Source organism: Rhinolophus ferrumequinum, chromosome 24, assembly GCF_004115265.2.
Source record: "Rhinolophus ferrumequinum isolate MPI-CBG mRhiFer1 chromosome 24, mRhiFer1_v1.p, whole genome shotgun sequence".
NCBI classification, from domain to species: domain Eukaryota; kingdom Metazoa; phylum Chordata; class Mammalia; order Chiroptera; family Rhinolophidae; genus Rhinolophus; species Rhinolophus ferrumequinum.
The window spans coordinates 41645328-41773460 of record NC_046307.1 but is presented as its reverse complement, the minus strand read 5'-3'; the positions used below and the strand labels follow the sequence as shown (position 1 = coordinate 41773460).

Sequence of the window (128133 nt, the reverse complement as noted above, 5' to 3'; positions counted from 1 at the left end):
GTGCCCGTATGGCACAGAATTAAAATGTGATGGGTCCCTACTTGTCATTTTACCTTGAGCTCCACTGTCTGTCCCGGGCTCTTCGTACCTGTCAGGAGTAGTCGAGATAGGTGGAAACACAAGAGACAAGTCGGCTGTGAACACCGCCTTCATGGGGTGATGACATGTGCCTTTCCTATTTTAGTCTTGTGAAATTGTTCAGCAAAGTGATGAGAGAGTGTGCTCACAAACCCAGTATTTGCCTGGCTTCCCTTGTCATTTTTACAGAATTTAAACCTCTAGTACCTCAAACTCTGCGTTCCAAACCAAGACACATGCAGGTCACGTTTCAAAGGAATTTGAGGGGCATTAATGGCATGAAAGACCGTTCTCGAGTCTTTGGGATGTGACAGTTAAGGTTAGAGGTAAAAAAGCAAAAACATTGTATTTGCCCTCCCTCTTTACTTTGTCAGGTTTCTGGACAGAAGAGGGGTCAGGTGTCTGTTTCAGGTTGTGTTTGTATCTTGGACGTGGCAGTTGAGTGGCCCTTAGGAGGGAAAGGAAGGGACTTGGTTGACCTGACAGCTGACTAAGTGCCCAACTTCCAGGTCCGGCCATGCGCCTCAGGCTGCATATGCAGTAGTGGCTTTAAGGTGACAGCCTAAATTTAAGAGGTGCCTTGAGTGAGTTCTGACTGTGCCAGAAATCTCTAGAAACGCCGGTTATGGCAGCAACATGAAGTGCTATTAGAGGTGAAGGTGAAATGTACTCAATTTTCCTTTAAAGTCTCTGGCACGTCTGTCCTGGATCCCTGATGAGATGTGATCCACAGTGACAGATCTGACAGATCTGCTGGGCCCAGAGCAAGGATGGCCTTTTGCCCGAGGAGTTAGAGGGCCCAAGCCTACCTGTGTCAGTCCTGGAAAGTCTTCGCCTAGAACAAGGCCTTGGACTCTCTCTTCGGTGGCACATTTGTCCAGAGTGAGTGTTTATCGGGAAAAGTGTCAAAGGTGTCCGTGCCGAAGCGGGGCCCTATGCGGGGGTTTCTTGGTGACCGAAGAGAACTGCCTTCCTGGGTCGTGTTGAATATTCCTGATCTCGGCACCTGCTTGTTGACTCCCACACGTGTGATGACTTGCGGAGTCATGTTGGCCGGTTTCTCATGATCACGGGCGTGTGGGTTTGTCTGCCTTTGGGGTTGGTAGTCCTGGCAGAGGTGGAGATTCTCTTCCCGCCTTCAGCCTCAGTTTCCTCAACTTTAAGAGGGGCGGTTAGAAAAGAAAGGTCGCCCCTGGGGCCCCACAGGGCTGGCCAGTCCTTCTCTCCCCAGGCGTGGAAGCTCTTTGCTGCCCGCATCCCAGGGAGGGAGGGAGGACCAAGGGAGAAAAACGAAAAGGATGTACATGTGTTTGAGGATTGCCCACCCTCCGTGTCTCCTTTGCTTGTCTCATTGCCACGAGCACGTCTTCCTTTGTGCTCCAGTGTCGTGGGCGGGCTTGAGGCCCGTCCATGGAGGAGGGAATGGAAGCTACTGAGGTGGTTGCACCTTCCTGCCATGCTAGGAGCTCAGATGGAAGGGGACTCCAGCTGAACCCAACAGAACACGTGTACTGATTTGCTGAACTCCAAACTAGACACCAATATTAGTTTTTTATTATGGCATATTTTTCCAAACCTCAAAAAAGACTATTTTGAAAGAGGATAGGAAACCAAACCCAGAAACTTACTTAAAGGACTCATGTGGATTGGGACCAAACCTTTTGTATTTTGTAAACAGTGGAACCAAGATTTGGATTGAAGCTGCAGTTAAAAACACCTGAATGCAGTTCCCGGTTCTACCACGTTATGGACGGCGTGGCTGGCAAAGGTCACCTGGGAGCCTCGCTTTCCTGGAACGATCCCTTCCTCGCTCCCTCCCAGGGTCATCGTTACGTGTACCAGGATGTGTGGACTGCGGGTGCCCAGCTCAGCACCCAGAAAACACTGAAACAAACTGGTCTTTCGGATTAAACCCGTCACTTGTATTCAGTTCTGATTCCTGAGTACAGACAGAACTGGTGGGAAAGGAGAAGAAAGAATGACGACAAGTAGAATTCCCATTCAGGGTTATACGCGGCCCCCTTCCGGCCCTGCCTTTTCCTCCTCTTGCGTTCTAAGAACAGTGGCAGGCGTGTGCATCCAGTCTGGGAATGTGGGGGGACTTGCCCTTGCTGGCGGACTGCAGTCAGCCAGATGTGCACGCCCTCATCCCAGAGCAGATCCCCGCTGGCAGGGGTAAGACACGAGCTCACCCTGAGCAGCCGGCCCTGCCCTGCCCTGCCAGGGACCCCAGGACCTTTGCAGCTGCAGTTCACAGCAAGGAGCGAGTTGCACACGCTGCCTGCTTGCAGGTTCATCAGGAGGAGAGAAGGGGAAGGCCCTTGTCTTCCCCATGGCCAACAGTGGGCCACACATAGAAAAGACTAGAAGTGCTCAGGTCACAGCAAGAAAAACGAGACAATCAGTGATGGGAAGTGTGTTCCTGACTCATCCCCACTGTTTGTGGTTTTGTGACTGCGTCAGCGGACGGAAGCCATGCTTATTTTGTTCTATTTGTCCCCTGCAGAGGTCTAAATCTCTGTAGACCTGTCCTTTGCATGTGGGGAGTGACGGGATCCCTTGTATAAAGTGTGTGTAACACTAGTACAGCTGAGAATCCAAATACATTCTTTTACAAGTGTACTTAATTCTCAAACTCAAGACAGACAGGTTGAACATTTGGTTTGGGTTCTGCGGCATCACAGATGTGAGCAGCAGTGCGCTCAGACCGTTATTCTGTTTGGACTTATATAGAATTCTCTCTCTGATGGACTTAGCTTCTTATTGAAAATATATGATAGTTATTGTCAAGCAGACGGATTTCACTGGTGTATATTTTCATTTTTACGTGGGTCATAATTCTTGGCCCATGTTGTACCTTTTCATTCTGTGGATTTTGTGAAGCACACACACAAAAAAGATTTTGAGGTATGGCCAGCCCTTCTTTATCTATCCCTGGTATTTGACCAGGAAAGTCTTTAATTTGGAAAAATTAAATCTTTTTAACACTCAGAATTGAAAGGGACTGTTTTGATTCCTCAGCGTATTGTTTTGTTTTTTTACTGAGTTGTCATCTAATTGCATTCCTTGCCACGTTTCCTTACGGGGTGAACCTGTTGGATGCGCCGTCAGCATGGGTTGTGTGTCTGTCTGTGGCTCGGCCACGGCAGTGTTTCCTGACTACATCCTGGACCAAATCAGACTGGAAAGCCCATCTCTGTTAGCATTTTATAACCGCAGTAAGACATTAAAACCTGTGTTGTTCTATGTTTTTCATTGATTCATTCCCTACTCACAGGCCATCCGTCTCATGTATACCATTACTTAAATGCACTATAATTTTACCTCGAATACTGTGGCAAAATATTAAGAGTCCCACAGCCTGACTGCAATCTTACAAAGGTTTCCATCCAGAATTAATTTGTGTCCTTTGTGAAACAGATTATGCACTTGTTTCTACTTGACTTCTTGGCCTCGTCTGAAAGATTTTAGAACTGGGCCCCATGGGGCAGGTAGGATGAAGTCGGGAGTGCACTGCTGTCCCCAAGGCAGGTGGCGGGCCTGCTGGCTGTGCTAGCTCAGCTGCTTTGAGAAGCATGTTCTGCACGCGCCGTTGCTTTGTCACAAATTTCCCTCCACGTTGGAGAATTTGTTCCTCAGCATCAAGTCGGTTTTATGTTCTCCCCAATAAGGCATGAGTGACACCAGCAGGTGAGCTTCTGACAGGGCCAGTCGTTGCTGTTTGAGGCGCATCCCTACCTGTGACCTCAGGCCCACTATTGGTTCCCAGTGTCTCGTATCTCCCGTCCTGCTTGAGGAGACCCTGACGCAACAGTTACGTCAGGGAAACGCACAAGACTCCCTAAATGTGCATGTGACATTTTGTGCTGACTTTGGTTCGTTTTATAAAAAGCGTTTGTGATTTTTTTTCCTACTGTTTTTTTGTTTGTTTGTTTGTTTTTGTAGTGGATTAATATGTACTTGAGTTTCTTTAGAACAGCCAAGCTGTTTTTCTCACGGGAGCATGAAGAGCAATGTGGCTTTCGTGGTGTCCCCTGGCCTGCCTCACTGTTGACCTTCCCGATGGAGCTGGTGCGGGAGGGTTCAGACTCGAGTCCTCAAGGCAGGGACTTGGCTCATCGGCGCACGCTGAGCCACATCTGTGTGGGACCACGCAGGGATTAAGGAACAGGAACGTGAGGAACAGGCCATGTGCAGAGAGTGTTACAAACCAACCACCTTTGGAAGCCATGCCCTTGTCATGTCCTATTCAAATCAGCTTCGCAGGGAACCCTACAGCAAGTTATAAAGGAGTCCTGCGAGTTCCTGCCCGCCTGCCGTTGTCACTGCCAGGCCTGCCGTGGTGGCAGTGGCTTTTGCATCCCAGTTAGACGACTTCCATGTTGCTGCTGGTCACCAGCTTTCCTGGGGCTTGCCCTTGCTCATCTCGTGGTCTTACGGGAGGAAATGTCAGGGCATATTGGTATTGTCACTAGGTCCTGAGAGGGAACAGGGATCTTGGAGGTCGGGACCTCAAAGGAAGGGCAGGCAGTACCTGAAGCAGTACAAGGAATGCTGCTGATGTGGGCAGGTCACTCGGTGGGACTCTGCCACCGCTGGTAGTGCTTTCCGAGGGGACCTTCCTTCCCGTCCGTTCCGTCGAGACACAGGGCAGGCGGCGTCCCCATCACTTGGGTAATGTCCCTGACGTCAGGCAGATCCTCAGGATTGTCGGGGCTGACGGGTCGTCGTAAGGGGCACATCTGCTGTTTGTCCTCCTCCTACCTCAGGCCACATGGGACTTACTTTCTCTGACCACCCCCTGCTGTACATCCCCTGCGTCCCTCCACTCAGGTGGTTCCACTCGCAGGCTGCAGTGTCCTTGAGTACAGGATATTTTATTTGTGATCCATATTTCATAAAATCCGTGAATGGATGAAAAGAATTAAAAGGCTTTTGAGTTTTGCAGACATAGTCACACTATCCCAGAGGATATCTTTAGAATATGACAGCTAAATACATTTTTCCCTTGGGTTTTATAGAAATAATATAATTCCTATTATAGGAATTATGCAAGATTGGACAATTAAGTTTGTTAATTCTAAGAAAAGTTAATCCAGAAAAAGTGCTACATACCTCATTGCAGAATATCCTACGGTCACCTTCGAAGTCCTCCCCTTGTGAAGCTATGCACCGACGCCAGTGCCTAGTCCACCCTTCAAAGCAATTTTGGAACTCTTTCTCTGGAATGGCCATCAGAGTTCAATATTTCCTTTATCTATGGGGAAAGAAAGAAGTCATAGGGGGCCAGATCAGGTGAGTAGGAAGGGTGTTCCGATACAGTTATTTGTTTACTGGCTAAAAACTCCCTCACAGACAGTGCGATGTGAGCTGATGCATTGTCGTGATGCAAGAGCCATGAATTGTTGGCGAAAAGGTCAGGTCACCTAACTTCTTCATGCAGCCTTTTCAGCACTTCCAAATAGTAAACTTGGTTAACTGTCCAGTTGGTACAAATTCATCATGAAGAATCCCTCTGATACCAAAATAGGTTAGCAACATCGTTGCAACAAGTTCAAGTTCGCGAACTTCATTGTCAGACCTTGTATTCCTATATCGTGACACATAGAACCTTATAAACTCTCAATTTGCTTTTCTTGCCTTTCAAAGACTGACCTTATCCAGTGCTGTCTCACTTCTCTTCTGACCAGGGCCATTTGTTTTATTTTGAACAGTCCCAGGGACCCTGGCAATTTTCTGCATTTTCCATTTAGGCTGACATCTTCCTTATTTTGGAAATAGGGGGACACTGGGTCCTCATGGGTCCCCTCCCGTGCTCTGCAGCCTCACTGTTTAGCCAAATCATAGGGACCACGTCTGAATAGAGTTTTTTTCACATTATTTCCTTATTCTCGCCTATCAGCTCCACCAAATACACGCTCAGGGAGGCTGGATTGAACCCCCACCCCACCTGTGCCCCCTAAACTTTCTGAGCCTGGGATATCCAAGCAGGGAGGTAATAGTTACATAAAGGGTGACTACAGTGACATTTTCGTCCTGCTGGATACCAGCCAACGCTCATTGAGACTCAAGGTCACCCAAGGTGTCCATGGCCCTGCTCGGCAGCTGCCCACACTCACAGATGGCTCCCTTCTCCCGTCCATGTCCTATTTCTCCTGTAAATGACATCCCCGCAGGAAAGCTGAGCCTTGCTAAGCTCAGACAGGTGAATGTCAACAAGGGGCCAGGAAAATTGAGCATGGCCTGTGTCACTGGTGAGGATAACTCTCAGGCCAGCTCCCAGGTGTCCTGGAAGGACAGGGGGATCAAAGCAGCCAGGAGGAAAGAAACGTACTCCCAAGTGTCCGTCAACGGATGGATGGACAAACAGCATGTGGTCTCCTTATGCACAGTACTATTCGTATTCAGCCGTAAAAGGAAGGAAGGTGAGACACCTGCCACAGTTTGCATGAACCTTGAAAACACTGCTCAGAGAAAGAAGCCAGACACGGCAGGCCCCATATTGTACGGTTCCATTTATAGGAAGTGTCCAGAATAGGCAGACCCACACAGACCAAGCACATTAGTGGCTGTCCAGGGGTGGGGGGTAGTGGGGTGACAGCTAAAGGGTACAGGGTTTCTGAGATGACACAAATGCTCTGAAGCCCACTGTGGTGGTGGTGGCAGATGTCTGTGAATATGCCAGAAACCACTGAATTGCAGCCTCGTGGGAGCAATGTGTGCTGGGTGAATTCTGTCTCAATACAGTTGTTCTAAGAGCGAGCTCAAGGGTACACTTCAGCCTGGTCCCATTGGAGGGGGTTGGCTTAGAGCCAGGCAGAGCGAGGCCACTCAATCTGTGCTCTGAGTCTGTAGAAGATGCCCTGCGTGCAACCCACCGGCTTTCAGGTGGAGGAGGCGGGCCATCCTGCCCCATGGCTCCTGCCCAGGTGCCCTGGAGTAAAAGTGTGCCAGAGTCTGGATGCTTCCATGCCATGGCTGTGGTGGGGCATGGTGGCTACAGTGACCTGAGTCACTGGCGACGGGATGTCCAGGCTCCTCCCTTTCACATGGTGGCTTGGGCCTCCTCCCAGCATGGCAGTCTCCTGGCAGTCAGATGTCTTTACATGGCAGCTGACTTCCGAAGACTGAAAGCAGAAGCTGCCAGGTTTCTTTACAAAAGACAGAACTGGCCCCATGTCACCTTGACTTCATTCTCTTAGCCAAAACAGCTGAGGTCAGGACAGGTTTCAGGGAGGGAAATGGACCCCACCTCTTGGTGGGGAGGCAGTGATTGCCGTCGTCTTCGGAGACAACCCCGGGCTGTACCCACTCACTTCTGCTTGCAGTGTGTGAGGGTTTTCATGGATTCGTGTCTCCCCCAGCCTCATGCTACGATGAACGTCTTCAGTACATGCATGTTTTTAAAGAGCAAGAAAAGGAGCGTTCCACAGTACCCTTACGTCCAAAGGGATACGCCAACCCAGCCCGACCCCCAGGCCCGAGCTCCCCGATGGCCGAGAAACCCAGAACTCTGACCATGGAGTGTGCTGTCTCTGTCACTTGCAGTTGCATGGGGGCTGCCTTCTGGGGGACTTTTGCATAAGAGCTTGGCTGAGAAAGAACTGAGCCAAGATTCCAAATAGCAGCACAAATGCTCTGAAGTGTTTAAAATAAAACCTGGTACAGAAACAGGCCAGTTAAGAGACGATGTGATTGCCCAGCCTTCATTTCAAGTTCGTGTTTGCCCCTCACATCCTCTTGTTTGCCTGGCTTTATGTTGAAACTGGTCATGGCATAGATAACAGTATTCACTTTTCCAAAGAGACACCTCAGAGCCTCAGCTCAGGTCTGGGGCAGGCAGGCGTGTCGGAAAGACCGCTGTGGGAGGCATGTCGGCTGTGGGCCAATAGGAAGAGTTTAGCAACAGGAATGAACCTGGTGGACACACACATGGCTATAAACACAAATGCACAGTGAGCTCAAAAGAAAGAAGGAGAAATTCTCCAACGTGAGAAACTCAAAGCCAAAGCAGCGAGATTGGCTCACGGCACAGGGGCCCGGGGTTGGAGCTCAGATGCAGACCCCTCTTGGGGCTGGACCTTCACTCAGGTGGGGAGCTGGAGCAGACTGCTCCCAACACAAGTGCCCGAGTTGCTGCCCAGTGAAAAGGGACAAGGTAGCCCTGCCCCCCCAGCCCTGAAGAAGACCCACTGGCCATGTCCAGGGGCCTGGGGTGGGTGCCAGGGCAGGGGAGGGACTGGGAGACAGAGTCTCTGGAATAATGAAAAAGTTTTGGAAATAGATTGGTGGTGTTTACATAGTAGCAAATGTACTTAACGCCACTGACCTGTACACTGGAAAATGGTGAAAATAGGCAATTGTATGTTATGTATATTTTATCACAAAAATAAAAAAATATCGGAGAAGAGGAGACAGAGTTATCATTATCTGCAAACAATATGACTGTCCACCTGAGAAACCCTAGGAAACCCGTGGGGATGCATTAGGACAATAAGAATACTCCATTAGGTGTCTGGTTAGGAAGTGATCTTCACGAATCAATAGTTTCTCCTTTCAGTTAGACCACACAATGGTGAAGCAACACCCTTCTCATAGTAGCGGCAGTAAAGACATAAACACTGAGTAATTAACTTAATGAAACGACCGGGATTCACATGACAAAGGCTGCAATGTCTGCAGCTGCCCAAGAAATACTTGTTGAATGAGTAATTACAAATTTTTCCACGGGGATATAAAAGAAACAATAAAAGAAAAGAGGTAATCCTGTTAAAAAACAAAAACAAAAAACAGTAATAATGACTTGTCTGGGATGGTTAAAAATGATGTGTACCTAATACTGAAACCCTAGGCATCAATTTTGAAAGACGAGCATAAGGGTAGAGGGTCTGTAGGTGTTCGCTGTACCGTTCTTTCAACCATTTTGTAAGATTGACAATTTTCAAAATAAAAAGTTGGAAAATTCATAAAATGGTTGGGAAAATTTGAGCATTGATTAGACACGCTGAAGTTAACTCACCTCGAGGCCAGGTTGGTCACTCCTGCCCTGAACACCTTGGCCCTTGCCCAGCTTGGCAGGAATGCAAGTCAGTTTGGACAAAATGTCCATGTGCTTCCAGAAAATGAGGCTTTCCTGTAGAATCCTCCGCCCGCTGGGGCAGCTGGACACTCTGCCAGAACTCAGCGTGGTGTCTTGCGGTGTACACAGCCAAGATGTCTGTGGCATCCTCGGACCGCCACGCGAGAGCCGGGCCCCAGTGCAGGGCTCCCCAAAATTCTGGGTGTGCACCCAGCAGAGCCCGGTCCTGAGCAATGGCTCCTCCTGCTGATACACCCGGACCCTTCGAGCCTGTGACCCCTCTGTGACCTCACATTTCTGCTCAAGAACGTGGACAAGGCTTTGCCTTTGTGGCAAATCAGAAAACTTGTTAACAGTCACCCCATCCACACTGACGTGTGGGTGTGCGTGTGCGTGTTTGCATGTGTTTATGTGTGGGTGCCTCTGTACGTGTGTGGGTATATATGTGACTGTGTGTGGCTTGTGTGTCTTGGCGTGTCTGAGTATGTGTCACATGCATACATATGTCTGTGTGTCACTGTGTTGTCACTGAGTGTCACTGTGTGTGGCCTCAGCTAAGATTACTGTTTCAAGTGACATCAGGCTGAGTGAGTGGATGACGCTGCATGCTCCAAAGCTCCCTTGCTTGTAAATGTCCTTGAAGAGGCAGAGGACAGACACATGGCTTCAGCCAGAGAGGAGGGGACCGGGCAGCAGCCAGACAGAGGCAGTGCCCAGTGGTGGAAATGAAGTCACAGAACAATGCAGAGCAGCCTCCTCCATCAGTGCCTGGGCCAGTGTCCCCCACCCCTGGAGGCACCACAGTTCCCCTGAGGACACCCATACCCCACGACAGCCACTGAGAAAGCAGTCACTGGGGAGAACTCAGTGATAAAAATACAAACTTGGCTGCTTACAGAACTCACTCACAGCTTAAAAGCGCTCGTCTCGTCTCGTAGTCATGGCATTGACAATACTGATAAGGATCAAAGGGACCAGAATAGACTTGAAGACTTGTTTCCCACTTAACTCTTAGAGTCTTGTTTTCCCTAAACCTCAGGCTCTCTACTCTCTTTGAATAATATTCTAGATGCACCAGTGCAACCTCCGTTACTCTGAATGTTGTCACCCTCTTCCATCCTGGAACAGCACCTCCTTCTTGGGAAGAGTCCCCCGACAGCCCTTCCAGCCACCGGGCAGCCACGTGACCCAAGCTGGCCCAATCAGATATCTTCCCTGGGACTTTTCACATTGGGGTGAAGGATCAAGCCCTCTTGGGAGATGAAGGTGGTGGCTGTGCGCTAGGAGCTGTGGGTGGCCTGTTCTGCTGGGAGAAGAGCAGTCATTCACCGTGGCTGGAGCCCAGAAGGGGACTGAAGCTCACACGTATGTGCACACAGCTTAGGTGGGTGAGTACATCCCTGGTTGACGATTCTGTGCAGAGAATCATGCCTGCCACCCACTCTGGCCCTTGTCTCATGGGGGTGATAACCAAGGCCCAGGGCAGAGGTGTAACTTGCCCAAAGTAGGCGGCTGGGATGCTGGCAGACAGAGTCCCAGCGAAGCTGCGAACGGACCAGCCTGCGTGCGGTGTCCCCTCATTTCCTGGGTCAAGGAGGAGAAACCTGAGTGCCCTCAGCTCCCCGGGGTGTGGGGCAGCAGCCGCACCGTCAGTTATTAAACCTCTAAAAACCCAAGAAAACTGAGAGGGGACTGGATTGGAAGCCAGATAACCCACAGCGTTTGGCCATAAAGGGAACATCCACTCTGCGGGCGTGAACCCACAAATTACAAGAGCCAAGAACAAGGTTTTGCAAACCACGAAGGGGTTTCGAGGTAGATTGGGTGGGTCCCTGAGCATTATAATGTGGAGATTATTCCTCTACAATCTTTCTTTTTGATAACTTTCCTTCTCTCTCTTTTCTTTCTCACTGTGACTCTTTTCTCCCAACCCATCCACCCCTCAGTGGGGTCATCTGCAAATTCTTGGCCATTCCTCCATCAAAGGTAGAGTCCCGGCCCCGTCCCTGTGAGCCTGGGCGGGCCTCTGTGACGGCCGCCACGAACACAGTGCGATAACAGCCACAGGGACGGCACCACAAGACCCGCGTGCTTCTCCCAGTGTCTTTTGGGCAACGGCTCTGTGAGCGCTGCAGTGTCCTGTCTGAGTTTCCTGTGGCTGCTGTAACAAAGTACCACAAACTGGGTGACTTAACAGAGCTGAACTGTTGAACAAATGCATATGTTGAAGTCCTAGCCCCCAGGACCTCAGGATGTGACTGTAGTTGGAGACAGGGCCTCTAAAGAAAGGATGAAGGTAAAATAGGGTTGTTAGGGTGGGCTCCAATCCCACATGACTGGTGCCTCTTAGGAAAAGGAGATTAGGACACAGACATGCACAGAGGGACGACCACTGAGGACACAGGGAGAAGACGGCCGTCGACACCCCAAGGCCAAAGGAGGGAGGCCTCAGGAGGAACCAGCCCTGCAGCACCTGATCTCGAACTTCCAGTTTCCAGCACTGGCCTCCTGCTTGATGGCTCACACCCCTATTTTCCCCTATCCCCTGGGGCAGATGGAGTGAGACACTCCAAACCCGTGGCTTACGGCACAGTTCTCCCCTAGACACATCTCAGGGACCACAGAGCACACCAACCCCTTTCTTTTACCGTGGAAGATCAGAGCTCAGAGCAAGGTCACCCAGGCACTCAAGAGCAAGGTGGTGAGGCTTCTCTTGGACAGCCGAAGCCTATTAAATCCTAACCAGCATTAAGGGACGCACACTGAGTTTTCTTTAATCCTCCAAAAGGATTAGGGGAATTCAGCCAAGATAAGCTCCTTTCAGGGAGCAAATAACCGCCAACATCAGGCTCCTCCGGGGCGGGAAGTGGCCCCACAGCACGCAGCCTGCGCCTGGGCACGGGCCCGCTTCGTGATGCCACAGCTCGTCATTATGACAACCACCAATGTGGCTGGTGTTCTGACAGCTCAGGAGGGCTTCCGGGGGACAGTGATCCGGGCAGACAAAACCCCAGAACCAAGGTATCGAGTTTGGAACTTGGGGTCAGGCTGGCCCCTGAATTTGCAGGGCCTGGGGCAAGGGTCAAGTGGCCAAAGGCCCACACCCCGCAGGTCTAAACCATCAAGAGTTATAGCTCAAGCCAACACACTGTTACACGAGTGTGCCCCGTCTGAGAGCAGAAGGGTCCCGGGTGGGGTGGCAGTCCTCGGCCTCCCTCCTCCCTCCGTCTGTCTCTGTCTATTATCTACCTTTCTTACTCTGTCTCTCTCTCCATCTCCGTATCTCTCTCTCTAATGTCTGTCATCTCTGTCTCCCTCTCAATCTCTGAAATATCGCAGTCAACCATCTCACCCATTCACAGACCCCAGACGTGGCAAGCTGCTCAGAGAGACTTCCAGACGATGCTCCCCACCCGAGGAAACGTGTATCTCACTCAGTTTACCGTTCTGTGTCACAAATTTCTGGACTGATGAATTATCATCCTTATAAAGCTATTTCCAGCTTGGGAACAAATGAGTCAGTGGTCACTAAAACCCCCAAGCAGGCACTGTCGTGTCCTCTTGCCCCCTCTTTCCACCCCATTGGCTTGTCTGGGAGGGGCTTGGTCTGGGAGCCCGGAGAGAGGAGCAGGAGGAAAGCAGAGGCAGGTAGGGAGCGTTCTGGACTCACAAGGGCTGGCCAGGCCCCCTGAGGCCCAGAGAGGGCAAGCACCCTGCCGGGACACACAGCCTGTGGTGCCAGCCCAGCACTCTGCAGCCCTGCCGGGCTGGGTGGCTCCTGTGACTGCTCCAGTGTTTTCTCAGCACTTGGAACAGATGGCTCCAGCTCCCACCCACGGAAGCCAAACATTTTCCCTGGTTACCCTGCTAATTTGCTCACAAAGCCTCCTCTTGTAAATAGAGAGTACAAAGGCTCCTTCGCACAGCGTGCCTGATGAGAAAATTCTGACTGCCCTGGAGAGGCTGCAGACGGAGCACAGGGAAAACCCCAGGTAAGGCCCAGGTGTGGCCATGAGCTTCAGCGGCCAACCTGTCAGAGGAAGGGCGCTGGCTGGGGGTCCAGACAGGCCTGGTTCCAGCCCTGGCTCTGCCACGCCCTTGGAGCCTGGCTGGGAAGCCTTGGGCCAGGCCCTTCTGCTTGCTGGCATCTGTTTTCTCACCTGTGAAATGGGCATGCTATTTCCGGAGCAGTAGAATATGAGCTGCTGTTGGGCGCTCTGGGAACTGGGGTATTGTGAGAGTCTGGGCACTCTTCCCCACTTCGTATGCGGACAGCACAGTGAGGGCCGGACCGTGGGCTGGCATCACTCTGCCCCTCGCTCACCCAGCCCCTTTCACTACCCAGCCTCCTCAGGGCCTGGCAAGTGCCTTTGCCTCTCTGGGCCTCATCCTCATCTGCAAAATGGGGTGTCGTGGAGCCTCCCTCCGGTGATGCCTGACACCCTGTGAGTCCTCAGGGCCATCCCTACAGCAGCCAGGGGAGGCTCCCTGGAGGAGGGGACTATGGCACTGAGACTTCGCGGATGAGTAGGAGATGGTGAGATGGAGTGTGTGCGCTGACAGGCAGGCCCTCCGGTGAGGGAACCACATGGGTAAAAGCTTGGAAGTAGTCCCCTCATGGCGGGGAGGGGAGCCGCTGTAGGGAATGGGGTGTGGCTGCTACCTTTAGGATGGCCAAGGAGGGTGAGTGGGGAGACACCAGAGGGCAGAGGGTGGGACGGGGTCCAGGGTGGGCAGGAGCACGGAAGGGTTTGGAGCAGGTGGGCAGAGAGGAGGTCAGGGCTCCAGGGGCAAGCAGCTGGTACCTGTCCCGAGGATCCCACCCCCCCCAGCCGCATCCATAGACGAGCTCTCCATAATGAAGAGCTCTTCCTGCTAAAAGCAACTGCCTTTTTCCTGGCTAGCCTCCAGCAGCTGGAGCCTTATGCCCCCTCCTGGCTGGGCTGGGTGTGTTGAGGGGTGGAAGCCCAGAAGACCACATATGGGGCCCCCAGTTCCGGAAGCCTGGCCGAGGGTGTGAGTCCCCCTGATCTCCAGGCTTGGGGACTGGGGTTTCCAGTGGGCAGCATCACCCGCAGGACAGACAGGGCTGGCTGAGGAGAGGCCAGTATTGCTTGGCCACGCCTTGTGACTCCCACGTCTCCGAGCCTCAGCTCCCCTCTGTGATAGTTTCCCCGCAGAGTCACTGTGTGGTCTGAGCAGCCTGGGCACTTGGCCCAGAGCCCGCTCCTAGCTGGTGCTCGTGGAGCCAACCCCACCCCGTCCTGCTCAGCACCACACGGGCGTCCTTGCCCCTCTTAGGAGAGGGTCGTGGGCTTTGTTTGTTCATTCATTCTGCCTTTGGGCCCAGATGGCTAGGTCTCATTTTCTCCCGAGTCTGACGATGCTCGAATGGAAGGACAGCGGGCAGTGAGCTGAGCTGCACGAGCAGACGGGGCTGACTGCTTCCCGAGGAGGAGCCTTCTCTCTGGGCCTGGGCTTGTCCAGCTCCAGGGGCCTTTCTGTTCAGGTCAGGAGCACAGGCTTTCACCAGCGGAGACTGAGGCCTTAGAGACGGTCTCCCTCCATGGGGGGGGGGGGGGGGGGGGGGGGGGTACCCATGATCCCTGAGGCCCGGCCCCGCCCGGCATGTCCAGCTGGCTGGCCCTGCACAGTGCCCCATGGCAGTGTCTTCCCTCTGCCCTGTGGAGACCTCCGCACCCAGCCAGCCTGCTCCCTGTCCCTCCCCGCTGGGTCCTGAGCAGGCCCCCTCACTCCTGTCTCTGTCTGGCTCTTGGCTGCATGTACAGGTTGATGGGAAGATTATAATTGGCTTTAAGTTAATAAATCAGGAATAATTAGGTTTGAGCTCCGCAGGAAGCAGCTGGCACAGCCGCCATGGCCGGCAATAGCCCCATTGGAGCAGCAGGGAACCCGGGGGCAGGGGTGGGGGGCACTGCTCGCGCCTCTTTATTCTTCTTTCTCTCTAACATTTTGTTATGAGAATTGTCACATAAAGGACAGTCGAAAGACTTGTGCAGTGCACACCCGCGTGCCCACCACGTGCATGTTGCTCTGCCTACTTTCTGAGAGGGCCCCATCCTCCTACACATCCGTCTCACCTTTCTCAGTGCAGTTCAAAGTCAGTTGCAGACATCAGTACATTCAGCCCCAAACGTGGCTGTCATTCGCTGGAGGTCAATATTGGCTTTCGGTTTTGTTGTTTTTTGGGGGCGAAATTTACCAACAGTGAAACACACAAATCTAAAGGGACCATTGCTGAGTTTTGACAGATGGACACATCCCGCAAAGCAAACCTCTGTCAAGATATAGAGCATGACCATCATCCCAGATGGTTCCCAAATGCCCCCACTCTCCCCAAGGGGATCACCATCTTGCCTAGTCTAGAACTTCCTTTGAATGGGGCCACACAAAGGGTGGTGAATAAGTTTTGTGTCTTTTTCATTCAGTGCATTTGAGATTCATCCTCGCTGCTACATCTGCAGCGTGTTCCTTTTTAGTGCTGAGTGGTACTCTGGGGTGGGATGGACCAGTCTGGTTAACCATGGCCTCTTGATAGGTACCTGGGCTGTTTCCAGGTTTTTACTAGTAGGAACAAAATGTGTATATGTCTTTTTGTGGACAATTAGTTTCTTTTTAAGCTTATCTTGAGTCCCTCTTTCCCCGTAAACAAAACAAGCCCATTCTATAGCTGGAAGGGACAAGAAAATGCCTCAATGCACTCATTGGTCTTTGGGTGGGCACATCTCCCCAAATTGAGTCACTTTGGCAAGACATGGTGGTCCATGGTGGTCTGGGGTGGCCCCTGTTCCTTGAAAGGGATGGACACGGGTGGACAGCTGGTGGTTGTTGTCACTGCAGTGGTGGGAGCTATTCTAGAAAATTCAGCTTGGGCCCAAAGTGTCTCCCTTGCGATTCATGCACAAGGCCACACCCTGGGGGTTTGTTGGACGGGCCACCAGGAACAACAAACCCAAGAGCCCCCCAGGAAACGATTCACCCCAAGGCAAAGATCAAACATAGAGTATTGCCAATACAACATGGTCTTGGGTTGAGCAAAATCTCAAGGTGCCACTGTCAGGAGTAAAAGAGGTGGTTAAGGCAGTGATTAAAACTCTCTCAGCTAGATGGAAACACTTCTCAGAATCTCAAAAGCAGACATCTTAGACTCTCTCAGCTAGAATAGAGAGCTTTAACGTTCTTTAAGGGCCTTGTCCCACGGCCCAAAACAGAGAGAGGATGTCTCAAAGAGATCTGTGGGTGCAGCTTTGACCTAAGGTTAATCTGATACACAGGAAGCCCACAAAGTGTTTAAAGGAATGACATCAGCTTGGACTGAACAGAGTGAGCTGAATCCTGCTGGTGGGGCCTAAGGCACCACCCTTACTACCCACTCCTTGAAAATGAGTGTGTAGAAGGAAATGGGGAACACCTGGGCTTTGGGTTAGCCCTGCCAGCACTCAGGGATCACGGGAGCAAGATAGCAGGAGAAGGACACCTTTCAGAAAGCTCACTCTGCCTGCCTTGGGGGGTGGGTTAGAGGCATAGTGGGGGAAGCTAAGAGACCAAGGGGGAGGCCCTGGTGGCCATCCTACCCAAAGGTGCTTTGGGGCGGGGGGCATCTGAAGCCATTTAGAACAGCATGAGGTCCTTGCCAAGTGAGGACAAAGCAGTGCCCGGGCCCTGGCGGTAGCAGCCCTCTGCTCACTCTGTCTGTGACTGAGCCTCTCCCTGTACCAACCTGGATGCCTTCACGAGCCCCATTGACAGAACAGGCCTGGCTTCAGGCCCCTCCCTCTGTCCTTGCCACAGCCCGTCACTGGCTCATGACATGGGGCCTTAATTGGCTGCATTTTTTATCCTGGCAGATGGCTTTTTTCCAAAGGAGGGTTACTAACCCAAAGGGGTGGCAGGGCACACATTGATTAGCAGAGTCCTGTAGCTGTCAGTGAGGCCTGGCCCCGCGCCTCGCCCGCCCGGCACCCCCACAGAAAACCCTTTCCTGGCTCTGCCTCTGGGTCACCCCCAACAGAGACCTCTGATGTGACTAGTGGTAAACACACAGGATGCAGAGCCCCAAGACTCAGCTTTGACCTACCAGCTAGAGACCTGTCTCCACACACAAATATATTTTTAGTGCTTCATGCTAAACGTGTGCGTGGAGAAAAGCATTACAAACAAGCTGATGAGGGCTTGCTGCAGAAAAAGAGAAAGGAAGATGATGCCTCTCCATCCCCACATTCAATGATGACTACTGTTTAATATTTTGCTACATTTCCTTCTAGTCTTTTTCTCTATGCAGAGTGAATGTACAGGAGGCACAGTTGTGTATCCTGCCTGTCCCACTTAATGAAAAAATCCAGAGAGTGCAATAGGCTACAGTAAAAATCAGTGTCCCTTCCCTGACCCCCAACCCCCAAACTCCTCTCAGACTCAATCACTGTTCCCTTCCAAAAGCAGCTCTGTGCAGGCAAACACACTCACATATGCTCACGTTTTTTAACACTAATGGTTTCACGCTATACACACCGATTCAGTCAGGGTCTCCAGAGAAACAGAACCTATTGCGTGTGTGTGTGTGTGTGTGTGTGTGTGTGTGTCCCAACCAAGTTGACACACAAAATTAGGCATCACACGCATTTTTCTGCACCGTGCTTGTTTGAAAAAATAAACAATGTATCTTATAAATCATTCCATATTAGTAGGAGTAGAGCTGCCTGATTCTTCTTATAATGATTGCATTTTGTGCTGCTGAACATTTGTTTCTAATCTTTTACTGTTACAAAAATGCAACAAATATCCCTAGGATATAGATTTCAATAGATATGCAAGTGTAATGTGTGAATTCTTAAAAATAGAATGAATGGAACAAATGATGTGTGCATTTAAAATTTTTGATTGACGTGCCAAATTTCCTTCCAAGAAGCTGTATAAACTTCCCCTCCCACCGCGATGCCTGGGGGGGCCTCATGCCCTCACCTTGCCCGGACTGACTTCACACATTTTGGATTTGCCAATATTCTAGGAGAAAAATGGCCTCTCAGTGTAGTTTTAATCTGTACTTTTCTTATTAGGTGTAGAGTTGGGCCACTCTACACCCATGTCGAGTGTATGTTGAAGCCACTGTTTCCTTTTTTTGTAAATTATCATCTCTTGTACTTGAATCATCTTTTCTATTGGTAGTTGGTTTTTTCCTCTTTGATTTGTAGGTGCTCTTTGCATATTAAGGAAGTAAGCCCACTCCCTGTCTGTGTGCTGCAAGTATTTCCCCACTTCGGCATCATCTCTTTCATTTCATTTATGATGGGTTTTTCCATGAATGAATTTTCTATTTTTATGAAACAGTCAAATTTAGTGGTCTTTTCATTTGTGGCTTGTAAGTTTTATGTCTTGCTTAAAAAGAACTTTCTACAAGATTATTGAAAACTAAAATCTGGATTTTTTTTGCTGTTATTTTTTGTTTTTGTTATTTTGGGTTTCAGTTTTGGTATAAGGAATGAGGTAGAGATCCAATTTTATTTTATTTTCAGATTGTCACCTAATGGTGCAAACACCATTTACAGAATAATCCATCTTTCTCCCACTAATATGAAAAAGCTACCATTATTTAAAAAAAAGAAAAGAAAAGCTCTACCATTATCAGTGCATGCATTTGGGTTGACTTCTGGAACTATATCTGGGGCCCTCGTTTGGTTCATCTCGTCAAATCTAGCAAATGCTGCTGTAAACACGAAAGCTTGGTTTATACTCTGTATCTAGCGAGTTAGTCTCTCCTTCTTACTCTTCCTCTTTCAATATTTTTTTGGCTCATTCTTGCAAATTCATTTTCCCATGTGAATTTCAGAATCAGTTTATCTACTTCCAAAGGGAAGGACATCTTGCTGGTGTTTTTTACTGGGATGGTGTTAGATAAGGGAATTGATTTAGTAAGAAATAACATCTTGGTCACACTTGTAGTAAGAAATGACATCCTGTGGAAGAACAGTCTGTGCCTTTCTCCCCACTTCTCTTCCTTTGGGTCCCTCACAAAGGGGTTTTTCTAATGTCCTGTTAAATCTTGTTTTCATACGGACATTGAACATTTCTAATAAAGAATGTTCCAGGGAATTTTATCTATTTTGTTGCCATTGTATGTTACTCTTTTCTTTCATTACATTTTTCTAATGCCCAAGTAGGAAGTAGGAAGTGGAAATCTGTTAAAAGGTTTTCATTTGGGTGGCTTGGATCTTTTAGCTGTATAATCCTATCACCTACAAATAATAATAATTTAACTCCTCTTTTCAATTTTTATAGATTTTATTTCTTTCCTTTGTCTAATAATGTCAGCTAGGACTCCAAAGGCGAGAGGAGGAGAAGGTTAAATAACAGAGCTGAGAGCAGACATCTAAGTCTTGCTTCTGTGTTTAAAGAGATGTGCCTTTTGACTGGCAGTACACAAAAAAGTCCATTGATTCATCTTCAGCTGTTTATGTAAAAATTCAGAATGGATGTTGTATTTTATCAAATGCCTTTTTAGTATCTAAGTAGATGGCTGTATGATTTTTCCTTTGACCAATTAATATGATGAATTATATTAATAGCATTTTTGCATGCGGCAATCTTGCATTCAGAGTGTTGTAGGATATTTTTATTTTAATGTGCTGGTGGGTTCTGCTAATATTTTATTCAGGACTTTATACTGAAATTCACAGGTGAGACTGGTCTGTTATTTTCTTAGAAAAATCTTTGTTGGGTTTAGGAAATTCTTCTCTCGTTTTTTCCTGTGCTCTAGAATATTTAAGTTACGCTATGGCTCTCTCTTTAAAAGTTTGGTAGAATTCTGTCATCCTGTAAAACTGCCTAAGACTGGGTTTTGAGCAGCGAAGTAGTTCTTCAACAAATTTCTCTATTTCCTCTCCAGTAATTGCTCTATTTAGATTTCTTTTTCATCTAATAGCAGTTTGACTGGTCATTTGTATTTTCCCAGAAAATCATTTTACCACTTTTTTCCCAATTTTTTTTGGATGCAAAGTATCTTTTGTATTTTCTTTCATTTCCTGTTCCTGTGTCACTTAACACCCGCACAGCCAGTTTTCCACATTATTATAAATACTTCAAAACCATATACCCTTGTGGTGACTTCAGATTTCTCTGTGTGGTTACATATCATCCCACTGGTTTTCTTGAGTTTTTCTAAGATAACAGTGTCCTCCGTCCCCCACCATGATGAATGTTACCCCCTCTTCTTGGGAGACGGGGCTGTTTGTAATGTTTGGCTCTTACGATGAACATTTTTGTATATGAAACCTTTTCTGTTTTTAGAATTATTTCCTTGGGCTAGATTTTCTGGATCAAAGAGTAAGCATGTTTTTTAGGCCAATTTACTTTCCAGAAGGGTTGCTTCAATTTGCATTCCCACCAGCCGCCTAGGTTTCCAAACCTAGGTCACAGCATGCTCCCTCCTCCGATGAAAACACTCCAGGGACCCCAGCGCCTCCCCACTGCCAACAAGACCCCCTTGGGCTGGCCTGCCCACCACTCGACCTCATCTCTCACCAGATAAGTTCCCCCTTCCTCTGTCTCCCTACACTGGTCTTCTTTCTGTCCTTGAATATAATGAGACTTTTCTGGTCTCAGGACTTGGTTCTGGCTGCTCCCTCTGTCCAGATCACCCTCGTCACAAACCTCTCCACAACAGGTGCCTTTCCGTATCAGGTCTCTCAGTGCAACTGTCACCTTCCCAGAGCGGCCTTCCCTGACCACCAGGTCATGTCCACCACCTTGCCCACAGCCACACACCATGGTCTGTTCCATCACTCTGTCTTACTGTCTTCCAGGCATCTGACACTTCCTGAAATGACTGTACTTGTATACTGCCAGTGTCCCCCATTGGACTGAAACCCCATAGGGGCAGGGACCCCACTGTGTCCCCTGCATCTAGAACCGTGTGTCACACACACTGAATAAGTTTTATTCACACCCAGGACAGCTCGGCATGGCTTCCCGCATAGGCCCTTTCAAAGCTCCAGGCCCATGAACCATCAGGCTCAGGAACTAAGATTAATGACATGGATCAACTGGCCATGTCCCCTGGCCCAAACGACAACAGAAGAAAGGCAGGGGGACACATCCCACCCCTGAGGGCATATCTGCACCATCTCAGTACTTCACTCAACACAGATTTTCTCAGCACCCACTTCAATCCACCTTCATACACATATTTGGCTCCTGCTGTATGCCAGGTACTCCATTGAGCACTGAGGATCCAGAGAGAAATAAAGCAGGCCTTTGCTCTCAGGGAGCGTCCAGGAACATCCAGTCTTTTTTTTTTTTTTAATTGGGGAAGGGGAACAGGACTTTATTGGGGAACAGTGTGTACTTCCAGGATTTTTCCAAGTCAAGTTGTTGTCCTTTCATAGTTGTGGAGGGCACAGCTCAGTTTAAGGTGCCGTGTTCAACCTTAGTTGCCCACCATCCCTTGCGGGAGTTCAGCCGGCAACCTTGTGGTTGAAAGCCCGCGCTCCAGCCAACTGAGCCATCAAGCCATCTGGGAGCTCAGCAGCAGCTCATTGACTTCATTCTAGTTGCGGAAGGCACAGCTCGCTGGCCCATGTGGGAATCGAACCGGCATCCCCATTGCCCAGAGCTCGTACTCTAACCAACTGAGCCACCTGTCCGCCCCACGTCCAGTCTTTTAGAAGTTATGGGCATGACATTGAGAAAAGGTGCCGGCCACAGCTGTAGGCAGAAGTATCTCTGCAGCCTCCTGGTTGATGCCCAAGAGGGTCTCAAGGCAGGAAGAGCTAGAGTGGTGGAAACTGAGGGGAGGGCCTCCAGGTAGGAGCGCCGCACATGCTCTGACAGATGTGTGTTGGTCCCACCCTGGTGACTCCGTACTGGGTGGGAAGGGGACTTGCGTGATTCCCACGGACAGGCCCAGGGACTGGGGCACAGGGGTGGGACCCAGGCAAGGGAGCTGCCGCAGCCCCTGGACGTGGCCGGAACCCGCACGATCTCCAGCTCACGGACTCCTGCTCATCCTTCAAAACTGAGTCTGGTTACCCGAAAGACTTGTCCCACCCACAACCCAGCATGGCACCTTAAGCCTCCTCCCAGAGGACCCAGGGTGATGGGGAGGCGGGGGTAGTATAGGTCTGGGCACCAAGGCGGAGGTTAGGGTATTTGGGCGTGGCGGACTAGATCAGCTGCAGGTCACCTCAGGGTCGCCGGGGCCGCTAAGCCCGCCTTGAGGTGTTTCCGCCACGACTTCTGCCGGGGTCTCGCCCTCGCCCCAGCCTCTGCGGAGGTAGCCGGACCGGGGGGAGGGGGGAATGGGAGGAGGAGGGCAGGCGAACGGGGCGGGGCTCCGCGCGGGGGGCGGAGCGCGGTGGCCCTGGCTGTGCTCGCCGCTGCCGCTGCGCCCCCCGGATGCGCTCGCCGACCCGGGGGCCAGCGGACCCGGACCCACGGAGGACGCCAGCGGCACTCGGCCCAAGGCGGGGCGCGGGGTGGGGAGCGCAGGGCTCAGCGGGCCGGGACGCGGGCGCCCAGGGGTCCCGGCGCGGGGGTTGCAGGCGCGGACAGGCTAGGGCGCGCCGAGGACCCCCGGGCCGGGCGGGGCAGAGGTAAGTAGTCATCGCGGAGGTGGTGGGCGGGGGCGGAAACGGGACGAGATGCGGGGACCTGTCGGAGCCTTTGTCTGCGGCGCGCGCGCGGCCCCACTCCGCGCCGGCTCGGGCCGCCGTGTCCAGGGGCGCGGGCACGTGACCCTAGGGACCCGGAGACCCCCCCACCCCACCCCTGTCCCGGAAAGAGGGGACTCCCACCCACGACCCTTCCGCATCCGGACCCGGCCAGCCCTTCACCAGCCCATCTGCGAGCACAGGACTTATACCCGGGAAGGGGCGCGGGGCTTGGCACCACTCCTTCTCCCCAGCGTCCTAAGGGTCCTTCCACCTGAAGTTCCTCCCTGGAACTCCTCCACCCCATCTCATGCCTTCCCCCAGCAAGCCCCCTCCTAGCTCTTGGAAAAGCCTCTGGACAGACAAGGCGGGGCCTGTGCCCAGGGGGGTCACCTCGCAGTGAACCCCAGAGTCTGTCCCTGGCCTAGGAGCTCAGGCCTGGGAACCAACTTTGGTCCGGGCAGGCAGAAGGGGACTGGGGTGTGGGGGGAATGTAGGCTGAAAGCGTCTGGAAGCTGCGGGAACCAAGACTGGGAGGGTGACCCAGCTGCCCCAGCCATCAGGCAGTGCCTGTGGCCAGTGCATTCAGTATCCTCCCGGGCTCCAGAAAGGGGGTGGCTGGAGGGTCTTGAAACACACTTTCCAGTGGGCAGAACCAACCAGGAGGTGTTGGGGCAGTCTAGAAGTCTTGGCTATGGAAAGAGCAGCAGAGAACTCATAAGCTGGCCTAGACACCTAGGCACAGGGGCCCGGGGCCATCCAAGAGCGTCCAGGGCCAGGGCCCTGGCACACCAGGAGTGTGAGGCCTAAGGAAGGCCAGCAGGCTGGATTTCCACATAGAATTTAGGTTTCCTTGTCCCCTCTGCAGGGGCGCAGTCTGGAGATGGAGCACAGCCCCTGAGGGGTCAGCCTGGCCTTGAGGTCCAGATGCCCAGCACCTCCACGTGCCCTAAGGGGCACATTCAGAACAAATGTCCACTCGGTTACAGCTGAAATAGGGGGAGCCAAAGGTGGTCAACCTGGCTGGGGCTCCAATATGAGCCGTGTGACCCCTAGACTTGGCTCTCTGTGCCTCAGTTGCCCTTTCTGCAAAGTGGGGACATTAACTGGTTTTCAGGACTGCTGGGGTTGGGGGACCTCTTGGTCCCCAGCAGTGCCATGAAGTGGTGGCATGTGTGACTGCTGAGCACTTGCTGTGTGCAGACTTCCCTAACTATCACCCCGTTTGTAAGGTACTCTCTCACTCTCCTCGTCCACAACAGGGAGATGGGGGAACTGAGGCCCAGGGGGTGACCTGTGGGCCAAAGAAATGTGCTGTGTCTTTTCAGCTGCTCCCCAGGATGGGCACCGAGGGGTCCCGGCAGGGTGGGAGGGGGAGAAGAGAGCCCAGAGCACGCAGATCTTTAAGAACACGTGCATGTCCTTAAATTTTAATTAAAGGGAGATACCATAGGAGGAGGGGTAGGCTTGGGGGGCGATCTGAGGCTCCGTGCTGCTGGTGTGGAGCATGCGAGGTCTGGGGAGGGACATGGGGGTGGCTCCTCAGTGCACACCCCTGCCCCACCATTTTGTGTGCCCTGGCCTCTGCTCAGGCCAGTGACATCTGGGGGCCATGGGGCCGTGGCAGGGGGAGCCAGAGCCCCCACCTCCAGGAGGGAGCCTGGAGGAGCACATGGGGACAGTGGCTGGAGTGGCTGGTGTGGGTGGCAGCTGCCTGCCTCATCACTGAGCCGGAGGGAGCGGTGAGGCCACCTCCTGGCTGGATGCTGAGCACGTCCGCCGTCCTGGGTGGCGTGGCCTCTCAGCCCGCTGGAAACCTCACAAGGAGGCCAGGCCAGGTCTCTGGGTGCTGCGTCTCCAGAGCCTTTGCTGAACACAGGCCCAGGGAGTCGGGGTGCGAATGTCCTCCAGGGCTGGGCTCCCACTCCCATCCTGAGCAGGTCGTGAGGAGCAGCGTTCCATTGTTGTCGTGCCCCTCGTATATGCAGACAGAGGGAGCCTGGATGGGCCACCCGAGGGTCTCCAAGCGTCCAGTGCTGCACTGTCATTCAAATCCAGGCCGATCTCTGTCCCAAGTCCTACTCTGTGTCCCCCAGCTCCAGATGTAGGCGGCCCGGGGCTGGGGGCTCAGAGGAAGAGCACTGAGACTGAAAGGGGGGTTACGTTCTGGCTTCCCAGGAGAAGCCCCCACCTCTTCACTGCTCATGGGTGCCCACCCATCGGTCAGCCCCCAGCTGGCAGAGGCAGAATTTCCCAAGTCTGCAGGACCAGCCTGGAAGCAGGGACAGCTCTGGGCTCCCAGGTTCCAATAAAAAGTCTGTGGAGAGCCAGGAAAGGAGGAAACACAGGGCTGGGGGAGGTGCTCGGTAACCTGCTGGAGGTGGTGAGTGGGTAAACTGAGGCAGGAGGGCTGGCAGAAATGAGATGAAACAAGCAGGCAGAAGAGGGGCGATGAGCATAGCTGTGGCCCAACCTCAGAGAAAATCAGAGGAACTCCGGGCATGTGGGGTCCTCCCCGGCTTCTTCCGCAGGTTGTCCCACACATCCTTGTGGGGGGGCCGGGGATGCAGAGATGCCACACTTGGCGCCCGTTGCTACAGTGTCCCAGCTCTGTGTCTCAAATTCTCTACAGTGAGCATGTATCCTTTTTGCAATCAGACAAATGAATAAGGTCATTAGAAAAACAGATTGATAAATGTTTTAGGGGAAAAAAACACACACAGACACACACAGGGTTACCCACACAGTAGGGGTGTTGGTTCATCATGGAGCAATTAACTCCTTCCTTTCCAAAGAGAAGGGCTAGCCGATTTGAATTGAAGCAAGAGAAACTGAGACAAGACCAAAAGAAGGACTTGCTGTCCCTGAAGATGGTTGGCCCCCAAACGGGGCCATGGTGGCTCAGCGTGTCCACAGGCCTGAGTTTGGGTAGGAGCTCCACCGCTTACTGCCTGTGAGACCAGGGTTGTGGGGCAAGGGGCTTGTTCACCCTCTAACCCTCACTCTCCTGGGATGTAAGATGAGTGAATATTGGCCCCTCCTCCCAGAGGGAAATGGTGTGTGGGACACTTGGACACAGCACTGGCACAGAGAGTGTTCAGTAGTGTCGTCTGTTGTGACTGGTCACCGAGTCCCGGCATGCCGCCTCCACAATATTCCTCCGCTCCATCTCTCTCTGTCCATGCCCACTGCCGCCACCCTCACGCAGGCCTCCGACACTGCTTGCCGCTGCAGCGAGGGCAAGCTTCTTCAGACACAAATCATGGGACATCACTCGTCCGCTTAGGTTTGTGTGCCCCATCACGCTGTTTCAAAACGAGTGGCATGAATAGCGAGGACGCTCTGCAGGGGTGCAGGCTTGGCAGCTTGGCAGTGGGGTGGGGGTCCCCTTCTTGCTCCCTCAGCCGGCCTCCTCTCTCCACAGCACAGGCTGCCATGGGCTCTGTGGGCAGCCAGCGCCTCAAGGAGCCCAGCATGGCGGGCACGCCGGACAGGAGCGTGATGACAAGCTTCAGCTTCGACAGCTGCCAGCTGGAGGAGGAGGAGGCGGCAGCAAGGGCAGCTCTGGGCCAGGGTGGTAGGGCCAGGGATGCCCCGATTTTCACAGACTGTGGTGAGTGAGGGTGCGGGTGAGGTATGTGTCTGGCCCTTGGGAGCCGTGGGTGGTTGTTGAGCAGGGGCCATTGATCAAGGGAGGCAGCGTGTCAGGATCGATCAGGTCTGAGGCAGTTAACAACCAAGCTCACCACCTCAGCGCCTCCAGCCTAATGCCGCATATCCTGTACAGGTCACAGAGTCAGGCTGAGGAGGCGCCCTCTGAAGGTATGCTTCTGTGACTCCTGGGCAGGTGGAAGGCACATGGTGACTCATGCACTGACCCGTGCATAAAACTTCTATCTGAAGTGACACAGGTCGCTTCGGTCACATTCATTGGCCAAAGCAAGCCATGCCTCACTTCAGTGGAGATGGGAAAGTACCTGAAAGGAGGAGGACTGATGTGAGGTTCAAAGGTTTGGTTTTTGTCCCAGCTGTGTGACCTTGGGCGAGTGTCTCAACCTCTCTGAGCCTCAGTTCCAGCCCTGAGCCCATCCCCATGGTGCCAGACTTCTGCCAGGTGTGGCAGTAGAGATCATGGGGCATGGCCCTGGCAGCCATGGCTATAGAAGTAGATGGTGGCCCTGGTGATTTTAACTGTAGTGGCCATGGTGATGGTGGCCGTGATGCTGGTGGTGGTTGTAGTGTCTGTGAAGGTGAGGGCAGTGGCTATGGCAGTGATGATAATGGCCGTGATGCAGTGGCATTGGCAACCATGGCTGTGGGGAGGGATGGAAGCCAGAGTCATGGCAGCCATGATGCTGGTAGATACAGTGGAGTGGCCACGGTGACAATGGACCATGGATATGTGATGGTGGTCATGATGGTGAGTGCTATGGTGACAGCGACCATAGTGTCTGGTGACTTTTGATGATGGCTTTGGTGGTTTGGAAATGGTGGCGGAGGCCAACTGATGGTGGCCATGGTGGCAGTGGTTCTGGTGGCTGTGACAGGTGAACGGTGGCATGGGATGGTGGGATGCCACGTCTGTGGTGCGGATGACAGCCAGAGTGGCTGTGGCTGTGGTGCTCATGATGGTGGGTGCCATGGTGCACTGCAGCCCCGGCGCGGTGGCCGTGGCCGTGACAGCTTGCCCGCTTCTCCCCTGGTGACTCGGGCTGAGCAGCGGAGGAACCGGTGCCCGACGACCGCTACCACGCTGTCTACTTCGCGATGCTGCTGGCTGGCGTGGGCTTCCTCCTGCCGTACAACAGCTTCATCACCGACGTGGACCACCTGCATCACAAGTTCCCAGGTGGGGCCCACAGTCACACTCTGCCATCACAGGCTTCCTGGCACACTCAGCACTGGCCTCCACCTTCCAGGAACCTGTAGGCAGGACCATGCTCGGAGATCCCATTTTATTCAAATCCTGGCTCAGCTGTGAATTGCTGAGTGACCTCAGGGCAGCCAGTCACCCTCTCTGGGCCTTCAGTGTGACAGTAGAGATCATGGGGCTGTGGCCCTGGCAGCCATAGCCCTAGAAGTGGATGGTGGCCCTGGTGATTTTAACTATAGTGGCCTTGGTGACGGTGGCTGGATCAGCCAGGGTTCAACGTGAGGAGGCAGCACCTGGTGGGCTGGGTAGAGGGTGGGGGTTTCCCCTGAGCACCTGCTGCTGGCTGGCCCCCCACAGGGACCTCAATCGTGTTCGACATGAGCCTCACGTACATCTTGGTGGCACTGGTGGCTGTGCTGCTGAACAATGTGCTGGTGGAGAGGCTGAGCCTGCATACCAGGATCACCACGGGTACAGCGCCCCTGCCCCGGGCTCCCAGCAGTCAGCCGCCCCACCCCCGTTCCCTGCCCCTCACTCCCTTTGTCTGTAGAATGGGGACACCTCCTAGGAATGTTATGGGGTTCAATGTGTGGAAGTAGGGCCAGGCCCATGGTGGCTGCACCACACGCTAGTATGTTGTCTGCCCCGGGCAGGCTTTTGTGCGTCCCCATTATTCCAGGGCCCAAGCTCTTCCCTCAGCCTAGTCTGCTCTCCACTTCCCACTCCTCTCTATTGCGGCAGCCAGCTTCAAGGCCCAGCTCAAACAGCGCCTCCTCCAGGAAGCCTTCCAGATGCCCTCTTAGACCCCTAAGGTATCCCCAGCTTTCCGAGGATTAAGGAGGATGGCAGAGAGAGGGCACCCCAGACCTGGCTGTACGAGGGGTTAGATGAGTGGGAGCCCCAGCCCACCACTCACTGTCCCCCTCTGGCCTGTTCCCCCACAGGCTACCTCTTGGCCTTGGGCCCCCTCCTCTTTATCAGCATCTGTGATGTGTGGCTTCAGCTCTTCTCTCGGGACCAGGCTTACGCCATCAATCTGATTGCTGTGGGCACCGTGGCCTTTGGCTGCACAGGTAGAGACAGGGCGGGGGTGGGGGGCATGCTGAGCCCCTAAGTGCCCACGGTACCCATACCACCCAAGCCCTGTTCACCTGCGTGGGACATATTGCATGAGACGAGCCGGGCTTGGTGCTGTCCTTCCCCACTCCTCTCCATGGTGATATCCAGCCCTAACAGCACCTCCTCCAGGAAGCCTTTTGGTATAAATGAAATCAAGGCTTCCTGAAATAGCCTCGATCCAGACAGTGTACTCAGGTCTGTTCTGTTCTATTTTGTTAAAAAAACAAATGCTGGTAGGGACCAGGAAATCCAAGTGTGCCAACCCTGCTCAGGGTTGACACCGAGGCAGGGACTTGCTCGATGGTGGTCTGTGAGCAGTGCATGCTTGTTGTTCCCGGGATGTGTCTGTGTGGGTGAGGATGAGAGAGGTTATGCTGCAGTAACAAATGAGCCCAGAAATCTCAGTGGCTTCAAAAAACAAGACTTATTTCTGGCTCTTGGCTTTGTGTCCAAGCATTGATGGGACTCCACACAGTTACTCAGGGACTCAGGCTGCTAGTGGCCCCGTCTGTGTAATACAGGGCCTCTTCAGTCACTGCCATTGGGCGAAAGAAAAACTGGAAGTCCCTGCAGCCTTTGCTCTACCTCGTCCAGAAGTGACATGTGTCATTTTTGCTCATGTTTCATGGGCCAGAACTAGTCAAGGTGCCTGGCTGGCCCCAAGGCAGTACTGCCCGTGGAAGGCAGTACGTGCACCATTTGGTAGGCAGTGCTGTTTCCACCACGCTCTGCAGGGTGGTTGGACCCAGTCCCTCTGCCCCTGGTGGTATTCACGTCTGTGGTGTTAAGACAGTGCTCTCAAAGTTTGGGATTTCGTTCCCAGTGGACAGGTGATGTGTTGTCACAGTTATTCCTCTCTTCTCTCAAGTGCAGCAATCCAGCTTCTACGGGTACACGGGGATGCTGCCCAAGAGGTACACCCAGGGGGTGATGACAGGGGAGAGTGAGTATCTGCAGACCCCAGGAGGGGGTGCTGGGCTGCCCGGGCTCTTCCTGGGGAACCCCCATGACATGCCCCAGATTAAGGCCGAGCTCACAAGCTCTGGGCCTGCCTGGTTGGGGACAGCGACCTTTGTGATGTGAGAAGCACGTGCCTCTGAGCATGGGTCTAGTGTCTTGGCAGGCCCTCTGCCTGCGTGTGGTGTGTATTTCATGTCTGTGTGTGAGTGGGAGGGGAAAGCCCACCTGTACTCATGATGTCAGTGCCATACCCCAATACCAAGCTCTCCTTGGATTGCCAGACCCAGGAGCCACCCCTGCCCGGCACACCCATGTGGCTTCTCACTCCCCAAAGCCCACCCGCCCCTGCTCAGTGAATGGCACCCTGTGCTCAAACCCAAAACTTACCCAGCAGCTTTGGACTTGCCCTCCAGGCTGATTCTTTGCTCCAGCCCTTGGTCTATGGGGCCGACTACCCCTCGTGCCCTCCCACCCTCTCTGACCTGGGGCAGCACCACCATTAGCCCGGCTGTATGCACGAGGGCCCTACTCCTTGAAGCACCTGCGTCTAGATGTCCCCAATCTTCCTTCCATGCCTGGACGGGCCAGGGTCAGGAGTGCTGCCCAGGCAGCCCACCCCCACCTTCCTTTCAGCTCCTCAAACGGGGGCACACCGAGCTCCTGCCCGCCCCTGCCAGGATGCTTGTCCCCCGGGGGGACAGTCTCTGCGGCCCCTGCCATCATGCACTGTGGTCGGGGTTTCTCTCACTTGTTTCCATCCTCTCCCCACTGAGCCCCAGGAAGGCAGGGCCCACACAATCACCTTCACTGTGTCCTCAGCGGGCACCCAATAGACGCTCCCAGGGTGGAGTGAGCAGCCTCAGTGCCAGGGAGGGGTGGTCTGGGTGGGCACATTCTGTGTGGTGTGTCGGGGGCTGGGCGGGGCTGAGTGGGGTCGCCAGGCCCACCGCCCGCCCCTCATAGGCACGGCGGGCGTCATGGTCTCCCTGAGCCGCATCCTCACCAAGCTGCTGCTGCCCGACGAGCACGCCAGCACGCTCATCTTCTTCCTGGTCTCCACTGGCCTCGAGCTGCTCTGCTTCCTGCTGCACCTGCTGGTACGGCGCAGCCGCTTCGTGCTCTACCACACCGTGCGGCCCCGCGACAGCCGTCACGGCCACAGGGCCGGCTACCGCGTGCACCACGATGTCACCGCTGGGGACGTCCACTTCGTAAGTCCCCACCTGTGTCCTTGCCATAACATCAGGGAAGGAGCCCGGGCACCGCCTTTCCTGGTCCCCGCTGAGCTCTCCCAGAGTGGCCCCCTCGGGCTGTGGTCTCGGGCTCCTTCCCACAGGGCCACCTTCATTCTGCAGACCAAGGTTTCATCCCTCGGTAGCAACATACGTCTGTAGCCTGAGTCCCACCTGGCTGTGACGGCCCCTATATGTGGCCTGAGCCCCATGGGCCATCACAGCCCCCGCTGGCCTGAGGCCCCACCGGGCTGTTGCCTGAGCATACCCTCAAGCCCTCCTGGTGGCATCCTAGGGAGCTGGGCACCCTCTGGTGGCGGCAGGGCCGCATAGTCCCCAGAGAGCCCACGGATGGCAAGTGTGGGGAGTCCTGAGGGCACCTGCAGTTGAGGCTCATGAGGGCTGGGCCACGTGAAGGGCAGGGCAGGGAGAGCCAGATAGTCTCACAGACGTTGATCCAGCGAGTCACCCAGGCCCTCGGCTGGTGACACTGCAATGAACCAGAGACACTGTCCTTGGAGCCCAAACGCCCGGAGACGGGCAAGGGGCGGCATGCTGTGACCAGGCCCACACTGGGAAAGGACAGAAACTGGGGGCCCCTTACTGGTCAGTGAGATTTCCCAAGGCGTGGCTTCTGGGCAGATACCTGACCCGTGAGGAGGGAAATGTGAACATGCAGGGGAGGGGCATGGGGGCAGGGAACAGCTTCGAAGCCGGAGTCTGGGTGGGGCTTCTGTCTGTGCTTGAGAGACAGTGAGGAAGCAAGGGAGGGCAGGGGGCCGCGCAGGGCCCCCTATGTAACCCCATCCCGCTCCGTCCTCCCTCCAGGAGGACCAAGGCCCAGCCCTGGCCAACAGCAGGTCCCCAAAGGACAGCCCAGCCCACGAGGTGGTCACCAGTGGCAGGGGAGTCTACACGCGCTTTGATGTGCCTGAGCCACGAGTCAAGCGGAGCTGGCCCTCCTTCAGAGGTGGGCGGGCTGGGCCCCGAGCTCACAGCCGTGCCACAGGCACCCCTGCACCCCACGGGCCCCAGTCATCCCGTCTGCACATGGGGGTGCTCAGGCTGGCAGTGGGCTCTGCCCCTGACCTCCAGCCCACCGCCCACAGCCCTGCTGCTGCACCGCTACGTGGTGGCCCGTGTCATCTGGGCTGACATGCTGTCCATCGCTGTGACGTACCTGATCACGCTGTGCCTGTTCCCGGGCCTCGAGTCCGAGATTCGCCACTGTGTCCTTGACGAGTGGCTGCCCATCCTCATCATGGCCGTGTTCAACCTCTCTGACTTCGTGGGCAAGGTGGGCTGCCGTTCCGCCCGTCTGGGGGGGGGAGGACACTGCAGGGGGGGCCGTGCGCGGAGGGGGGCCAGGAGGGGCAGGCCCTGAGCTGAGGAATTGCGCGGCTCCTGGGTGCGCAGGGCGGAAGCCACGCTGTTGAGACCACAGCTGTGGCGAGTGGCCCTGGGGTGTCAGCTGTGTCCGCGAGGCCCACGCCATTGGTTAATGGGTCTCTGACAGCACAGGTGCAAGCAGTGAAGTACCCCAAAGAGGCAGAGGCGCCTAGAAATGGCTCAAGGGGCCACAAGAATCTGGGCAGAGCGTCTTGTGCTATGACTACAGGGTGGGGTCAGGTCAGCGCTGGAGGAAGATCAAAGCTGTCAGTCTGGGGCAGTCCTGCCATGGGCCTTGTCTAGGTGAATGGAGAACGTGAGGCTCAGAGAGGGGAAGCCGTTTGCTTGAGCTCACACAGCTGAGGGGTCCGAGAAACTTGCGTGCTTTGAGAGGAAGCAAGTGGGCTCAGCACCTGATCCTTCTACTTCCTGCTGTGTGAGTCGGTGCGAGGGGCCCTGACCCTCTGAGCCTCGGCGGCGTCCCTTTTTCTCAGAGCCCACCCCGTGAGGGTCCTGTGAGGATTGAATGGGGCCGTGCCGCATTCCAATGGGTGTTGGGCACACAGCAGTACTGGGTTTGGTGGGTTTTTGTGGACAAAGCTGGGAAAGGACATCCACAGCCTGAGGTGGCCTGAGTCAGGAATGTCCTGGAACAGGGTGTGCGTCTGGAGGCTGCAGTGGAGACGCGAAGGGCGTGGGCTTGGGGGAGGTGAGGGCCCACGTGCCTGGCTCCCGCCCACAGATCCTGGCGGCCCTGCCCATGGACTGGCGGGGCACGCACCTGCTGGCCTGCTCCTGCCTGCGTGTCGTCTTCATCCCTCTCTTCATCCTGTGCGTCTACCCCAGCGGGACGCCCGCCCTCCGCCACCCAGCCTGGCCCTGCATCTTCTCCCTGCTCATGGGGATTAGTAACGGCTACTTTGGCAGTGTGCCCATGATCCTGGCAGCCGGCAAAGTGGGCCCCAAGCAGCGGGAGCTGGCAGGTAAGCCCTGCTCGGCCAGCGCCCAGCCTGCCCAGGGGACTCCTCAGGACCATGAGTGCGGCACTGCCAGGCAGGGAAACCGAGGCCCATAGCGGGCAAGGCCACACAGCCAGAAGGCACATTTGGGTTCCAGGGGCCAAGTCAACCTCAGGGAGCTCGGAGGTGTGAGGACGCTCGTCAGTCACTTACTCCTTCATTCCACAGCTACCTGGTAAGGCCCTGCTGTGTGCCAGGTGTTGTACTAGGTGCTGGGGACACAATGGTGACAGAACAATGATCCCTGTGCTTCTGGGCCTGACAGTCCAGAGGTGACAGACAAATAACAGAGAAAAATAAAGCAGAGAAATGGGATGGGGGAGTAGGATGGGGGGTTCACAATGTAAGCAGAGCAGCCTGGAAGGAAGGCTTCACTGAGGAGGTGACTTCAGCAAAGATCTGGAGGTGGTGGAGAGGGGCCCGTGACAGTACAAGGGAAGAGCACGTGTCAAGGCCCTGGGGCAGAAGCAGCAGTGGGGGCCGTGGAGGTGGGAGGGGGCCTGGAGGAAGGCACTAGATTCTCAATCTGTTTTGACGGTAGAGCCCACAGGGCCCGCTAACACACTAGGGGGTGAGAAAGGGACGGGGGGTCAAGGACTCCCAAGTTTGGGGCCTGCCACTCAGAGCAAGAAGGTTGGATTGCCGTCAGCTGAGATGGGGAGGGGGCTTTGGTGGCGAAGGGGTGCCAGAGTTGGGTTCCAGACACAGTAAGCTCCAGAAGCCCCTTAGACATCCCAAGTTGTCCATGACAATGAAGCAGTTGGAGACGGGAGACTGGAGATAAAGAGAAGCAGGCAAAGCCTGGGATGCCATGCGCGGAACAGTCCTTGGACAGCCCCCTCCCCAGGAGCTGGCACCTGTTACCCACTCCACACCTGGGAAGCCAAGACTTCAGCTCCAGCCCTTTGTCAAGGGGCCACCGGGTTCATCCTCATGGATTCCGGGTTTGTCCAGCTGGTGTGGCTGCTGTGGTCCTGTGAGGGCTGCTCGCTGCCCATGCCCCCCCGCCCCCCCCACCAGCTCAGATCTGGTCTTGTCCGCAGGGAACACCATGACCGTGTCCTACATGACAGGGCTGACGCTGGGCTCCGCCGTGGCCTACTGCACCTACAGCCTCACCCGGGACACGCACAGCAGCTGCTTCCACACCTCCACCACCAACACTTCCTTCTCTGCCGGCCTCTGAGCCAGCCGGGCCCCGGCCTGCCCAGGAAGGGCTGCTGAGGCCCACAGCAGGGGCCCCAAGGCCTGAGGCCCCCTTCCCGCCCCTGCCTGCAGTGCCTGTGGAGCCCTGGCCTCCTCCCCATGTCAATAACACCACCCTCTCTAGGTCCAACCACCCATCACTGTGGCCCCAGTGTTCTGCCGAGTTGGAGTTCGTGCAGGCCTGGGAGATATTGCTGCCACCTGGGGCTCCGCCCAGCACTGTGCTCTTCCTCCTGTCTCACACCTGCTCCTCGCCCTCTATCTGTGCCCAGTGGTCCCAGCTCTAGCCAGGCCAGTGCTCTGTGAGGTCACTCACAGCCATCCCCACCCAGGAGAGCAGACCACCAGCCGTGTCCCTTCTAGCGACCCCTAGCCTCAGGTCAGCTTTGAAGGTCCTGTTGTCCCACTCACACTGTGCACAGCACCTGACCCAGCCCCTCCTTACAAACCTCAGAGGAGAGGGCCAGTCCCACCCAGCCTTGTCACCCCGTGGGCCTCTCCCCTCTCCCCCCAGCCTTAAACAAAACACATTTGCTCTGGAGGAATTGTAGCCCTGATTCTGAATGGTGTCAGACCACAGTCTGTGCTGGCATGGGCATACCCACCCCACGCCCAGACCCCCTCACACACCCTGCACCAACCTGATGCCACAGGCCTGACCCAGGCCCCCAGGCCTTTCTGGCTTCTCTACCTGTCTGTGATACAGGAAGGGGACAGTTTGTGGCCCTCACCTCCTACTTTGCAGCCCCCACAATCCTGATTGAAGTCAACTCTTGACCTGTGTCTTGATCCCCATCCAGCAAGACCCGAGGGGGCATGAGTCCCTGACAAGTAGGGTAGGGGTCTCACCCCAGCCTGGACCCTCCAGTGCTCCAGGTTGGCCGAGCTGAGGGGATCCCGAGTGTCCTGCCAAAGATGGGCTTTTCCAGGGGAGGATGGTCTGCCCTTTCACACCCAGCACAGCTGTGACTGCCCGCCCCTCTGTGTCCCGTCCGCCGTCTGTCCACTAACTATACCGCACTGGCCATTAAAAGATGAAGGCAGAAAACTGACCCCTGGCTGCCTCTGAGTAATGTCTGCAGGTGGGGGCTGCCGCCCCTTGTCAGCCACTGGGGTTGGGGGGAGGGGCTCCCACAGGACAAGGCCCATCCGCAGAGCTGGGAACCCAGTCTTCCCATCTGGAAAGTGGCCCTGCCTGCACCCAGGCCTGAAGTTTCTAGGGGGGTGGGTCGGGATAGGTCAGGTAGCAAGGGGGTCTCCACACATCTGGCAGGCCTGGGACGGGTTTGTGGGGAGGGGGTGGGTGGTGGAAGTGGGGACGGGAAGCATTTGGGTTGGAAGTCTCTCAAGTCAGGGAGAGTGACTGCACGCCACTCACTTGAAGGGGGAGAAAAGCAAGAGGGGCAGTTTGCCCCCCATCCCCAGGGACTCAGAATCAAGCCCTGAGGCTGAGTGTCCTGGGCTCAAGGCCCCGCCCTACTATTGATTTGTGTGATCTCCACAAATTCCCACTGTTCTGTGACTCAGTTTCCCCCAGGAGTGGGGTTGGTCCACTCTTGGATGTGGGTCCCTTGGAGGAGGGTTGGGGAGCTGGACTGGCCGCCCACGGGGTCACCTGTGGCTCCAGGCCTGCAGCCTTGGGGGCAAATGCCAGGACAGCTAAGGGGGCCAAGTCCGCGCTGGGCGATGCCAGCGGGGGACACCAGGTGGCGCCGGCGCGCTGCTGCTCCCGCGGCTCCCGGTGCAGGAAGGCCGCCCACCTCCGCGTGACTCAGTGTCTGTGAAACCGGAGGGCCTTCCGAGCCCTTCCTCTGGCCAGACGCTGCCTTCTTTGAATTTACCCTTCAATTCGCCACGCTGTTCCCTCTACCCGCAGCCATGAAACAGCAAAGGCCAGAATCTCATCTGCACTGGGTCTCTGGGATCAGGATGAGAGCTGAGCTCAGGGAGGAGGGTGGCAGCGCCAGGTCCGGGGCCCAGCCTCCCCAAACCACTACAGGGGTGCCGACCCTCCAGCTCCGCACGGGCTCAGGGCCCCTCAGGCTCCGTCACCGGCGGCTTCAGGTGTGGGTGTAGCTGGGAGCGCTCAGCCCCACACAGTGAAGGAAGGAAACGGCGAGGCAGGCCCTCCAGCCCCGCATTGGCTGAGAGAACTTTCTGCACTCGCGGACAGGATCTCTATACCTTGGGTGCCCAGTGCAGTGCTCTGCTGACCCATCGGCAACACCGCTGGTACAACCCACAAGCTTTTCTTTCCCTTTCATTTAAATTAGCTCTAATTTAAGTAGCCACATATGGCCAGTGGCACCCAGCTTCTGTGCTGAGAAATAGCAGCAGCCCCCACGCCCCCCGCCCACATTCTGACATCATGCCCACGGCAGCCCCTGAAATGAACCACTCCAGACAACAGTACTTTCCAATTATAGCTTTTTCTTTTCTTTTTATGAAAAAGATCACACAGAATTCGCCAACAAACAAAATTCCAAAAGAAACTTTAAAAAAAAAAGGAAAACAATAATTCCCCCAAAAAACAAAACCGAAGTCTGGCTTTTCCTTCCCTTAAGATTGTCTGGACGAGGCCTCCCATCTCTCTGGAGGGCTCGGGGCTGGTAAGTGCTTTTGTGAGCAGAGGGCCCCCAGCGCTCGGCAGGCCCTCGTCTCGGCCTCTGCTCTCCCTAACTCTTTCTCCATCTGGGGGTGAGTACAGTACACCTGGGCCAGGGCGGCGGGCGGGTGGGGTGTGCTTGGGACAAGGAGGGCCCGTGAAGCTGGGTGCTAGACACTCACAATCTAACAGGAAATAAAAAATAATATTCTGCACGTCAGAATGTGTTCGCTTTTTTTTTATAATTTCATAGCTATTTTTTCACAGTTTTAAAAAGTTTATATTTATATATATTTATATATATTTATCTTTATATATATAATTAAAAAGTTGACTCCATTTAAAGGCGTATGATACAGGGAGAAGTGTCTTGGTACAATAAAACTGTACAGGTTAAGAACTGCCGCCTCCCTCCGGGCGTGGCCGGGACGAGGATTTCAGCACCATTGGGGTTGTCTGTAGTGTGAGGGTCTGGACCGTGGGTGGGCCCCGGCCAGGGCCTCAGGGCACGCAGTCCCCTCCACCTGGCACATGGCTGATGCTGCCGGGCTCCCCTCACCTGGCTCTGTTCCCCAAGTCCAGGCCATCCTGAGAGGGCAGAGGCTGGGCCCCTGGCAGGTGCCCATGAGGCGGGTGGGCATCGGGCCATCCCAGTCCCATGGCGGGCGGCTTAGGGTGGGCTCCATGCTGAGGGGGCCGGGCACTGGGATCCCAGGGAGGACCCACAAGCAGCAGGAACCCCAGAGCGAGCGTCAGTTTGGTTCCTCAGAAAACTCCTCTGTCCGCATCAGCCGGGAGGCATGAGTCCGGGGGCGCAGCCTGCCCAAGTGCTTACAAGGTGCTGGAGGGGAGGCTTGAGGGGGCCGGGCAGAGCCATACCCTGATAGCTGAGAGGAGCTCCCTTCCTGGGAGGCACCGAGGGATTTGGAAAGGGGGGCTAGAGACGTGTGCACATGTGTGCACACACGTGCATGCATACAGGGCACACACATGTACACACTCACGTGCCAGGGCGTCCACGGGCACACTTGCATGCACACAACCAACGCACGGCCCCCAAGCCGTGGCAGTGATGCGGAGGCCCCGACAGCCACGGGCGCTCAGCAGAGTACGGGCACCCCGTCGGTGGAGAAGATCATGCCCGTGGTGGGCTCGTAGGTGCCAGCGAGGTAGTACAGGCCCTCGCTGTCCTGGTGCTTCTTGGTCTTGAGCATCTGCTCGTACTGCTCCAGGCCCACCACCAGGCACTTGTGAGACACAGTCTGCACGTCGTTCTCGTCCACGTGGGAGGACTGGTACAGGGCACGCTGCAGACAGGGCAGGTGGGCAGTGTCAGGGGTGGGCGGGCGGGCAGGGAGAGGGAAGACCGCTCCCGGACCAGAGGACCAGGAAAGCTGCGGGCAGAGACCCAGAGACACAGAGAGGGTCTGAGGACAAGGATGGGCAGTGACTAAGAGAGACCCAGAGACTGAGGGAGACTCAGGGACAGAGACACAGACTATGCCAGGTCCAGAGACAGACTGAGAGACAGAAGGAGAGAGACAGAGACCAGGAGACAGCAGCTCAGAGCCCCTGCAGGCTGCATGGGGAGGGCTTGAGGAGCCCACAGCCCTCCTACCTCCATGAAGTCCTTCCTCTGGCTGGAGGCCCGCAGGGCGGCTGGGAGGCCACGGCCAGACTTCTGGTCCCAGTGCTGTGTGCACAGGGAGAGCAGTGGTGAGCCCAGGCCAGCTTCCACCTCCCGCTGTGCCCACCCAGCTGGCCGCAGGCTCACCTGGCCCTCGTGGAGGCGCTTGCCCGGGCTGGTCTCCTCGGGGTGGTAGAACCACTTGACACGCACCACCATGTTGCTGCCCCAGGACTCCCACATGCTCTGGATGCGGCCGATGTAGGGCAGGTTGGGGCGGCCGGCCGACAGGAACACGGCGCAGTCCCCGATGCGGATCATCTCCTTGCCGCGCACGATGGCCTTGTAGAAGAGCTTGCGGGCCTTGCCTTTCATGCCTCGGCGCTGTGGGACAAGGCGGGACGGCGGCGCGGCTCAGGCTGAGGCCCGCAGCCCCTCCCCAAACTGGGGGTGGAGGGGCTCGGCAGGGTGCGGGGTGGGAGAGGAAGGAGCTCCCACAGCTCTAATGGGGTGCCCTCTCTCATCCCTTTGGCAGACAGACTGAGTGTCCAAGGGAACTTATTTAAACGAAGCATGTTGCTGCTTAAGAGGGTGACAATGCCCACTCTATCGCAGTGCTGGCAAATGGTGCCCAGAGCCCTGCAGGCGCCCACGTCCTCTGTGGACCAAGCGTATCCTGGCTCCTCTCACTGGTCCTGACACCAGCCTTTGAGGCACAGCCGGCCCCCGGCTGACCCCCAATTTCCAGACAGGGGCAGTGAGGCGCAAGGAGATGTGGGTGGTGAAGCTCTGGACAGAGCATGGTCACTTGGCCAGCACAGCTGTCTCACAAGCAGGGAGGTTGCCCCCCGGGGTCACAGAGCTCGGTCACGAGCTCAGTCACTCCCTACGCAGCCTCAAGAGGAGTCATCCCCTCCCCCCAGCAGCCTGACCAGGGGTGAGACTGGGGTGTGGGCTGTCCCTGGGACAACATCAGCCCCCAGGCATGGCTGACTCCCCCCAGGTGGCTCAGACAAACCTACATGCTAATTCCCTCCCTTATCTAGCGGCCCTTTTTCTACTTTCAATTTACTGGATCCTGGTGGTGACCATCTTTTTGATGTCCCTGTCACTAATTTCTTGTGTTCTATAAACAGCTCGAGTTCTTTTCAGCTCAAGGCACGGTGTGAGTCAACTCAAGGTGAGATGGGCAGCTAAGACTGCTGAGCTGAATCGCTTTGACCTCAGTTATGTTTGGGGCATCCAGTGGCTAACTCCCCTTCCTACACACCCCGCTCCTTGGTCCCTGAGGCTCCCCAGTGGGGCCGATCCCACCCCTGTGGCAGGCACAAGGCTTGGTCCAGCCAATCTGAACATCCCATCCTCCTCCTGGCCTTTGTAATGCGCTCGGGGGTGGGCTCAGGACCCAAGCCAGACATTCCACCAACTTCAGCTTGAACCCCTGGGAGAAAGACTCGTCCTTCCTCCTGTCACTTCTAAGCTGGTAGAATGCAGGCTGAAGGCTACTAGGGCTTCCTGTCCCCGAGGGAAGGAAGAGAGAAACAGACTGAAGTGTGGAGCATGGACTTGAGAGTGCGTCTGAAGACACCCGTCAAGCCCCGCCTAGATCCAGCTGTACCAACGCCAGTCACCCCTGGACTTTTTCTGTTAGAGGCCAGCAAGCTTGGCCCTGTGCTCTGTAGCAGTAAGAGCAGCAAAACTAAGTGACACTAACAAAGGAAGCTGCAAATGACTGATGCTAAAATAAGGCATAGGCCAGTCGCAGTGAACAAGACAGTGAAGACGTGCCTATCCTTGGGGCTCAGAAGCTGTCACTCCTGGACAGTCCGTGGGATCAGAGCTCCAGGGAGCCTGCAATGTCTAGGTGCGGCTATCAGAATCTACACGCTCCAGTGTGCTGTCCCTTTCAGCCAGGAGCCAGCCCTCAGGCAGATAACCTGTGCCCTGCAGGGTCGCAGGAGCAGGTCGGGGCCCCAGATTCCAGTTAGTGCCTAAGGACAGCAAGAGCTGAAGGGGGCCCGGCGGGGAGTCTCCTGACTTCTTGCTCTGCACCCCTTGCCCAGCAAAAAGGGGAATCCCCGTTCTAAACTGCCTCTAGGTGACAGGGTGTGGGGAGGGTGGCTAAAAGGCTGCTGCTAAGACAGAAACCCCCAGGCTGAAGTCTTGATTCAGAACACTCCCCAACTTCTCCAGCCGGCTGACTCACCCAAGGGAGCAGGTGAAATATGCCAGGACTTCCTTCCCAAGTTCTTATCTTAAGAGGCGCATTGGAGCGCCTGCCAGCTCACCAGTGTCACTCCAAGCCCTCACTCCGCCCATCTGTTCTGGCAGGACTCAGTTTTGGAGAGGCAGACCCACCAGTGTCAGGTGTGGCCTCAGAGGACCCTGGACCAGGGAGCTGGATGCCGTGTGCAAACCTGGCTGGCGGCACCCATGGACAAGGAGCCTATGGACAGGAGACGGCTCTTCCTGACCAGGGTCATGGGGTGGGCTGTTGACCATGGGGGCCATTCCCCTTCTGCTCCTGGAAGCTTCATGTGTGCAGCTGTGTGCATGTGTGTAGTGCAATGGGTATGTATGTGTCAGTATATGTATGCCCATAAGTACGTGCACGTGTGTGCTGTGCGTGTATGTGTGTGCTACATGTCCGTGCATGCAGATGGTAGGAAGGCACAGGGCAGGCAGGAGGTGCTCCTTGTGGAGGACCAACTGCCCTGTACTATAGGGGTATAGGGGTGGCCGTGTGACCCAGAGCCGGCCGACCAGAACGCTCGGCCTTCTGGGTCACACTGATTAGCTCAGGGGTGGGCACGTGATCCAGCCAAGCACGGGACAACCCTGGCGGCCTGGAGGCAAATGAGGGAAAGAAGCGCCTTTTGCTGGGACAGCTAAACGGGCCAGCCGGAAGGAAGCCTTGCGCCTTCTGCCGCATGGAGTTAAAGAGTAGCTGAGAATGAGCTAATGCCAAGACAATCAGGCTGTTTAGGCAACAGGCTTTGAGAGACCCTGTTGCATGGGGCGAGACACCTGCTAAGGGGTCTGTGTTGGTCCTTGCACATTTGCTGGGTTGGGTGCGCAGAGGGGTGGGTCTGGGTCCCAGGGACTAGGGGGCTGTGCTGAGACTCAGTGTACCTATCTATGAAATGGGTCACCCCTACGCTGCCCCCGACCCTCCACTGTGGGGTTGCTGGGGAGGACAGGAAGGAAGGAAAGGGCCAGCACAGAGCAGAGACACCTGCAGACCCCGTGCCCTGGCTACCTGGGTGGGCTTGCCGAACCACTTCCAGAGCTGTCGGGCGGGCAGGAAGGCAGCAATCTTGGGCCGGTTCTCCACGGATGGCAGGCGCTGCCGCTTGGCCAGCTCCTTGGTGGTGGGGAGGTGGACACCTTCTCTCTTTTTGGGTCGGCTCTTGGCCCCAGCCCCAGCCCCGGCCTGAGCCTTGGGCTGCAGAGGCTGTGGGGGTTGCGGTGGGGGGGCCTGGGGCTGAGGGGCCGGTGCCTTCTTGCTGGGAGAGTGGGCCGAGGAGAGCGCCTTGCCAGCCTGCTTGGGCGCCTTGCTGGGGAGGACTGGCGGGGCCGAGGGACCAGCCACGGAGCCAGGGGCTGCGTCCTCGTCAGAACTGCAGGAAGAATCATCTGTGGTAGAGGACGAGGATGAGGACGAGGATGAGGACGAGGAGGAGGAGGAGGATGAGGACGAGGACGAGGAGGAGGACGACGAGGAGGAAGAGGAGGATGACGAGGACGACGATGACGAGGAGGACGAGGACGACGACGAGGACGAGGACGAGGACGAGGACGAGGAGGACGCCCTAGAGCTGGAGGCGGTGCAGCCCCGGCCCCCACCGGCCTGGCCTTCCTCCTCCCCATCTGTCTCTGAGCTGCTGCTGCTGCCACTGTCACTGCTGCCGCCGCTGCCCGACTCCTCGGCCCCGTCCTGCTCAGCCTGGCCCTTGTCTGGGCTCTTGGAGTTGCCCGAGTCCTCAAACATGAGCCCGGCCCCGGGCTCCTGGGCCAGGTGGCCGTCTCCGGCCTTGGGCCGGGCCGCCTTGGGCTCCTGCCAGCCCCCAGCCCCGGGGTCCTCCCGCAGAAGCAGGGCCTCCTTGGCCTTCTTGCTTTTGGGTGATGTGACACCCTCGTGGTCCAGCTTGACGAGCAGCTCAGCCTCCTCCCCGGGCCTCCGGGTGCCCTTGCTGGCTGGCTCCTCGGCAGCCCGGGCCTTCTTGGGCTTGGGGCGGGTGGCGGGCATGGTGATGGGCATGGTAACGAGGGGGGCGGGGGCCAGGGCTGGGGCGGGCGCCGGCAGCTCGCCAAAGGGCTCGGGAGCTGGGCAGCTGGCGAAGGTGGACGGGGCTGGGCTGGGCTGGGGCGGCGCTGGGCGAGCTTTGGGGGTTTTGGCCCGTTTGTCCACAGGTTCTGGGGGGCTCTTCTTGGAACTTGGGGTGCTGATGGGCTCCAGGGCCAGAGGGGCACTGGGGACCTCATCTGTTGAGCCCCCTTCCTCCAGGACAGCAGCTCTGTCTAGAAGAGAGAAGGAAGAAGCAAAGGTGTGGCAGGGCCAGGGCTTCCTGAGCCAGAAAGCCCGTCGCAGCCCCGCTCAGCACCCCCTCTGGGCCTCAGTCCCACGTAGGTGGACCCCAAGTGGTCTTCAGTAGCCTGGGCCCTTAGACCGAAGCACTCTTCTCTGGGTTCTAGAGAAAACACACCCTGGCTGAGTTGCAGCTAGACCTCTGACAGATCTCCTGAGCCTCAGTTTCCTTATCTGTCAATGGTCTGAAGAGCAGCACAGCCCCCACCAAGGTGGGGGGACCAGAGCATATAGTGGGCCCCGCTCACGCCTGCCCCCACCCTTCAGCCTCAGCGAGGCAGGACTGGGGCCAACGTACCACCCTTGGCTTTGGTGCTAGGTTTCCGCCCGCGTCCTCGTGCCTTGGCACCGGGCTCCTCGGACCCTGGCGCACCCCCATCTTTGCCGTCCCCGGTGTCTTTGCTGGTCTTCCGGCTGCGACGCTTGGCACTTGGCACCAGGAGGGCTGGGGAAGGCTCAGCACCTGCAGGCAGGACAGACAGGGGTCGGGCCCGGGCCTCTACTCTCCCAGACTCCCAGGCAGGGCTGAGGAGGCACCGAGGACACTGCGTAGCTGACGCTGCTCAGCCAGCCGGACGGCGGCAGGGACAATGCTCAGGTGCCTGCACACACAAGAAGCCCAATGGGGGATCCTCCAATCGACGCACTGGGCGGGGATGCGCAAAGACACTGACTTGTGTGGTTTTGCTGATCCACTCGGGGGGGTGCTGCAAACCATGGAGGTTCCGGACCCCTGGACATAAGGCAGCCCTGGGTTCGAGTCCTGGCTCTGCCTCTACCTAGTTGTGGGACCCTGGATAAGCCATTCCCCCTCTTAGAACCCGAGTTTCGCATTGGTTGGTCAAAGGGGATGGTATTTCCAGACACGAGGACTGAGGCAAGAACAGCGCTATCACGGACGGACAGAATGTGAAACTGTCAACAATTACTGAGCAGCCTCCCACACCTGGGCTGCCTGGCTTGTGGCTGCCCTCATGGGCCTCAGGACACAGAAGCTGGGGGCCCCTGGTATCCCCTTTCCCAAGCCTGTTCTGGGAGCCCTTGCCCATGGTTTCTGCCATTTCCATCCCCGGTGGGTGCGAGTGGTCCAAATCGCAGATAGGACCTAGAGGTGGGGTCGGAAGGGAGGGTCTGGGGGTCGGCCTGGTCAGGGTGCAGGCCCAGCACTCACACTGGATCTTATAGTCGGGAGGCAGGAGGCGGATGTGTGAGAGGGGTATCCTCCCCGTATCTCCATCGTCGAACTCCACGGTGATGAGGTCCCCGTCATCCTCGAGGCCCAGCAAGCCTGTTGGAAGACGAGCAGGGTCAGGGGAGGCCCAGGACCAGCAGGCAGCTGGCGGTACAGAATGTGGGCCTCAGAGCCATGCAGTCCCAGTGAGAACGCTGGCTCCCCTGACTTCCAGGGACACAGGTCTGTGTACACTCACTCCCAAGACCCTCCCCAAAGTAACATAAAGGAACAGCAAGGATGGTAAAGCACAAAGGGCTGGGCAGGTAGATGGCAGCTGGTGACAGTGCCACCATTTTGGAGAAGACATCTGCATGGACTAGCAGCAAGAGACTGTGGTCTCGGCTTTCCCTGCTCTGTCAGGGGCCTGGAAGGAGGCAATGCCTCCCCAGCAAAACGGTCCTGCCTGCCACTGTCGCAAGGCCTTCCCCATGCACAGAGTGGCTGGTCCACTTGCTGAGGACTGAAAGGATGGCCTCTAACGTAAGACAGACACATAACAGAGAGGTAAGGGAGCTCAAAGGAACACAGAACCCACAGAGTGGAGGGGAAGGGGAACAAAGAAAGAAAGGGAGGTAAAGAAATCTAAAACAGAATCAAAGTATCCTCGCAGAATGGGAGGCCGGATGGCTCAATTAGTTAGAGCACGAGCTCTGAACAGGGCTGCCGGTTCAACTCCCACATGGACCAGTGAGCTGCGCCCTCCACAACTAGATTGAAGAGAACAAGCTGCTGCGGAGCTTCTGGAGGGGCGGCCGGTGGCTCAGCTGGTCAGAGCACGAGCTCTGAACAACAGGGCTGTCGGTTCAATTTCCATACGGGCCAGTGAGCTGTGCCCTCCACAACTAGATTGAAGGACAATGACTTGGAGCTGATGGGCCCTGGAGAGACACACTGTTCCCCAATATTCTCCAATAAAATTTAAAAAACTAAAATAAAAAAAGATATCCTTGCAGAAATTAAAAAACGATGTGTCCGTGAAACAGAAAGTTACTTTTAAAAAAAGAAATATTTAGAGAATAAGAAAAAACTGTTAGGAATTTTTAAAATGAGAGCACTGAACTTCTCAGACAACACTGGAAGCTAAAGTGGAACAATGACTGTGAAAATTATTTCCAACCTAGAATTTATACTCAGCTCAATTATCTCTAAAGACTAGGACAGATGAGAGATTTTGGGCACGTACATACTTCAGGATTTACTTCCCACGAGCCTTTTTCAGAAAGCTACAGGAAGAGCCTCCAGTAAAACGAGGGGCTGAGACAAGGAAGAGAAAGATGGGATGCGACACAGGACAGAAGAATGGAATTCTCAGAACGCTGGCAAGGGGAAGTCCCAAGGGTGACTCCCATGAGGCAGGCTTGGCAAGCAGCTGCACACCATGGTTCAGGGGGACAGAAAGCTCTGGGACACTTGAACCAACATGAATTTTTACTGCAGTAAGAGGACTTGAGGTAGCCAAAGGATGGCCTGTATTTGGCATCAGTTTTGTTTGTTTGTTTTTTGATGTAACAAACATCCATATTCCCACCTCCTGGATATGCTAGTTTTGCAGTAGCTAAGGGGTCCACTGTTTGAGTACCTGCCGTTTTTGCCTGACATCCTGTTATTTTTGTCTGCCCAGCTTCCAATCTCTCTTATTCTGCTAACAATGCCCCAACTTTCCTGGGGGAGCCACCTTCCCATCTCCCTCTGGCCCCGTGTAAAATCAGAAAGCCAACCTCACTCATTAGCTTCAGAGCCTGCAGTGATCAGTGACCCAAGCCAGTTCAGTTGGCCTCCATCCTGAGACTTATATTTGAAAAGTGAGATGTTCTCTGATGATAGGATTTAAGATGGTGAAAGATGGTCCACAAGGGGCTGGGTACGAAGCCAGCACAGGTGAGAGCACCGCAGACAGACCCTGACAGCCTGAGTTCTAATGACTATGAATAGGACCCGGATCCAACCCACCGACAGGCCCTATGTAACTTTTCAGTTACATGAGCCAATACAATTCTTTATGCTTAAGCCAGTTAGGTTGGGTTTATGGACCAAAGGATTCCATGCTGATACGTTAGAAAATGGGGGGCGGGGGGGTCGCTGGGGAAGGTGTCGGGGGCAGGGAGTGTCCCACCTCGGACCACGGTGCCCGGGTAGAGGCACCGGTACTGCTGGCTCCAATAGGCTGCGATCCTGGTCCCTTGTGGCAAGAAGCGCGTGGAGGCCGGCCGCACGTCGATGATCTGGGAAGGCGCAAGACTGAGCACCGGGCATTGACCAGGGCCGGTCGGCTCCCCACCCTCCCTGCCTGCCCTCCTCCTCACCGCCTCCTGCAGCAGCTGCTCCAGGCAGTAGATGTGGGGCCGGTTCCCACGTTCGCCCTCCACCACCACTCGGTATCTGTAAGGCCAGGGCAAGAGTGGCGTGAGGTGGCAGAGGCTGGGCTGCCCCACAGCGACCCGTGTGCCCAGCCTCCCGGCCCACCAGTGCCAGCTCTACCTTCTAGACCACCAACACGGGATGTCGGCACTCGAGGGTTACTGACTTGCTGTATAAACTTGGGGCCAAGTCTCTCCCCTCTGGGCCTCAGTTTTCTCATCTGTACAACTAGGGGTTGCAGACCCTAGAGGCCAGCATGCTATCTCCTGCCCCTTCCCACTGAGCCCCCTGGGACCCCCTCAGAGCGGACAGCCCTCCAGAGTCCTCTGAACCTACAGGAACCCTGCCAGGCAGGCACCATTCACCCAGTTCTACGAGGAGCAGGCCACCTATGCAGAGGACCCGTAAGGCACCCTGGGTGCAGGACGGGGCGAAGCCTTTGGGCTCTGGGCCTGGGGCTGCGCCCCACCCAGCCCCCTGACCCCCCACTCACATGTCTGGTGAGTGCACCGTCTGCACATGCCCAGCGTACAGCAGCTTGTCATCCATGGGGATGAGCACACGCAAGCCGTCTTTCAGCTCGTCCTTGTCGATGATGCAGGAGCGTGGGGCTGCAGGAGGGAGGCAGCATGGCGGGGCTAGAGCTGGGGCAGCAGGAGACCTCCTTCCCTCCCTCCGGGCACCTCCCTTCTCCCAGGCCTGCCTTCTGAGAACAGGTGCCTGGGGGAGCCTGCTTGGCACATGGGTGCTCGTGCATGTGGCAAGACAGGCCTTGTGCAGGGACACGCATGCATGTAGCACTGTGCACACACGGGGGTCCACGTCTGGAAAGATCCCAGGTGGGTGTGAACTGGGTAACAGCCTACACCATCCCAAAGGCCACCACCCTGGGAGGCTGGCATGAGGCTCTGGGTCATCAGTGCCCACTGCTGCCCCCTCAGCCACACCTGTGGGACTTGCCATCCTGGAATGCTGTTTGTTCTGGTGGAAACCAACCCCCACAGCCAAACTTCCCATCAAAAGGCCTGGAGAGACCTCATCCGTCTCCACTCTCCCTCTCGAGCCTCTGGCAGCATGGCCATGAGACCACGCCCGGCTAGCCCACAGGTCCAGGGGATGGATGGCCATGGAGCAGAGCGGCCCATGCATCAGCGGAACCCTAGCCATCCCGTTAACGTGGGAGCAAGCCCAGCTGGGGTCAGCCCTGCCACCCAGCTGACCCACCTACCCCACCAATACTAATGGCACCTTTCCCTCCTCACCTGCTCTCTCACCTCCTCTTCCCTCCTCGTGCACTCACACCCGTCCCCATCCACCTCTCTGCTGCCCCCACCATCACTGGATCCTGGGCAACAGCCTTCCAAGCAGACTCCCCGCCCACCTTGAAGCCCCTCCAGTTCATTCTATACACAGCAGTCAGAGAGCTCGCTTCAAACTCAATCTGACCACATGGATCTCCCACTTCAAACCTCTGACAGCTTCTTGTTTTCCGTAGACAAAAGACCAAACTCCTCACCACGGCCCACAAGAGCCTGAGTGATCTGCCTCTGACCCCTCCCCAGCCCAAGGCAGTCTCTCCCCCACCCGGCCCAGCTTACTAAACCAAAGACAAATTGGCCTCTGTCAATTTAGCCCAGGGACTACGTCCCACCCAGCCTCAGGGCCTTTGCACACGCCATTTCCCCATCACTGTGCCTCTCGCTGCCCACTCCCCTGTGCTAGCTCAGCCCCTGCTCATCTCAGACCACGGTGACTTCCCCAGGGGAACTCCTGCAGCCACATCCAGGCCTGAGCTCACACACCATCGCAGGCACGCACCTGGTGTTAGCGGCCGCTCCACAGCCGCGCCACGTGGCAGGTGCTCATCCTCGGAGAAGCTGGAGTCTTGGTTAGGTTCAAAGTCCTCCTCAGCAGCCATGCTCTCCATCAGTTTGCTCACAGCTCCCCCTTTCCCCCGGTTCTGGGGACAGAACACAGCAGACCAATGGCTTAAGACATGGCATGTACTTCCTACCTGGCTAGGGACCCTCCTTGGAAACCTAGGGTCCGTGAGGCCATAGTGGGCGTTGGCCACATGTGCAGTGGGGGGTCCAAGCTGGGCTCACCCTGGAGGCCCGAGGGAGGACGAAGTGGGCCCACCACGCTCCTGGCCAGGGCCTGCACATGCTCAGTACTGTACTTATATTCGTCACCATGGCAAGTGCCTTGGTTCCCTCGTTGGAGAAACTGAGGCAGCACCTCTAGCTACACTCAATGCATTTGAGGAAAAATAGAGTGGCCAGGGGCTAGCCAGCATGGGGGGGGCATACCCAGCCACGAACCATCTGCCAACTAGATGAAGAAATCCACCCAAGCCTGGGGGACCCTGTGGGGACCCTACAGGGACCTGACTCATTTGGGCGCGGCGAGCCTCACCTCCTTCTTCACCTCCTTCCCTTTGGCCTTGGCCTTGCTCCTCTTGGCAGAGGCTGGGGAGCTGGTGTGAGGGGCCCGGGCCTCAGGGGGTAGGGTGGGCGCGCGGGGTGGGGGCAGCGTAGCTCCTGATCCTGCCTCCTTCCCTTTCTTCTTCTAGGGAGGAAGCAACAGAGGTGCCATCAGAGGCGAGAAGGCCTGGCCTCCGAGTCCTCCTGGAGCACTTGTCCTCCTGAGAACACCCTTCCCTCCCTCCCTCCCTGCACAAGGACTTTTAGTTTCAATCTTGTTTTATTATGACTACGTATTACTTGTAAAAAAGAAAAAGAAAAAGATGACACCTGAGTGTATATAAAGCATGTCTGTGCGTGAGTCCCTCTCCAATGCGACAGTCCCTCTCCCTATCGACTGCAACACACAGTGTGCCCTTCTAGAACCTTCCACAAGCACATACAAACATGTGAACATGAAAGCTGTACAGACACATCTGTGCACGCACAGTATTTTTCTAAACACGGTATTTGTTTGAAACACAGAAGGGAATTTACTGAAAGTCCCACTTTGCAACTTTGTCCCCCCCACGGTGTCTGATCTACACAGAGGGAGCCTCTTTCGTTACTTTCAATAGCTGCCCAATGTGCCACACGGAACCACAGTTCATTCAACCACCCCCTAGTGGTGCCTCCACTTTTTTGCTCTTCCAAAAGATGTCACCAAAAAAGACAGTACCGGTTAGTTCTGCAGGCATGTTGCCAGAAGGAGCATTTAAAACCATTCGGCTGCTGCCTGAATTGCTTCCAGAAGGCGAGGACAGTGCCACATCCATCCCAGCTCGAAGCCCCCAGTGTGTGACACGGGGTGGCTCCCCCTGGCTGGTGGAATGGAAACCAGTCCAAGGGCATGGGGACCATGCACGGCTTCACTGAACAAAGAACTAGGAACAACCTAGATGCCCAGCAACCCGTTAGAGATGCTGGTGCATCAAGAGATACAGCTCCAGCTTTTATTACACAGGCGAGAGCCCTGTTCCAAGGCAGAGGCACGGTCGTGGGCAAATGGGAAAGATGACACTTTTTGTAAAACAGCAGGGCTTGAACTGCAGTCAGTGTGAGCCAGAGGTGATGGGCAGTGGGCCGTGGGGGCGGGGGGGGGGTCACTTTCTGCTTTTAAAAGAGACATGCTTACAACGAAACGACCAAGTCAAGGGACCAGAGCAGGTGGAAGATGAAGAAACAGAAAAAGATAACACTGGGCAAATGTTACCATGACAACAGCAGAAGTCACAGCTTCCATGTCACATGAGTGAAATGCAAAGCAAACAGCATTAAAAGGGACCAAACAGGAAGTGTTACAGGGATAAAAGGCACTCAGTTTAATCCCCATTTGGGGGAACACACATATGGATATGGATATATATACACATTGTGCTTTCTCATGTCTGACGTATGTTTTAATCCTGTTCTCACGTCTGAAATCAGAAGGCATGTTGGGGGTCGCCTACATCTCTTGGAATTTCCTGGGTCTTAGGAGCGTCTTTTGTTCTAATGAGGTGACTGTTGGTCCTTCGGAGAGGAGAGTTAGTGATCAATCATGCCTACGTGCTGAAGCCTCCATAAAAACCCCTCAACGATGGGGTTTGGAGAGCTCCCAGGTTGGTGAACACAGGGAGGTGCTCAGAGGGTGGCACGCCGGAGGGGCATGGCAGCGCTGGCTCCTGCCCCCAGGCCCTGCCCTGTCTCTTCCACTGGCTCTTCCTGAGTTGTGTCCTTTATAGTGAACCGGTTAATTTAAGTAAAGTGTTTTCCTAAGTTTTGTTGAGTCATTCTAGTGAATATCCAACCTGAGGAGGAGCTCATGGGAACCCCGATTTATAGCCAGTTGGTCAAAGTGCAGGCGGCCTTGACTTGTGACTGGCATCTGAAGGGAGGGGCAGTCTTACGGGGCTGAGGGCCCTTCACCTGTGGTCTCTCCAGGAGTTAGTGTGAGACACGTTGGGAGTAGAGGGAACAAACTCTCCTTTGTAAATAAATTAAGTATACATGGTAAAGTGTTTAGAACATGCCTGGGCCCCACCATGGGTCACCTGGCATGGTGGTCATCATCATTATCATTAAATATTCCAGCACCTTCTCTCCAAGGCCCGCAAAAACCTTCAGCGAACAACAGGTGAGCACAAATCAAGGTACCTGTGGATAACACTCAAATGGGCCCCTTCCTCAGCACCACCCGTTATCAGGAAATCAATGCCGAGTCTCATCCCTTTTTGTGACTTTCTCTAGAATGTCACATCATTTGAGGTTGATCGTCCATTAGGGACATGGGGTGGAGAGGCCTGAGGCAGAGACCACTGTCAAGAGCTGGCTGTGAGGTTTGAATGCAACTACCCAAAGGGGGAGCAACTGGCCACTAGCTTCCTAATGGCCAGTGCAAAAAGGGTAATAGGTGTAATCATCACAGAGTTCTCAAAGCAAGTGTTCTCAACCTGGGTGTGTCCATGAAAGAATTTGAGGATGGGAGAAAAGAAAACTCATCTCTACTCTCACCAACGTCTGAAGAAATGAGGCTTTCCTTCAGGTGTGAGTGGAGGCCACAAATCACAACAGGACCAGCAGTGCTTATGACTTTGTCACCAACAGAAATCACTGTCATGTAGCACATGACAGTTACCGCAGAGACCTTAAAATATCACTTGTGCTCATCACTTCAAATTGATGGCACTCACTATGCCCGTTGCAGGCTTCTTATCAGAGACATGCACGAAGCAGTGCTCGGAAGTGTGGCATTCCAGTATTCCGATAACCGCATTTCAGTGTCACTTTTGTCCTTTGGGGTCTGTGCACTTCACTCATGTTTAGAATTCTGAGACAAGAGGCAGAAGGGCCTCGGTAAGGGAGGGGAGGCCCGGCCCTTCCTGACAGGAGGTCTGAATGCCCCTGCGGGCAGCACTGACCCCAGGGCCCTGTGGTGGACACTGGAGCCTCCTGCCCAGGCTGGTGGAGCGAGCATGGCGTTCAGAGGGGCACGCCCCTCCCCGCGGTCCCACCCCTGCTCAGACCCCCTACCTTCCTGGGGTCCTTTCTGTCCTTGGCACGGCCGGCGTCTTTTCGCGGGCTCAGCGGGCCGTTCTTGGTGCAACGGCCCGACTTGGTGGCCACGGGCGCTGTGCTGCTGGGCGCAGGGGCGGCGGCGGAGGCGTCGTGCAGGAAGATGCGCTCGCTGCGCCGCCGTGCCCACAGGTCGTCGTCACTGGCCTCTGGCCCCGCCTCCAAGCCGGGCTCCCGGGGCCCCCGAGGCTTGCGGGCCTTGCGCCCCTTCTCCGCTGCCAGCTTGGCCTTGTCGGGCCCGGTGGGGCCGGAGCCGCGGGCGCCGGGCACGGGCGCAGCCAGGGAGGGGCCTGGCTCCCCCAGGCCCTTCTTCGGCCGCAGCAGCCCGGCCGGTGACCGCTTGCGCACCTTGACCTCACTCTCCGAATCAGTGTAGTCCAACTCCGCGCCTGGACGTGGGAGGAGGGAGGACGCTGTGGACAGGGGCTCGTGGGGCCCCCACTTCCCACCCAGCCAGCCGCCCCAGCCACCAGCACAAGGTCACACAGGGGACCTCGCTGCCTGTGGGAGCCTTCTCCCCATTTCCAGGGCAGGAACCTGAGGTCCAGAAGCGGAGACTCACCTGGCCACATGCCTGTGAGTGGCAGGTCCTGCCGGGCCCCACTCTTGTCCCCAACCTGCCGTGGCTACCAGACTCTGCTCCCTACCCTTTCCCAAAGGCATTGTCTGCAAGGTGGAGACTCCTGCCTGGGCCTCGGAGCTTCTCTGCCTCCTGCATGCCCCATGGGAATCCCAGAAGCCAGGTGAGCAGGAAGGGCCCACACCTATGGGGCAGCAGCTCTACGCGAGCTGGGAAAGCCCAGCTGAAATCCCCGAGCCCCAGGGCTTCTCCTCTGCTGCCTGGTGCTGTCTCAGAGCTGGGAGGTCCCTGGCACCTGCTCCCCTTTACAGGGGGGAGCCTCACTTGAACCTACACCACCCTGGGGCCCAGCCCCTCCTCTCGCCCTGAGACCCACCCCTTCCCTTCCCACAACCAATGGGCCAGCTTCCTTCTGCCACAGGGCAGCCCTGACCCAAACCCTCAAGGCTGGCCTGGGCCCTGAACACACAACATCTGACTGCAGGGCTAGTGAGCTCACCAATACCCAGCTGCCTTCCATCTTTTCAAACCTCCAGACCGTTGCTTCTGGTCCCTCTGCCCGGAGCACTGCCTGACCTCTACCTGGAGAACTGCGGCTTCCTTACTGAGAAGACGCCCTCGTCACCCTGGGGAGTCCTCTGTCCACACCCCCCTCACCACAGTCACACATCACACTGCAGGGCTCCCATCCATGCCTGCCTATCCATCCCACTCCACCTGCTTTCCCCAAGAAGCAGATCCCCCGAGTTCTCCTGGAGCCCCCAACGTTGTGCAGCTCAGAGCCTGGCCCAGAGCTGGTGGCCAGGGAAAGCATCTAAATGGGGGGTAAGATGGCACTTCTCCCTGGGGATGGGAGCTTTAAGGTTTATTCCTCCTCCAGGCAGACCCCAGGGACGAGATGTCTGTGACAGCCCCTGGGATGACCACCCCAGAGGAGGACTCGCCCTGAGTCCCACTGTGCATGAGTCGAGAAGCCAGGGCCAAACCCCAGGCCTCCTGACCCCTGGGCAGCCGGCAGCCTGCCCACAAGGGCTCCTGTGGGAGGCCAGGCCCCATGGCCCTGACAGTTGCAGCCGCAGTAACAGGCACAGGGAAGGCGGGGGGGGGCACACTCCGTGGGAAGGAGACTCGTGCAAAGGTTAATGATCCCATTAATTAATCTTTTGTTAACGGACTTCCCGCTGCACAGGGAGGCAGCTGGGGGCTTTCATGGCTGATTAGAGTGTGGGCCATAAAACAGAGGCTACAGAGTTCTGCTGTGAGGGTAAGGGAATGAGACCCCCACCTGATGACAGCCCTCCTGCAGAAAACCACCAGAAAACCCAGATGCACAGAAAACACTGCAGTGCACCACGTAGGGAGGGGGCTCTGGAGAGTGGACAGAGCAGTGACAGAGAGTGGACATACGCTTGGAAGAGGGCAGGATGGAGCTACACAAGTAAGATTGGGTTGGAGGATAAATACTTATGAGACCAATGGGGCAGCATGAATGGTGCCTGGGAAAGAGGAAGTGGTCTCTGTGCGGGCGCTGAGGGGTGGGGGTGGACAAGATGAAGCTGAGAGACAGGGAAGGATTTGCCCAGGCCTCACCCAGCCATCAGTGCTGAAGCAGGGAGCAGAACCCACATCCGGACCAGCATCCTGTGCTCCTGCCTCTGCCCCAAAAATAAGGCAGTAAAGGAGGAACACAGGAACAGCAACGATACAAATAGACAAAAAATAAAAAACAAAAGGGTAAGACACAAAAGATTCAAAGTCAAAGGATGAGGAAGATATACCACGCAAACAGTAACCAAAAGAGAGCTGGAATGGCCATGCTGATATTGGACAAAATAGACTTTAAGATAAAAACTGTTCCTGGAGACATAAAAGGACATTTTGAAATGATGAAACAGTCCACCCATCAGGAAGACATAACAATTATAAAGGTATAAAAGAATATACATCATGACCGAGTGGGATTTATCCCAGGAGTGCAAGGTCGGTCAGTGTAATAAACCATATCTATAGAATAAAGGACAAAAACACATGAACACCTCAACAGACAGAAAAAGAAAGAAGACAGTCCATGTTCATGGATAGGAAGATTTGATATGATCAAGATGTCAGTTCTCCTCAACTTAATCCATAAATTCAACGCCATGTCCATCAAAATCCCAACAAGTTGTCTCGTGGATATTGACATACTAATTCTAAGGTTTATATGGAGAGGAAGCAAGAGACCCAGAATCGCCAATGCAATACCGAAGGAAAAGAACTAAGTCAGACGATTAACACCATCTCCTGAACTTCAAGACCTACTATAAAGCTACAGTATTCAGGATGGTGCGGTATTGGCAAAAGAACAGGCAAGCAGGTCAATGGAACAGAATAGAGAGCCCAGAAATAGACTCCCATAAATATAGTTAAATGATCTTTGACAAAGGAGCAAAGGCAACACAATGGAGCAAAAGATAGTCTTTTCAACAAATGGTGCTGGAACAACTGGGCAGTCACAGGCAAAAGAAAAAAAAAAAGAACCTAGACATAGACCTTACTCCCTTCTCAAAAATTAACTCAAAATTGATCACAGGCCTGTATGTGAAATGCAAAACTACACAACTTCTAGAAAATAACAAAGGAGAAAAAATAGATGACCTTGGTTTTGGCGGGGAAATTTTAGATACAACACGAAAGGCACAATCCATGCAAGAAAGAACTGATAAACTGGACTTCATTAAAATTAAAGATTTCAGCTTTGCAAAAATCACCGTCATGAGAATGAAAGGACAAGCCATAGACAGGGAGAAAATATTTGCAAGACACATCTGACAAAGGACTGTTATCCAAAACATACCCAAAACTCTTTAAATTCAACATTAAGAAAACAAATAACCTGATTAAAAAAGGGGCCCAAAACCTTCAAGCATGTGAAAAGATATTCCACATCATATGTCCTCAGGGAAATGCAAATTACAACAATGAAATACTACTACACACCTATCAGAACAGCTGAAATCCAAAATCCAAAATACTAACACCAGTGTTGGCGAGGACGTGGACAGCAGGAATCTCAGTCACTGCCGGTGCGGAGGCAAATGATGCAGCCACTTTGGAGAGAGTTTGGTGGTTTCTTAGAAAACTAAACACACTCTTACCATATGATCCAGCAACCATACTCCCTGGTATTTACCCAAAGGAGCTGAAAACTTACGTCCACACAAAACCTGCATACAGTTGTTGACAGCAGTTGTATTTATAATTGCCCAACCTTGGATGTCACCAGGATGTCCTGGGGGGCCCTTCGGTAGGTAGATGGATACATAGACTGTGGTCTAGCCAGACAGTGGAATATTATTGACTGCTAAAAACAAATAAGCTATCGAGCCATGAAAAGTGGGATGGCAAGCCTGGCTAACAGAGACACAGCACCTGAGAGCCCCCACTTCAGGCCCAGCCCCAGGCTGCAAGCTCTGTGTGGCCTGTTCCTTCTGCCCGCACCTGTTTCTCCCGTGTGCTTGGCCCGCTCCCACTCGGTAGCTCCCAGTTAGCCATCTCTCTCATGGGTCAGCCTGCGTGTCACCCACCTGCAGTGGACTCCCTGACTCCCCAAGCTGGGGCAGGGGCCTCTCTTGGGCTCCTGCGCCCCCCGGGTACAGACTTGAGGCCTCTGCTTCCCAGCATAGCCCGACATCGGGCACCTGAAGGGGCAGGCAGGTCAGGCCGTGTTAGTTTGAAGGTTACTCTGCATAGTCTTAGAGACCCCTCCTTGGGCACAGCAGGCCAGGGCCCATATCACCAGCAATCTGTTCAGTGAGGGGCCAGCTCCCAACTCTGCCCCCACCCTTCTCTGAGCCTCAGTTTCCTCACCTGTAGGATGGGGCAGTGGAGCCACCTCCCAGAAGCACGCCTGCCAGTACTTACCCATCAGGCTCTGCCGTTCCTCTTTCTTCCGGGCCTTCTGCTTCGCCTCCAGCTGCACCACTGACAGGGACGGCCCGACTGTGGGGCTGGGGAGGGCGCTGGCTGCAAAGCGGGCCAGCAGGCCCAGCCCGCTCTCCTCCAGGCCTGGTGACACGGCCCGCTCCCGGGCCCCTAGCCTATAGCTGCCGTCGGCCTCATCCTCTTCTTCCTCCAGCTCATCTTCCTCGTCCTCGTCCTCCTCGGAGCTCTCATCTGGCGTGCAGAAAACAGGAGGCGAGTCAGAGCCTTGGCCGGGCGTGTACCGCCCCCCTCCACCCTCCCCTAGGCTGGAGCGCCAGCCTAGCTCCTCACCAGCTGGGGGTGGATCCTGCCTCCTCCAGAACCAGCCCACGAACCCCCCGATGGCCCAGGACCCCATCAAAGCGAGCCCAAGCCTTGGGCATCCTGGACAGCCCAGAGGTGGGCAGCGGCTTTGGGAATCACAGTGGGTTTCTGTCAGGGGGACACCAACATGCACCTGTGCTGTGGGGAGGGGGACACACAGACAGGACTGGAGACAGCTCTCTCCACGGTCTCACGCGCACACACACACCCCGACACACAACATGAAGGCTGAGGAAGGAGGCAGGAGAGGAGAGAAGGAAAGAGAAGGCTGAGGGAGGGGAGGACAGGGCCTGGGCACTCAGGCTGGGTTCCGGGCATAGGCACCTAGGGCAGGTTTTGGCAGCTGGAGGCCTGGGGGCTGATGGCAGGAGAAGGTGGAGTCTGGTCTCTTCTTGGGGAGAGGGGAGGGGACACACACGGTTGAAGCACCTAGCAGTCTCTGGGGTCCAAAGTTGGCACCCAGTAACACCCTCTCTCTGGGGCACCTGGGGCAAGTCCCTGGCCCTCCCAGAACCCTATTTTCTCATCTGTGGCACAGGGTTACCCTTTCAGCCCACCCCCAGCTAAGGGAGGGTCCAAACAAGATCACACATACGTAGGAGAGAGCGCTTTGCAGGAGTGAAGGGGATTAAACATGCACAGAGCCACCCTGTTCTGTGAAAACAAATGGCTGTCCCCACCACTGAGGAAGCCACAGGCTGGCTACGCCTCTGGACCTGTGGGGAGCGGGAAAGGGTAAGGGGTGGCTGGCCCACTCTGCACCAGGAGGTCCAGGCCCGGAGGCTCAAGTGCTCAGGCAGCACAGCCAGACTCGAACCCAGGGCTGGCTGGCTGGCTGTCCTGTCACCCATGGTCTAGTGGAAACAGACTCTAAAGAAGCCCCACCTGTCTCTTGTTGGTGACTAGAGACGTGCCTCTCCCCAGGACCTGGCCCTGCCACTCCAGTCATGGGGACGAAGGTGGGACGGGTGGCGGTACAGGCGGGGAGAGCAGGGAGGACCGTGCTCCCACACATGAACCAAGCCCTCCACCAAGAGAGTCAGTCTATAGGTACAGGCTTGCTCCGACCTTCCCAGAGAGGAGGCCACCTAAGCCCACAAGGGCTGGCCGGCAGGATAGCACCAGGGGCTGAATCTGCCCATGAGATGCCACAGCCAAGCAGCCCAAGGGTGCCTGTCTACCCAGAGCACTGGAAACGTGAAGGTGGCTCTGGGGGCCGATGACTAAGGCTGGGCCAGGCAAGGCTGGAGAGCGATGTGACCAGGATGGGGACAGACTGGGCTCGGGGAGGAGACAGACGGCCAACTCCACGTTCTCCTGCCAATGCCCCAAGCTGCCTGCTTGCTTAAGTGCAAAATCCATGGCCAAAAGTGGTGGCCGGGGTGCCGATGAGAGTAGAGGCTCTTTCTGTCCACCCACTTATTGCAAGGAACCCGGTTTCTGCTGAGTGACCCCTTGGTGAGGGAAGCAGTGATGAGCTTCAGGAATCTCTATAGGGAGTCGAGAGAGGAAGGAGGCAGAGAGAGGGGGTTGTTAAGGGGAGAGAAGAGGAGGCCCGGCCCCCAGAGCGATGGATGAAGCGGGATGGCGGCCAGCGGGGCAGGCGGGCGGGCAGGCGGGCGGGCAGCAGGCAGGCAATGCACACTTGCGATCCATTCACACTGCGGACGTCACATGGTCCGTCTCCGCCCCAGTGGGCCACAGCGGCAAAGCAGGCTAAGTGTAGGCAGACTTTCGACAGCACCTGGGTCCCCTGCATCAGGACCCCTGGGGTCGGCCAATTTGAGCAGGGTGGCGGGCGGGGGCTGGCTGGGGTAGGGGCACGGGGTTGGACGTGTGGCCAGCTTTCCCTTCTAGAGATAGCCTTCCCGGGGCTACTCAGGTGTGGAGACTTCCAGAACTCTCTCCCACCCAGGAGGATTGCTGGGTTTCTGGATGTCAGAATGTCCGCATCAGATCCCAGAAAACCAGCAGCAGCCCCACCCCAGCACCCTGAGAAGGAAGAGTGTTTGAAGGCAAAAGCCAAAAAAAAGGGGTATGCCTGCCACAAAGTGCAACCGCAGATTGTCTTGGTCTCCCAGGACCCTCCTACCTCCCACTCTGAGCCTGACAAGCCCGCCCCAGCTGCCTCCCACGGTGGCTTGGCAGGTCTGCTCAGGCCAGGGTCCGCAGGGCAGGGGGAGCAGGGGCGGGGGGCGGTCTGAGGACCAAGAAAGCCTTTCTGGAGTTGTCCACACCTGAGGCAACAGAGCTTGCCAAGGGCAGGGGGAGAAAAAGTCCCAACAAAGAAACCCAAGGAAATGCAGAGGAACTTCTATACAAAAACTCTTGGCTCAGTATGTGGGGTTGGCTGTTGTAATTCGGTTTGGTTTGATTTTCCAAAACCCGATCGGTAAGTGCCAAAGCGACCCGCTGCTGCCATAGCCGATGGGGGCAGCCCCGAGGAGGGGAGGTGCAGGGGGACACAAAGAAAAGGTGTGCCTACCTAGGGACCAGCGAGCCAGGCTCCACCCCAGCTCAGTGACCCGCTGCGCCGTCTGCCCTACTCCCAGCCTTCACTTTGCGTCCAAGTGCAGCGTGAGAGCAAATGCAAGAGACCAAAACAGACATTCAAAGCATCATGGGTAGGGTCAAGGGTGAAGGTATGGTCAAGCTGCTGGGAGGAGAAAGCAGACACACTAGAAAAGCCAAGCCAATTAGGTGTTTTAGTATCAGATGTCAGGAAGGCCCTATTACCCAAATATCCCTTCTGAGACCTGACCAACTGTCTGTGTGCAGTGGGGGCCCCTTCTCTTACCCCCTGCACTACCCTATCTGGACTCTGTCCACTGCTGCTTCCAGCCCTTGTGTGAGGGCTCCCCACTCCCTCTGCCCACTAGGGCAAGTGGCCCCCTGCTAGGCGATCTGGGGGACTGCCTGCTTCTCTACGGGGTCTGAGCTGAGGAAGGAAAGCCCCAAAATTTGGAAGCTGGAACCCTGTCTTTAAGGGGAAGGGGAGGAAAGTGGGCAGGAGACATGGGGGTCCAGCCCAAGGGAGGGGAGGGGAGGATGGCAAACCAGCCAAACTGGTCCTCGAAGGCCTGGGATAGGGGAGGCCTCGGGAAACCAGGCTGGCTGGCAATCTGCCCAGGAGAACATGAGCCCCACAGGCACCCGGCTCTCTGCTGTGCCATCTCCTTGTCACCCAATATGGATCTCGGCCATCAGGAAGGGATGTGCGGAAGGGAGAAGGCAGACCAGGAACGTGACAGCAAGGCTGGAATTGGGGTAGCGTTCCTGTCCAGGTGGCCCCTGACATGCCCGGGCTTCACTCAGGGAGCACAGGGATCTTGGCTCTCTGCAAAGGGTCCACTTTGAAGCAAGTCCTAAACCAGGGCAGGAAACATTTTAGGATCCGCTGGCCAGGGGTCACTGAATCTGACCCTCTTTTTATAAATGAGGCAAATGAGGCCCTGGGCTGAGCTGAGGCAGCCTGGGCCTCTGGGCTCACCGGCCAGTGCTCTCTGCCAGCACTGTGCTTTGCCCCTCAACTCGCCAAAGGAGCCCATGCTTTCAAATTTCACAACCAAATATGGGGCAGCAAATGGTCTTGACCCTGTACTGCCTACACGCCCTTCAAAATAGAAATGTGTGTTAGAAACAACGTGTTTGTAAATACTTTTAAAGCACTATTGCATAGGAATAGAGCATTAAGAAAATAAAAGACAAACAGGCAACTGAAAAAAAAAAAAAAAGATGATGCTGGAGGTGAAAGCAGTTGACTTTAAACCTGAAAAATGAAATGCATGCCAGCAGCTCCCAGGGATATTTGAATAACAGAGAAAAGCAGCAGACGGCATTATCCCATCTCTACCCCTTCTGGGGGGGGGGGGTGGGGGGAGCGGAAGGAGGAACAAAATGAGAGAAGCGGCCACCTGATGCTCTAGTCAGGACACAGCAAGAGAGACAAGGCACACGGGTTTAGTTAAAAATGAACTCGATTTGTTTAATAAAGCTTGGTATTACCAAAATCGCGGTACAAACATCAAGTCACACGCCCACACGACAGAATTCCATTTACAAAACGTCCCTCGGGAGGCCCCTGCCGAGAGACCCCCCCACCCCGGCCTGCGGTCTGGGGGGCAGAGGAGTTAAGAAGTTGGGTGGGGGCCGAGTGGGGAGAGTGGAGGAAAGTGAAGACTAAAAGCAGTCCGTATAAAAGCTCAAAAAGAGCCGGCCAGTGGTGGTATCACAATGATACGGGTACAAATAACCCAACGCCAAGGCCGACACAGCAGGCTACGCTGCCAAGAACCCAGACGGCCGCCCAGCGGCGCCATCGCTCCTGCGCGCTCGCACGCGCTCGCTCTCTCGCTCTCACTCACTCTCTCGCTATAAAACACGGAACGTATTGTGTGTTTGGAGCTAGTAACCTTGGTCAAACGAGTCCTCCGAAGAATCGCTGAAGGAGGAACGGGCCTCGACCTCGTGAAGCAGCAAACAAAATGGCTGCTTCCTGCCGGCGGCCGGCTTGGGTGTCAGAGTCCGGGCGGCCGCCAGGCCCCTCTTGGTCAGCTTGGGGCCCCCAGCCGGCTTGCTGTTCTTTGCCACCATGCCACAGAGGATGGGAGATGCCAGTTTGGAGCTGGAGGGGCCCTGGGCAGACCACTCGTCCTTCAGGAACTCTTCCTCTTCCTCTGAGTCCGTATCTGCAGTCAAAGTAGTTTTTAATAAAGATAAGTCATAGAGTGGGGGAGGGAAGAGGCTGGTGTCTGTCTTTCCTTATTAACTGGTTGTGAGAACACCCTGGTACGTGCCACAACAGAGAGGTCCAAATGCCTGCTGACCCTGGAACAAGCCGTAAAGTTACATACACCTCCTCCTGCCAGGCCGGCACCTCTGCTGTCTTACCTGGGAGGCCTCCCAGCCGTGGGCATCACAGCTCCTCTTTCCTGGGCTTGGACCCAGGCCCTGTCTAGGCTGACTGCTGCCCGGTATCACCCACCACACAGCTACCTGGGCAAATAGCCTTTCTAAACCCTGGGGAGGGAGGAGCCCTGCTCTCAGGAAGGTCTCTGCCCTGGTCGTAGAGGTCACTGCTGGGCCCCCTCTATCCCACAGGGCTGCACTCAGCCTGGGATCCTTCTGCGGAGGGACAAGGCCTAGGAGGGGAAGGGCCCAGGTAAAGCTCTTCTCCCCCAAAACACCAGCTTCCAATGGTGTGCTGAGCTGCCATGTACAGACTCAATTGTGCACACTTTGTTCCAACTCCACACTCAGCTATGTCACAAAGTCAGCTTGAAATAGGTCACGGCGCAGTAGTTATACCAAGAAAACTGGCAAATGACGTTACAACTCGGGGCTTCCCCAGCTGTGTGTCCTCCTATTCGAGGCGAGTTATCAGCACACTGCTGCTGGCTTCCCACAAGTCTCAGCCGGACTACATGGGTGAAGCCTGGCTTCTCAAGGTTTCCTGGGGGAAGATCAAGGATCATCCAGCTTTAGGAAGAGAGGCTGTCAAGTGGGCACAACTCTGGCCCTTTCCAACCTACCCCAAACGTATTCACACTGTTTTGATCTGTTTTACATATGGAGAGTGTCAGCCAGATTTCAGTGGAAGGGCACTGCAGCCAAAGACTGTAATCCCGACCTGATAAAATCCACTTGGAATATGAGGCACTTTAACAAATGTGGCTACAGCTGTGACAACACCTGCCATCTTCAAGTCCAAGAGAAAGTGCGTGTGTGTTCGGGGTGGAGGCAGGGGAGGGGGTTCTCTGGCCGCCTCCTCTAACATCTACGCTTTTCACTCCTACCAAGAACCCAACTGCAGGATGGGCTGGACAAGAGCAAGACCCACCAGGCCCATGGCCACAGCTCTCCCTCCTGTGTGCTCCATCCCATCCTTCCTGAGGCCACATCCTAAACTGGAGATACCCGTAGGCGACGACTGATTTGACTTTCCACCAGAAGCCACCAGGCAGGCCACCCAACCCTACGACCCTAAGTAACAAAGCAAGAGGGCAGCATTCTCACTTCCCATCTCCTACTGGGATGGCATCGCTCTGCTAGAAAACACCCTTGACCTCTTGTGACTGCACTCTCATCAACCTAGAACTGCAAAAGAGCCAATAAAAAACAGAGAGGAGCTCTCCCCACAGCCAGCTGCATATCATAGGCAGCACCTAGTCAGAGACAGGACCTCTGACTTCTTTGTTGCAATGTTAACGCATTTCCCTCACCTGGCCAGGGGAGTTTTAGACACAATCGTAACAGTTAGAATTTCAACTTGAATGTGGCTTTGCACATGTGCTACATTGGACTCACCACTCAGAGCACCCCAAAGACCTCAGGGACCAAGCTTATCTCTGGCTACAGCTACACCCCATCCACATCCACCTGAAAGTGGGAGAACAGGCCAGGCACATCCATCCACCACTCTCCCTTGAAAGACGAAAGGAGCAGCAATCTTCTTTGCTCCCTCTTCTTTCATTCCAAATCGGACAGAGAAAGAGCAGGGATAAGTAAGCCCTTCTCTCCTCCTTCAGAGCTATGAGTCTCTGAAAGTGGCCCTCTCTACTTGGGCCCACAGTGGTCAGGCAGTGCTGCTGGGATCAACCCATCTGAATCGAAGGACCACAGAAGCTATGGCATCCGTGCCTGTCCTCAGCACAAAGGAGCTGCTCACCCCACACCCATCTGAACGTCAGTCCTGCAGACCCACTGGTCCTATGCAACCAAAAACACACGTTTGTTAAAAAAGTAACAGCAGCTCAATCACGTGCAAGGTACCACAACCAGCTCTTTACCAACATGAGCTCACTTTAAAACTCATGTCTGCTCTGTGAGGCAGATGATCTTAACTCCCAAGTCCATAAAAACTTTATTTCCTTAAGAAAACACACGTTATAACGTTAAACGAGTCCCTTTTTGCACTTGACATTGAAACTTCCCCACCTCCCCCAATGAACCAGGGAGAGCCAATCAGAAGCCCACACGCACAGATCCTGGGAGTCACCACTGAAAAAGCCCTCCACCCCAACTAAGGCAGGGGACTTCCAGAACAAACCCCACTGACCAGTACCAGGAGCCAAGAAGCCCTTGCTGGCCTTCCTGTAGCAGCCGTACACTTAGCACCCATCCGTCCTGGCCATTAGGTATTCTGCCTCCAAATACTTACAGAGCACCTACGATATGCCACACAGAGACTCTGGGCCACCAGAGGCCACAGAGAGCCAGCCAGAGCTGACCCGAGAACGCCTAGCTCAAGAAAACCACTCCCGAGTCCCCAGTGACGGAGCTCCAATGTGGCAGGTTACAGTTAATGGATTAAAACTCAGTCCCAGTCCCACTAGCTACATTCCAAGGGCTCAAGAGCCACAGGTGGCTAACAGTGGCTGTCCCGGGAGGCGCAGAGACCACATCCATCGTGGCAGGAAGTCCTGGGCAGCTAAGTCCGACAAGCTAGGCCTGATCCTGGCCCGACTCCCCGTCCGGCGCAGCCAACCTCACCCAACCTGAGTAATCCACCCTCAGGAAAAAAAAGGCAGCTGCCCGGAGGGCTGTCATAAAGGTAAAATGAAACACTGCCCTTACAGCCTTTAGTTCAGCGCCCAGCATGGGGTACACTCAATAGATGCTATTCTTCCTAACACTCGGCCCAAGGGCTGAGAGCAGCCTGTGGGCAGAGGACGTGGGACCATCTCTATGGTCCTCACGAGCGACCACTCTAGGCAGAGGCGGAAAACTCTGTGGCACAAGGCCTCCGCACTGCCGGCTTTGGCTTTCTGGCAAACAGTGGAAGGAGAGCAGGAGAGGGCCAGCGGACTTCCGCTCCCACCCGCCAATCACAGGGGCCCAGTGATCACAGGCGCCTGCCCAACATGGCAGCGGCCAGTGCAGGCACTTCCGCTTCAGGTGGGCCCACGTCCGGCCTGGAGCCAGTGCACAGGCAGAAATGAGACCTTCCAGCACCCAAGACATACAGAAAGAGGCAGAGGAGAAGAGAGGAAAGAAGCAACGGCCTGGAGGCAGCGCGGCAACCGCTACTTACTGTAGGAGTAGCTGCTCACTTCCGAGGCGAACGGGGAGTGGGCCGACTTGGGCTGGCCTCTGGCCTTGAACCCCACCTCCATCTTCCTGGCTTTGGCAGCCCTTTTGTGTTTACCTTCTCTGGACGATTTCAGAGACAGGCTGAGGCCTTTGGCCAGCGCCTTCCTGTCCTTGCCCAGCAGACTGTCATAAGGCGTCAAATACCTGCTGCAGCCCCCATTCGTTTTTGATTTCCCCCCAGTACTGTCCGAGAACTTGAAGGGTGACTTCAATTTGTCCTGCTTTGTGAGGGAGAGGGCCTTGTCCAGCTTGCTTGCCAATTGCTCCTGGTCACTGGCCATCTTCTTCTTCTTAATCTTTAGCTGGAGAGGGAAGTTGGAAGTCACAGGTTATGACATCTGACAAAACAGGACACATGGGTCTCAGTGCACAAGCTCTGACAAACCTGAACTCTAGTCCTTCTCCCTGCCTCTCGCTTTTGTCAAATTGTTTAACTCCTTTTAGCCTCAATTCTTCTGCTCTGTAAAATGGGGAGAATTATGTATGGGCATCACAAAGTTGCTCTGAAGAACTGAGATAAAAAAATATTTACCAATAGCCGTCACTATGGTTACAGTTATCACTGGCACTGGCATTTCCACTCTGGCTCTCCATGGTGCTGTCTGGTGCCTCCTAGGGAAGCACTTTAAGCAAATAGTGCAGGAGAAGCCAGCTGGATTAAGGGAGGAGGAAGGCAACCAATGCTGAAAACCCAGATCAGAGCCCGGCTGATCTGCTTATCTCGACTACCTAAAGCAGCTCATGAAGACTGCCACACAGCCTAAATCAGCCCATCCTACGACATGGGCCAAAGCTGCCAAGGAAAGGCCTCAGGCATGCCAGAAGCAGAAAAAACAATTAGAGATTTCAAAGATTAGATCCCTGCCTGCACTCATCCGCTGTAGTCATTTGTTGTTGAAGTGAAATGTGCAGTTTCAAAGCTATTAATGCCCCTCATTTGAACATTTTATCTCTATTTTCTTTAATCAGGTAACATTTCATAAGGGGAAAAAAGCTAGGATGGTGTCATTTAAACAAAAAAAGTATCCTTCCCAATTTGAGAGTTTAAAGGCTCCCGATGTACAAACTGGCTCTCTTCCCTCCTGGATTGTCTCCCTTGCGTGACTACCTCCCTCTGATGGCCAGGTCAGCCGAAACAGCCCCCTCGCACAGGGCTTGACAAGGAGGAGTGACAAGGTGCATTAGTATTTAGAGACAAGGGCCTTAAGTGTATGATTTCAATGCTCCGCAGAAGTAAGAAAAATCAAGGAGTTGGCTCTCACCCCATTACCCCTGGAGAGTTCACAGAGGAAATGACAATGGCATCAAGCCCTTGTTTCTTAGAACTACAAAGTGAAGCTGCTCCTTAAACAATTACACTGCATTATCTGGTTAAGAACTTGCAGTTTCTCTTCTTGGCTTCAGCAAAGGGTCCTGGAGCACACACAGGGGATGTGGCTTTCGATCTCAGGTGCACCTGAGGCTTACTTGGTAAGTCTCTGACCTCTGGGCCATAATTTCCCCTTCCATCCAAGAAGGAAGATTGGAGAAGTCACCCTGGCATGAAGGCACCCATTTCTACAATTTCTGTATAGCCGTAGGGCCAACAGACCCGCAAAGGGAGTGTGAACTCCACACCCTGCGGACCTTCCACCCGTCATGATAGCACACCTGGAAGACGGGGTTACTGACCTGACTCATGAAGTCCGATGAGCCTTCGTGCTCGTCCCAAGGCTGGCTCCTGCCCCGAGCTCTCCCCGCTCCAATGAGGGTGTCGTGCTCCTCCTCAGGCCCCTTGTGTCTCTTCCTCATCCCTGCTCCCAGCTCGTAGGCATCCGACGTCAGCAGGGGCTTGCTGCTCAGCCTGCAACCAGAGGCAACCTCGGTCAGCACCCTGGCCAGGCAGTACTCAAAGACTGGGGTCCGCCCTCGTGGCCCTGAAGGGTGGGCTCTGGATGCTGAAGCACAGAGAGTGATGACAGTGACGAATCTGGGGAGATGGATCTTGTTGAAACTATGGTGCTGGGATTCTGGGATAGTTGTGAATGAGGCAGAATGAGAGTTCAATGGGAAAGAAGAAGAACATCTCCAAGGCAGTATCCTCTGTTGGCCTCTTTCTTTCTTGTTACACACACACACACACACACACACACACCACACACCACACACACACACACACACACATACACACACACCTTTGCATGGTCAGATACCTCTCACCAAAATGTGCCAAGAACAAGGATTAGGAAGCCCACCAGGATGGCAGGGGGACTAAGATCCAGAGCTTTTATGAAGAGCCACTGGCCGTCTCCTGCAGCTGGGGAGTATAAGCCATCGGGACATGGTCCTGTTTAAGGCTTCTCTTGCCTGCTCTACGCTAATCCAACCCTTATAAGTACTAATAACAAAAGCAGCTCATTTTCAGCTGGTGTGTCTTATCCCATGTTAGTGCTTTATATTTGAGCCACAAAACAATGCTTTGTTCTATGTAGTATTATTACAGATCAGGAAACTGAGACGCTAACACCTGGCCCGAGGTCACAGCAAGAGTTGGAGCTGGGACGCAAAAGCAGGAAGTGCAACGGCCTCCAGGGTCCACATTCCTAACCAGTGGGCCTACATGCCACTGGTCCCAGACTCTGCTATCTTCTCCAGGAGTTGCTTTCCCTACCCCTCTGTGGCTGGCCTCTCTCTACGCTCTCCTCATTCAGGAACATCCAAGGATGTTAAATGCAACATGTGGGGGCCCCTGCAGTTCTCCTGAGAAGACCTGGGGCCGACCCACTGCCTCCCCTGTTCCTCCTGAAGGCACACCATGGTCCCCTCTGCTTTCTCAAGGCAAGCACTAGGCCACGCACCTAGCATCACCTGCTCTGATGTTGCAGGCTAAAGGACAGTCCACCCCAGTCCTCTGATGGGCCCCATTTTCCTTGGACCTCATTCTCCCCACACCCAGGGAAGACCACAACGTCTTTCCCATCCATATCGGCCTGGAGAAAAAGCTCTCAATCCAGCCAGCAGTCAGGAAAACCTCCAGAGGTAGCCTCTGCTGCCCCCCAAGGAGCTTGTCCCCAGAGTACACACACGAAGGAGACAGCCCTGGGTCGCAGGGTACAAACTCAGTCATGATGAGCCAGCAGGTCAGGCCAGCAGGACGAGAATGACACTGTCCAGCATGGAGAGAACTAAGTGACAGCACGAGTCAGAGCCCATCCCATGGGGCTGGGAGCTCAGTGGCCCCTCCACAGGGAGGAGGAGTGTGGAGAGGAGGGAGAATTAGTCCCTAGCCACGGAGGAAGTAGGCGTGGCAGGATGATGGGTGAAGCACTAGGGTGACGGCCCAGAAACTCTCACTGGAGTCACCGGCTGCTCAGTCCTGGCGGGATGAGTCTGCCTGTCCGTTCCGCCACTCGCCTGGCTCACCCTCCTGGCCTGGGCAGCGAGCCATGCTCCCTGAGAGCTACCAAACCAGGTGGGTCAAAATCCAAGGGACTCGAGGTCCCCAGCGCCCAGACGCAGGCCCTGCGTGGGCCCGCACTCCTCCCCTCCGAGCTCTGTGCCAGTCCCCGACCCACCGAGGGGCCAGCCTTACTTTCCGCTACTGTTGCGGCTCTTCCCTCTCTTGCGGGGGGGCGACAGGGCGTGGGTCCGTTTCCTCGGCCTGCCAGGGCCTCTGCGTGCCAAGCTTCTATGGGGCTCCTCGCGCCTGTCCCTTAAAAAGAATCACACGCTTGGCTGTGAACCTGGGGGGTGGAGGGGGCGCAGAGAAGGGACACACGATGCGCCCACATCACTCGGGTCCACACACACCTCTGATGGCCTACCACAGCAGACCTACTGAGCGCCAGCGCCTACGAGAGCCCGACCAGGGCGCCGCTGCGGGCCTGGGCCCGGGGATGTGGCGGGGAGCTCACTCACTCGGACTCGCGGCGTCTCTGCAGCTTCACCAGCTCTCGCTGCTTCTCCTTATACTGCCGCTGGACCTCGGCCAGCCGCATGCGGAAGTCCAGCTCCATGGCGTCCATGTTCTCCAAGGAGGACTTCATGGCATACATCTGGGGGGAGACGAGCGGTGAGGACACCGACGCCCACCTCTCCCACAGGCTCGTCAGGCATCCAGTCAGACAAGGGACGGCGGGCAAGGCTTCACATCAACAACCAGGGGCCCAGCTCAAATCCCATTTCTGCCACCTATTAGCTGTGGCCTTGGGCAAAACACAGACACCTCATCTGCGTGACAGGGACCAAAACACCAACTCTGCCGGGCTCCGTCAGGGCCACATCGACCTTAACAAGTGCTCCCGCAGTGCTGGCTACATGTGGACACACAGAGAGGTGAGGCCACTTGCCCCAGGCCCACAGGCCGCAACGGGCACAGCCAGGTCTGCTCTTCCCAACCCATCAAGCTGCCGCCAACGGAACATGCTCTTGACACGTTATCAAATGGGTAAACTGAGGCCCAGAAAGGGGAATTGACTTGCCTGGGACCAAAAAGCAAACTGGTGGCAGAAGGGGGACTTGGATCAGGCCCTTCCAATTCCAAAGCCAGCCATACCCCAGGCAAGGTGGCCTCTGGGTGGGGGTGCGGAGAGAGACCCGTCTCCACCCCCACCCTATAGGCCACAGGCAGGAAATGTGAACATCTCACCCGCTCCTCCTTCTTCTGCATCCAGCTGTACTTCTTGTTGGGGTTCAGCTCCCGTGGAAGCCGCAGGTTCTTGAGCGGGTCCACAAAGGGGCTGTCCAGTACGTCCTTCAGCACGTGGCTGCTGGCCGCCAGCAGGCTCTCCAGTGATGGCCGCACTGCCAGGCCCCGCTCTGCACCTGCAGATAGGAGGCAGGTGAGCCCACAATGCTGTGCCCGCCGGCAGGACTGACAGGGGATGCAGTCTACCCCCCCGGAACCCCACGCAGGAGTAGAAAGCAGCCCAGAGTGAGCTCCAGACATGCCCGAGGCCACACGGCCCCCAGGATGCTGAGTGGACTGCACATCCCTTCCGAGATGCAGGAACTAAGCTAAGTAAGGACATCACGGGACAGGCATCCTGGTCCTGCTCCTCAAAACCTTTGCTCATCTCATACACAGAAGAACGTGTGGCAGTCACCGAAGGCTGGCACAGGTTCTTTCTAGCAGTGTGGCTCTCTTTGGATCTGTCCTTAAAATTTCCCATGAGGAATATGCATGGTTTTCATCACCAGAAAAGAAGAGCCCAAAATTAAAGTTTCGTAAACAGTAACATACGCACACGATAAAAAACATAAACCAAGTCCCTCCCTGGAGATGCTACTGCTGAAGGTTTCTGGTAGATGGTTCCAGAAACGTTCATGCACATTCAAACATACGTAATATATGTGGGCATCCTTTATAAATATAAAAATGCCATCAATTAATACATAACGGATCACGCTTTGCTTTTTTCTACTTAATGTCTTTCCACATTAGCATATAACAAAGATCTATATTCTTATGTCTAGCTTGAATCTTATAAAAACCATTTCTATAGGTCAAAAATACTAGAATGTCAGCAATTTATATGGCCAATCTTAATCGCAATAGCCAGAGGTCTCTTGCATTGATGAGCTTTAATTTATCTATATAATCCCTACCGGTGGCATTTCGGTCGTGTCTGACATGTTTGTCTTTTTTGCAGTGGACAGATAAGCACACAGCAAGGACACGTGTTAAGAAAATTCCTACCCATGTGATTACTGTGATCAAGGTGTGTGCGTTTATCTCTGATAAATATTCCAAGTGCCCTTCGGAAAGGAGCAGCAACTCACAATCTCAGCAGCGGTACACAGGAGCCAGTTTCCCCACAATCTCTCTACCAAATTAACACGAGTCTTAATTTTTTTTATTGATGTCTTCTCTGTGATCTAATATATGCTTGATCTTCGTGAATGTTCCATGTGTGCTTGAGGAAAAAGGTGTGTTCTTTCCTGCCATGAAATCGACCTTAGTCGCACAGGTCAGGGCTTCTCCACCTTGGCGCTATTCGGGCAGCTGGCTCTCTGTTGTGGGGGCGGCTGTCCCAGCGTTTGTTGCAGGATGCTTAGCACATCCTGTCTTTACCCACTAGATGTCAGCAGTACTCCCCACTAGTTGTAACAGCAGAAGTGTCACTGCCAGTTGGGAATCACTGGCTTTGCTCTTCTCTGTCCTGATGGAAACTGAGTCACACAGTGGTGAACCCCATCAGTTCCCAGAGGAGGTATTAGATTGAAGCACGTGTCCAGCCTGAGGTGACGCCTGCGCACCACCCTGACCCTTCAAGGTCCTCACAAGTCTTAGTTGTTGGTACAGAGGAGGGGACACCAAAGTGTGGCCTGGTCACCTCCTTCACCCTCCAAGAAACCAGTCTTGCTGGGGCTCTCAGAACTGACAGCCCAGGGCAGCCTGAATGACTCTAGTTCCAGCTACTATGGGTTGAACTGTGTCCCCCCAAATCCACATGTTGAAGTCCGAACCCCAGTACTTCAGTACAGTATGGGGCCTTATTTGGAGACGATCTTCAAGGAGGTGAGCACGTTAAAGTGAAGTCATTGGGGTGGCCCTCATGCAAGACACCCTCATCCTTTTAAGAGGTTCGGACACAGACACACACAGAGGGACGACCATGTGAAGGCACAGGGAGAAGACGGCCTACCCCCCCAGGAGGGAGGCCTCATGGAGGCAGCCCTGTGTGCACCTGGACTTCCCGCCTCCAGGCTGTGAGAAGATGTCTTTCTGTTATCTAAGCCGCCCCGCCTGTGGCGTTAGTTACGGCACACCTTGCTGACTGATAGCAGCCTGTGGCTTTACCAAGGCAGAGGTATCCCGGGAACAAGAGCCAAATGTGCACCAGAACCCACAGGACCCGGCGTCAGTCACAGGGGGAGCAGGGAAGGAAGGCCATCACGCCAGGCCGCCCTGTTCACTCACAGGTAGGTAGCCGCAGGGAGGAGGCGGGGGAAAGTGGGAGGGCTGGCGGCTCCAAGCAGTGGTGTGGGCCGTGGCCCAGGAGCCTTGGACCTGCTCTGCACTGCCCAGAAGACACTGCAGAGGACTAATGCTCAGTATTCCACCAGTGACTGAGAAGAGAAGAGGGCCACAGGGACCGCAGCACTTCTCATCCCCGCCTCCAAGTGCGACCCTTCCCCGAGCCAGAGCCTGAGACCGGTGCTGAGCCACACTCCCCCTGCAGAGTGCTAGAGGGCACCTCAGCATCACTGTCAGTGTCAAACCAACTGCTGACCTTTCCCCAAGACCTGCTCCCCCACCACTTTCCCAGCTCAGACACCGGCAAAATAACTCTCCAGCAGCTCAGGCCAAACCCCTGGAATGGTCCCTCCACACCCATCTCCAGTCTGTCAGCAGAGCCTGCTGGCTCCCCTGGAACTTCCCCTAGAACCCCCCTGCTCCTTCCCTCTGCACCCCACCACTGAGGGCCTGGAAGGAGACGGGAGCCTCCCCATGGGTACCCCCCCTCCTGCATCAGCTCTCCACACAGTCCCTCAGCGGCCCTGCTTACGTCTGATCCTACTACTCCAGCTCAAAACCATCCCCCAACGGCTCTCCACTTCACTGAAGTAAAAGACCCCTGGAGATGCTCCTGCCTTATCCCCCGGACCTCCTCACCACCACTCTCCGCCTCCGGCTCCGCTCCAGTCCCTGGTCTCCTTGTTCTTGTTCCAAAGTAACATACACTGTCACCTCAGGGCCTTTGCACTTGCTGTTCCTTTAGCCTGGAAAAGTTTTCCGTAGAAGAGCCTTCCTCCCTTTCCTTCCTCGGGACCCCTTATGAAGAGGGGCTTCCCTGCCAATCCCCTAAGAGACCAGCCTTCCCAGCATTTCCACTCACTCTGTCACCACCTGACAGTGCTGAGGGCTGCACTGGATGGCGTATACATAGACGGCCTGTTTACTGCTGGGCCCCAGCAGATGAAACCATGCCGGGAACAGAGTAGGCACTTAATAAGTATGTTGAACGAGGATACGTAAGGTCCCCAAACAGAAAATGAGGCAGGAGTGCAAGAAGGGGCAAGGGTGGGCAGCAGACAAACTGGGGGACCCACGCTCAGCCTCTCCCAGATGCCCCTGGCCCTCTGCAGTCCCCTCAGAAAACCCACCAACAGTTGGCAGATCAAGAGGGTTTTCATTTTCCTCTGAAGAAAGTAATTCTTTTTTATAGCAAACCATATAAATGAAAGAAAAGCAATGAACTTAGAACAACAAACAACAGACACCTGGGGTGGGGGGAATGTTACTTGTCCAAGCTTCCTGGGGGGCCGTTTGACCATAACATGAAAAAGCTTGCAAATGTGACCTTTTGACTCAACAATTCTGCCACTGGGAATCCATCCCCAGGAAAATCAGAAGCAGGGGCAAAGATTTCTCTTCAAGGGTCATCATCACATTATTTACAACAGCAAAAAAAAAGAAAGAGAAAAAGAAAAAAAGGCAAACTATAATGCCTGACAATCTCAGATTGGGTCATCAAAGGATGGGGCCTCCACTGGGCAGAAAACTGGGTAGTCCCTAAAATAATATTTTTAAAAGACACAAATGTTTTAAATCTAAAACATTTACAATGTTTTAAGAAACTCTGAAAAATGTTTCGTAAAGAATACACTAAGTGAAAAGGGCAGGTTACAGAACAGTTTACAAAACAGTCTTAATTTTAGAAACGTGTGTAGCAACAGTTCCAGAGGAAACACACGGAAACATTGGCAGTGCTATTAGCTCCTCAGCAGCCATGCCTCGGCCCTTCCTCCAGATGTTCTGGGCCACATGGGGTGTGAGGCTATACCTGGCCCACAGCCCTTTCCTTGGTCACACATTTCTTGGAGCACCCCAATTTTCCATGTTGAACATCAGGGATTTTGTGCCCAGCCCAGATTTCACTGGCCCTTCTGCTTAAGACGCCCCATTTCCTTCAGAGGCCCACTGTTCCGCCGGTTAAGAGGGGTGCATGATCAGCCTGGTCCATCCCATCTTCTGGCCACAGGATTTGCTTGTGCAAAAAGCATGAACTCCAGAGAGCTAATGAGGATGAACTGTACCATCTTTGCCAGAGCTCCTTGGGAGTCTGCTGAGCTAGGCAGGCCCATGGGCCTGTAAAAAGTACTGGGGAACCCCCCACCACCATGGGAACAGTGGGCCTGTCTTGAATGAGGCCAATAGAGAAAAGTGGAGCAAGGGAAGAGAGAGGGACCAGGAAGAGGGTTGGGAAGAAACGCAACTACTGATGACTTGGTTTGGACGCCTGGATTAAGCCATACCTGAAACTAATTACCTAATTACTGCTGTACTTTGGTTCTGTGAGCCAATACATTTCCTGCCTTTTTCTAAGCCAATTAAAAATCAGAGTTTCTGTCCCTTGCAACCCAAAGAATCCTGCTAATACAAAACTCACCACTGACAAAACGGGGAGAAATTTCACCACTAAGAAACCCCATGGATCAGTTGCGCATGTGAAAGTCCATAACGTATTGAAATGGTCACAATGGTAAGTTTCATGTTACGTGTATTTTACGACAATTCTTAAAAAGTGACTATGAAAAAGCCATATCCTGGGGTTTTTCCAAGTTTTTAAACCTTCTAAAAAAAACTTTTTAAAAACCAAACCATAGAAACGCCCCGCCCCGCATGGCTCACCTCCCACCTCCTGGCTCCTCTTCTCCAGCTCCAGCTCTGCGATCTCGCTCAGCAGGGTGATGCCATGCAGGAAAGTCTGCTCCAACACCAGGCTCTGAGCGGCCTCCAGCTTCTCCAGGGCCTGGGCTCCAGTGCCCGGGGAGGGCAGAGGCCTGGCCTGGGGCAGCTCTGCGGCGGCCGCCAGGGCGTTCATGCCAGCCAGCGGGTCCTCCAGGCCAGGCAGGAACTGGTCAGAGCCCTCCTCTTCCAAGAAGCAGGCACTGCCCAACACAGGTGCAGCCTCCCGGGCCTCCGGACTCAGGCACTCTCCCTCCCTGGCCGGCACGTCACAGTCTACTGATTCCAGGCTGGGCCGGGGCTCACTCGGGGCCGCTTGGGCCAGGCCTTCCTCGGGCACCGCCTCCGCCACGGGCATGGCCACAGCCACGTCCACAGGCACCTCCACAGGCTCCTCCTTGGCCTCGACCAGTGTCTCAGGGGTCAGCCGCCCCCCCAGGTCCGAGGCAGCCGTGCAGGATACTGTTCGGCCCGGCGAGTCAACCCCTGCTTCAGCCCCCTCGGCAAAGTCTGGGCACCCAGGGGGCTCCACAGCACCTTGCCCACTGGCGCCCAGCGCCTGGGCCTCCAGCAGGCCACCTCCACAGCCTCCCGTGGGGCTCGGGGATGCCATGGCTTCCTCAGGGTGCAGTGCCAGCGGTGACTCGAGGGAGGGCAGCTCCTGGGGGCCTTCGTCCATGTCCTCCACCTCTGCCTTCACCTCCCGCTCCACCAGGGGCTCTGCGTCTGGGCCCTCCCGCAGCGGCTCTGGGATCTTGGAGGGGGATAAGCGGATGGGCTTGTCTTCGGGCGAGAGCGCCAGGCGCTCAGGCCCATCAGCCGGGAGCGGCACATCAGGCGCCAGGCCGTCGGCGTCAGCGGCCGCGGTGGGCTGCAGCAGGAACGGGTAGGGCCTCCCGTAGTGTGGTGGCAGGGCTTGAAACGGGTACCTGGGCGGGACATCTGCCAAGGACATTGCAAGTCAACAGGGCCTCTTCTCCTGCCATGTCTCACATCCCTGGGTCCCCATCAACGCCCACCCACCATCAGGACCGAGGCCCATAGCCCCCTCTCTGCTCACTGGGATCTCTTCCAGGCAGCTCCAGAGGAACCCCGGGGCCACCATCCTGTCCCCAAGAGTCTTCAGACTCAAAGGCAGAAACCACAGTCGGCGCTTTCTCTAGCCCCTCCCTGCTTAGTACCCGGCGCAAGGCTGGACTAGAAGCAAATGCTTCTTTAGTAAGACCCCAAATAGTCCCCACCCAGTCGGTGCCATCGCTGGCCTCCATTTCACAAGAATTGCCCGCCACACCCCATTAAAGCAAAGTTGGGGCATCCGTGTTGTGAAAAAAATGATAGTAAGTAATACAGGGCTGCCCCCCCACTCTTTCACTCCCAACTCCCTCCCGCCCCCGAGTGAAATCTCCCTGACAGCAGGATAGTGTGTGCCTGACTCTGTGCAGTGTTCCCAGGGCCAGCCCTCAGCTGGGCAAGTGGCAGGTACTTAACAGGAACCCAACCAGGGGAGACAGATGCATGGAGCAGCCCCTGGGGCCAGGCATGTGCTTGGCACTGGGCATTAGCGTGGCATTGAGTCTCCCCAGAGAAGGGCAGCCACTTGCCCAAAATCACACAGCGTTCTGGTGGCAGAATCTGAAGTCAAACTCAAGTGGTCCCACGTGTACTCTTACCATCACCAGGGAGGAAGAACACAAGCCTCAGGCCCCCTCCAGGCCACCTGCTGCATGTCCCCACTGATACAAGACGGGGATGGGGGTACAGCCCAGAATGTGTGTCCCTATACTGCTATCAACGTGACAACTTAGCACCTACTATGCGCCAGGCATGGTGCTGAGTGTTCCATGGGTCCTTACTTTGCTCAATGCTCAGAATGAGTTCTTCTGAAATATGTTCTACTATTGTGCCCATTTCCCCTGACACTACCACTGAGGAGGGGCTGGAGAGAGATTCTGTCCTACTGTGTGCTGTTCATGCATTCATTCCAGAGCCTGGCAGTGGGCCCGGTACATGATAGGCACTCAGCAGCAGACAGAAGGAATAAAGGAATAAATGACTAAATGAACACATGGGGCCAAGTTTTCTCGGCAGCATACAGCTGCCTGGGTCTCAGCCACGCTCCTACCTGAGAACAAGGCCTGGAAGGGGCTGGGGGCTTCCTTCTCCAGCTCCAAGTCCTTCTTCTCGACAACATTTTCAGGCGCCTCCTCCTTGCGGGTGATGCCAGGTGTGGGTGGCGGGGAGGCAGGTGGTGGGCTGGTGGGGTGGGAGCTGGGCGTGGCAGGGTAGGCATAGGTGGGTGGCGGTTTGGTCACATCCTCCAGCTTCTGAATGACCTTAGCCTTTAGGGCAGCCACAGGGGAAGCCCGGGGAGATGGCGGTGGGCTCATGGCCTTGCCATAGGTGCCCGTGGAGCCAGCAGCCAGGCCGGGGGGCTTCCGAGGCAGCAGCCCAGGGCCCGCGGCAGCCAGGCTGGCCTTGCCTGCAGCCTCCAGGCTCCGCTTGTTCACTTTCTCCTCCATCTCTGCCCGATGCTCCTGGGCTTTCAGCCGCTCCTGCTGGGGAGGAGGCCAGCAGGCAGGGTCAGCTTGGCAGGACCCATCACCCAGCACCTTCCCTGTCCCCAAGGACTGCCACTTCAGCCCCGGAGAACCTCAGACAGGGTCCGGGGTACCGGCTGCCCACCCCCCAGCTTGAGGTGGACATTCCGTCACAGCATGCGTGTAACAAACACGGCATTCCTTGTAGAACCCCAGCAGATGGGGTTGCAGGGACCTCCAGTCCGGACCCTGGCCCCACTGGGACCCTCACAGTCAGGGCGAGGGAGGCCAGGACAGAGGCATTAGGGTCCTGAAGATTAAGGAGCCACCCTGCTCCCGCACCTTCACGGCATTAGGATAGATACCTGCAGAGAGAACTCACTACCTGTCTTATCTCAAAACCCCTCAGGGCAGGCAGGGGGAGTCTTCCTGTCTTTGCTGACTTCTGAGGACGGCAGGGAGCTGGCTCAAGGACAGCCAGTGCTTGTGGGGGGCCAGGCAGTCCACACACAAAACACACTGGAGAAATGCTCCCCGCACCAGCCACTCACAATTACTCAATCTCACTGACACCTGATAATGTAGGAATTACTAGCATCTCCTTTTTCCAGCAGAGGAAACTTGAAGCACAGAAAGGTGAAGTCACTTCCCCAAGGGCACACAGCCAGATATAACAGAGCTAAGGTTCAAACCCAGGACGCTGTTTGCTGTATGTGCCAGCTCTGCCGACTCCTCATGAGTGGCTGCTGCACCAGGGAGGGGGGACAAAGCTGAGCAGAGGACAGACATCCCAGAAGACCTTCAAGGAGACACGAGGACGGTGGCCTTTGTGGAGTCCACCGACATGGGGGGACTCCTCACATCTCCTGTCCTATGGGATCAGGCAACATGGGTGTCAGGCCAGGCCCAGCCTGAGAGGAGAGCCCAGGGCCACCAAGTGGACAGCCGGGCCAGTCTGGGCACAGGATACAGCGGGAGCTCACTGGGATCCCATCATTGCCCCATCCCAACTACCCCAGTTCACAAGGCCACCTCTCCTGCCTCAGTCTCCCCACTGCTCCCTGTACCCCACCCCTGCCAGGCTCTGTCCGCCTCTGGGCCTTGCTCACACTCTGCCCTCTGCCTGGAGGGCTCCTCCATAATTGACTCCTTCAGGTAGATGTCACCCCAGGAGGCCCTCCCAGACCTCTAGCCTCAGGCTCCATAACCGTTTGCAGTTGCTGCTGGTGGGCCTACGTGCCTTGCCATTGATCGGAGTGGTCTCACTGCGCCCCCGCCCCACCGCCCTGGGACGGCCCCGCCCCACTCACCACGAGCTGGGCACTCCTCTGCAACTCCAGGGCCTGGGCCGCCTGCTGCTGCAGGTACAAGAACTCCTGCTGTCGCAGGAAGTGCTGCTGGGAGAAGAGCTGCAGCTGCTGGGCGTGGTGCAGGGAGCTGCGGCCTGGTGGATACAGGGCAGGCCAGAGGGGCGGCACTGCGGCCCGCTCCATCAGCTCCGCTGGGGGTGAGACAGACAGTGAAGCTGAACCCACAGCCTGACACTCCGCACCCCCCTCCATTGTGCAGATGGGAAAGCTGAGGCCAGAGAAAGGACATTCAACAGGGGCGGAGCTGGACTTGACTGGACTCCTGGATGCTCCTCCCCTTGCTACGGGCAGCCACAGCCCAGGCCCAGGGCACAGGGCCTGTCCACAACCCACCTGGGACGTCCCCAAGGCCTCATAGCTGTAGCGTACTGACGGGACTCCTAGCTCATTCCCCCACTGCACCCAGTGGTCTGCAAAGTAGGTCCCTGGGGGATGGGGTGCCAACACAGGGGGTCCACGCCTCACCAGGGCAGCCCTGCTTTGGTTCTCTGCACAGTTTCTGGGTAGGAGCTTATCACAACAAGGACCCTTGTGGCTTTATCACACATGGAAACCATGGATGGACATCAGAATGTCCTCTCTCAGCCCCAGCCATCTATTCTGCTGAGAGTCCATCTATTAAGGACCCTCTCCCCCCCACCGCCAGCAAGAGCTGCTTGGTATTTAGGACAGACTTGCTGGGCGAGGCCACCGAACCACTTGTCCCCCACCACATGGCCACCACTTACCAAAGTGAGGCAGATGATCGCTGGGAATGACCACTAGCTGGCCAGACTGGGGGTCCCTGACAAACTGGTAGGCTGATGGCAGGGAGCCCCCCAGGCCAGGTGGGAAGGCGGGTGCCATGCCCTGGTGCAGAGAGGGGGGACCCAAGCCTAGAAGAGACCCAGGCCCAAGTCAGTGTTGGGAACCCCAAGCCCAGCCCCTAATCTGCCCACTCCCCAGCTCCCCACCTCCTGGGGCCTCCATGCAGGAAGCCAAGGGATAAGGGCTGCACACAAGCCCACAGCTACCCACCCCTGGGCACCATCCCTAAACAGGCTGAGCACAGAAACGCCATGAGGCCGATGCCATAATCATGACCATCCTGGACAAATGTGGGAGAGGCAGCACGGCAGAGGCTGCCCTGACAAAGGCAGGCAGCAGCCAGCTCTGAGGATGGGTCCTGGCTGCCCTCCACCCACAGTCCTGTCCTACCTTTAACCAGCCACCAGAGCTGGGCTCCAGCAAGAATCACTGGGGGCCTACTCTAGCCCGACATACCACCCAGCCCCTCCCATCAAATAAGGGAGAAATAGTCCCATACTCACCGTAGGGGTGTCCGGCAAGCCACATGGATGTGCTACCTGAGCGGGGCAGCCAGGGGTGAGTGGCCAGGTGGGCCGCAGGGTCTGCGGACCAGCGACCTGAGCCTGCCAGCGCTGGGCCCCCAGTTACCATGAGGTTGGGGTTTAGGCCGTTAGCAGCACAGCTGGTGGGGTGTAGGCGGGCCAGGTCGGCCAGCTCCTTACTTTCTCTGGAAGGGAACAGAAATATCAACGGTAGCCTGGATGGCGGCCGGGACATCGCCCCAAGTAACCAGTAGACAACAGGCCACTGTCAGGACAGCACTGCACCCAGAGTACCGAGGCATGCGCTCAGGTCAGAAAGGGCCCCAGGCCTTGCCCAAGAGAGGGGCTGTGGGTCCCCTGGCCCAGGAGCAGGGTCCTGGGCTGGGGTAGCTCCCACTGTCAGCACCATGGTCAAGGAGCCATGCCCATCTAGGGTCATCCCAGTCGCCCATGGGGGATGCTCCCAGACTCCCCAGGCCCCCGCTGCTCCCCTCACCTGAGCAGCTTCTCTTGGTCCCGGTCCAGTCTCGCCCCCAGCAGCCGCTCCTCCCGGTGGCGGCCCCGCTCGTCACCACAGTCCTCGTCAGCCCGGCCATGCCCTGTGAGGAGTGGGCAGTGAGCCCCAGTTCAGGCCCCCGCCCACCCCCTCAAGCCCTCCACGTCTATGCAGCTCCTTCCCCCTGGAGAGCCTGCGCTCCAATGCACCTATACCTCCAAACGCCGCCAGGCGTCTTCTGTGCCGGGAAGCCTCCCTCTGTCACCCCCAAGAGCTTCTATGGAACTCGCACAAGTGACTGGACGGCACAGTAAAACATCCAAAAACCAAGCGCGTAATAATTTGACGTGAGGCCGCACAGTGTTCGCTAACACTTCGCACTACTTCAATGCCATTGAGGCAGGTCCCAGGGGTACAAAGAAACCACAACCCAAAACGGGCTGCCGCTCAGCACAGCCAGAGCCGGGTCACGGCAATCGGCCACCACACTGAGGTCCCGCCACATGTTGCAGACCTGTGGCTAATCTTTTAAAAATCAAGTCAGAGAAGTAAAATCGGAGGCCACTGTCCACGTGGGTGAGTGGAAGATGTGGGAGCTGCCACCTGGCCACCTGGCCCTGCCGTGGTGCTCAGTAGGTGCCTCCCCACCCGTGGCTGGTTCAGCTGCACCTCCCCTGAACTCCCCGCCCTCCCACAGCAGAGAAGGCGGGTCCCCAAGTTCAGCTTGGCACACCGGGAGGAGTGGAGGGGGCAGGAGCCTCTGGAGGGTCCCTACCATCTGTCCTCCTCACCTGACACCTCTGCCAGCCCCTGCCCCAGCCCCTTCATCCTGGTGTTCTCTACACCATGAGGCAGAAATTGGTGCATGTGTGAAAGCCCCGGGCAGGCCAGGCATGGGAGACAGCGGTCACTTGCAGCAGAGACTACACCGTGAGCGGCTGAGGCTTGTCTTAAAGGAGAAATCTGCAGAGGCTCAACTAACGACTTCCCTCAGGGTCGGGCCCCCCAGGGCTGGTGTCCTTCCACCTACCCAGGGTTGCTGAGGGTGGCAGATGGGCGCTAGTCCAGGACCCCACCAACAGGGCACACCCAGCTGCCCTGGGGACCCTGTGAACCTCGGGCAGCCCTGGCCCCCAAGACCCGGTGTCTCTGGTGGTGCGATCAGGGAACGAGCCCCTGGCTCACACATTGTCACTCTGCTGGAGACCAGTTTCTGGGCCCCTCGCCAGGATCCAGTAGCAATCCCACATTCATGACCCTCGCGGGCAAGGATCCCATTTGCAATGCTGCCATGAGTCGTCTCCCCCTCATTTGTCCTCCCTGCACCCACAAAACCAGGAGCTACCAAAGAATAAAGCCCTCGGGAGAGGCTTAAGGAAGGTGGGAACCCTCCGGCCCCAGAACAAAGGAGAGGAGCCAGGAGAGGGCACAGCAATGTGTCCAATGGACCAAGCACGCAAGGGGACAGCCAGGCAGCCTCACATCAGGGAGGGGGCGTGTCCACAGAGGCAGCTTGACATCTGGGGGGGCCTGGGAGGCTGCCCTGAATGTTCTGGAAGTTCTGAGAAGTTGCCAGCCCAGGACAACTAGGAAGTGCAGTGCAAGTTTAAGCAGAGAAAAGCCAGCAAGTTGGGGCAGGAGTGAGGGCAGACAAGGGGGGCCGTCTGTCCCCTACCTTCCCAACTTCTCAACTTGCCCTGTGGGACACAGAGGTGCATCCCTGGCTGCCTGCTACGTCTTTTCACGCAGACCTCGCTTAGCAAAGGCGCCAAGCAGACACTCCATCTATGCCAGCGCAGTCACCCTACTGTTCCCAGCATGTGGTGAGCAGGAGAGGAGGCAGGACGGTGGGAGGACAGTGCCACCCAGTTTGGGGCGAGACCCAGCCAGGGTGTCTTTGGCTTCCAACATCATGTGGTTCCCAAGCTCTCAGTCTGTGAAGCTGGGAGAGTCTCAGATTCTCCTTCCCAGGGCTGCTGGGAGGAGATGGTGACTGGTTCTACGTAAAGGCAAAGCGTTCTTCATAAGGGTAACGACAGAGAGTTCGTATGGGGCTGCCTGCACACAGGGCTGCCTGCACTTGTCTGCTGGGCGCGGGGCACTGTTGTTTGGGGCTCACAGGTGTAAATAACACCTGTCCTTAGTCCATCTCAGGGTCCAAGACCCCCGTGAAGCCAGCCCAGACCCTGTGTGAGCAGTCAGGGGCATTTATCCAGAAGGATCTAGGGCTCCTAGACATTGTCAGAAGCTCTAAGATCCTAATGCCCTGAATGTGAGCAGAGAAAAGGCAGGCCTGTTTACGAAGTACCTACTATGCACCTGTCAGCCCTCACTATAGCCATGTGGTAAATGTGGAAACGGGGGCCCAGAGGGCATAGGCCTCTTGATCAAGGTCATGCAGCTCCAAGAGGCAGAGCCTGGATTTGAACCCACCGACAGGCAGAGGGCTCACACCACAAAGTGGGAGATGGAGAAGAGACCAGGAGACTGGGGGTCGATAACCACTCGGCTGGGGTACCCCCAACTCCTCCCTTCCTTCAAAAGTGCCCAGATTGGGAAGAAACCACCATTTCTTATGAGAATTTTGTTTTAAGAAGGGGAACAATCCAGCCACCTACTTTTCAACTGTCAGTAGCAGCAGAGAAAGGCAACTTCAGGCTAATCCCTGAAGGTCTCATCCCAAACCTGTTACATCTCCCCTCTCTGCCCCACACTCTCCCTGTCACATACACACTACCTGTCACATTTATACACACATTCTCACACACACACAAAACCCCATGGACACAGGTCCCTTGGACACAGGCAGGTACTCTGAGTTCCAGGATGAGCTCTGGGGACTGTGAGCCCCCAACCGGGGTGACAAACTGTGTCACATGAGCATTCTTTAAGGGAAAGGACCCGAAAAGATCTTCTGCCTCCCAGAGGGGTCCACAGCCCCAAACCTCTGACCCTAACGGGAGGGCTTGTCCACCACCAAGCTGACCACCCCCAAGCCAAAATCTATTGCCCACTCCTTCAATCCCAGACTAAGGCAGGGCCTGGTGCAAGCCCCCCAGTGTAAGATGATGGGCTTCCCTGGCTGGGGGAAAAGGGCTCCACACAGAACAATGGGCTCAATTAGTCGTTCAACAAACATTGCCTAAGCATCACTCACTCTGAGCCACCTAGGCCAAATGACAATCCTCTGCAGCCAGTGTGCGTGCACGTGGACGGGGCCAGTGTGAGGCTCAGGCTCAGGGCATTCTGCGCCTTACTGGGCTCATCTGGGAGAGCAGCACTGAGACAGCAGGTCCAGGAGGAAGCTGTGACAGGACACAGCAGCAGTAGCTCACCATGAACGAGGATGAAGCCCAGGAGTCAATTAGGGTAGGCACAGTGGCGGCCAGGCCAAGGAAGGGATGGGGACGCAGAGACGTGCACCCAAGACGCCTACGTAGTCCTATAGGAGTAAAATCTGGCAGGTGCAGGGAGGCGGCTATATGGGTGCCACGGACAGGGGCCAAGGATGAGGGCCTGAGCTGGTGGGTACAGGGAGTGAGCTAGGGCTGGGGACAGAAGCACAGGGAAGAAACTGAGGCCAACTATTGAGAAGTCACATAGGCAAGGAGCAGCGGGACAGTTTTCTGAGGCCCTTACCCCCAGCCTGCCAACCCCACCCCGCAGTACCCTAAACACAGCTCAGGTCAGCGTGGTGGGGTAGCCTCATTGCGCAACCTGCAGGCAGGCCCCTGGCTCAACAGTGGGCTCTCTTCTGGGCAGACCAAGTCCAAGATCCCAACAAAAATGCCACAAATATCAACTCTCCAAAATCCCAGGAAGGGTTCCAACAGTAAAATATGCAAGGGACAAAAGGAAACACAAACAATCCAAGTTCTGGAAAAACATTCAACTCCACTAGTAATGAAAAGAAATGCACCAGTCTTCTCTACCAAACTTAGCAGCAGTTGTTTTTTTCTTAATAATACTAAAACACACTTCTGAAGACTTTAAAATGAACTCATACACTGCTAACAGGCATATAAAACCCCTAACTACCTAAGAAGTCACTGAGGTAGTGAATTCAAGACCCGTAAGAATGCTGGGACCCTAATTCTGTCACACGCAGTCACTCATTCACTCACTCACTTATCACTTATCAAACACCTACTATGCGCCAGTCCCCAAGCTCGGTACTGGGGACACTGAATGAGGTAAGGCACGGTTACCTCCCAAGAACTTAGAACTGAAAGCTTAAAGCTAGTCTACTACTAGGAACATACTCTTAGAATATGACTCAAAACACCATGAAAATGCAATGCACAAAAATATTCAATGCAACGTTCTATACACAGAAAACAAACAGCTTAAAACCAGCGTGGGGGCGGGGGGAGGCGGAAGAAAGGGGGGGAAGACCAGAGAGGAAAACTAAAATGCCCACAAGGGGAAGGGCTAGCTGAACTATGGTGTGTGCTCTCAATGGAACAGTAAAGGCCAATAAAAAATGACAGTTATAAAAAGTTTGCAATAGTGAGAGGAGACAACCCACACTGCAACGTGGGAAAAACGCAGAGGTCCAAGATCTGACACGCGCTAGGACCACTGCAGGTAGAAGCAAATCGCACAAGAATGAACCCCAGGTAAGATCTGAAAGTGTTCAGGGGGTTGGAAAATATAATGGTCCTTTCTCCTTTTCTCCTGCATTTTAAATGTTTTACTACATGTATGATAGGAAAAGCAATAAACTTTAAATAGCAGTTGCAGCCCTGGGATAAACGACAAATGGGACCAGGGGGGTGGGGAGAATAGGGGGTGAAAGAAGGCTAGGATACAGGTAAAAATGCAAACCAAAGGTGGGAGGGGTGGAAAGGGGGAGAAAAGGTGAGAGTGGGCTCCAGGACCCACCTTTGACGTTGCTCAGTGACAGGGAGCGCTCCTGGTCCGCCAGCCCAGACCCCAGCCGGCCACTGCCACCACTGTCTTTCTGCCGGGCCACTGCAACTGCAATGCCCACGGGCGGGTGTCGCACCTCTGCTTCACCCTGGGCACCAGAGCTCTCCCGCCCAAAGGCCTTGGCACTTTCAGGCCTCTCAGGATCTCGCTTCAGCTGCCTGCCCCCAGCTGGCGCAGGGCCCCCAGGGTGTGGGAGGCGGGTCTGGGCGCGTGGGGCTCCCGTGTTGGTAGGGGCAGGCTCGGGTTTCATGGTGCCCAGGCCTCCAAAGGGGCTCTTCTTGCCGCAGCCTCCCGGGCGCACCGCCACGGCCTCACGGGCAAAGCTGCCACTGTACTTGATGAGGCTCTGCATGGCAGAGGCCTCTCCTGCCCCGTGGGCCGCAGCATGCAGGTCGGCTCCGGGCCTGGCGCAGGTGGCGGCGGCGCGGGGCAGCGCGCCCCCGGGGTCCAGGTAGGCCTTCTTGGAGACTGCAGCGGCCTCCTCCTCGGCGCGGCTGGCGTGGTGGTGCTGCGCAGCCAGTACCGCCATCTGCGTGGTGGCGAAGTTGCCCAGCTCGAAAGGTTTCCACTTGTGTTCAGGGCCAGCGGGAGGGGGCGGTCGCGCAGGCTCCAGGCCAAAGAGCTTGGCGGCCTGCTGGGAGGCGGGTGCCCCACGGGGAGCGCGCTCGCAAGGCCGAGGTTCCGTCTCGGGCTTGAGCAGCTCCTTGGCAGGGAGGTAGGCCCGGGGGTCCGGGGAGGCGCGCGTGGCCCTTGCTGGCGGTGCCTCGGCTGGCGGCGGCCGCTTGAGCGAGCGGATCACGGAGCTCTTCTCACGGAGCCCCTCGGACCGGTCCGGGGGTGGCCGCGGGGACCCTGGCGGCCCCTGCAGAACGCCGGGCCTACCCACCTCGCGCTCCCGGGCTCGGGCATCGCGCGCCTGTGACGCGATCTGGATGGGCCCCGGGCGCTCGTCGAAGGCCTCCACCGAAGGCACGAAGGTGGGCGCCACCACGCGGTGCTCGCGGCCCGGCTCACGCGCCGTCGGTGTCGTGGGGAAGATGGTGTAGACGCCGGCGGGGCCGGTCTGTGAAGCGAAGGCGCTGGTCGAGGTGGGGGGAGGCGCGGGCGGACCCTTGCCTGCTGGCAGCGGTGGCAGCGGCGAGGGGCAGGGGCACGGCCCGGGCAGCAGGGCCTCTGCGCGCCGCAGCCGCGTGCTCTCTTCCTGGCGTGTAGCCTCCTTGGTGCCACGGGCCGCATCGGCCACGAGCGCAGGGAGCCCTGCGTCCCCCGCACCGTTGCAGAGGCTCAGGGTCGATGTTGGCAGCGGGTTCTTGCCCTTGGACTCACTGGTGGCCACACCTAGTGTCCGCGGTGGCCCTGGCTCAGCCAGAAAGGGCGACAGGCGCTCAGTGAGGCGCGGGTGCCCGCGGTCCTGGCGGCCCTCCACCCGCGCCTCCTGGGTCAGGTCCACCACGCCGCGCGGCCCGGCAGCCTCCTCGCGGGGCCGAGGGTCCTTCTTGCCGAACAGCGGGGGCGGCTCCCCGCCACGGCCCGCTCGCTCCTTGGCTGTACCTTCCCGCGAGCCTTTGGACGGGGCGCCGGAAGAGTGGCTTCCTGGGGTCCTGGAGGAGGGCGCGTGAGAATGCAGGGCGCCCGGAGCCCCTGGGGCAGGCAGGTAGAAGCCCTCTGTGGAGAAGAAAGAGCGCAGCTGTGATGCAGCGCCCCCCTCTGCCGGACTAAGGCAAAAGGGGGCCCCTGAAGGGTGTCAAAGGGGGCCCTGCAACCCCAAGGTAAGGAGGGCCATGCACAGCGCAGCCCTTGGGAGGGCAGGCTCTGAAAATGGATAGAACCAAGTTTAAATCTTGCCTTAGCCACCTAGTAACCTTTCTGGGCCCCCATTTCCTCATCTGTGAAAGGAGAAGAGGCCAGGGCTGTTTTAAGAGCTGGAGGGCCTAAGAAGATAGACAAGCAGAGCAAACCAGAAGGCTCCAGAAGGCTGTGGGGGCCTTTGGGAAAGGATGCTGCCTGGAACGCTGAGTAGTGGGGGGTGGCACACAAAAGTCCTTCAGAAGTTACCCCCAACCACAGACCCCCAGTCTCCCCACTTTCCTCCTGACCTTTCTGGGTATCGAAAATGCTGGGCTGGCCCAGCTGGCTGAGGAGGGGGCTCCCACTGCTGGGGGGCTCCAGGTGGTTCAGGTGGAGGTAGGATGGGTACAGCCCGCTGGGCAGGTGGGAGAAGCCTGGAAGAGAGAGAAGAGAAGCGGGGCTGGACCACCTCATTCCTCCCACTTTTCCTTGGAGCTTCCTTCTGGCACTCTTTTCTCTGGAAATAAACTATTTTGGCTGGCAGCCCCCGCCCCGTTCAAGGAGCCTGAGGTTTAACACCAGCTTCCCAGGGTGAGGCTTGCCCCCATCCCCACCTTGGCGCTTCAGGCCTCCCTCCCTCCAGGCCCAGGCAGGTCCCAGGAACTTGGGCTCTCAAATCCCCCAGGAAGAGGACCAGAATGGATCCAACTGAAAGGACAGAGATGAGGATGGCAGCTCTCCAGTCACAGGCCAAGCACTGTCAACTGCTTTGCCTTCGTTTCTCTCATTTATACCTCAAAAACAAACACACACAAAACCCGTGAGGCAGGATTACTTTTAATATCCCTATTTATAGATGAGAAAACTGAGGCTCAGAGAGGACCCCTTGCCCAAGGTCTCACAGCAGAGGAGCCTGGCTTTGAACCCGGGTCACCCAGACTCAATCTCAGCTCAACACACACCAGGTTTAAGGGTTTCATGGGTCCCTTTCTTGCTGTGGAACCCCAAGCAGTCATTCACCATCTCTGAACCTCAGGTCACCGAGCATCTCTGGCTACCCAGACAGGTGCTACCAGGAAAGAAGTCCTCCTGCCGAGGGTCCTCCCAGCCTCCCACAAAGCCCTACCCGTGATGCCCAGAATCAGAGCCTTGCAGGGACAGAGAGATAGGAAAGGGTAGCCTCGGACAGAGAAATAAGACGCCTAAGAGGGCACACGGAATGGAGGCTCAAGAGCCGCTCGGCAGGGCCCAGAAAGCCAGGCAGGAGGGCAATGGGCACAGGGGAGGGTCCTGACACTCTGCCTGGTCTTTGGGTCCTATTGGAGATCCCTGAGGGACCTGGGACCCCATGCCCCCAGTCACTCCCTCCGAGGCCAGGGATGCAGGACTGTCCCTGGCCACACGGGGCCCATGGCTTCTCCCACAGCACCACCTGATAATGACATTAACAACAATCACAAAACAATAAAGACCATCTGATACACATTATCTTATTTAGTCATTGAAACAGCACTCCTGTGTAGGCCATTGGGTCCCTCGACTTTCTCATCTGTAAAATGGGCATAAGTCTCTACATTCCAGCTTGTTCCGAGGATAAAGTGAGTTCAAGTGTGCAGTGCCTGGTACATAGTAAACACCCTGTGTGTTTGTTGTCGTTACTATTATTGCTAGTATTTGCTGGCAAAGGAGAAAATGGAGTGTCAGGGAGGGCAGAGGATCTGATGGCATACAGGCCAGAAAGGCAGGCAGCCTCTGCTTCAGCCCCCTCAAGCCCCCCTCTGCTCTGGGGGTCAAGCAGGAGGCTCATTTGGGACCCCAGCCCCAAAGGCACACCATCCCCGGCCTAAAGCCATTAACGCCCTTTTTGTGCGGGGCACACACTATGGGGGATGATGGCGGGAGCACAGAGGAGGAAGTGGGGAGACCATGGGCTCAGCCTGCAGTGGGTGTTCCTAGGACCCTAATCTTCCCGAACCAGGAGCACCACAGGACACCTGGGTGGCAGGAGGAGGGAGCTAGCACCCAGCATCAAAAATCCACCAGAGCCAGAGGGGGGAAGGAGCACAGGGTCCCCCAGGCCCATCCTTTCAATGACAGAGGGGAAACTGAGACTCCAAAGAGGTCCAGGATTTGCTCCGAGCCAAGAGGAAGCCAGGCCCTCAGATCCCCATATTTAGGGGCATCACTGTAGAACTACAACTGAAGAGACTGATGGCCCCTGGTCCCACTGCTGCCACAATTAATAAAGAGCTGACTGCATGCCAGGGAGACAGTGGCAAGTCAAACAAAGTAGGCCCTGCCCTCAGAGCTCTCTGGTAGGAAAATGGGTATTTCACAAATAAACACACAAATAAATCCACTGTCACAAGTGAGATTGTGACACTTGTGTGGGGGGGTGGGGGATTTGAGTCAAGCCCTAAAAGATGAACAGGAGAGAGCCAGTGGGGTGAGGTGAGGGGCTGCAAGCAGAGGGAACAGCTCGTGCAAAGGCCCTGTAACAGTGACAAGAAGAAGCACTGAGCATTTGAATGGAGGCCCAGGAACGGGGCTGGGCCCCACCAGCCACAGCAGGGAGGGGTGACTGTGGAGGGGAGCGGGCAGACGAGAAGTGCTGGGGACAGCCATCGGCCTGGCCTGGCAGCCCTCACCCCACCCGCCTGGCACACTCCTTACCTTCATGGGCATGGGCGGCCCACAGCTGCACCATGGGCAGGTTGCTGGGGGTGGGGGAGCGGAAGGAGAGGTCAGAGGGCAGGGGCACTGGGCTCCCATGGGATGAGGCTGAGGGCCCCATCCCGCTGGCCACAAAGCTGCCCAAGAAGGCCTCGCCTGCAGAGAGAAGGGGGGCTGTCAGGCAGCCACCAGGCCACCACCACCTGGCCCACCACCCTGAAATCCCTGACTCTCCCTGTGTCTCCCCACTGTGAGGAGCTGACACTGGCGGGGACACCAAAAAACCCTCCCGCCCCACCCCAGGCCCTTAGCCTCAGAACAGGCCTGAGTCAACTCAAATCGACCCAGCACTTGAGAAAGTGGTGAGACCCCAGGGGACAAGACAGAAGGAAGCCAGCACAGCAGACCTTCACTTGGGGCACCCAGCACTCTTGGCAGGAGGCCAGGCCCAACCCCAGCCCCATGGCGAGGTCTGGTTCTCCCCATCCACAGATGTAAGCTGAGGCTCAGCGAGGGGCAGGGACCGCCCTCCCTGGGCCACAGAATGAGGATGTGGAGGGGGACTCATGGTCTGAACCCCAGCTCCTACTCTGGGCTGCTGGACCAGGGAAGATACCCATGAGCTGGGGAATTACCTCCCTGAGGACCCCACAGCAGTCCTGGACAGGCCCAGACCCACCAAGAACTCAGCTGGCCCTGTGCACCCATTTAACGGATAAGGAAGCTGAAGCTCAGAGATGGGAAGTGCCTGGTCCCACAGCCTGGGAGAAGTGACTCAGAATGCACGCCCAGCAGCGGGTTGCAGAAGTACAGTGACTTAGTCAATGAAATCAGTGAATGGATGACAGCTGTGAGCATGGCAGCTGATATGGTGCCAACAAGCCCTGTCCCAGGGGGCCGTCCCTCCAGAAAACAGAACCCCCCACCCAGGGTCCCTCAAATGGGGGTGTGGTGGCTGAGTGCTACTTGGAAGGACAGCCAGCTGGGGCCTGGATGGGAACCACACACACCCCTGCCACGCCCCATTTCGCCAGGTCCACACCCTACCCTCCAGGGGAAGACCCTGGCAGACCTCCTGGTCACAGGCCAGAGGGAGTCTGCAAGACTTGGGCAAGGGGCTTCCCTTACCTGGCCTGTTTGCTCAGAAGCACACGGGGATAATAATGCATCCCTTGAAAATTGTAGTGAAGGAGGCATGTATTTAATAGTGACAACAATGGCAGTGATGCCCATTCACTGGAAGCACCAGGCCTGGGGCTTGTGACCCTCCCGCAGCGCCCTCAGAAGGAAGGGCGGTGGCGTACACACAAAGCTGGGCACGAGTCACCAGGCACCCAGCAGGGGGCTGAGCAAAGGGCTTCCCGTGTGCCCCCTCAGTTAGCCTCTCCAAGGCCCTGTGAGGGGGCACTGTGTGTGACAGCCCAGAAGTGAAGTGACCGCAGGGGGCAGGCAGACACTGACTGTGTGACTCTGGTGCCCAGGTGGCCCCAGTCTGGCCCCACCACCTCTGGGTCCGCAGCAGCCCTGCAGGCAGGCAGGGCCTGTACACCACAGCACTCACTCACCACTTCCCGGGGACACAGGCCCAAGCATCCACCCAGTCCCTTTAGGGTACACATAGGGAAAGTGGGGCTGCAAGGGGCAGGGCCTCCACCTTGGTCCCCCAGAGTGGTAACGGCAGCAGGCTGACCGATGGGAAGACAACTTCTGGCCACATACGCCATCAACACCACCACCCCGTGTCGGGGCCCCCAGACTCCAGCCCAGCCCTTTGCAGCCCCCTCACCGGACTCCAGCGCTGAGTCCTCGGGACCCAGGGCCATGGTGGCCGGTTAGTCCACCCATGCAGCCCAAGTCTGGGCATCAGGGCCTCTGGGCCCCGCCAGGCCCCAGGCTTCCTCCTTGGCTGGCAGGCAGGCGGGTGGAAGGCTCCGGAAGCCGGCAGCCAGAGGTTTGCGCAAGGGCTTACATCAGCCGCCAGCTCTTCCTGCCTCAGGCCACGCGGAAGCCCGGTGGCCCAGGCCTGCCCCTGCCCAGGCTTGTGAAACCGCCCAGCAGCAACCCCAGGCCCGGATGCCACCAACGGCTCTCGCCTGCCACAGGGGCTCAATGGTGCCCAAACTCCCTCCCTGGGGCCCGGCTGGGGGAACTGGTGCCCTGGTGGGATCTCAGGCAGCTCTGTGAAATGGGCACGCCATCCGCACCTCAGGAGGACAGCAAGCAGGACAGTGGTATTTATTTGCATATATTCACTGCCCCCACCCCCCCACCCCCGAAATTATCCTCCTGAAGCAGCCAAGTGAGGGATCTCTGACCCAAATTCGATCAAGTTCCGACTGCTAGAACCAGGCTGCCTGCCTCCCTTTCCACATGGCCGTCCAGCGCCAGCCCCCAGGCCTCCTTGAGACCCCTCCTCACTCATTCCTCCTTGGGGCCTCCATGTGCCTCGGAAGCTCGGCTCTCTGGGCCAAACCCTGGCTCTGCCCAGGATAACTTGGAAGCGTAGATCTGTTTCCCCACGAGCGGGATCCCTCCCTGTGGGTGGGGACTGTCAGCCTCACTCCCCACCACCTCCAGTGCCAGGACGGTTGGACTGACTGATCACATGCACATCGTTTCTCACTTCTCCGGACAGAAGCAGACAGGCAGGCTTAGGAGAGAAGGCAGGCAGAACCCCTGACCCCAAGGACACCACATGCCACCCGGGCCATCTGCCTGGTCTCCCGGGGCTGCAGCACAGGTAGCTGACCCCACCCCTTATCACCAACACCTCAAGACTGCTTCCTGAGCCCCACCAGCATACCTGGCAGTCTTCTCGCCATCTAGGTATGCCTCCCCCCGCCGCCCCAGCTCCTCACACCACCCTGGGGACCCAGCAGTGGCCACCTGGGGTCACCAAGTGTGTAGACTTCAGGGCAGTGACAGTCAATCCAGAGCTCACCGGCCTCTCCCTAGATTTTGCTGAAAATCTTCCAGGGGTGGGAAGACCCCTCCCACCACTGGGTGAGCCCAAGGCTTGGCCCCCACCCTAGGTCCCAGGCCAACCCCTGGTGGCTAGAGGCCTCCGTGTCACCTGCTCACCCACATACGCATCTCACTTGACGACGCTTTGGAAGCTAAGACCGATGACTGTGGAAACCTAAAACACATGCGTGTAACCATAATCGATTATCTTCATTCATGATAATGGCCGACGCTACCCAGCCCACAGGGGCACTGGACCCCGTGGGTACTTCACCGCCTCACCTTCACGGTCACTCACGAATCTTCGCAGCCCTTCATGGAGCACAGAAGACGACAATCCCAAGTCACAGGGCACAGGGACAGGGCTGGGCCAGTCCCAACACCTAGCAATCCAGCCCTACACCCATTGTAAGGGACAGTCTCGCTCGGGCCACCAGGAGACCCTGAGAGAGTGTTCCCACTGTCCTGCCTGCCATCCCAAGCAGACCAGGCACTGTAACCAACAGGGTCCAACGCATGTTCCAGATCCGCAGTGGATACTGCAGGAGCCACTGGCCACTTGTGGCTACTGAGCACTTGAACTGTGGCTGGTGAGACTGAGGAACCACATCTCTCAGTTTATTAAATTTTCATTAATTTGGATTTAATTTAGCCACAGTCTGGGCTGAAGGCTCTTCCCTGCCGGAAACTGGAGTGGGACCAAGGACAGGCTCTCTGACAGGCAAGTCCCCTACCACCGGGAAGGATTTGACAGAGGGGTCTCCCGGGGGATGACGAAGAGACAAACCCTGGCTCCGTGACTTTGGGCAAGTTTCTTAATTTCCCCAGGCTGCATGAAATGGATACTATAGTGACATTGACGCCTGTGGGTGCACGTGCAAATTAAGAGTTCATATTTTTAAAATACTTTCATGAAGTACCATGCAATGTCGGCTGTCATTATTACTATTATTCTCGTTATTTATAATTACAAAACCTGGGGCTCAGAGAAGCCAAATCACTGCTCAAGGTCAGAGTCTGAGTGGGACCACTTCCAGTACCCAAATTCCATCATCTGTCCTTCCTTAAAATCAAACTTTAGTTTTGAAAGTAGAAAAAGCTGGTGGTGGCCCATTATGAATATACTATTATAAATGCACACTTTCAAACAGTAAATTGCAGGTTATGTGAATTTCACCCTGATTTTTAAAAAATGCAACAAGATCTGCTCTCTGCCTCCAAATCTAGCTTCCCCTGCTGGGCCAGTGGACCAGCCTCACTGCCCAGGGCCCAGAGCAAAGCAGGTCCCACAGGCACAGTTATTCCTGGGCTGGCACCTTCCCATTCTGGCTCATCTTCCCACAGCCGTGGTAGTGAGAGATTCTGGTTACCTACCTGCTGTAATTTTACAGACTACGAAACTGAGGCTCAGAGAGGAGACTACGAAACTGAGGCTCAGAGAGGTTGCCCAGGTTACTGAGCCTGGGTGACCAAGTTGATAAGCCAGCGCTACAAGGACACTGCCACACCAAGTCCTAGCTCAGGAACGCCACCATCGGGTCCTTAGCTCCAGTCTGGCCATGGTCCCTCAGTCCCTGAGCAAGGAAAGCTCTCCCCCACCCCCACCCCCACCTCCACACAGGTCCTGGCCCTTGGAGGTACTTAGAAAATTGTCTTCTCCTTCTCTGGTCCTCAGTGCCCAGTGAGAGGAGAAGGATGCCACAGGAGCAAGAAAGGAGGCACCGAGGCCAGGCTATGGGACAATGTGCTCTCCACCCGCTATTGCCTGGAGGAGGGGTCCAGGGTCCCTCTGGGAGCGTAAGCAGCAGCGAGCTGGGCACAAAGATGCCTTCGGCCTCCTCTGTGCAACCTCTGCACTAAGCTAACAGATCCTACCCTGGCTGGGACCCACCAATAGCCGAAGCCCTCACATCCCACATGCTGCTGGCCATGGACAAGCTCCCCGGGAGCCAACAGAGACCGTGAGTTTGGGGGTGAGGGCAGCCTGTCTCAGCCATCACCACCCCCCACCAACGCTCAGAAGACAGGACGGGCCTCAGGGGTCTGCAGAATCGGAGACTGGCCCAAGTCACCAGAAGGTGCACCCTTCCCTCCCACCGTACCCTCCCTCCCCCTTCTTTTCTTCCTTCCTTCATTTCTTCCTTCCTTCATTCATTCCCTCATGCTACGGGCTGGGGCATGACCCACTCTGTAAGAGGCTGTGCTGTGCCATCTGCTGGCAGGTCCCCACAGAGGGTCATGGTGAGGCCACCTCGGCTTGCCAGTAGAATCTTGCCCCTGTAATGGATGTAGTCACTGGGGACCCTTCTGGGCACCTGAAGTCCTTGCTGGTGGGAGCGGGGAGGGAGACCTGATGAGATCATGATGAGTACAAAGGCTTGGTAAACAGTGAAGGGCTCAGAGTTTATCGCGATCAAGGGCCTGGGCTGGAATATGGCACAGCACAGCCCCCCAAAGGGCCTTTGCATCTCAGCCTGGACTCTACTCCACCCCCTCCAGACACAGCCACTTATATGTATACACCTCACTCCCTTCTCTTTCAGCTCAAGTGACACTGAGTGAATGTGGCCTTCCCTAACCACCCCACCCCCCACACCCTTCCCTGGATTATTTTTCTCCACCATGCTTATCACCGTTTATCATACCATATACACATTAGTCCCTTCTTTATTGTACTTCCTTGTTTATTGTTCCTCTCCACCCACTGGAACAGGAGTCGGCAAGCTTTGTCTTGAAAGGACCAGATAATACTTTAGGCATTGCAGGCCTATTCTGTGCTGCAGGAAAAGCAGCCACAGACAATACTCAAACACTTAGGCTTCGTTCCAATAAACTTTATTTATAAAAATTGGAGATCGACCAGATTTGGCCCTAGTTTGCAGACCCCTGCATTACAATGTGGGTTTCCTCCATCCCAAGTGCCCTACACAATGCAGATAGTAGGTGCTCAATTAATAGTTATGGGCAAAATCAAGATGGGCTAGGGCTGAGGAAGGAGGAAGAGGGGGCCTTTCCTGGGGCCCTACTTAACAGCCAGAGTGGGGTTTGCTAGAGGCTTCAAGACATCCATAGGGAATATAGTCCATAGCATTGTAATAACTATGGTGTCAGATGGGGACTAGACTTATTGGGGAAATCACTTTGTAAGTTATATAAATGTCTGATCACTATGCTGTACACCTGAAACTAATATAATACCGTGTGTCAACTGTAATTGAAATTATTTAGTCTTTTTTAAAAAAAGCTCTCAAGACTTCGCTTCATTCTGTCTCCCCACCTCCCTCAACTCTGGGAGGGTGGATTCGTGTCCTTTTTACAGATCAGGAAACTGAGGCTGATTCCAAAATCTACACTTTTTCACTCTGCCGCACCACCCAGACACCAGACCCTATTTTCATATTTTCACTCGCAAAGTCCCCTGCTTGACCAAACACAGAACAAATATATTTTCCCTTTCTATTTTAAAACATTTTGGCCTCGCAAGCAAAAGGACTGCATCTGTTAAGAAGTCACCAAAGGCTGTCATCAGAGCATCTGATCAGCAAGATCAAATCAGGGTTATCACCCAGAAAAGAGCTCATTCCAGCCCAGAGCATGTGACTTAGGCGTTTCTATGACAGCAGGTGAAAATAGCGTGAGGACCCTCTTGATCAAACAACCTTCAGACTCCTCATGACCCCACTGGGTTTCGGTTTGCAGAGGTCTGTACTATCTACGCCAAAAAATGGGTTAAAGCCCTGGATATAGAAAGAATCTTATCCCTCAGTCAGACTCCAATGAAGTTACAAAGAAAGAACTATGGTAAATGGCCAAATTTAGGAAAAAGTTAACTGTCCATTAGTATCACAATGGACTATCAAAACAGGGTGATGTCATTTTCATCCATCAAATTAGCACGTTTGGTTTGGTTAGAGGGGAGGGCGGGGCGGGACACAGGGAGGGTATGGGCAAAGCCAGCCCATCCTCAGCTTTTGGAAAGCAAATCAGTTAAGGCTTATTATGCCCAGGAAGGCATGGACCCACTTCTGGGGGTCCCTCCCAGGGAAATCACCAGACTTGTGGGCAAAGATGTCCTTACCAGGATGCTCAGGGCAGCCAGTCATCTCCAGATTCAGTACAAGCCCAGTCAAATTCCAGAGGAACAAGATACTGTGTGATTCCACTTATGTGAGGAACTAGAGAAGTAAAGTTCATAAAGACAGAAAGTAGGAGGGGAGTCTGGGGTAGGGGAAAGAGTTGTTGTTTCGTAGGTACAGGGTTTCAATCTGGGAAGATGGAAACATTCTGGAGATGGATGGTGGTGACTGTTACACAACAACGTGAATGTGCTTGATGCCACAGAAAAAAATGGGTAAAATGGTTAAATTTATGTTATGTGTATCTTACCAGTTTAAAAAAAGTTATATAGAAACACAAAGGATCAAGAATAGCCAAGGTAACCTTGAAAATGAAGTACCAGATCAATACCAAAACGTCTACACGTGGGCCAGCCTGGTGGTTCAGGTGGTTGGAACGCAGTATTCCTAACACAGAGGTCCCCAGTTTCCCACATGGGCCAGTGAACTGCGCCCTCTACAGCTAAGACTGTGAACAACTGCTCTCCTTGGAGCTGGGCTGCAGTGGGCTGCCATGAGCACTGGACATCAGCGTGAGCTGCTGTGTGCTGCCATGGGCTACTGTCTGCCACCACGAGCGGCCAGAAGCCAGCGAAAGCGGCCGGCAGCCAGCATTGAGTGGCCGGCAGCAATCGTGAGCGGCCAGCAAGATCTGCCGTGAGCTGCTGTGAGCGGTCGACCGACTGCCTCAGCCAGGGGGAGAACAGGGCTCAGAATACCACCATGGGCCAGGGAGCTGTGTTCTGCACAACTAGACTGAGAAACAACAGCTTGAACTGGAGTGGGGGGGTGGGGAGGGGAGGCGGAAGAAGGGGGGAAAAAACCATCTACACGTACAATAATAAAGCTGGTGGGCATGAGCACAAATTCCATGAACAGACCTATTGGACGGGACCGTCCAAAAACAGTCCCACAGGTACACATGGTGGAGAAAGGATGGTTTTGTAATCAACGCTTGGATCTGGTCAGCTTGGATCTCCATATGGGAAAAGCCATGAATGTTGATCCCCTACTTCACACCACACATAAAAATCAATTCCAGGTGGATTGCAGATCTCCATGTGAAAGGCAAAATAAGAAAGCATCTAGAAGAAAACACTGGATGAGGGCAGGCAACAGTTTCTCAAAGACCATGTAAAAAGCAGTAGCCATAAAGATAAGACTGACATACTGGACTGTATTAAAACGAGGAGCTTCTATCCATCATCACACGACACCATTAGGAGAAAGATGAACCACCGCGTGAAGAAAGACCTGTATAGTATGAGTATGTCACCAATGAAGGGCTTGCATCCAGAATATATAAAGAGCTTCTGCAAATCAATAAGACAAAGACAGACAACTCAATGTAAAGACGAGTGAAAGACATGACTGGAGGATCACAAATAAAAATGTCCAAATGCCCAATAAACTCATGACAAGATACTCAGCCTCTTACACCATGGAGGAAATGTAAATTAAAACTACTACACAGCCACCAGATGGGTTAAAATGAAAAAAGGAAAGATAGACAATAGTAATACACAACCAGAGGGAGCGTAAATTAGCACAACCACTCTCAAAGAGTTTGGCAGAACCTGCCAACCTTTCTGACCCAGCCATGCCCTCACAAGTAAGTGTAGAAATGCACATAGCAAGTCAGACTTCAAGAATCTTTCCACCAACAATGGCCTAACTTGGAAAACAACCCAAATGTCCATCAACAGCTGGATAAACAAATTGTAACATTATCATACAATAGCACACCTTCAGCAAGTAGAATTACAACCACACAGAATACAACATGATAAATCTCAGGACCTCACACAAAGGAGAACACACCATGTGCTTCCATCAATATGCTGTGGACAAACAGGTCAAGGCTGAGGTCACGTGGGGAAGGGGCAGTGATGGAATGGGGCGTCTGGCTTTCTTTGTTAACCTGGTTGATGGTTACACTGGTGGGTTCAGTTTGTAAAAAAAATAATGGAGCTGTATACATTTATGATCTGTGCTCATTTCTCTGTGAATCTTAAATCCCAGTAAAAAATATCCTTTAAAAAGAGATCAATGGATAGGGGAGGGGCAATCTAAACACAAGCATGGTAAACATTACATTTAGAGTAATTTTCATGGAAAACTCACATTGACAAAATTTGCAAAAACCACAACTAGTAAATAAAGTGAGCCAAGAAAGGAAAAAGGAAAGAGAAAGAAAAATTCCTATCAACATCCCTTCTCTCCCTGGCCCCTGACTTTCTTGCATAGTTCATGCTGTGCTCCTAGATCCTTTACATCCCCACTGTGTGACCTTGGGGAGGAAACAACCTCTCAGTGCCTTACTTTCCTCGAAAGTAAAATGAAGGCGGCAAGAAAAGAAAAAAGCTGTGACGAGTCACGCCTGTGTCCTCTGCTTCGTGGCAATCCCCTGTCCTGGAGGAAGGTGCCACGTGACAGACAAGCCCAGCAGGGGTAGTGGACAGGGGGCTTACCCTGCACAAACTTTCTGCTGTGGCTAAGTCACAGGACCTATGGCCACTGCCACCGTCCCCAAGCTCCCATCGGTGCAGCAGAAGTGGCTGAGCGCTTTGAACTGCAAAGTTTCCTCTAAGCCAAACAGATGCCCAGGAGCCACTGAGCCACTGAGCCAGCCAGATCCACCAGCTCCTGTCCCACCCGGTCAGGACGGCAGGGGTCCAGTGGGACCTGGGGACTGGTCCAGCCTCCCCACCCCATCCTGCCCTGATACAGGGCTTTGTTCCTGCAGCTCCCTCACTCGGTGCTCCCTCCCCTCCAACTGAACTCCCTCTCCCAAGGCGGTCAGATCCCAGCAGGCATCTTTTAGCATCCCACAGCCCCCAGCTCCTCCCCACAAAAGGGCAATCTGGGTTAAACTCCATCCCTCCCTATCCTGGAATTTGGGCCCGAGGTGGGCTGGGACTTTGACTTGCCCCAACCAGATGCCCAACCCACAAAGTAGGTGCTCAAATCCCAAGGCCGCCCAGGCCCAGGGCGGTCAAGGCCACAGTCCTGACAAAGATATGCAAATGCTTCCACCCCAGCCTCGCCCCAGGGCTCCAGACAGTCTCTCAATTCTAAAGCAATTACAGAGGATTTCCCCATTGATTTTTACTCCCCCTAACGGAGACCTGGGCCTAGAGGAAGAAGGGGTAGAGACAGAGGGAAGGCCTTAGGCACTCCTGCTTCTCATGAGTGAGTGGGGAGGACCGTGACAGGAGTCAGGTCTCCCAGGCACGTGGGCCAAGGGAAGGACAGTGGGCTGATCCTAGGAGAGGTGGCACAGAGTTCTATCAAGACAAATGCCCTTCCCAAATGCCAGGACCTCATGAAAATGACAGGAATGGTGTTTAAAAAGGAGAGAACACAAGAGAAGAATGAACAGAAGACTACTTCCACAACATTTGGAAACGGGAAAACAGAGGTACAAGAGGTGGGCAGGGTGGGGAGTGGGGAAACTGACGCCTAAGCTTGAAAACGGGAGCCATCAAGGAACAGAATCTAACACCACAGACCTCAGAGCACTAAAGACCAAGGTGCAGAGAGGAGCAAAGGAAGAAATGAGAACTCCCCCACTCCCAGCAGCCTCCTTGTTTACTAGAGAAATGAGCAACGGACTGGTGCTGGATTCTCAGGACTAGCGTGGGACCAAAACAAAAATGAGGTCTCAGCGAAAATCCTCATCTTTAAAAGGTACACTCAGCTCTTGGAAGAGAAACAGCCAGGTTTAAACTTCCTGCACAGGATTCCTGCCTGGGAGACTGACAAAATCAGAAAGGAAAGACTGACAGACACATTCAGGGAGTTCCAGATTGCTAACAAGTCCCATCCCTGGATCTGAGTCCAGTCAGCTTGATAGTGCCTCTTAAATAACAAGAGACACCGGGGAATCAATCACCGAGTCTCCAACGTGAAAGACAAGAAGAAAAAGACCCAGAGGAACAGAGACAATACATGACTGAAGAAAACTCCAGAAAGAGAAAAAAAAATACAATTAATCCCCTCAGTAATGAAAAATGTGTCCATGAAACAAGAACAGGATGCTATTGAAAAAGACGAGCAGCCAGATTATATGAGCTCCTAGAAGTTTAACATATGACAGCCTAATTAAAAATCAACCTGAAAGGTCAGAAGAAGACACAGTTGAGAACATATCCTAGAAAGCAGAAGAAACAAAGAGATAGAAAATAGCAAAGAAAGTTTAAGAAAAGAAGAGCAGTCCCGGAGAGCCAATATCTAATAGGAGTACTAGAGAGAACAGCAAAAAGGGTAAGAAAATTATAAAACACTAATAAAATTCATAGTCATTCAGAAAAATTCAGACTGGAGGCTTCCTTTCCAAATTGGTCTGGCTTATGGAGCACCCAAACAGCAAAGGCAAAAGGACCCAGAATGAGGCACATCAGCATGAAATTTCAGAATGCCAAAGATAAAAGAATAACAACAGTAATAACATCCATGAGGCTTACTTTGTGCCAAGCAATGTTCCAGGAATTTAGATACATAATTTCATTTAGTCCTCATACAAACCATAAAAGGTAAGCCCTATTACTCATTTTACAAAAGAGAAAACAGAAGCACAAAGGGTCAGGTAACGTGTCCAAGGCCATACAGCGAGTGTACGGAAGAGAGTGTATAGGAATTTCAGAGCCATGATCTTCATTATGACATGGCTCCAACAGATCTGAGGCATTTGGAAAAGGGGGAAAAAGTTCACATACGAAGATCAAGAATCAAAAGACCGTGTTTCCCCGAAAAGAAGACCCGGCCGGACCATCAGCTCTAATGCGTCTTTTGGAGCAAAAATTAATAGAAGACCTGGTATAATATAACATAATACAATATAATATAATATAATACAATATAATATAATATAATATAATATAATATAATATAATATAATATAATATAATATAATATAATATAATATAATACCGGGTCTTATTTTAATATAAGACCAGGTATAATATAATATAATACCAGGTCTTCTATTAATTTTTGCTCCAAAAGACACATTAAAGCTGATTGTCCGGCTAGGTCTTATTTTTGGGAAAACACGGTAGTATCACACTCCTCAAAAGTTACACTGGAATATAGAAGGTTATGTTGCAATTCTTTCAAAACACTAAGGGGAAATTATTTCCAAAATGCCAGTGAAGTGTGAACGTAGTAGAAAGGAATGTGCTCCACCAAAACAAAAAAAGTAAAGCAAGGGGCCGGCCTGGTGGCGCAGGCGGTTGGAGCTCCATGCTCCTACTCCGAAAGCTGCCAGTTCGATTCCCACATGGGCCAGTGGGCTCTCAACCACAAAGTTGCCAGTTCGACTCCTCGAATCCCACAAGGGATGGTGGGCTCTGCCCCCTGCAACTAAGATTGAACACGGCACCTTGAACACGGCACTGCTGCCGCTGAGCTCCCAGATGGCTCAGTTGGTTGGAACGCATCCTCTCAACCACAGGGTTGCCGGTTCGACTCCCACAAGGGATGGTGGGCTGCGCCCCCTGCAACTAGCAATGGCAACTGGACTTGGAGCTGAGCTGCACCCTCCACAACTAAGATTGAAAGGACAACTTGAAGCTGAACGGCACCCTCCACAACTAAGATTGAAAGGACAACGACTTGACTTGGAAAAAAGTCCTGGAAGTACACACTGTTCCCCAATAAAGTCCTGTTCCCCTTCCCCAATAAAATCTTTAAAAAAAAAAAAAAAAAAGTAAAGCAGGAAAAAGGAAGGCATGGGAATTAGGAAACGAGATCTAACACAACAGAGGCAAAGGGAGTTTGAAGGATTACCGCCCTACCACAGGCCCAAGCACCAGGCAAAACAGACTAGAACAGGAAGATGTAAAATTCCAGCGAGGAACTCTCCAAGAAAAGAAGCAGGCGGCTCATCCAAAGATTTAACCAAGAGAGTGGAAGACAGAGATTCTAAGAAATCCCAGCAAATGGGGGGGGGGGGGAGAGGCAATTAATAACTCCAGGAAATAAAGAAATAAACTCTAGTATACCACATGGCTCAAATGTATATATTCACAAGGCCAAAGCCATAATAATAAAACTAGTTTAAACAAAACTGTATTTCACATATATAGGGATGATGGGAGAAGTAAATACTGGGGGTGGGGGTGATACAATAGACATTTACTAAGTGCTTATTATATTTCATACTACTCTAAATGCTTTACATGTCTTAACTCTTAAATCTTCACAACAATCTCAGGAAGCAGGTGTTTTTATTATGCCCCATTTTACAGATGAGAAAACCAAGGTACAAGAGGTAAAGAAACTTGCCCACAGTCCCCTTGCCCACTAATAAACAGACAGGAGAGTCAGGAATCAGATTCAGGCAGTCTGCAAAATACTCACCTTCCATAAAAGTCAATAGAAAAATCTCAAAAACTGAAATATAACTAGCAATTGAAGCAAATTATTACTTAGAAATATGGATAAAAATGCCAAAAGAAAGAGCCAAAAGACTTAAAAGTGGGACTCAGGAATGAGGAGACATGAGGCAGGCAATTGCTGGTTTTCTTTAGACCCTTTCCAATGCTACTTGACTTCTTAAATGATGTGTGACTTTTATTCTAAAGTTTATATTAAGCATAAAGCAGAACTGTACACTTTCAATGGGTAGATTTTATGGCATACAAAGTATCCTCAATAAAATTTACAAAAATTAAATTAGGAAAAACATTTAAAATGCACACACAATCAGACACTACTACATACTCGCCAAAATGTACGTATGTAACACCAAAAAAAGGAGAAATATAAAATAAAAATGACAAGTTCAGATTGGGGCCCTGGAGTCTAAGGAACCCATGGACCATCCAATTCCAGAGTCTCTGTGCCAGGTCTGGACTAAGGCAAGGATCCACAAGCCAGGAGTTAATGGTCATTGAAATGACAGCAATCACCTTTGCTGTAACTTTTGCAGAAGGCTGTAACTGTGTTAGGCACCGTGCTTGTACTTGCTCATTCAAACTTCACAACAACCAAATGAACTCAGTACCACTAATGGACCCATTTGATAGATGAGAAAATCAAGGCTTACAGAATCACCACGTAGCCAGTAAACAGAAGAGCAAGATCTAAACCCCAGCATTCTGACCTTAGCCTCCAGGCCATCCTGCCCCATGTGACGCAGGAGTTCTTTATCTGGAGCCTGAAGGCAGGATGGGAACCTTGGCTGACTCATGAAAGCCCAGAATGTATAAAACTGGTAGTGAGTGTGTAGAGAGGGCTTTTGGTTCCAGGCTGAGGGTCCATCACTTTCATCAGCTCATAAAGGAACCTCAGATGCAGGTAGTGAGTGCATTCATGTCCTGCAAAGGTGGCGAGGAGCTTTGGTGGTTCCCACCTACCGTGTTTCCCCGAAAATAAGACCTAGCTGGACCATCAGCTCTAATGCGTCTTTTGGAGCAAAAATTAATATAAGACCAGGTATTATATCATATTATATTATACCCAGCATTATATTATATTATGTTATATTATACCCACTCTACCCACTCATATTAAAATAAGACTGGGTCTTATATTAATTCTTGCTCCAAAAGACAGATTATAGCTGATGGTCCAGCTCGGTCTTATTTTCAAGGAATAGCCCTGACTTCCTCCAAAGCCAGATGCCTGGCCTCTGTGGGTGGCTTGTCTGGTAAAGACCCTAGCCTGGGGGGCCAAGACTGACTGCTCACCAGAACTCCCAGTAGCCCCTAGGGAGGCCCAAACCCTATCCTGACAGCAGCTCCCATTGGTCCCCTCAAAATCTGGGCTGGGAAGTAAAGGACAGGGGTGCCACTGGGTGAAAGGCAGGGCCACACATGACCAGGTAGGAGTTATATCAGACTGCAGATGGGTCCACACAGGAAGTTAAGAGCGTCCCAAGCTGGCCACATCCAGATCAAGAATGCCCAGTCACAACCTCTCCCCAAATCTGGTCCTCCCCATTCCTCCAAAAGTAGCACTTTCCAAAAATCCAGGCATTGTCCCCATTCGCTGCCTGTCCACATCTCTTAGCAGCCCAACCTCCACAAGGCACCAAACCCTGGTCACCTCCAGGCTCCATCCCTGGTCACTATTCACCTCCCTAAAGCCTCTTTGCAACTGACTGGTCACCTGCTTCTGTCCCCATCTACCAAACAGTCTCCAGCCAGCAATCTACACTCATTTTCCTCAAATGCTTATTTTGAAATAATTTCAAACTCAGGGAAAAGTATGAAATAGTGCAACAAACTGCCATATGACCTTTCCCAGGTCCCGCAATTGTGAACTTCTTTCTCACCCCGGGTACTACTTGACGTCATTCGATGTATCATTATCTCCCATATAGTACATAAATTACATTGTTTTTTCTCTTCCTGAGCCATTCCCGAGTAAGTTGGAGACATCACGTCCCCTGCCCCTAAACATTTTAGTGTTCTTCCTTCCGAAAAGCAAGGGCATTCTCTTACATAAACACAATACAGTTATCAACTTCATGAAACGATATTGACTTTATACTATCAGCTAATCTATAGTCCATATTCCAATTTCGCCAATTGCCCCAATGATGTCCTTTAGAGCAATTTCTTCCCTGCTCCAAGATCCCATCGAGGGCCATACATGGCCTTCAGCTGTCACATTTTTTTTTAAGTCTCTTTTAATCAGGAACAGTTCTTGGCCTTCCTTTGCCGCATGCCACTGACATTTTTTAAGAGTCCAGACCAGTTCTGTAAAATGTCCCTCAATTTGAGTCACTCCTTCCACTGCCTTTTCATTCCTGTTTCAAATTCCAAGACCTCATTACAGGTCCCACCCTCCTCCTACCACCTTCCTTGCCTATCCCAGCTCCCCCCACCCCCAGCCATTCTCAGACTCACAGCCCCTCACCACGCAGGCCAAAACAGACCCTCAGCATTCTCTGTCCATCAAAGCCTGCATCTCTACTTAAAATGATTTCGTTCCCTGATTTGCGTGTTTATTGCCTGGTCCTCATACTAGGATGGGAGCTCCAATAAAAGCAAAGATTTTTGTCTGTTTGGTCACTGCTGGATCCCCAGGCCCATAGCAGTGCCTGGCGTGCGGGAGGCACTTGGAAATCATTTGCTGAGTAAATGAAGAAGCCAGGAGAGAAAGTGCTGGCGGGTAGAGCCAGGGGGCCTGGAGGCCCTTCCAGATTCCAGAACCTCCCCCAGGCCTCCCTGTGCCTCTGACCAGAGGAAGAAGCACCCAGCAAATCTCCCTTATCTTTGGGATCACATCACTCCACCAGCCAGCCCACTGATTAATCGTTTTAAATCAATCCCAATAGGCTGACCGGCTGAATTCCACAGATAGAGCTGATGGACCCTGAGAAGGCTGTGACCCCCAGTGTCCACCAGCCAATCCAAAGTGCAAGGCTTCCATCCTGATCCTTGGTTCCCACCCCTCATTCACTATCCTCCAGGATTCGGGGGCAGGTAGAATCAACACCCAAGTACAAAATCCTGCAATAGCTCTTTAATTGCAACTGAGGAGGGCTGAGTCCTGGCCTCCCAACTCCAAAGCAGAAAGGCAAGCCTTCCAATTTCAGGTACTTGTCGTTTACTTGTCTGCTTTACCAGCGGCTGTGAACATTTAGGGCTCACATATATGTCTCTAGTCAAGGTTATGGGAAAGCTAAACCACCATCCTTTATCCCAAACCCCATTTACTCTGGACTTCACCTCCTCTTCTTCAAAGGAAAGAGCCGAACTCATCCGCCTAGAACCATGATGCAGAAGGCAGCTTCTCCTGCAGACCCTCCCGACAGCAACCCTCCTGTCAATAGCTCTTTGGATGGGGTCCCAGCACCCCCCCAGCCAGGGTCCCCTCCCACCCTGAGCTCTCCCAGGGCAGCTCCCTCTGCCGAGGAGGGTTCCGTGGATCAACCAGGACCCCGCCCACGCTGGAGTCCAGAGGTAACAGGGATGGCCCCTCATTCCCTTGCTGTGTGACCCGGGGCAAATGGCTCAGCCTCTCCGGGCTTCCCAGTACAAAAATAAACAAAGATGGGGTTGATAACGCTGGCCAGACCCAAGAAGCTGACAGCCAAGAAGGCGAGGGCGTTGAAAGAGAAATTTTAGCACCTGCACCCCATAAAAAAGCGGGGGAGGAGTGCTGGGTTGAGGGATTTGTAATCCAGCCCCACCCAAGCTGTGAATGGGGAGCAGCTCCCTACCTCCTGGCTAATGGGATTAGTTAGCACAGGGCTCTGTTAGCTGGGCGTTGGCCTGGGGTTGAGGTCTCTGTGAGGCCACTCAAGGTAGGGGCAGCTAGGGGCAGCGCCAGCCCCCCACCCTTCCCTCCCGGTGAGCACAGGGCCGAAGGGCGGCTTCGGTGGCTTTTCCCCTGCAGCGTTTCCCGAGCCCGCCTGCTATTTCCTCCATGACCTCAACCGCCGAGTACGCAGTTAGGCAGCTCCTAACGCGGGAGCGGGAGGCGCCAAGGCAGGCCTCTGCGGCCACCTCTGGCTGCACTTCCTCGTCCCGCCGGCCTCCGGTCAAGTCGCTTCCCGGTTTCCCGCCTCAACCTCCCCATCTACCTAATGGGCGTTGGGCGGTCTGACTGCTGCGGTTAGGTCAGGCGCAGCCCTGGCACGGTGCGCGCACGCACAGGCGCCCCAGGAGTTGTGACTTGTTTTCACTGTTTCGGATTAGGGCACTTGGCCTCTGCCCGCCCGACTCCGATCTGAGACCGGGAGTCCGCGGGGCCTCTCGCTGACTCTCAGAAAGCGAGCGAAGGCCCTACCAGCCAGGGAGACCCCAGGACCGATTCCCAGGACGCTGACCCCCTGCCCACCACCGCGGGCTGGAACGAGACCCGATGAGCTCAAAAGACACGCAAACAGAAATTACCGCGGCCTCTGGGGGCTTACAAAAGGGGACGTCCCAAGCGGCCCTTTGTACCCCGGGGCCTCCCACAACCCTTCCTCTAGGGTCTCCAGCGCTCTTCTTACGCCGTCCTCGCGGCCCCCCGGGACGGAATGCGACCCCCAGGGGGAGACGCGCGCCCTGGTCCTCGCACCCCCGCCGGCGGGGGATCTCTGCGCTCGCAGCCCCCGCGCGGCCCCTCCCCCGCCCAGCGCCTCACAAAGGCCCTTTGTCTCGCCGAGTCCCGGGACTCTGGTTCCTGAAAAGTTCCAGGAGAAAAACCGAAGAGAGACAAAAACGGCGAGCGCGGCAGAGTGGGCAGGGTCGGTGGGACAGGGCCAAGGCGGCGCTACGGCCAGAGGTGTCCCCTCCAAGACCCCAAGGCCTAGGAGAGCGCGGGGGCTCCCCGAGAAATCACAAGAGCCCTAGACTACTTCGGAGTGGGAGAGGTGGGTTTTCCCAAAGTCGAGGCGTGAGACTCCAGGCACAAACTGGAGGCAGCCCCGGAGGAGGGACCGGATCTCGTGCGGCGGCGGGAGGCAGGTCTGGAAGGCCCCGCGACTCCCTTCCCACCGCGCCCGACTGAAGCGGCCGCGGCTCGCCGGGACAAGCTTCTCCCTCCCAGTCGCTGTCCCCACCGAACCTGGGCAGCCCCTCTCGAGAAATAGCGAAGGCCTCTGGGCCTTCTCCAACTCCTCCCGCGGTTGGATGTCAGGCGCAAGGTTTACCCAACGCCGCTCGGGCCCGGCCGCTCCGCTCTCGCGCCGCTTCCATCCCCCAGCTTCGGGGCGGCGGGGGCCCAGTTTCTGCGTCTCCGTCGCGCTCCCCTTCCCTCCAGAGTACAAAGGGCCCCAGGGGTCGGGGTCGCTGCTCTCCTACCACGGTGTGGGTTCCGGGAGCGCTGTTCTCCCAGAGGGCGAGGGCCTCCCGAGAGCCGCCGCCCGCCCGCCGGAGGCCAAGGTCCCAGGACTGGGATTCCCGTCCTCCCCACACCCCCAGGCATTCGGGACTGGCTGGAGTCCCCGCACCGCTCGAATGGAGAAGCTAGGAAGTAGTGGAGAAGCTAGGAATGGAACTGGGGCCCACCCGCCCTGGCAAAGCCGTTTATCAAGAATAGATTCGAGCTCCGGGAGTGTATGTCTCAAAGAATGTAGGACTAGTTGCTGGCCCAGATTTTGAAAACTCCAGCCCAGCTTCAGCCGCAGGGGCTCGGGGGTTGCATTCGCCCCAGATGGCTCCAATTTCCGCAGACTGGTAAGAAACCGCGCGCCAGGGGAGGCAGCGGAGCAGCGCGCCCCTGTCCGCGGGCGCCTCCCGACCGGCCTCTGCCCTGGGCCCAGGGGTCTCTCCGCCCCGAGAGCCGAGACTGCTCGCACCCCGGTGGACAGGCCGAGAGGGAGGCGCCGCGCCACCGTAGCGAACGCCGGGGAACAAACCCAGATGTATTTCCGGGGCCTCCCTCCTTGGATCTGGTGGGGGGAGCGGGGGCTGACAAGGCACAGAGTACTTACCCGGGTGCGGGTGGAGGTTGAGGCCGGCCATGTACTTCCCAGGCGGCAGCGGGCCCTGCAAGCCCGAAGCGGGCAGGCGTCCGGCCGTGGCCGCACCCACGCGGTGGCTGTCCATCGCCAGGCCGGACAGCAGCGGCGGCGGGGGGCCGTGCACGGACCGCGGAGGCCCAAAGTCTCGGCCATCCATCCTCCGCGGGAGTGCCGCGGCCAGCCCCCCACCCGGCCCGCTGGCCTCGTTCAGCGGGACCTAAAAGTTCGGCCTCAGCGTAGTCCCAGAGTCCTCGGGTAGCGGGGGCTCCGCGGCGTGCATGGCGGCGGCGGGCCCGCGGCCCAGGACGCACAGGCGGCCGGAGGTGGGGCCCCTCCCGGCGACCAGGCAGAGCTGAGCGAGGAGGCGCACACAGCGTCTTGGCGGGGAGAGGAGAAAGGCCGCGGAATAAACAGAGGGGAGAAAAGGAAAAAGGGGAAGAAAAAAAAACAAGTTTCAGAAAGTCGTCTTGCCGTTCGGTGTCAGGGGCTGCCGATGTGGTGGCCAGAAACGAAATCGGGAATAGCCCATTTTCCATAAAAAGTAAAAATCCATTTTCTTTCCTCCGGTGGCTTCAGGCTCCCCGGCCGGGGCTCGGAAAGTGACGGGTTGCCCGCTGCGCCCCAGCCCGGACTCTGCACGGGCGGCTCACGGGTCCCCCCGGACTGAGGAAGGCCCCTCGGCCGCGCCCGGACGGCGCAAATACAAACCTTCGAAGTGTGTTTGATTCCTGGGCGTCACATGCTCCAGGGTTTCAAACCGTGAAACCTTTCCAAGAGCAGTTCGCAATGTCTCTCTAAACACTGTCACTATCTGACCCGGAAAGTTTAATATTTAATCTTTAGGGGCCCTCGCCTGAGTTTGGTTTCCCTGAGCTCGTCCCGAGCCGCCCAACTCATGGTTTTTTCGTGAGAAAGGGTGCAAAGCGGCTTTACTATTTTTAAAGAGACTTGCCGCCCCCCACCCCCTCAGGCCACTGTGAGTCGCTGAATCGGAGTCCGAGTCGAGGACCCGAGACGTGGCATTCTCGCCCGAGGACTGAAACGAATCCTTCCCAACAAGCTTTGGTTTCATTTTCCAACGCCCTGGCCTGGGAATCCTACGGCCCGAGACGTAGCCTGGCGCGGGTATTTGAGGGGCGTCAGAAGGGAAGGAAAGGGCTCAAGGGTCTCGCTCCTACCCTAGCTTCCCCCAACCCCCAAAATAACCTACAAAGAAAATCCTCGAACCGCGCGGGCCGACCGAGGGGCGCCTCCCCCAGCACTGGGAAAATCCCCCTGTAGTTCCAGTTTAAAGCTGTTTGTTTAAAAGATTTGTGTTGGCCGATTCCCGTGGGGGCGGGAGAGGGTCTTGGAGCCAACCCTGCCCTCGCTCTCCGTCTGCCCACAGCAGCTTGTATTCCTGATGCCGGAACCGGAGCGCTCCGAGAGCCGCGGATCACGCCAAAGCCACCGGCTCCCGGGTGCCGCCCTGCGTCCCGCGCCGCGAGGTGCAGACCCCTCGACCGCCAACCCCCCGGCCTCCTTTTCCAGCCTCCCTCCACAACTTTGTTAAAGGTGCTCATTTTAACCCGGTTTTGGTTACAACCACCTCCTCCTCCCTTCTCTCCCTCCTTCCCATCAATCTCTGGTTACCAGATCCGCGTTTACTTTAGAAAAATCTAAGATCGCCACATCCGAGGATACATGTCTTAAGAAGGCGATGAGCTTTCCGTGATTTTTAAAAAAATGTTCTTTGTGTAGCTTTTCTAAAAGCCAGCGCTTCAGGGCATGCCCCGGCGCCCCACTTTGGAGAAGTCGGGGTGAAGCCCCCCGGAAAACCCTCGCTCTGGTAGAGAAGCAAGCTCAGCCATCTGCGGGCTCCGCTGCGTTCTCCCTACTTTTTTCTCCCTTTTAAATGCAGTTAAAATGGCTGAATTCCGGCTTTTAATTAAAAACAGCCTATAATCGAAAGCGTTTAGGCGTCCCTGGCTCCCCCGCCGCGTGCCGGGAACCGAGAAGGGAACCGACGCCCCTCGGCCAGGCTGGGCAGGTTGTAGAGGGGCTGGGGCTCAGGTGGGTGCTCCGGGCGCAGCGGCTCGCCCCCACCCTTCCCAGGGCGCCCCCACCTCGCCGGCCCTTGTCCCCATTCCATTCTCGGGGGCTGGAAAGCTGCGGGGATCCCCCGGAGCACCCCGAGTGGGAGGCAGGTTGGGGGGGCAGCTGGAGAAGTTTGGAGACCATCGCGCCTGGCCAGGGGCGGGCGGGCGACCCGGCGGCGTACCTGGCGCGGCGGGACTCCCTGCTCCGGGCTCCGGCGACGGTGACTCCGGTGGCGGCCCCGGCTCCCGGCGCGGCTAGGCGCCCTTGCAGCCCGCCATCCCGCGGCCGCTGCTCCCCTTCGCCACCCGCAGCCTCCTCACACTTTTTGCCCGCCTTTCCTTTTTTTGGTAGAAAACCGCTCCCCGGGCCGAGGGCTCGGCGCGCCAACTCCTCCGCCCTCCCGCTGCCGGGTTCCCGCAGCCCCCGGAAAAGCCAGCTTTCCTCCCGCCGAGCTCCCCGCTTTTTAATAAAATCCAGGTAGCGCCGGTTTAAAGAATCCCAAATCTCCATATACAGCCCGGGATTGGAAAAGGTACATTACACAACCCCCCTTTCAAGTTCCTCTCGTTGGATCTAAAAAAAAAAAAAAAAAAAAAAAAAAAAAACCAGCGGGGGGGAGGGGGTGACTGGGGGAGGGGAACACTCTCCGCCGAAGAAACACGCATTGTTCCCGGGTGCCCGCCTCCCCCCGAGGCCGGCCTCCAGCTGCCACCCATTGGCCGCGCGCGCCGCCAATCCCGCTCATGTAAACACCTTGGCCCTCAGCCATTCCTATAAAACCAATTACGGACCAAGGGGCTCCAGCAGTTTCCAGGCTCCCCTCGGCGGGGCTGAATGATCAAAACTGGTGGTGAGAATTTTTCCGGGCCGTTTCTAGGCAGCCCTCCCCCTCCACCAGCTCAGACCCCCCCCTTCCTCCTTCTCCTCCCTTTTCCTCCCCTCCCTCCCAGCGTCTGGGCTGAGTGATCAAAATAGAGGAAGATGGTTGTCGCCGCAATCCAGGGCTTTGCAAGGCGCGGTTTAATAGGCTGCCTGTCAGCTTCCTGCTCGCAGGAGAAGGTGACAAGCCGAGCGAGCCGAGAAGAGCTTGGGGCCCCGGGGGCTGCACCCCGCGCCTGGCCCCGGCCCCCAACCTCCCCTGGGGCGCGCCTTCTAGAACGCGCGGTGGCGACTCCAAAACAGACAAGGGCTGCTTTTTCCTCCCCCCTCAACCCGCCTTCAAAACAAAGCAGCGATTCATTCCCTCTCCCCCAGCAGCGCGGTTGGGTGGGATGGGCAGGCGAGAAGGCCGTTTTCCTAGCCCCGGCCTGCAGGTCCCTCCCTGAAATGCGGTGTCAGGTGGTTACTGATTAATATTTTGGAGAGGCCGCGGCGGCGGGCAGCGGGTGAGTCTCTAATCTTCTAAAAGGGGTTCCTATAGAAACGCGGGTCGGGGCGCGCCCCCCGCTCAGCCCCGACCGGAGCTGCGGCGCTTTGCACCGCGCGCTCCTCCCCAAAGCCTCTCTTGGCGTGGGCGCACCTCACCCCTTCCCCCCTCCCCAAAGAAAGCAGAAAAAAGGATTAGATCGGCTGAGCGCGAACTGATTCCCTCTCGATTCTGACATTTCAGCCTATTAGCATTTCTCCACGGGGCCTTCTGAAACCTATTAAAGTGTAATATTAAAAACCTCTTGGCTGGGGGCCTCTCTCGCCTTCCATCCGCGGCGCCCCCCTCCAGGGAGGACGAGACCCGGGGAAAAAAATCTGTTGAGCTCAGAGGAAGCAGCAGCCAAGCCCAAAAAGTGCTTGGCTGGCCGTGGTGGCCGGAGGGGGAGGGAAGACTCAATCCCCCAGACTTCGTACTTTTATTTTGCGCTTTCAGCAAAATCCTTTCTGGGTTGAGTCGCTGGGAGCTGCCTGCGGCAACGTACTTGGCTGCGGGCGCAAGAAGTGCGGACGCAGTCGAAGGGGCCGCCCTGGCGGCCCCCGCACCTTCTCTTCGCAGCCCCGCAGGGACCTATGCCCAGCTGGGCATTACGTACACTCAAAAGGAAGCTTGGAAGGGCAAAAATCCTTGCCGATCCTGCCTCGAAGCCACCGCGGTGACTGGATTTTAATTAAAACAAGAGGAGCCGGCTCTTTCGCCCTGCGCTGCGGACTCAGCGTTTTCGCATAGCTGTATTTTTTTAAACCCATTTTTTAAGGCAACTTTTCTGGAGGGATTAAAAATGAGCTAGTTAGCGCCCATTCGTTCTATTTTCTTTTATCCACTTTTAGAAAAAAAAGGGGGTAGGCTTGGAGAGCGAACTGGGGTGTCTAATTCCAGTATAAATTTGAGGAAAAAAGTTCAGCCTCTTGAGGGCAGTTTCAAGTTGCCCTTGCAGAAGCCTCCTGCGTTGGTTTCTAGGCTGCCCTCTTTTGGAAGCTGGAGATCCGCTGCGGGAGGAGGGAGGAGTGAGAAGGAAAGAAAGGAACGAAAATAGCCGGATCCGAAGGGCACTAGCGGCGGTGTCCATGCTTGCAGCAGGGCGCTCAAGTCTCAGTGGCGGCCAGGGCGGCGGGAGGCTCCCGTGGCAGCCCGGGACAGCCAGGAGCAAAGACGGAGAGGAGAGGGGGGTTAGAAAAAGGTATTGTGCCTGTGTGCCTTGGGGGAGGGGGTGACTAAAGAAAAAAATAAACGCAGTTGAGCTGCGCTGGGTTGCTGGAGGCCACCGCAAGGGAAGGGGCTGTGCGTGGGGGCGCAGCCCCGGTGGGCGCCGAGCGTCCTCGAGTCTTATCCAGAGGCCTTTGTGGATTCCTAGTAAACCCTCCCACGCCCGGGCCCCCTTCGCTTCCCCCGCCCCGTTGCCCTTCAATATTCGGAGCCAGACCCTGATCCCCCACCCCGTTATCCCCGCCCTAGATCTGGAATGTTTTTCTTTATTTTAATATAGCTCAAGGAAAAAAAAACTATCTTGAGAAAGCTAGGGTGGGGAATACAAAGGGCTTGCAGGGTGGAAAATAACAAAAGCCTATTTTTATAAATGTTTAATGTTTTCACCCCTGGATGCTCCAAGACGCCGTAATTGTGACGGCGGGGTATGTGTGCCATAAATCATTTAGTTGCTAATAAAAATTCTGCCTGTTTGCCCTGGATTTGCCAATGGCGTTAGCATTTCCAAATGTGCGCTTCGTCGGCGTGGCGAACCGAGCCTGCATTTCATTAGGGCCGCAGTTCGGTGCAGGCGAGACTCCCCTCTCCCCCGGCCAACCGCCCCCCGGCCTTTGTGGGCCCCAACCCCCTCGCGCCGCCCTCCCTGCACACACACCCGCACCCGGAACGCAGGGCTTGGGGACGCGGAGGCGGTGGCTCCCGGTTCCTGGCCACAGGGCGGGACGACAGGACAGACCCTGGCCGCGCCGGTTCTCCGAGCTGCTGTATGCGTCGGGACACTAGCAGGCCACGCCGAGGAGCCGGCCGCCCTGATCTTTGTCCCCTCACCGGCCCCGCGCCCTGGTGGCCCCGCAGTCGCTGGGTAAACAGCGGCTGGGAGCCATCTTAGGGCGGAGGACGGATCCCAAGCCGAGTGGTAGGCGCAGCCCGGCCGGGCTCCTTCAGAGACCCTCGCCACTCGTAGGGGACTCTGCGCATCCCTTGCCCGTCTTCGGGCTCTGGGGAGGTGTCTTCACTCCTCTGGTGGGTCACACTGAAATGTAAAAACCAGGCCTGGGCGCCCAGAGGGGAGCGGGTGACAGCCGCGCAGTCCAGCCGCCATCTTCCGTCCCCTCCCCCCACATACTTCTGTCTACCCAGTGGGAGCCCCGGCCAAAAAGTGTTGACGCAGAATGAGTGTGTGTGAGTGTGTGTGTGTGTTTTGTACTGACTGGGCGGAAAATCGGCTGGAGGGAGGACCTCGAAACCTCAAACCGCAGTTCGCGGAGAACCCGCCCAGGCCAGTGCTGTTGTCGGTGGACAGCCTGGGCCTCCAGAGCCGAGGCCTTTTGTATGTTCCCAGGTCGCCGGTTCCGGCTCCGTAACGGCCAGACTGACAAAATTCTTCCCCTTCGTTTTAAAACCAAAGGACAGAACAATCTTGAGTCCAGTTCTCCCCGGCTGTGCCTTTGTCCAGCCGGCTCAGCCCCTCTATTCAGGGACAAACCCGGCGCTTCCTGGAACCCTGGGGTTGCTGGCCCATGGACACGATTTTCCCTTACTCCTTCTCACCCCCAAAAAAACCGCACCCTTTACTAGGCACGGACACTTGAGCCATTTCCACCCGTCCCCCCGAGCCGCCTTTTCCCCGGTGGAGACCGAAGTCCCCGCACTCCACCAGACTCTTAGCCCAGGTACCGAGCATTCGCCGGCCTCTGCTGCTCGCTCATGAAGCTCTGGCCGGGTCTTTTAAGCGCCAGTGTCCAGGTCCCAGGTCCCGCAACCAGGGAGCGCCCGGCCCGGGCGCCGCTAAAACCTGGAGAGGCTGCGCCTGGGAAAGTCAAGCTCGCCATCCCCGTGCTGGGACTGGCCCAGCCAGGATTCGGTGCTAAGCCAAGGTTCGGCCAACGCAGCCGAGAGCAACCCCGACCCACCAGAAAGACCAAGGACGCGGCGCCAGAGCCCCGCACGCCGTCGGGACCAAGGCGCACAGCTGGCAGAGCTGGAGCTGAAGCTCCAAGCCGGACCCCGGCGGGTCCGGGTGCCTGTCGGCTCCGCCTCCGGCCCTGGCTTCTTCCCCGGCCCGGGTCGGGTCTTCCACTCCACTGTTTGGCTGGTAGAGGACGGAGACGCGCTCAGTGCGCAGGGGGCCGGCTGTGGCCATAAATCTCCTCGCCGGCCCTCCTCGCAGCTCAGGCGCGAGGGCTCTCGGCTGGCCTTGCGTCCCAGGCCTCGCTGGGCTCCCTGATCTCCTAGTCACGGCCTCGGGAGTCCAGAGACCACGAGGTGTCAAGCCAGGAGCTTCCCCCTTCGCCAAAGAGAGGGAACCGCCTCGACTTCTCGGTGCCACCACATCCATCCCCGCAGTCGCTGGACCCAGAGGCGGTCCGGGCCTCACCGGATCGCCGCCTGGGGTCAGGGCGCGCCGGCTCGGCACGTAATCCAAGGAAGGCTCGGTGAGGGTGGGATGGGGTCGAAGCCACCCGCAACATCTAGGGGCGACGCCAGAGTCAGCGTCCGAATGGCATTTAGAACTCAGCCTGCCACCCCTCTTCGTAGACCCTGCTTTAATCCCGAGTCGTCCTTCTGCCCTTGGAGCCTTCTGCGGGCGCAGGATGCGGGAAAGGGGGCTTTTTTTTTTTTCCAGAGCGAGGACCAAGCAGGTTGTTTGCGAGTGCTGTGCCTGGAGGCCAGGGCTCATCGGGTTCCCCAGTCTGCGCCAGCCCATCTTCCCCTCCATGCCGGGGATACCCCGGTCTTTTCTCCACCCGGCCCGGAATTGGTGCCCTCGTTGGCCTCCCGCTTTGGTGCAAATAGCCGAACTATCGGGGAAGCAGGAATCGGTCGGGCGATGGTAGCAGCTTAGTAGGGGAGGTAGTCTTTCTACCCGAACAGTAAAGGGGGGCCCAGAGAGGGTGCATTTGCAATAATAACGCTTAATGTCACCAGCATTGTTTCTTTGCCAGAGAGGCGGGGAACAGGCCTTCATGCTGCTGTCCTCCATCAGCCTAGCAGGCCATGCGCGTGACCAGGGACCACCACCTCCGAACAGTCTTTGTTCTGGACTGCGGATGGGGACAGCCTCAGAAGAGGGAGGTATTCATCCCTTCCTGGGTGCCTCCTGAGGGCCTCACATTGAGTACCAGCGGCCCGTGGCAGATGCCAGAGGCGGAGGGTTTGGAACCTCGCTTCCAAAGATGCTCACCCTGGCAGCTTCGGTTCCTTACTAGAATGTCTAGAAGCACATTTGGAGAGACCGAGGCCTTCCCGCGGGACCCCCAAAATTTGAGCACTCGGCCCGGCGGCGAGAGTGCAGCCCGAGTGGAAAGGCACCGAGCCACATTCCGGCTGTGCCTGCGCGCCCCCCCCCCCAGTCCAGCCCCGCTGCGGCGCCCCAGGAAGCGCCTCGGAAAACAAAGCGCTGCGGTTTCAGCCCAAGGTTAAAGTCCGCCGCGAGCGTTCCCCACCCCACCCCCACCCCCATCTAAGAGCGATAGCATTTCTCCAAATATACCGCCAATAAATCAGCTCCTGGGCCGCCTACTGAAGCACTCTGCTGACCTTGGGGAATGGTTTGCCTGCTAGACCCGTTGGAGGACAGGCATGAGGAGGGGGAACCGATGCCAGCCGTGCCCCCTCCGGAGAGGCAGAAGAGGGGATGGCCAAGGGCACTCGTAGGAGTTTACTGTGGTACTTGTGTGCCCAGAGGGGGGGGGGAAGGTTTGGAGCGTCTGGAGGGGGGAGACTGGTCATTGGGGGAGACCATCAGTGTCCAGTTGTGGGGGCCTTTTATGGGAGATAGCTGCTTTGGGGAGGCTGACCACGTGTTCACCGAGGGCTTGCACTGTTCTAGCCACTGGTGAAGAGACACCAGGGACAAACAAGTCCTCTCTGGGGGCCTCCGTCTTTGTCTGGGTGTGCCTGGGTGTGTTGTGCAGGCAAGTTTGTGCGGGCGTGACTAATGGGATTTATGTATGTCAGTGCCAGGGTGACTAATGGAGGGCTCGGCAGCACGTGTGTTGGGGGAGGGCTTTGCCTGCAGGGGAGGGGTACTGCACCGAAGTGGGGAGTTAGTGCCCCAGGAGGGGCTTTCTGGGCTCCCAGAGGTCTGCTTCTCCTTCTGTTGCCTGCTGGCAGCGATTTGGGGGCCTCTGAAGCCCTCCGTGGCAGGCCTGTGCATGCTGAGAGTTCTGGAGCAAATTCCCCCACCAGCCTCGTCCCCAGAGGCTCCCCCTGTCCTTTCCCACTGCCCTGACACACATGGCCCCTGCCAATCCAGCCTGTCCCACCCCCTTCCGTGCTGAATCCTCCCAGTTTCCTCTTTTATAGTCTGAAATTCCTTTTGTGCAAACTGGCCCGTTTTCAGCCAGCTTTGATGAACCTCTGACTTTGATATTGTCCTGCAGTTTCACAGAGGAGAAACCCAAGGTGCAGAAAGAAGACACACACAGCTAAGATGTGTGGTAGCAAGCACACTCACCTAGACCAGGTGGAGTGCTGGAGATACAGACGTGGGGCCCAGCACCCCTGGAAGCCCCCAGCCCAACCCAGACTAGCTTAGAGAAGATAAATGGCCCAGCACTAACCCACCCTCCACCCTGCCACTCGCTTTACTGCCCTGTCCCATCAATCCTCTACCTTCTACTGGGGCCTCTCTACTGTTTTAGCTTGGGGGGAGGTGACAGAGGTCAGAGGTCAATGAGATTCCATTTGGTCTGGGGCTGGGTAAGGTCAGGCTGACTCAGGGTACATTCCTGGCTGCAGGGGGCTGTGGTCAAGAGTTCAGGAGGCCTGGCCTAGGAGCCCAGGGCAGGCGGTTCCATACCTGACCTCCATCCCCCTTAGGCCACACCTGAAGGATCCCGTTTCCCATCTACCTTTGGGTCTTCTGGTTTCACACATAATCACACACACACACACACACACACACACACACACACACAATCCCTGGGTGTTTCTGTATTCTTTTTGCCACTTGCACACAAGTTCTGTCCCGTGCATCTGTGCCCTCTGTGGACACACACCTCAAAATGGTCCTTGCCACCCAGAGAAGTGGGTGACCTTCCTAAAGTCACCAGGCCTGGGTGGCAGCAAGCAAGCCAGACAGGTTTCTGCCCAGCCCTCCATCTTCTGTGTTCTGTTGGGGCACCATGCTCATGGTGGCATCTCAAGGGAGGGGACTACAGGGCCTGCCTCTTCTTTCCGGGGCCCCTGGGAGCCTCTCCCACCACAGGCTCCCAAGATGTCTCTCTCCATCTCTCTCTCTCTCTCTCTCTCTCATATATACACACACTGTCTCTTGCTCTCTCTCTCTTCACCTCCTTCCTTTTTATTGTTTTTTAATCTTTCTTTGGCATTTTCTTTCAAGCAGAAAATAAAAACATTTCCCATGGCTATAGCTTTGAAAGCTTTCCTTTCCTCTCTGCCTCTATCACCCCAACCCCCATGGCAGTCCATTTCCAGAGTCAGCATAAAGTCAAAAACAAACACCCAAAGATCAAACCTGACAAGCCTCCCTTCCTGCATCCCTCCACCTTCTCTGTGTGTTTTGGTCTGTCTCCACCTGGAGATGAGAAGGAGGCAGCCCCCACCCCTCCAACACGTGAACATATGCCCTCATACATCTTCTGTAGCCACAGAGAATCTTTTAAGAACCTTCTAGAACCTGCCCTGCCAGAAAGCAAATGTCTGTGTTCTCCCTTACACTCCCCTGTCTAGCTGGGCTCACCTGGCCCAGCTCCCACAGGAGGCCATCTGCTATGGGTTGAAAACCCTCAAATTCCTATATCCAGGTCCTCACCGCCAGTACCTCGGAATGTGACCTTATTTGGAAATAGGATCATTGCAGATGTAATCAGTTAAGATGAGGTCTACTAGAGGAGGGCGGGTCCCAAATCCAATATGACTGGTGTCCTTATAAAAAGGGGGGCACAGGCAGATATGGAGGGAAGACAGAGAAGACAAAGAGGAGATGGCCGTCTACAAGGCAAAGGGACGGGCCTGGAGCAGATCCTCCCTCCCAGTCCTCAGAAGGCACCAACGTGCTGACACCTTGACCTAGGGCTTCTGGCCTTCAGACCTGAGAGACAATAAAGTTCTGCTGTCTAAGCCACTCACTTTGTGGTCCTTTGTTATGGCTGCCCTAGCAAACCAATAATTCACCATCCCAAATTTAAGCATCCACACAAGTCAGGAGGGAAACAGGTGAGCTGAAGTGGGAGAGTATCTAGAGGGGACAACTTGTAGACTCATCACCGCCCCGGCCAACAATCCCCAGGAGGCCAGGTCTGCTGTTGTTCATGGTGTATCAGTTAGAATGGGCTAGGTTATGCTGCAGTGACAAAGATCTCCAACATCTCAGTGGCTTTACACAACATACAGAAATGTATTCTCCCCGACACACTGTCTGCTCTGAGCCTGGGCGACCTTCCAGGGCAGCTGGCTTCCCCGTGGTGGCTCCTTGGCACTATTTTTAACACTATGATGACCAAAATAAAACACATGGGTAGGGCACCTGCTGGTCCCCAGTTTGCAACCCTTGTGTAGATTCTGCTCAGACCACCCCATCCACTTCACATACTCCTGACGGTTAATGTCTTCCTGAGGCCACACACTCATTTCTTTGCATTGATCCACTCGTGTTTAACAAATACTGACCGGGTCAGGCCCTGTGCTAGGCCCCGATGATAAAGTGATGACCAGAGTGGACCACAGTCCTGTCCTCATGGAGCTTATAGTCCAGGGAGTGGGACAGTTGGTCAACAAAGAACTGGAAGTGTGATAAACACTACCAAGGAGAAGGACAGGGCTCAGGAGAGATGGGAGGGGCCAGATGGCACAGGGCTGCATTCTGGACGAGGGAAGAGATGCTGTAAGTGGTTGGTACTCAACTGTCTTAAATAAAAGGAATCTGAGGTCCCACAACGCAGTGTAACACCTTCACGTATGGAAGGACATAGCCCTCTTCCCCCGCTCCCCTTCCCACTCAATTTTCCTTCCTTTTCCATTGGCCCCATTCTCTCCTTCAAACACCAGTTTCCTCCACGTGGTGGGATATGACCAATCTCAGATTTGCAGTAAGAAAGACGCAATTCCCCAAAGAGATAGGGGAGAGTTGGTATTAAAAGGAGTGAAACGGGACAGAAAACAGATGGCAAATGTACTCTTTACCCAGCAAGCTCTTCTCTGAGGGCAATATCATCAGACCTGATGCCGATCTGATCAGACCCGAGGAATGACTGATGGATGAGACTTATCTCAGGCCCTGCCCGAGAGGCCACATTCCACCCCAGGATTTGCACTGGCCACAAACCTTGTGTACGTTTCCTTCCCCCTCCCCTCCTCCTCTTTCCTTTCTCTCTCTCTCTCTTTCACTGTCTCTCTGTCCCTCAACACCCTGCCCACACCAGCACACCAGGTCACAATTCCAATTCCAGACAATAAATTGCCACACAACAGGGCATGGCTTCCCAAATGGCTGTCATGATACGTTGTATCCTCTGAGGATAGACACACAATTTCCCCCTTCTATAATGTGACCTTGACCTTCCTCCCATTGGTGGTGGAACCTTGTGTCTTATAACCAGAGGCAGGGCAGTGACATTGTGTGACTTCCCTTCCAAGGCGTGGTCAGAAAAAGAGACAAAACATCACCCTGTGAGCTAGGACACTCACGTGTGGAACCTGAGCCAACCGGTGAGAAGCTGGACTACCTGAGGCCACCATGCTTTAAAGAAGCTCTGGCCACTTGCAGAGGCCACTAGTAGGTGTTCCAGCCAACAGACAGCCCCAGCAAGGTCCCCATCTCAGCCAGCACCAACCACCAGAAGTGTGAGAACAGGACAAAGAAGCAACTTCTCAGAGCTGCATGAAAGAGGCTCGCGGCTCGGTGACTGCCCCAGTCACACAGCATGGCTAGGCTGCCCTTGTTGGTGGGTGCTGACTGAATGACCACAGAAGGGAATGGGCTGGACTGTGGAGCCAGCCAGCACGGCTTCCAGTCCTGGTCTGCCACCCACTTGATGTGTGACATTTGCAAAGCCACTTCCCCTCTCCGAGCCTCAGTTTACCTATCTGTAAAGTGGGGCTGGACCGACCTCCTTTCCTGGGATCGAGTGAGAGTGCATGTGCCTATATTGGGCGTGCAGATGGGGCAGAAATGCTCACCTTTCTAAACATCAGGAGGTGTTGGGGGAGACAAGAAGCCCAGGAGCCCATGCCCCACGGTGACCACCACCTTTCTCCCTCCACTAGTGAGGGCTGGGTACCAAGCAGGTACTCAGGAAAGGATGGTTTCCCTACTGGTCAGCCTAGTCCCCAAGCCACTGCCCCAAATCTTCCTGACCAGGAATGGACTGAAGCCAAGTGTAGGGTTTTCCTGGGTCCGCCATAACAAATGGTCACAAACTGGGTGGCTTTAGACAACAAAAACTTACTCTCTCACAATTTAGGAGGCCAGAAGTTCAAAGTCAAGGTGTTGGCAGGGTTGGTTCCTTCTTGGGGGCTGTGATGGATAATCCGCTCCACGTCTTTCTCCCATCGCTAGGTTGCTGGCGGTGGCTGGCAACCTTTGGGGTTCCTTGACCAGAAGCTGCATCACTCCAGTCTCTGGAGTAATGGCTGTCTTCACATGGCCTTCTCCTCTCTGTATGGGCTGGTCACTGTGTCTGTAATCATCCTCTTCTAGGACGGACCCCAGGCATGTTGGGTAAAGGCCCACCCTACTCTAGTGTGACCTCATCTTCACAGACTACATCTGCAATGACCCTGTTTCCAAATAAGGCCACATTCTGGGGTTCCAGAGGTCAGGACTTCAACACTATTGAGGGCACACAATCCCACCTGCAACACCAACCGTGGGCCCTTGCCCCGTGCCTATCCCAGAGCCGGGACACAACCGGAGGCCCTCCCTCTGGCACAAAGCTCCTCCCTCCTACACAGCATTCACTGGCCTGTCTAGGTGTGGGGTGGGCCACAGCTATGTCACAGGCCTTGTACCCAGGTCGCTGCCTCTCCATTTCAAGGGCAGAAGGGTGGCTGGAGCCTGGGAACTCCAAGAAAGGGGTCTTGTTGGGATGTGGAAACGGAGGCCCAGACGGGGAAACTGACTTGTCGGTGGCTGAATGGTGATGGGGAGACTTGAATTCAGATCGTTCTAGCTGTGTTGTTCTCTCCCAATGGCCTGCGTTACCCCTCTTATCATTGTCGCCCATGGCTTTGACACCCCTGCAAGCCTACGAGGCTGTATTAGTCAGGTCAGGCTGCCATAACAGACAATGCAGCTTAAACAACAGAAACTTACTTCTCACAGTTCTGGAGACTGGAAAGTCCAAGGTCAAGGTACTAACAGATTCTGTGACTGGTGGGGGCCCACTTCCTGGTTTATAATGTCAGGGTTGTTTGTTTGTATTTGTTTATTTGTTTGTTTGCTGAGTCCTCATGTGATAGAAGCCAGGAGGGAACTCTCTGGGATCTCTGTTATAAGGATACTAATCCCATTTGCGAGGGCTCCAACCACATGGCTTAATTAACTCCCAAAGCCCCACCTCCTAATACCCTCACATTGAGAACTAGGATCTCAACACATGAATTTGGGGGTCCCACAAACCTTCAGTGTGTAATACAGCCCACGTCAGAGGCTCTGTGTATCACCCTCTAACCCATGCCCAGCCCAGTAGACTTCAGTGAATGTCCACTCAATGAACGGATAAGATACCATCACTTCGGTAGGGCTTTCATGGATGCATAGAAGTTCGCTAGGCAGGGAAGGCATTGCAGGCTTCAAGAACAGCCTGTGCTAAGGCCTGCCTGGCTCACAGGTGACATGCTGGGCCTGGGGAGTAGAGAGAACCAGGCAAGGCCTCCCACCCCAGGTGACATCCCCAGGCTGCCCACTGCAGCCCTGCTGACCTCCCACCCGTGAGCCGTGGCCTGTCCAGCCTCCACAAGGAACAAGGCCCCAGCACCTCTTCCACAGCAGCCCAGCTCAGATGGTTTAGGGTATCGCTTTTCCCCTTCACGCTTGGATGGGCTGAGTGGTATTTATTCAAACTTCCATTTTATTGGTGTTTTTGTTGAAAGCACAGGAATTATTCATAGCTGGTTTCGGTTCTCTTCTGGCAATGACGGCATCTTTGTACTCAAGGTACAAATTACGTGTCAACTCAATTCACCGTCAATCAGAGGCAGCTTTGGAGGCTCAGAATGCTCTGGAAGCCACGTCTGGCTGGAGACAGCAGGGGCCTGATTGGGTCATGGTCCCCAAAATCACTAGGGACAGGGATACAAGGGGTGTGACCAGGAAATATTTCCCGTCTCTGTCCCTTCCCCTTTGTGATCCTGGTCAGGCTCAATCTTCTCATCTGTGAAATGGGCATCAATGTGAGTGTTGGGCATGGGGTACCATACTTCACCTTCCATTGGTGCTGTCACCCACCAGGCTGCCCTCCCATGACTGCTGTCCAGGGCTCTCAACTCCTAGCTGTGCCAGACCAATGCCCAAGGGCAGGGATGCGGGTAGGGTGAAAGCGGAGTTGTCCTCCCTGCGTGGGGCCCGCCAACAGCAGATCACAGAGCCACCTGCATTGTCATCACTGTCCTCCACCAGCTGCCCTGCTCACCAGCCTTCTCCAGGCCAAGTACTTTCCAGGCTGCCCTGTGGGACATGCCCAGAGTGCCAGGAGCTATGCCAGGGCTCGAAGCTCCTGCCTAGCCCTGCCTGGTCCTCTGTGAGCCACCAAGACCCAACACCCAGCTCCTGTATATTTGGATGTGGGGATGGTGGGGCTTGGGGACCCAGTTCTCTCACTGGGGACTAGGACTTCAAGTCATTCCGGGTCCTTCCCATCTCCAGCTTCCATCAGACAATTTCAGATCATGTGCCTGGCCTGGGTCACTGGAGACACACAGGTGCATACCCTAGCCCCTGCCCTCGGGGAGCCCCCAGTTGGGGGGAGACAGACCTGAGGTACACTACGCAATGATACAGAGAAGGCTAGCTGGTCTGAGGGGTCTGCGGGGAAAACCCCAAACAAAACCTGCTGACGAGGAGGGTGCCCCAGAGGAGGGGGAGGCAGAATGCAGGGTTTTCAAATTGTGTTCATTTTCAATTTCGAGCCTCGTCTTGCGAAGGCTTCCAACACGAGCGTGTATAACTAGGCGGGCAGTCGGGTCTGCACTGGTCACAGTGTCGCCCTGGCTGATCGTCCTCTTGGCCTAGGCCTCCTGACGCGTTCTGTACCTGACGAGTCTCCCAAAGAGGGCAGAGCATCTGCACCAGTACAGGTCCACCTCATGTTTTCCCCAACACCCGTCCGAGTCAGCGTGGACTGCTGCAACGAGTCCCACAGACGGGGCTGCTTCAACAACACACGTGTACGTCCTCACAGTCCTGGATCAACAACTCTTCCTTCTGAGGCCTCCCTTCTTGGGGTGTAGACGACCCTCTTCTCCCTATGTCCTCACATGGCCGTCCCTCTGTGCATGTCTGTGTCCTAATCTCTTCTTAGAAGGACACCAGTGCTATGGGATCAGGGCCCACCTATCTGACCGCGTTTTATTTTAATCATCTCTTGAAAGGCCCTGTCTCCAACTATAGTCCCATTCTGAGGTCCTGGGGGTTAGGATTCCAACATATACATTTTAGGGGGACACAGTTCAGCCCATCACACCCCCTGAGCCAAGGTGTGAGTGACACAAGAAAGCAGCTGCAGAGAACACACAGGGAGAGGGCTGTCTGGGTAGAGGACCGGCCTGAGCAAAGGTCCAACGGTTTGGCCGAGCCAAGCCTGATCATTATGTCACCTGCTTCTCAGACTTATGTCACTTGGCCCCGACTGAAGAGCCAGGAAACCGAGGATTCTCAAGGGAAATGACTTGGCAGGGAAAATGTCAGATGTTACTGAGGTGGGGGCGGGGCTCTTCAAAAAGCTACAGTCAGAAAGCAGATCAGTCGTCTCCCGGGGACCATGAGGCAGAAGCAGGGCCACCTCAGCCCCTCGGCTGAGTAGCACCCCTCCCCCCAAATTCATGTCTGTGGAACCTCAGAATGTGATCTTATTCTGAAATCGGGTCTTTGTGGATGTCATCAAGATGCTTACAATTAAGATGTAGTTAAGATGAGGTCATTCTGGGGTTTTTTAGGTGGGCCCTACTCCAGTGACTGGTGTCCTCATAAAAACTGGGGACTTTTTACACAGTCATGTGACGATAGAGGCAGAGGTTGGAGTGACGCGTCCACAAGCCAAGGAACATCAAGGGTCACTGGCCACCGCCAGAAACTGGGCGATGCCAGGAGCTGTTTCTTCCCTGGAGCCTTCAGAGGGAGCCGGCCCTGCCGACACCTCGATTTTGGACTTCTGGCCTGTGGAGTTATGACAGAATAAATTTCTCGTTTTAAGCCACCTACTTTGTGGTAATTTGTTGGGCCGTCCTAGGAAACAAGGACAGAGCCAATTCCAGCTGGACCAGCCTCTGGGACCCGCTTGCCCTCCTCCTAGTCACAGATTCACCCAGCTCCTCCTCCCCCCGTCACTGGACCATCCACCAGGAGGGGCCTGGAGTCTGTCTGGGAGGTAGGCAGGGATCCAGCCAACCGAAGAAGGGTGGCTGGTGCCAACGACCATTAATACACGGGGTGGACATTCTTCTTGGCCACTGGCAGTTTTAAGACATGCCCCCACATTCTTTACACACCCCTGTCAAGTGGGGGCATCTAAGTCCCCTCCCTTTGAACCAGGGCAGCAACGTGACAGCTTTGCCAAAAGAATAGGAAGTGTTATATCAGACGTCAACCGCCGAGGCTGGGTCACAAAACACCACGCAGCCTCCACACAGCTCTCCGCTCGCTCACGCTGGGGCAGGCCAGTCCCCGGTGAGTAATCCTAGCAGCCTGGGACCACCATGCTGCGAGGAAGCCCTGGCTACACGGCAAGTCCACAGGAAGTGTCCCAGGTGACAGCACCCCCTCCATGAGCTGCTCACCTGCGGGCCCCACAAGGCTTCCTGGATCTAGGCCTGCCGAGCTCTTGGATAACTGCAGTGCCCTGCGGACATCTGACTAAATGGTCCCTGGGCCCAGTGTGAGATGATGCTTAAAATGAGGTGGGGGGCTGCCTGCCAGACCAGGCCAGGCTGAATGCCTTCCACCTGCCTGCCCCCTGGCTGGGCGAACCCACGCCAGTCTGACTTTCTGGAAAGAAAGCCAGCCGCGGGCCAACAGTCCCCGGCAGGGCCTCAGCAGGAGCCAGGGCGTATGTGGGCAAGTTACCACCTCTGGACTCTCTCCACACGCATGCCGACTGCTGCCACACCAAATACCCGCCCAGCCCACAGTGTCTCAGACGTAGAGTGGAGGGGCCAAGAAAGGCTGGCCAGGGGACCTGGTTTAAAATAGCAGCCACCAGGCCTTAATTGTGTCTGCACTGCAGCCCCGTCCGCCTGGCTCCTCTCAGGCTGCCTTGATGTCAGTAAACACCTGTGCCGAGAACCCGAGCCTTCGCAAAGCACAGCGGAGACCCAGGCGCTCAGACGGGCCTGTGCACACACACCCACCCAGGAAGCCCAGAGAGGTTGCCCCAGGCTCCGGAGCAGCCCTCGCCTGGCCCACCCTCCACAGCTGGGTTCGTGTCCTGGAGTAACCAAGTCCCGCACGCT

At 55.3% G+C, this 128133-nt stretch overlaps 3 protein-coding genes across 12 annotated transcripts; 1 reads left to right on the top strand and 2 right to left on the bottom strand.

Moving 5' to 3' along the window:
• The first annotated feature begins 13065 nt into the window (after positions 1-13065).
• On the top strand, positions 13066-35652 carry SLC29A4 (solute carrier family 29 member 4). 3 transcript variants are annotated; one of them, XM_033096401.1, is made up of 12 exons: positions 22657-22761; positions 26243-26431; positions 27539-27667; positions 28049-28162; positions 28636-28764; positions 29679-29753; positions 30734-30981; positions 31831-31972; positions 32112-32299; positions 33134-33374; positions 33508-33585; positions 34454-34568. In XM_033096401.1, the coding sequence occupies exons 2-11, from the start codon at positions 26254-26256 to the stop codon at positions 33540-33542; spliced, it is 1479 nt and encodes a 492-aa protein (XP_032952292.1). In that variant the 5' UTR covers positions 22657-22761; positions 26243-26253; the 3' UTR covers positions 33543-33585; positions 34454-34568. The 3 variants fall into 3 exon arrangements, with proteins under 3 accessions (XP_032952294.1, XP_032952292.1, XP_032952293.1); XM_033096403.1 differs by lacking the exons at positions 22657-22761; positions 33508-33585 and adding an exon at positions 13066-13149 and having other exon boundaries at positions 34454-35652; XM_033096402.1 differs by lacking the exon at positions 33508-33585 and having other exon boundaries at positions 34454-35652.
• A 1426-nt stretch (positions 35653-37078) lies between these two features.
• Positions 37079-112425, bottom strand: TNRC18 (trinucleotide repeat containing 18). 8 transcript variants are annotated; one of them, XM_033096615.1, is made up of 30 exons: positions 112051-112424; positions 109761-110167; positions 90303-90458; positions 87938-88063; positions 85794-87506; positions 80910-81012; positions 80393-80598; positions 79811-79957; positions 79023-79213; positions 77298-77730; positions 75119-76117; positions 70130-70305; positions 69400-69536; positions 69074-69193; positions 67174-67345; positions 65444-65804; positions 61824-62099; positions 57028-57279; positions 52503-52933; positions 49444-49596; positions 48847-48988; positions 47522-47639; positions 46974-47049; positions 46784-46892; positions 44608-44724; positions 43735-43899; positions 42108-43369; positions 38996-39232; positions 38840-38914; positions 37079-38528 (listed from the first exon to the last, which is right to left on the bottom strand). In XM_033096615.1, the coding sequence occupies exons 2-30, from the start codon at positions 109945-109947 to the stop codon at positions 38322-38324; spliced, it is 8847 nt and encodes a 2948-aa protein (XP_032952506.1). In that variant the 5' UTR covers positions 109948-110167; positions 112051-112424; the 3' UTR covers positions 37079-38321. The 8 variants fall into 8 exon arrangements, with proteins under 8 accessions (XP_032952506.1, XP_032952507.1, XP_032952510.1 ...); XM_033096616.1 differs by having other exon boundaries at positions 77298-77727; XM_033096614.1 differs by lacking the exon at positions 112051-112424 and adding an exon at positions 110499-110913 and having other exon boundaries at positions 38322-38528.
• A 246-nt stretch (positions 112426-112671) lies between these two features.
• Positions 112672-117952, bottom strand: LINC02983 (long intergenic non-protein coding RNA 2983). The gene is given in 2 exon segments (XM_033095602.1): positions 112672-116560; positions 116563-117952. Coding segments are annotated over 2 exon segments (1317 nt in total). The 5' UTR covers positions 117485-117952; the 3' UTR covers positions 112672-116165.
• Between the last annotated feature and the right edge of the window lie 10181 nt (positions 117953-128133).

Bases quoted from the DNA above. Each gene is read 5' to 3' on its own strand.
- SLC29A4 (XM_033096403.1), top strand. From the start codon at position 26,254: ATGGGCTCTGTGGGCAGCCAGCGCCTCAAGGAGCCCAGCATGGCGGGC. The intron at 27,668-28,048 runs GTGGGGCCCACA...GGCCCCCCACAG, and splicing joins CCTGCATCACAAGTTCCCAG to GGACCTCAATCGTGTTCGAC. The intron at 29,754-30,733 runs GTGAGTATCTGC...CGCCCCTCATAG, and splicing joins GGGGGTGATGACAGGGGAGA to GCACGGCGGGCGTCATGGTC.
- TNRC18 (XM_033096615.1), bottom strand. From the start codon at position 109,947: ATGGATGGCCGAGACTTTGGGCCTCCGCGGTCCGTGCACGGCCCCCCG. The intron at 70,306-75,118 runs GTGAGCCATGCG...TCCTATCTGCAG, and splicing joins GAGGAGCCAGGAGGTGGGAG to GTGCAGAGCGGGGCCTGGCA. The intron at 69,194-69,399 runs GTGAGTGAGCTC...ATTCTTTTTAAG, and splicing joins CAGAGACGCCGCGAGTCCGA to GGACAGGCGCGAGGAGCCCC.